Source organism: Eptesicus fuscus, chromosome 7 (genome assembly GCF_027574615.1).
Source record: "Eptesicus fuscus isolate TK198812 chromosome 7, DD_ASM_mEF_20220401, whole genome shotgun sequence".
NCBI classification, from domain to species: domain Eukaryota; kingdom Metazoa; phylum Chordata; class Mammalia; order Chiroptera; family Vespertilionidae; genus Eptesicus; species Eptesicus fuscus.
This window is the reverse complement of record NC_072479.1, coordinates 7197184-7341362: the sequence shown is the minus strand read 5'-3', so window position 1 is coordinate 7341362 and position 144179 is coordinate 7197184. Positions and strand designations below refer to the sequence as shown.

The 144179-nt window shown below is 40.9% G+C and overlaps 1 protein-coding gene across 1 annotated transcript; it reads left to right on the top strand.

The window, feature by feature from the left end:
* The first annotated feature begins 84414 nt into the window (after nucleotides 1–84414).
* On the top strand, nucleotides 84415–138301 carry RXFP2 (relaxin family peptide receptor 2). The gene is made up of 18 exons (XM_054719722.1): nucleotides 84415–84436; nucleotides 90603–90749; nucleotides 93937–94014; nucleotides 96929–97034; nucleotides 97943–98014; nucleotides 115104–115175; nucleotides 115758–115829; nucleotides 117390–117461; nucleotides 118562–118633; nucleotides 120287–120358; nucleotides 121762–121833; nucleotides 125610–125681; nucleotides 125789–125860; nucleotides 127502–127573; nucleotides 130953–131182; nucleotides 131785–132195; nucleotides 135448–135666; nucleotides 138042–138301. Exons 1-18 carry the CDS (start codon nucleotides 84415–84417, stop codon nucleotides 138299–138301), a joined length of 2193 nt encoding a protein of 730 aa, XP_054575697.1.
* Nucleotides 138302–144179: the final 5878 nt, after the last annotated feature.

The following is a 144179-nucleotide window of genomic DNA, read 5'->3' as shown; positions in this document are numbered from 1 at the left end:
AGCATCCACCGCTGCCAGCACTTCCCATCGCAGCAACCGAGCATCCCTCTTGCAGGCTGTGGCGGGAGGCCTGGGTCTCCCTCTTGGAGCAATTGATTGCGGGGCTCTGCCAGCCTGTCTCATCGCCCCTAACCACTTGCCTGCCTACCTTATCGCTCCTAACTGCTTGCCTGCCTGCCTGATCGCCCCTAACTGCCTCTGCCTCGCCCCCGCCACCGCAGCTTAGTCCGGTTGTACATCTGGAATGACGTCAGGAAGATGTCCGATCTATCTGGTCTAATTAGCATATTACACTTTTATTAGTATAGATAGATAATTTTGCCTAGCCTTTCTTCCTTTTTTATCAAATTTCCTTTGTGAACTTTAGGCCAGTATGGTGACATAGAGAATTTCCATTCTCCCACAGAAACAATGAATGTACAGCTAATATGGAGCAATCCCCTGTGAGAGAAATTCAGAAACGTGTTGAGTGATTCCTATACCTTTCTCATTGGGTAAATGAGAAAAAAACTACAAGATGTGTAGGAAAAGCTGAGATTCACTCTGCTATAAACCCCACACTTGGCACAGTGTCATATAATTGGGAAGAAACCACAACTACTAGCATCTACCTGAGGAGAAAAAGGTCTAATGCCCCAAATTTTAAGGCTACCATTTGAGGAATGGGCTCCCCAAACACCTAGATGTGATAGCCGATGGGGCTGGTGTTCAGAAATCTATTGTAAACAAAGAAACAGGTCTTAAGGAATGCATGAGCTCTCATTATGGCAATCCCCTCAAGTCTCAGTGCAGAGGACACAGGCTAGAACACCTGGAAGTTTAATTGCATATTTTCCAAGCTGCTACCTGAGGGTCCAGCTTTTAACCAACTTGCATGCTAGTGCTAATTGTAATCCTCCTCTTTAGGACACTGATGGGTCTTAGCACATCCTCAAATATTGGGAGCCACTAAGAACAACAAATACAGCAGCTTGGAAAAAGAGTAAAGACAGTTTAAGGGACTTATGGGACACCATCAAGTAGAACAATTTACATATATGTATTATATGTCTATAGCACATATAAACAGATCTGAAGGGAGAAATAAAGGAATCTATACTAATAAAAGAGTAGTGAGAGACCAATCGGGAGCCGAAAACCAGGATTACAGGCTTTATTAGGAGAGAGACCTGCCGGGCTGTCTCTCAAGGGAAGAACAGCAACCCATGCAGAGGTGAACACACCTTTTGAGGGGAAGAATGGGAAGGAATGGGGACTTAGTGTACTCTGATTGGTGGCTTAATGTATGGTCCATATAGGAACAAGGGCTTAGGGTATTTGGCAGGTGTTCATTGGTGGTACAATGTATAAGTCCATATAAGGTACATGGTTAGTCACTCAGGTCATACTCTGCCCACCAGTTGGGGGAAGGGAGGATCTATCAAGTAGTATGCTAATTAGATTGGGAGACCTTCTGGGAGACCATCCAGAAGTCCTTCCTGACAAAGCCACAGTGGCTGCAAGGGCGAGGGCCAGCGGCCACGGGAGGAAGGCGGCTCTTGCAGCGGCGGTGGGAGCAGAGGAAGGCGGCACCACGGCCCCTTTTGCAGAGGCCTCGGCATGGGCAGGTCCAGCACCAAGGCCCCTTTTACAGAAGCAGCGGGAGAGGGGGTTAGGCGGTTCAAGTCCCAGGTGCCGCCCTTCCACAGAGGCAGTCACAGAGGCAGCGGCACAGGCCCGGGCCGGCACCACGCCTGCACAGAAACTGGACAGGGTGTGACCTGCTATGCCTCAACCTCCCATAGCCCCTCCCCCAGCCAGCCTGGCCCCAGATCGCACCCCGTAAGAAACAAGGGCCCAGGGCCTGCAGCTACACCCAGGCTCAGGCAGCCAGGGGTGGCCTGGCGCACACTTGGCCCTTCTCCAGGCACCTCCCGGCATCCCAGGGTGGGTGGTCATCCAGCTTGGCCGGGAGTCCCCAAGGGCCCTGTGGACCCCTCTGTCACCTCCCATCTCCACCCTGATTCCGAGAGCTCCTGGGCACATGGAAAGGAAGTGTGCACCTGTGGGCGCTGTAGAGGGGCAGGCGGCACCAGGTTTGGGGGACCCCAGGGAGGCCTCCTAGCCACAGATGCCTGAGTCTGTTCTGGACCTAGGGCCATGCTCTCCCCGTGAGTGACTCAGAAGCCGCCAGTGTCTAACTGCCAGTCTCCGGGAGGTGGGAGTGTGTCCACCTTCCACCAAAAAGTAGGACCATCGAGCCTTTCACAGTCTCAGTGCAGGCGTGGGTCCGTGGCTGATGGGGTGGAGGCCAGACCAAAACAAAACAGCAGAAACACCCTGCCCACCTCGGCAGGTGCAGCTGCAGTCCACGTGGGCCTGGGCAGTGTAGAAAGTGCTACCTTCTCCCAGGTCCTGTGCTGGCACCGCCCCCTCGCTCACCCTCAGGACCCCCTGAGTCCTGACAGGGAAGTGTGTAGGGCATCCTGCAGGAGTTGTGCCATTCTGGGTGCTTTTGCCTAAAGACATCCTTTTGGGATGAATTCAGAGCCACATCTCACTTCCCATGAGACTGGAAGAACCATGTAAAAGGAATTCAACAAAAGCTTTCCACATTTCTGTTTATTCTTTTGAATCCATAAAACGACCTTAAAAAAAGCATTTGGGCCACCTAAGAGAGCATGCAGGATTCTTTTGCCCAACAGGTTAAAGGAAGCAGAGAGCTGGTACAGTGGAAATGGCCCTGGTGCCCTATGAGGAGACCACGGGAATGGGGTTGCAGAAATTCCACAAGCTTCTTGCCACCTTCTCCTTCACAAACTACACCATCCAGATCCACCAGGACTGGAGGCAACTGGGAGTTGCAGCTGTGGTTTGGGATGTGATAAGCAAATCTTGGGGGGCCTCTGAAACATCTGCAATTGATTATAATACTGGTATTTATTTAAAAAGAAATGAAAGAACAGCTTTGTTGAGATATAATTCATATACTGTACATGTCACCCAAAGTGTACAATGAACTGGTTTTTTACAGTAAATTCAGAGTGGTGCAACCATCACCATGTTTTTAAATATTTTCATGACCCCATCCCCTCCAAAAAAAACCTTCTACCCACCTGAATCACTTTCCTGATCATCTTCCCCCAAAATAGATTGCATTTTAAGGGTAAGTAAAGGAAAGTTGAGGGAAGTTAAAATACTGCACAAATGATATTGTAAGATGACAAAGCCCAAAGTGAGGATCATGTGTTTTCTTTTTTTTTTTTTTAATAATTTTTATTGATTTCTGAGAGGAAGGGAGAGGGAGAGAGAGATAGAAAAATCAATGATAAGAATCACGGATCAGCTGCCTCCCACAGGCCCCCCCCCCCCCCCCCCGCTCTGCGCATGTGCGCCTCAGTACCTCTGCCTTCCACAGTTCCTCTGAGTCTCAGTGTACTTTTCTCTTTCCTGACAGTCCAGTTTCACCCCATATGAGTCTGGGTCCCCAGAGTCTCGCCCGGAACTGGAGTTCAGTGCAGTCAGGAGCTTTTGTCTCCCTCCCGCTTGAGAAAGCCATCTGCGCACTCAGTTGCCAGTCCTCTCCACGCTGGCGTCTCAGTACCTCTGCCTCCTGCATCTCCTCTGAGTCTCAGTATGCTTTTCTCTTTCCTTCTAGTTGTAGAATTTCCACTCAGCCAGCCTTCCTATGGTTCTGGATGATGTCCATTTTGTCTTTTAGTTGTAGTTTTGAAATTGTTGTGCGAGGCAGCAGTTTAGGAGTTTACCTATGCCGTCATCTTGGTTTCTCCACAGGGGAGTTTTACCAAACATTCAAAAAAGAACTAACACCTATCCTCAAACTATTCCAAAAAATCCAAGGGGAAGAAACACTTGCAAGCTCTTTCTACAAGGCCAGCATTACCCTAATCCAAAAACCAGATAAAGACACTAAAAGAAAGAGAAATACAGGCCAATATCCCTTATGAACATAGATGCTAAAATCCTCAAGAAAATTTTAGCAAATCAGATACAGCAATATATTAAATTATCATATACCATGAACAATTGGGAATTATTTGGGGGCTATGGGGTTGGTACAATATCAACAAATCAATAAATGTGATAGAGCACATTAACAGACTGCAAGACAAAAATCACATGATGATATCAATTGATGCAGAAAAGGCATCAACAAAATCCAACACCCTTTTTTGATAAAAACTCTCATCAAAGTGGGAATAGAGGGATCATACCTCAACAGAATAAAGGTCTTATATGACAAATCTACAGCCAACATTATACTCAATGGGCAAAAACTAAATCTATTTCCCCTAAGAACAAGGACAAGACAGGAATGTCCACTTTCATTACTCTTGTTTGACATAGTACTGGAAGTTGCTAGCCATAGAGATCAGACAAGAACAAATAAAAGGCATCCAAATTGGAAAGGATGAAGTAAAACTGTCATTATTCATAGATGACATGATATTGTACATAGAAAACCCTGAAGACTACACTAAAAAAGTACTTAGTTTAATGAATGAATTTGGCAATATAGCAGGATAAAAAAGTAACTCCCAGAAATCTATGACATTTTTATACACTAATAATGAACTCTCAGAAAGAGAAACTAAACAAACAATCCCATTTACCATTACAACAACAAAAAAATAAGGAATAAACTTAAACAAAGAGGTAAAAGACTTTACGTGGAAAGCTACAGGATGTTGAAAAAAGAGATAGAGGAAGATATACACAAGTTCAAGAATATACCGTGTTCATGGATTGGTAGAATCAACATCATTAAAATGTCCATAGTACCTAAAGAAATCTATAGATTCAATGCAATCCCTTTTAAAATACCAGTGGCATATTTCACAGACCTAGAAAAAACTCTCCAAAAATTCATATGGAATAAAAAAAAATACCCCCAATAGCCCCAGTAATCTTGAGAAACAAAAACAAAGTTGGAAGGAACACAATACCAGATATCAAGTTATACTACAAGGCCTCTGTACTCAAAGCAGCCTCGTACTGGCACAAGAACAGACATATGGACCAATGGAACAGAACAGAGAATCCAGAAATCGACCCAAGCCATTATACTCTATTAATATTTGACAAAGGAGGCAAGAGCATACAATAGAGTCAATAAATAGTGTTGGGAAATTGGATAGGTACCTGCAAAAAAATGAAACTAGACCACCAACTTACACCATACACAAAAATAAACTCAAGATGGATGAAAGACTTAAGTATAAGATGTAACCATAAAAATCTTAGAAGAAACCATCGGCAGCAAAATCTCAGACATCTCTCATAACAAAATATTTACTGATACATCTCCTAGGGCAGTGGTTGGCAAACTCATTAGTCAACAGAGCCAAATATCAACAGTACAACAATTGAAATTTCTTTTGAGAGCCAAATTTTTTAAACTTAAACTTCTTCTAACGCCACTTCTTCAAAATAGACTTGCCCAGGCCATGGTATTTTGTGGAAGAGCCACACTCAAGGGGCCAAAGAGCCACATGTGGCTCACGAGCCACAGTTTGCTGACCACGGGACTATCCTATATAATAAAAATCTAATATGCAAATCAACTGAATGGCAGACTGACCAGTTGCTATGATGCGCACTAACCACCAGGGGGCAGATGCTCAATGCAGGAGCTGCCCTCAGCCCACAGGCCCCAGGTGAGCCAAGGCAGGTGCCAGCGGGGGTCCCCCCATTGCCCTGCCAGTCGCCCCACAGAGGGAGATGACCAGTGGCAGTGGGGGGCGGGGCCAGTGAGTGGGCAGCACCTGGCTGGCCAAGGCAGATGCCAGCAGGGACCACCTGATTACCCCACTTGTCACCCCCAACATTGGCCCTGATCACCAGCCAGGCCTTAGGGACCCTACCTGTGCACAAATTTTGTGCACTGGGCCTCTAGTATAAAAATAAAAAGCTTCTGCACAACAAAAGAAACCATCAACAAAATAACAATAGAGCCCACTGCATAGGAAAATATATTTGCCAATGACACATCTGATAAGGGGCTAATCTCCAAAATTTATAGGGAACTCATACAACTTAACAAAAGGAAGTACAAATAATCCAGTTAAAAATGGGCAAAGGACCTAAATAGACACTTCTCCAAAGTGGACATACAGAAGGCCAAAAGGCATATGAAAAAAATGCTCAAAGTCACTAATCATCCAAGAGATGTAAATCAAAATGACAATGAGGTACCATCTCCCACCTATTAGAATGGCTATCATCAACAAATCAACAAAGGACAAATGTTGGCAAGGATGTGGAGAAAAGGGAACTCTGGTACACTGATGGTGGGAATGTAGACTGGTGCAGCCTCTCTGGAAACAGAATGGAGTTTCCTCAAAAAATTAAAATTGGAACTCCCAATTGATCCAGTGAGCATACTTTTAGGAATATATCCTAAGAAATCAGAAACACCAATCAGAATGGATATATGCACCCCTATGTTCACAGCAGCAGAATATACAATAGCTAAGATTTGGAAATAGCCTAAGTGCCCATCAGCAGATGAGTAGATTAAAAAACTGTGGTACATCTACACAATGGAATACTATGCTCCTGTAAAAAGGAAATAACACACAACATTTGCAACAGCCTTGGATGTATCTGGAGAGCATTATGCTAAGTGAAATAAGCCAGTCAGAGAAAGATAAGTATCACATGATCTCACTCATATGTGGAACCTAATGAACAACATAAACTGATGAACAAAAATAGACCCAGAGACATAGAAGCATCTAAGAGACTGTCAAACCTCAGAGGAAAGGCAGGGGAGGATAGGTGGGTGGGAAGAGATCAAACAATAAACTTGTGTGCATATATGCATAACCCATGGACACAGACAATAAGGTGGTGAAGGCCTGGGGTCAGGGACAGGGGTGGGCTTGGAGAGGTCAATGTGGGGGGTGGGGAGAAGGGGACATATGTAATACTTTTAACAATAAAGATTTTTTAAAAATCAGATATCCAAAAAGGAATTAATATTCAAAATATACACTCAACAAAACACCCCAAATAACACATTATAAAAATGGGCAAAGGACCTTAATAGAGTATTTTATCAAAGATAACATACAAATGGCTGATAAGTACATGAGAAGATTCTCAACATCAATAATCATCAGGTAACTGTACATGAAAACCCCAACTGAAATTTTATCTCACAACTGTTAGAATGGCTATTATCATGAAGATATAAGATAACTGTTAGTGAAGATTTGGAGAAAAGAGAACCTTGTAGACTGTTGGTGGGAATGTAAACTAGTACAGCCACTATGGAAAACAATATCAAATTTCCTCAAGAAATTAAAAATAGAACTATCACATAATCCAGCAATCCCACTTCAGGGTATACTAGTATGTCCAAAGTAAATAAAATAAAATCACTCTTTCAAAGAGATATCTGTACTCCCATGTTCATTGCAGTACTATTCACAATAGCAAAGGTATAGATTCAACCTTAGTGTCCATTGACAAATCAATTGACAAAAAAATATGGTTTAAGGCTGTCCAACCTATGAGGGAAGGTGGGGGTTGTGGGGGTTAGAGATCAACCAAAGGACTTGTATGCATGCATACGAGCATAACCAATGGGCACAAGACGGGGGGATAGGAAGGGTGAGGGCATGTGCTGGGGGGCGGGAAGGGATGGAGGTGGCTGGGGAGTAGTCAATGGGGGAAAAAGGAGACTTATATAATACTTTAAACAATAAAGAATTTAAATTAAAAAATATTACTTACTAAACAAAATATGGTTTAATTATATACAATGGAATATTATTCAGCCTTTAAAAAGGAAATTGTCCCATTTGCAACAACATGCATTACTCCAAAGGGAGTGTGCTATGTGAAATAAACCTGACAGAGAAAGACAAATACTGTATGGTACATTTATATTTGGATCTAAAAAATAAAACTCAGATTTACTAACATGAACAGAGAATAGAATATTAGTTGCCAGAGTATGTGGAATAAAGAAAATAGGGAGAGGTTACTTACCAACTTTTCAAAAGAATACAAACTTTAGTTATAAGATGAATAAGGTCTGAGAATCTAATGTATAACATAATGACTACAGTTAATATGATTGTATTGTATAATTGAAATTTGCTAGGAGAATACAACTTAATTGTTATAATAAAAACAAAAAATAAAATAAAAAATAAATATGTGAGGTGATGGATATGTTAAATTACTCAGTGATGGGAAAACTTTCACAATGTTTATATCCTATCTAATAAAAGGGTAATATGCAAATTGATTGCCACTCCAACACACAAGATGGCCACTCCCATGTGGACACAAGATGGCTGCCACAAGATGGCCAGCAGGGGAGGGAAGTTGGCAGTGATCAGGCCTGCAAGGGAGGGCAGTTAGGGGTGACCAGGCTGGCAGAGGAGAGCAGTTGGGGGTAACCGGGCCTGCAGGGGAGGGCAGTTGGGGGGACCAGGCCTGCAGGGGAGGGCAGTTGGGGGTGACCGGGCCAGCAGGGGAGGGCTGTTGGGAGGGACCAGGCCTGCAGGGTAGGGCAGTTGGGGTGGGGGGGGGACAGGCCTGCAGGGGAGAGCAGTTGGGGATGACCAGGCCTTCAGGGGAGGGCAGTTGGGGGGGGACCAGGCCTACAGGGGAGGGCAGTTGGGGATGACCAGGCCTGCAGGGGAGGGCAGTTGTGGGGACCAGGCCTGCAGGGGAGGGCAGTTGGAGTCAACCATTCCTGCAGGGGAGGGCAGTTGGGGGTGGGGGACCAGGCTTGCAAGGGAGGGCAGTTGTGGGGGGGAGACCAGGCCAGCAGAGGAGGGCAGTTAGGGGCAATCAGGCCAGCAGGGGCGCAGTTAGGGGTGACCAGGCTGGTATGGGAGGGCAATTAGGGGCAATTGGGCTGGAAGGGGAGCAATTAGGCATCAATCAGGCTGGCAGGGGAACAGTTAAGCGTTGATCAGGCTGGCAGGGGAAAGGTTAGGGGGTGATCAGGCTGGCAGGCAGAAGTGGTTAGGGGCAATCAGGCAGGAAGGCAGGCGAGTGGTTGGGAGCCAGCAGTCCTGGATTGTGAGAGGGCTGTCCGACTGCCTGTTTAGGCCAGATCCCGGTGGGATCGGGCCTAAATGGGCAGTCAGACATCCCTCCAGGGGTACCAGATTTGAGACTGTGCAGGCTGGGCTGAGGGACATCCCCCACCCGCCCCTCCCCTCCGTGTACGAATTTCATGCACTGGGCCTCTAGTATATTAAATAACCATGTTGTGCAATTTAAATATTAAGATTTTATTTGCAATTATACCTCAATAAACCTGTAAAAAGTTTCCTTTATAGAAATATCCCCCTCCCCTCTTCCAGGAAGCTTTGGGATCTTTTCATGTGGGAACTGTCCTAGATTCCCAGGATGTCCCTGATTGCCAAGCATCCCACAACCTGGTGTTGAGCTTTTCCTTTGATTCTGTTCATTTTTCTGCACCTTTCCACCCTCCTCCCAAGTTTTTCTTTCCATATTTAACTTAGACAGCATCAGATTCTGTTGCTCATGAATTCAAACATTATAAAGAGTATATGTGATATGTTACATAAGGCCTTTAGTGTAATCGTTACTGTATATGTGCTTAATAATGTCAACTACTATTATCATTTCATTTATTAAGATAATCATGATGTCTGCTATTACTGCTCTTACTGTCCAGTGGATGATGTAGGAAAGTAAATGAGGATATGATATAATCAAGTACAGAGGGAAAGTCACTTTATCTGGGCTTAGGAATGAGGCATGGAGAAGGGACAGCCAATGTGATATGTGAAGGTTGAACCAGAGAAAGCCAGACTCAGAAGTGAGGTACAGAAGGGGCAGGGAGAGTTATTTGAGGCAAGAATACAATGTATGTGATAACCTGCAGGGACAGAAAGTGCAGCATCCTTATGAACCTAAACCTAGACAGGATATGTAGAGCTGCCTAATTCAGGTTAACCCTTTGCACTCGCTTGCTTTTTTCTCAATTCCTTTATTCTACTCGGGATTTAAATTTTTAAATACCCCAGATTTTGCAAAGCACAGCAGTAGAATAAAAAACTGTAGTTTCTTTTCATACAAACTTATTTATTTGGATTTTTTATATTTCAAATTATTGATACATTCAAAGAGTATAAAAAGAGCTGCTACCGATGCTAACCATGTTGAGTCACACTCGACATCCGAGTGCAAAAGGTTAAGAAGTTTTGACTCCATACTAAGAGCAAAGAAGGATTACTGACCTCTTTAAAGCATAAGAGTGACATAATCCTGGTCATAAGTGTAAAATATCTTCTAATATGAAGGAAATGGAACTTCATATTTTGCCTTGATTAGAGATGCCCAAACCAGCCATAACATCTCTAATATTGATATTTATATACAGAGAGAGACAGACTGTGTAGTTAAAAATGCTTTAGCTCAATAAATAATTCACTCAGCATTTATAGACATAAATTAATTATAGGAGAAATCAGTTTCTGTCTTTTTTATTACTTAAGTGGAAAATATAATCTTCTATAACAACTGTTAGGTTGTAAAAGTTTAGACTATTCAACCTTTATTATTATTATTTTTTTTAATTTCTTTATTGATTAAGGTGTCACATATTTGTCCTCATCCCCCCATTCCCATCCCACCCCTCTCCCCACGCATGCCCCAATCCCCTGTTGAACTTAACCGTTGGATAGGCTTATATGCATGCATACAGGTCCTTTGGTTGAACTCTCCCCCTCCCCCCCACCCTCTCCCTACCCTCCCGTATCCTCCCTCTGAGGCCCGATAGTCCGATCGATGCCTCCTTGCTTCTGGTTCTGTTCTTGTTCCTCAGTCTATGTTGTTCATCATTTCCTCTAGATGAACGAGATTAAATGTCACTAGATATATACTAATAAGAACTGAATGTGAGACGAGCAATAATATTTATGCTGACAGGCAAATGAATCAATCTGTAGCGAGCTTCCCCCTGGACCAACAGTTCTTTTGAGACCCAATTTCGATGTCCAGTAGTTCCTTATGTGTACATGTCAGCACTGACCCCTCAGCTCTGGATGGTGGACAAATGGTGGTAATGGAGGTCTGACTCCCTCTGGTTTGGTCTCGGCCGATCCCAGGGGCACGGCGTCACCTGGACTAAGGGGCACGTGGCCTCACCCATACCCAAGGGGCGCGTGGTCTCACCCGGGCCTGGGACCCAGCCTCACCCGGATGGATCCAGGGGCGCACGGCCTCACCCGGACCCAGGATCTGGCTTCACCCGTACCCAAGGACACTTGGCCTCTCCCAGACCCAGGGGCACGTGGCCTCACCCGGGCTTAGTTGCACAAGGCCTCACCTGGATCCAGGGACACATGGTCTCTCCCGGACCCAGGGAGGCTTGGCCTCTCCCAGACCCAGGGCCACTTGGGCTCACCCGGGCCTAGGTGCACGAGGCCTCACCCGGATCCTGGGACACATGGTCTCACCCGGACCCAGGGATGCTTGGCCTCTCCCAGACCCAGGGCCACTTGGGCTCACCCGGGCCTAGGTGCACGAGGCCTCACCCGGATCCAGGGACACATGGTCTCACCCAGACCCAGGGACGCTTGGCCTCTCCCAGACCCAGGGCCACTTGGGCTCACCCGGGCCTAGGTGCACAAGGCCTCACCCGGATCCAGGGACACATGGTCTCACCCGGACCCAGGGACGCTTGGCCTCTCCCAGACCCAGGGCCACTTGGGCTCACCCGGGCCTAGGTGCACGAGGCCTCACCCGGATCCAGGGACACATGGTCTCACCCGGACCCAGGGACGCTTGGCCACTCCCCGACACAGGGCCACTTGGGCTCACCCGGGCCTAGGTGCACGAGGCCTCACCCAGATCCTGGGACACATGGTCTCACCCGGACCCAGGGACGCTTGGCCTCTCCCCTACCCAGGGCCACTTGGGCTCACCCGGGCCTAGGTGCACGAGGCCTCACCCGGATCCAGGGACACATGGTCTCACCCGGACCCAGGGACGCTTGGCCTCTCCCAGACCCAGGGCCACTTGGGCTCACCCGGGCCTAGGTGCACGAGGCCTCATCCGGATCCAGGGACACATGGTCTCACCCGGACCCAGGGACGCTTGGCCTCTCCCAGACCCAGGGCCTCTTGGGCTCACCCGGGCCTAGGTGCACGAGGCCTCATCCGGATCCAGGGACGCATGGTCTCACCCGGACCCAGGGACGCTTGGCCTCTCCCAGACCCAGGGCCACTTGGGCTCACCCGGGCCTAGGTGCACGAGGCCTCACCCGGATCCTGGGACACATGGACTCACCCGGACCCGGGGATGCTTGGCCTCTCCCAGACCCAGGGCCACGTGGGCTCACCCGGGCCTAGGTGCACGAGGCCTCACCCGGATCCAGGGACACATGGTCTCACCCGGACCCAGGGACGCTTGGCCTCTCCCAGACCCAGGGCCACTTGGGCTCACCCGGGCCTAGGTGCACAAGGCCTCACCCGGATCCAGGGACACATGGTCTCACCCGGACCCAGGGACGCTTGGCCTCTCCCAGACCCAGGGCCACTTGGGCTCACCCGGGCCTAGGTGCACGAGGCCTCACCCGGATCCAGGGACACATGGTCTCACCCGGACCCAGGGACGCTTGGCCTCTCCCAGACCCAGGGCCACTTGGGCTCACCCGGGCCTAGGTGCACTAGGCCTCATCCGGATCCAGGGACGCATGGTCTCACCCGGACCCAGGGACGCTTGGCCTCTCCCAGACCCAGGGCCACTTGGGCTCACCCGGGCCTAGGTGCACGAGGCCTCATCCGGATCCAGGGACACATGGTCTCACCCGGACCCAGGGACGCTTGGCCTCTCCCAGACCCAGGGCCACTTGGGCTCACCCGGGCCTAGGTGCACAAGGCATCACCCGGATCCAGGGACACATGGTCTCACCCGGACCCAGGGACGCTTGGCCTCTCCCAGACCCAGGGCCACTTGGGCTCACCCGGGCCTAGGTGCACGAGGCCTCATCCGGATCCAGGGACGCATGGTCTCGCCCGGACCCAGGGACGCTTGGCCTCTCCCAGACCCAGGGGCACGTGGCCTCACCCGGGCCTAGGTGCATGAGGCCTCACCCGGATCCAGGGACACATGGTCTCACCCGGACCCAGGGACGCTTGGCCTCTCCCAGACCCAGGGCCACTTGGGCTCACCCGGGCCTAGGTGCACGCAGCCTCACCCGGATCCAGGGACACATGGTCTCGCCTGGACCCAGGGGTGTGTGGGCTCTCCCAGACCCAGGGGCGCTTGGCCTCGCCCGGGCACGGGGTCCAGCATCATCCGGGTCCAGGGGCACTTGGCCTCACCCGGACCCGGAGTCCGGCCTCACCTGGACCCAGGGGCATGTGGCCTCACCTAGACCCAGGGACGTGAGGCCTCACTTATACCCAGAGGCGTGTGACCACACCCGAGTCCAGAGGCGCGCAACCCCGCCCGCACCCGGGTCTCAGCGGGGCCCCGTCTTCCCGATCCCAGTTCCTGCCGGTCAATCCCCCCTCAGCAATTCCCCTGGCCATCCTTCCAGAGCTCCAGTATGGCTGCTGCAGAACTCGTCGGGCGGCGGCTCGGCGAAGCTCCGGTGCACCCGGTGCATGGCGGTGGGCCAGTCTGGCGTCGCTGCGTCGGCCCTTGGGTCTGCATCGGTGGCCGGTCGCCGAGCATGCGCACCTGGCCGCTTCCGGGGCGTTGAGATTCTTGACGGACTCAGAGGTCAGCAAGCGCGGAGTCTCCCACCCCATGTCTCATAGGGGCTCGTCTGTCCGTGCTTGGCTGCCAGTGGAGCCGTCCCCTCAGCCGGAGACCGCCGGGGGAACTGCGCCGAGCACGTTCCAGGCCGCTGTTGTATCGCCTGAGCCATAGTTCTTTTGTGTCGCCTGAGCTGTAGTTCTTAAAGTGTGGTCTTTGGGTCACCGGCATCAGCATCATCCCTCATACCCCTCTTTTATTCTAGTTGTAGAGCATCTACTCAGCCAGCCCTATGGTGGTCTTGGATGGTGTCTGCTCTGCTCTCTTGTCGTAGTCTCAAAGTTGTTGTGGTAGGCAACAATCAGGCTTCCGCCCTATGCCTCCATCTTGGTCCTCCTTTGTATAGTTAAGTCTTGATTGTTGTTGGTGTCACTGGGGGGGCTCTCTTTGTCTATAAAGGAAGAGTTGCTGTGCAGGAGACACGTTTATGGGCCGGGTCTTGGTGCAGCAAAGCTTTGGCGCTCACTGAATATTCCCGTTGAATGTGTCCCTTATGCACGTGGTTGAAATCTGGTGTCATCACCCACAGACCACTAGATGCCCTCGTTTCTGGGTCTCCAATGGGGTGTAGATCAGCTACTGCCTTAGGCACTCAGCAAGGATTACAGCAAAAACTGTAGTTTCTTCCTCCTGTCTGAGTGGCCCTGGAGCAGTCCGACTAGAACAGCAGATCACCTGGTCCGCTGCCAGAGGGCAGGCCACCCACATGCATAAGCCGTTGCTTGGGGCGCAGGTGTGCCTGCAAGACTTGCGGGGCAGGTCTTCAAAACATGCGGGGCGGGTCCCAGGGCGGGGCGGGGTCTCAGGGCGCCAACAGGCCATGGTGCGGCGAGCCTCGATGGCTGTGAGTCTGGTCCTTCTGCCTTCCATGTATCTAAGTCCCCTCGTTCCGCACTCCAGCGCAGCAAACACTGATTGCTGGGCGCACCTCTGCAAGAGTCCCGCCTCTCCCCGCAGGCATCTGGGTCTCCCGGAGTTCGCCAGAAGATGGGTTTCAGGGTGATGGAGAGCTAATCTCCCTTAGGTTTGGAACAAAAGCCCCTTTCCCCCCGCCACCAGCCAGACCCACGCACCTCCACACCTCATCCCCTCCGATTTCGCTGGGTGCGAGGCAACAGAACAGCCTTTAACCTCCGCCGCCATCTTTTTCAAACTTCTTAATTTGTACTTCTTAATCCCTTCATTTCAGTCAACTCTACTGAAGTCTAGCGCCGCCGGGAGGTGCACGGAAAGGGCGCCCGGGCCTCCGTCCAGTGCGCGGTGCGGGCGTCCCGCGGAACCAGGCGCGCGAGGGCCGCGCGGCTGGGACGGGCGCTGGGCGGCCGCCGTGCTCCAGGCACCGCCATCACCGTGTTCCGGACGTCGCCGCCGCAGCGTCCCCCCAATTTATACTTTTTAATCCCTTGAATTCAGTCAACTCTACTGAAGTCTAGCGCCGCCGGGAGGTGCACGGAAAGGGCGCCCGGGCCTCCGTCCGTTGCGCGGTGCGCGCGTCCCGCGGGACCAGGCGCGCGGGGGGCTGCGCGGCGGGGACGGGTGCTGGGAGGCCGCCCGGCTCCGGGCGCCTCCGCTGCGGCGGTGTCCCCAGCGTCCCGGGCCGGGCAGCCTGCGGGGGCGGCGGAGTTGCGAAAGTGAGTGAGTTTCCCAGGGTTTCGCCCGGAATGGGGTTCAGTGCAATCGGAGCCGGAGCTCAGCGCACTCCGGAGCCTTTATCTCCTTCCTGCCAGTGAACTCCGGCCAGGTCATCAGCCGCCCCCTCCTCTCCGGTTCCATCCTCCCCGCAGGCGCCTGTGCTCGTGTCTCCGCCCGTTTCTCCATACCTCAGGCTTTTACGGCTTCCCCGACTGTCCCCGTGGCCTTCTCCTTCCCCCCAGCTGTGGGCATTTCAGTCCGCCAGCTCTCCTGTGGTTCTGGACGATGTCCGTTCTGACCTCTAGTTGTATCTTTGAAATTGTTGTGCCCGGCTGCAGGTTAGGTGTTTAACCTATGCCGCCATCTTGGTTTCGAGACTATTCAACCTTTAACTCAAACAGTTATATCCCTTGGAAATATTAGTACATATTGGAGGAGACTCTGTGAATGCAATAACCAGGAGGAGATGTTGTACCTTTAGGACTTGGCCCTACTTGGCCAGCCTCCAACAGCACTTCTAACTTGTGCTTTCAAGGCAGCAGGAATGTAAACATCCCATAACTTCTTCCTTATTATTCCTAGAAGAACAACTTCAGCTTATGCCCACAAGATACGTCCTCTTTCTTTACAAGGCCTCGTGTCTAATCTATATATATAAAAGCCTAAGTGACTTTCACAACCGAACAGATGACCAAACAGGCTGCATGGGGTGACTAGGCCGGCAGGGGGGTTAGTGAGGGGTGACCAAACGACTGAGCAACAGGCTGAGTGGGGTGACCAGAATGGCAGGGGGATTAGTGAGGGGCGACCAAATGCCCAAGCAGCAGGCTGTGTGGGGTGACCAGACCTGCAGGGGGGTTAGTAAGGGGCAACCAAACAACCGAACAGTAGGATGACTAATGTGTTAGGAAAATGTAAGGTGGTATATAGTACTACTCTGACTCAGAAAATCACTTGCTCAATTTATTCTAATTGAATTAATGAATGAAGCATATGTAACACTAGAGGCCTGGTGCATGAAATTCGTGCGGGGGAGGAGGGAGTAGGGGTCCCACAGCCCAGCCTGCACCCTCTCCAATCTGGGACCCCTTGGGGGATGTCCGACTGCCAGTTTAGGCCCCATCCCAGAGATCGGGCCTAAATGGGCAGTTGGACATCCCTCTCACAATCCAGTACTGCTGGCTCCCAACCACTGGCCTGCCTGCCTGCCTGATTGCACCTAACTGCTTCTGCCTGCCAGCCTGATCACCCCCTAACTGTCCTCCCCTACAGGCCTGGTCTCCCACAACTACCCTCCCCTGCCAGCCTGGTTGCCCATAACTGCCCTCCCCTGCTGGCCTGGTCCCCCCAACTGCTCTCCCCTGATAGCCTGGTCACCCCCAACTGCCCTCCCCTGATAGCCTGGTCACCCCTAACTGCCCTCCCTTGCAGGCCTGGTTGCCCACAACTGCCCTCCCCTACAGGCCTGGTCCCCCCCAACTGCCCTTCCCTGAGGGCCTGGTCCCTCCCAAATGCCCTCCCTTGTGTGTTGGAGTGATGGTCAATTTGCATATTACCTCTTTATTATATACTAACTTTCCCGTTGCAGGAAAAATCCTGCAATAGGATTTCTTGCTGCACTCTACCCCGCCTCCCGCCTCCGTTCCTCCCTTGTCGCCCGCCTCACCTTCTCCTCCAGCCCACCCGCGTTTCCCTTCTCCCCCGCCCCGCCTCCGCCCCGCCCTTGTCACCCGCCCCGCCTTCTCCTCCAGCCCGCCCGCGTTTCCCTTCGCCCCCGGCCCCGCCTCCGCCCCGCCCTTCTCCTCCCCCCCCCGGCTTGCTTGCTTCTTCAAAGCTTTACTCCCTTCTGCAGCTCTTGGCTTCTTTGGACGCTGTCTTGTTATGCAAATTAGCCGCCATCTTTGTTGGGGGTAATTTGCATACTCGTCCTGATTGGTTGGTGGGCGTGGCTTAGGTGTAGCGAAGGTGCGGTCAATTTGCATATTTGTCTATTATTAGATTAGATGAGGATTATATACATTACATAGTTATAACAGAGGCATAGATACACAGTACATACATAGAACAGATTGAAAACTTTCAGAGGGGCCAGGGGATGGATGAAAAAAAGTGGAGGAGTAAGCAAACAAACAAAAAACACATAGACACAGACATAGTGTGGTGATAGGCAGAGGGCACGTGGCATAGGGGTAAGTGGAGGTGGGCAAAGGGGTGGGGAAAATGGAGATGGAAAGGAACTTTGCTTTGAGCAATAAGTGCAAGATGCAGAGTGAAGATGATGTTTTATTGAGTTGTACACTTGAAACTGGTATGGTTTTATTAACCAACTAGAGGCCTGGTGCACAAAATTCATGCACGGGAGGTGGGGGGTGTCCCTCAGCCCAGCCTGAACCCTCTCCAATCTGGGACCCCTCAAGGGATGTCCGGTAGGATCAGGCTTAAACGGGCAGTCAGACATCCCTCTCACAATCCAGGACTGCTAGCTCCCAACTGCTTGCCTGCCTGCTTTCCTGATTGCCCCTAACTGCTTCTGCCTGCCAGCCTGATCACCCCCTAACCACTCCCCTGCCAGCCTGATTGATGCCTAACTGCTCCCCTGCCAGCCTGTTTGCCCCTAACTGCCCTCCCCTGCAGGCCTGGTCCCCCCAACTGCTCTCCCCTGCAGGCCTGGGTCCCTCCCAACTGCTCTTCCCTGCAGGCCCAGTCGCCCCCAACTTTCCTCCTCTGCCGGCCTGGTCACCCCAACTGCCCTCCCTTGCAGGCCACCCCAACTGCCCCTGGTCACCCTCCCCTGGTCACCCCAACTGCCCTCCCTTGCAGAGCAGTTGGGGGGACCAGGCCAGCAGGGGAGGGCAGTTATGGGCAACCAGGCTGGCAGGGGAGGGTAGTTGTGGGAGACCAGGCCTGTAGGGGAGGACAGTTAGGGGGTGATCAGGCTGGCAGGCAGAAGCAGTTAGGTGCAATCAGGCAGGCAGGCAGGGGAGGGCAGTTGCAGGCCCCTCCCAACTGCCCTCCCCTCCTGGCCATCTTGTGTCCACATGGGGGCAGTCATCTTTGATCACATGGGGGCAGCCATATTGTGTGTTGGAGTGATGGTCAATTTATATATTATTCTTTTATTAGATGGATTAGATAGGATAGAGGCCTGGTACATGGGTGGGGGCCAGCTGGTTTTCCCTGAAGGGTGTCCCAGATCAGGGTGGGGGATCCCTTGGGGCGTGGGGTGGCCTGGGTGAGGGGCCTGTGGTGGTTTGCAGGCTGGTCATGCCCCCTGGTGACCCAAGCAGAGGTCCTGGTATCTGGGATTTATTTATCTTCTATAATTAAAACTTCGTAGCCTGGAGTGGAGGCCTAGGCTGGCCAGGGAAGGCGAAAAGCTTGGCTTCCTCCATCTCTGGGGGCAATCCTGGCCTCCTGCTCTCTCCAGCTCCATGGCTGCTGTCATTTTTGTTGGGATTTTTTTATCTTCTATCATTGAAACTTTGTAGCATTGAGTGGAGGCCTGGGCCAGCAAGGGCAGGCAGAAAGTTTGGCTTCCTCCATTGCCAGGGAAACCCAAGCCTCCCTCCTGCTCTCCGTGGCCACAGCCATCTTGGTTGGGTTTATTTGCATATTCGCCCGTGATTGGATTGTGGGCGTGCCTTGTGGGTGTAGCGTAGGTACGGTCAATTTGCATATTACTCTTTTATTAGATAGGATGTGACCACAATAAATTGAATAAACAGTAAAATAACTACAAGGTTATTACCAAATCAAAAACACTATTTTCTATGTAAATTCTAAAGTTTAAATTATAAAATAATAAATTGCTTCCAGGGATAACTTAGATTAGTAAATTGGTGTTTTTAGTTAATTAAGCAGGCAATTGCATATCTGATTATTGATCTCCAATAAGCATATTGATGCTAAGTCACTGCCAATAGATGGGCAGCCAATGATATTAATTAACTTTAGTTGCTTGCCAGAATTTTAGAAAAGTGAATCTTGGGAAAGAGTAATTATATTTTTGGTATTCAGTGAATGTGGTAAAGATTCAAAACATCTCATGTTCCTGCTTTTTTGTCAGAACTATACCTCTCAAGAGAGGTAGAGAAGATCATTTCAGTGTAGAGCAATCTCCTCTACCCTGGCTTGTGGAGTACAGGCTATGAAACTGAGCAACGTGAGACAGTGCTGGGCTAATGGGTTACCTCAGTGACCACAGGTAAGGATTGGGGAAGGAGGGCATTGGGCAAAACAGAGGGACATCAGGAGCTCTTTCCCAGAGGCCTGTATAGCAAGTCTATGGGCAAGTAAAAATCAGATGCCCTTGAGGCTCACCAGCTTCAGGGGAAAGTGGGCACCCAAACTTAACCCAAAAAGTCAACACAGGAAGAAACTGAGTGAATTTGTTCTATTTCTAACGGATTATTCTTAACCAAGACAATTTAATCTGTCTAATTTGAACTTGTGTTTGAACAGGCTCTTACACACTAAGTATTTGTTTATTTGGATAGGATTAAAAGGCTGCTGTGGTTTTTTGTTCTCATCTGCATAAAATTTTTTTGTTTGTTTCTTTTTTCAAAAAAAATCTTTATTGTTGAGAGTATTACAGATGTCCTCCTTTCTCCACCCCTTATTGCCTCCCTCCATTAGGTTCCGGCCCTGCCCTAGGCCTTCACTACCCTATTGTCTGTGTCCATAGGAAATGCATATATGCATATAAGATCTTTGGTTAATCTCTCCCCCCTCCACCCCTTTCTTTTGAGATTCATCAATCTGTTCCATGCCTCTGATTCTATTTTAATAACCACTTTATTTTGTTCATTATATTTCTTGTTCATTTATTTTGATTTTTAGATTTAATTATTGATAGATATACATTTTGGGCCATTTTATTGTTCAAAAATAAAAGACAGAAGGCATTTTTGCCAAGTCTCTGTATCCATCAGGTCAAGTCAGAAACACAGAAACCATGCCATATCACATAAAGGGGATTTAACATAGGGAACTGGCATTGTAAGTACTTGAGGGTTGAAATAGTAATAAAGCATGTTGACATTATTCAGAGATTAATAACTTCAGTAGTTAGTTTCAATGTTGTCTGAGGGAATCCAAAGGAAGAGTTGGGGTTACCAGAACCTAGGAGTTTGAGATGCTATATAAATTATACTTCAGTAAAAATAAAAAGAAGTAGCTGGGGTCGAAACCACATGCCTGCTTCAACTGGACTGAAGCTACGTACCAAAAGGAGCTTCCTCTCTTCTTGTCTTGCCTTCCAGTCTTCCTTGAGTGACTCTCAATGGCAGAATCCAATAGGAAGCCAACTAACAAGGGAATTTGTGGAATATAATTCAGAGTCCCAATCTAAACCATCTCAAAGGGGATGTGGAGCTCAAGGTGAGTGGTTATATAAGCCACCCAATCTCATAACCTGGAACTCTGGTAAGGCTGTAGAGATAGTCCAGGTGAGCCTACAGATGATTACAGCCCCAGTCGAGACTGTCTGTAACTGCATCTCAGCAAGTGAGAACTGTCCAGTTAACTGACAGAAATATGAGAGAAAATAGTAAATTGTTGTCTGATGCCATTAGGTCTGGGATTATTTGTCACTTATCAATGGATAACAAATGAACCCAGGAATGGAGGGGAATCATTTCAAGGGACCAGGACTGGACCCTAACCAAGAAACTAGTGACAAAGTCAGTGACTGCTATGCATCTCCCATTTTTCTGCTTTAGGAAGCAGAAAATGTCAATTGTATATTGGGACAGATAGTTGTCTCTTTAATTCACGGCATTAAAAGCCAAAGGAAACGTACTCAGTAATAACAACAGAAAAGTCTTATCTACATGTAGTCTTAACTTAGAACCTAAACTCCAAGCTAATGCCATAATGGAATGAGACTTTGAGGGTCCTGTGGGAGCAATCTAAACTATTTTTGGCCAGTGGGAAGGTGGTAGCACATTAAAGATGGCTGCAAATTTATACACTCTTCCCATAGAAAAGTGGTATGTATTTCTCTACCCTTTGCATTGGAGTGGCCTGTGGCTACTTTGACCAATGGAGTATGGCAGAAGTAACAACCATTCTGTGTCTAGCCTCTAAGAGGACCAATAGTTTCTGCCTGTTCTTTCAGAGTTTTGCCCTGCCCTGGAATAAGTATAGTAACCCCATGCAGAGGTTCCCAGACCATACAAGGAGGGAAACTACCCCTCTGAGTTCAGCCCTTTAAATCACCACCAAAGCACTGGGTATGTGAAGAGGTCAGCTGGACCCTTCAGACCAAGCTAAGTATCGTAAAGTGACTCCTGTGGATGTCGCATGGAGCAGAAGAATCTCCCAACCCAGCTTTGCCCCCAAAACCCATCAAATCAAGAGATATAAAATAAAATGATTACTATTTCAAGCCATGAGTTTTGAGAGTATTTTTTTGTTGCAACAATAGATACCCCAAATGATTTACATTTGTTCTATTTTCAGTAGCTTCCCTTTATGGTACTCCTAAACCCACAGGGGGAAAAATTGTGCCTACCTTGGACTTCTTAAATCTCTCCTCTGAGAATGATTTAACACCTTCAATAGTACTAGTAAGCTCTCTACTTTACTGCACATATGCAGCCAGCATTAGGAAGATCCTAGGTGCATCCCTGGAATTCAATATTCTCTTCTGACTTTTTCTGGCCACATGCATTTTATTGCTAAGGCTAAAGAATTTAACTTAGCTGCTTGATTAAAGGTACATTATGGTAAAATAATGCTTTTCATTTAAAAGACAAGAATTCACAGTATAAACAAAAAGTAATGCCACTCCAAAAAATGTTCTTTTAATTTGGCCAGGTGGTCAAAGGCATTTTTCTGTGTCATCACTCTGGCTTGGTTCTTACATGGAATGATTATATTTAGAAAGCATTAACTTTGCACAAGTGTGCTAAATTTGTACAGTTACACACCATATGCTTTTCATTTTGCAATAACTTATTTTGAGATTTCTGTTTTCCCTGAGCAGTCTTTCCTGAATGACAACATGTTAAAAGTTGCAGTAGCTATCTTTAGTGGCTGAGGAAGCTCTTTAACTTGTTTTAAAAATTGGTTTCCTGGTATTTATTCAAGCCTTTAACTTCAGATACTATTATCAAGTTATGTATAGTGGCTTTCCCTTTGGAATTTTGTCATTATATTTTTAGATTTCATCTATTATTAAAGTATTAAAACATATCTGTGAATGGATTACCGGGCTTCTCACATATATCCTGAGGTGCCAGTGGGGCCCTCACTGAAAATGGCATCATCTCTTCACTGAGATAATTTTTAAATTTGCCATTGTTTTTCTGACATAAAGTAGTAAACACACACACACACACACACACACACACCTCTTTCAGAGATTTTTATATCTTTATTATGTGCTTTAAGCTAAGTTTTTAAAAAATCTACTAAGGGAAAAATTACTATCTGGGAATTTCTTGATGACTGGGTCTGCTCTACCTTTACCTGTGTCCACAGTCTCAATCAGGAACAATTTGGCCACAGAAATAAACTTCTATCAAGCTGATAAAAATATCAATTCTGTATCATGAAATATATCAAGTATGTATGGACCATCAAATATACATACAAAATATGTACATGCTGGGAGGGACCTCAATGAAAAAGAAGAAATGGAAAAAAGCCAGTGGCTGTCACAACTGAAACAACCGGACAGATAACTGAATTGCAGGCTGCATGGTGCGACCAGGCCAGCAGGGGGGTCAGTTGGGGGTGACCAGGCCAGCAGGAGAGGGCAGTTGGAGGCAAGATCAGGCTGGCAGGGGAAGACTGTTGGGGGTGAGATCAGGCTGGCAGAGGAGGGAAGTTGGGGGTGAGATCAGGCCGGCAGGGGAGGGCAGTTAGGGGCGATCAGGCAGCAGAGGCAGTTAGGAGCAATAAGACCAGCAGGCAAGAGCAGTTAGGGGTGAGATCAGGCTGGCAGGGGAGAGCTATTGGGGGTGAGATCAGGCCAGCAGGGGAGGGAAGTTGGGGGCAACCAGGCAGGCAGGGGAGGGCAGTTAGGGGTTATCAGGCAGGCAGAGGCAGTTAAGGCCAATAAGGCCAGCAGGGGAGAGCAGTTAGGAGAGAGATCAGGCCAGCAGGGAAGGGTTGTTGGGGGTGAGATCAAGCCAGCAGGGGAGGGCAATAGGGGACAACCAGGCTGGCAGGGGAGGTCAGTTGGGAGCAAGATCAGGCCAGCAGGGGAGGGCCATTAGGGTCAAGATCAGGCCAGCAGGGAAGGGCAGTTGGAGCCAACAATGGTAGGGATGGGCAGTTGGGGACAAGATCAGGTCAGCAGGGGAGGGCAGTTAGGGGTGTGATCAGGCAGGCAAGCAGGCAGAGGCCATTAGGGGCGATCAGGCAGGCAGGCAGAGGCAGTTAGGGGTGATCAGGCAGGCAGGCAGGTGAGCAGTTAGGAGCCAGTGGTCCCAGATTGCAAGAGGAATGTCTGACCGTCGGGTTAGACCCAATCTTTGTGGGATTGGTCCTAAACTGGTGGTCGGACATCCCCCAAGGGGTCCCCGATTGGAAAGGGTGCAGGCTGGGCTGAGGGAACCCTCTCCCTCGTGCACAAATTTTGTGCACTGGGCCACTAGTATCTATACTAATAAAAGGGTAATATGCTAATTAGACTGGGAAACCTTCCAGGAGACCTTCCTGGACATCCTTCTGGACAAAGCCATTGTGGTGAGGCTGAGGCAGCGGTGGTTAGGGGCAATCAGGCCAGGAGGGGAGGGCAGTTGGGGGCAATCAGGCCAGCAAGGGGGGGGAGTTGGGGGCGATTAGGCCAGCAGGGGACAGTTGGGGGCGAGCAGGCCAGCAGGGAGGGCAGTTGGGGGTGATCAGGCTGGCAAGGGGGGTCAGTTGGGGGCAAGCAGGCCAGCAGGCAGAGTGGTTAGGGGCAATCAGGCAGGCAGGCAGGCAAGCAGTTAGGAGCCAGAGATCGGGCCTAAACCAGTAGTCAGACATCTCCCGAGGGGTCCCAGATTGGAGAGGGTGCAGGCCGGGCTGAGGTACACCCTCCCCTGTGCACAAATTTTGTGTACCGGGCCACTAGTATATATAATACTTTAACAAGACCTATTTCTTAACCATTAAAACCTTTTTACTATGTTGATTGGGCATAATGAATTTCAACAGAACTAAAAGAATAGCCATATGGTGCTAGTTAATTTTAACTTAAAGTTTGACTATTTTCAAAGAAGTTTAAATGTCTCATCAATTATATTCAGAGAAAGATATGCTAGAAAGCAATATATAAACCCTTGGCATCATAGGTGCTTTTATATTCACAATTTCTCAGCAATGTCCTAAGGCATTATCAGTAATTAAATGCATTAATATTTCTGCATAGATTTCTATGAATATTTACACAAAATAGAATAAATGAAGACTAACTATAGCATCATGTCAATAAATATCAAGTTTTGTGGCCGAATGAGTTCAGGTCAGATCAGGTTTTGCAGCCAAATGATATATGAAAAGATTTTAAAATTTCAGAGCTTTTTTGCATTCTGTAAATGTAGATGAGAGACTGAGAGCCTAACTGAAAGAGAAACTTTTTTCTAACAAGCTTTACATTGTTGTTGGGTGATTTTCTTCAAGGCTTTTATACAGAATCTAAATGATTGTAAAATGCTGTAAATAACATTCATTAACCAAAGCAAAACTCTTTATCTTTAGGACAATCCATCCTGTACAGTAAAAACATCAATGTGGTTCTTTTAAGATGTGGACTATTTACAATCCCAAAGGAAGTTATGGCTGCAAAAAAGTATTAAATTCTGTATGATGTGTTTTATGGGGGGTTGGCAAGGGTGGGGACAACTATAAGTATTTTCCCTCTTTAATTCTATCCCACAAATTAAAGAAAAAATCATATTTTAGTTGCAGAAAATTAAATTAAAAGATTCTAGTGATATATTACCAATATTTACTATTTCTTTTACTTATTTCCTTTGCCCCCCCAAAGACTATTATACATTTATTGACTATTCATACCCTCACTCATTTTGAAATAACTAGGAAAACTCTCCTACCTTTTTCCCTCTCTTTGAAACAATAAGCATCACTGTCAGGAAAGTTCCATGTAGGAAGTTTAAAAACAACAGTGAGTTTCACATATAACAAATGAAAGATCTAGATAAAATCTTTCTCTTAATAATGCCTTCCTTTCAGTGTAAATCAACTCTTCCACTGGGAACTTTATAAAATATACATAAAGCAAAAAGTATACCGCTCAGCAGTGGAACTTTGGCAACTGCTTCTAGGCAATCTTGTTGAAGTGATGTGGAGCTCCTTTGGGCATGTTTCTGAACCTCAAATATTTTGTCAAACCATCAGCATGACACTGAGCTAGAAGTGGGGCCTAGAGAAGCTACCTGGTATTTTATGTGAAAGAAAAATGTTTAAATCCCAAACTGAAAACTTGGAGCATGATTTTTTGAAAGCACAAGTGTCATTGTATGAGACTTTGAAATATGTAAATCCCCCAACTGGAAATGAGAAATTGAAAAAAATAGATAAAGATAGGGAGACAAATATAAGGAGATGCTCCTCTGAATATTATTTATAGTAGCAAATCAAAGTAAACAACCCAAATACATGAGATAAAGAAAAGGAACCTAACATCATTATTTCCATTTCATAAAATATAATATAGCTATTAAAGCCTTCTACAAAATTAAAATAACATAAAAGAGTGTTCTAAATGTTAAGCAGAAAAAAACAGGATCCAAAATCTATAATAAATTATCATCTTAGTGATCCACTTTTCCCCCTCACTACTGGACCATTCCCAGGAGAACATATACCTGTTCTATTATGGACCAACTTGAAAAAAAATCCCCAAACCAAAAATCCATCTTAAGCTCATAAATCATTTCTCTGTTCCCCTTTGCAATAAGTTTTCTTGAAATATCTGTCATACTGGTTCTCCCCCTATGAACCAATTTCAATCAGGATTTTGCCTCACCATTGCACCAAAATCTATGATTTTAATGTTTCAGATACAGGGAACAATTCTCACTTCTCATGTGATGCAATCAACCAGCAGTATCTCATACAAGTGATAACTTTCTCCTCTGTGACTCACTTTTTCTCCTTGACTTCTTGAACATTGAACATTCCTTTGTCTCCATTTTTCTATTTTACTGGTGAACTATTCTCACTCTCCATTGCAGTATATCCTCATCACCTTCCTGCCATCTAAACATTGGAGTGCCTCAGGTCTCAGTCAGCAAACTTCTTTTCTAATACACTCTACATAGTTTGAAATCATCAGCTCTCCTGACTTTGAACATTATCTAAGTAGATAACATTAGCTCCTTCTACATGACATCGCTACTTGTATCTTTTACTTTCCTCAAGTAAATCTGATTCTCCCACAGTCTTCCCCATCTCAAGGAATGATTTCTAATTGTTCAGGCTAAAATTTTTGAATTTATTCTTATCTCCTCACCGGTACCACTGCCTCCCAGGTCCAAGCCAGTCAACTAGCATCTCACCTATTCTTAACAATAGCTTCCAGCTGGGCAGACACCACCACCCCACTTCCTACTCCCTCTTAGTCTCTCCTACTGTCCTTTCCCAGAGGAGATAATCATTTGTGTAAAAGGTTAAGTCAAATCATGTTTTTGCTCCTCTGCTCAAACACTTAGAAATCTTACATCTGGATCCACACTCAGAGTTAATTCTAAACCTCTCCAGTATGAACAGCTTACAACTACCTTCCAGTTATGTCCTTAACACACCTTTGATTCTACCAATTAAGATGAAGGCAGAAATGACACAGGGGATAGCTTGCTGTTGCCTTACCTGCTGTGGGTGGCCAGCCCCATTATAAAGAGTGTGGGTGGTTTGATTTGGTTTTATTCTCTGAAGCAGCATCCTAGTCTCCAGGAACCAGCGTGGTGGAGGTAGATGGGCATTTGCAGAAGCAGCGGCTTCCTGATCCCTGATCACATTGTTGACTGTGGGCCCCAGAAGAGAATAGTTACTATGTGAGCCCCTGATTCCCACCTTCCTGTTCAGGGAAGAGTAGCTTTCATGGCATGTCCTTGTGGGGAGATTTTCTGGAGGTCATTCCCAGAGATCTCTTGAGAACATGTGCCTCCAGCCCTTCCAAAGGTTTTGCAAGCATCAAATACAATGAACTCTGTCCTTTTCTCCTTCAATAACTCAGATAATTTTTCATTCTCTGATACTAACATGCCATCACACCACAATTCATTCCCAAGTCCTTACCCTCACCCAGGACACCCTATGTGTTCTGGTGCCATTACTACTACTCTGCTTGGAAACCTTCCACTTTCCTTCTTTGTTCACTCTGCTGCAGAAACACAGGCAGAAAATAAGCATACTGTTATAGAAGGAAACAGACAAAAATGAAGATACTGCTGCTCCAGTGCATACTTAGTCATTGAGTGCTATCACTCATAAATATATTTGTCTTACTCAGAGCAATTAGGAAAAATACCGAATATGATGGCATTTACAAGCATGGCTAGTCCTACACAAAGACTATAGATGCCTGCTTCTTCTTGGTGAGTCTCTGGATTTAGTCTAGCATCTCCAAGTCCCTATTTACCTGCTCTAATCTAACCATTGTGGAATTCAGGATTATTGTCGCTCTATTTACCTGGTATCAGTTTTAGTTTTACCTTTTGTGGGATTTTCAGATATTTTTAATAAAAACTTGAAAACACACACACACACACACACACACAAACACAATAAAAACAAAAAACAAACAAACAAACAAACAAAAACACCAGAAAAAGTTCTGGTTTCTTTCACATAAACTGTTGTAAATGCTTGCATCCCTCATTGTACATTTATTTTGTTAATATCTATATTTAGAAGAATTTTACATTTTCATTTGTACAATTTCAACTCACTAACATGCCCTCTGAAGGGCAGTCTATATAGGTAATTTCAATTCTGAATTTGTCATCCTCAGTATTTAGGTATGAATTTACCATAGCTCAGTAATCTGGTTATTTTAGCTGCTTATACTCTTTGGGCTAAATTCCACAGCCAAAAATCTATAAATATGCCCAAACAAATAAAAATTGATATGCTGAAGTCTGACATGATGGGAAATTTAAAAAGCTACATTTATTTATTCCCTTTTAGCCACAAATTAATAGTTAACCCTATCATCCTGACTTGAAAACTATTGATTTTTATTTTTTATATTGTGTTTGAGCTCCAAGAAGGAAAACATAAATGGATGATATCAAGATATTATCAAACCTACTGAAAAATACTTTCAATTGCTATGAATTAGATGATTGTGATTCATCTTTTCCTCCTTCATAAACAGTTGGATGGCTTTGTTCTTGAAGTTCAGATTTAAGAATTAGATTTTAATTATATCCTAGAAATATCTATATGGTTAAATACTTGTATTCTGAGGCATAGGATTTCATGCTTAGTGTGAGAACTGAAATGAAAAAAAGCTTGTTGATAAGGACTGGGGGCCTATCACCACTGAGCTCACTAACTCTTGGAAGAAGAGCACTTCCTGGTATTTTCTGGTGTGTCTAGTTCTTACCGTGGGAGTGCCAAGTCAGAGGATATTCTAGCATTAAAGATTCTGCCAAAAGGCAAAACAATTTTTATAAAAGGCTGTAAAATAAACTCAGTGCATGAATTTTTTCAATAAACTCAGGACACTATTTTTTCAAATGACCTAGAAATAATTTTGTTGTTCAAAAAAAGGGTCATATTTTAGATTTAAAAAAAAAACTATCAAAAAACTGTTAAAAATGTGATCGACTATTTTATAATTTTTCTATTAATATTGGTTTGGCAATATCCTTCATGAACATAAATGCAGAAATTCTAAAAAAAAATGTTGGCAAACATTTTCAACAATATATTAAAAAGTTAACATATTAGGACTAAGCATATTTGTCCTAGTGCTATTTTTATATAACCACAATAACTCCTATTGAGCTATAAGGCTTACATGAGATGACAGATTAAAGAATTTAGTAAAGTAATTGAGTTTAATAAACATTCCATAAATATCAGTATGATGACTGCTGATGACCTAAATTTTCTTTCTTTTATTTTTGGGAGTACTAGAAAATTACATATTTTTCTGAGTGTGAGGAAGCCAATACTTGAGAGAAAGGATGAAGATTTGGCTCAGCCATGGAGAGGCTTCAGCAAAAGAGATAACTGTGGGGTAATAAAAGGATGAGTGTGCAGAGCCAAGGGCCTGTCTGTCATGGGAATCCAAGGACTGTTGTGGCACCAATCTTCATGGTTTCATCATAACCTTCAGGAATGCTGGGATATTCATTTGTGAAAGGTGAAAGGCAGACTTTAGATCCAGGGATAGGTTATGATCAGTGAGTGCAGTGAAGGGTAGCAGTGAAGTGAATTCAGGATGTGCATGAGACCCTAGCTGGTAAGAGGAGAAAAAAGAGGACACGGGGAGTGATGGGCTACAGGAAATGAAAGGGTTAAGGAATTGCCATCCCCAAGAAAGAGAAAGTAATTAAAACAAGATGTAGAAAGATGGTGACTATGGTCATAAAGAGGGTGTGGCAGATTAAAAATGGCGACAGAGTAAGTGGATGCTGCATGGACATGCTCCCAGGATCAAACTGGAATTACAACTAAAATACAGAAAAATGTCCTGAGTAATCAACTGAAGACTCACTTGAGAGGTCCCTGATAACTAAGGAAGGAAAGTGGAGACTGCATAGAGATGGTAGGAAGGGCAGAGGTGTGAAAGGGCTGGCAGGTGCCCACAGACAGCAGCTGAAGTTCCAGAGAGATCTCTCAGCTGTGGGGGATTGCCAATGAGAACTCTGGGGTCTAATCCCCAAGCTGGGCTGTCCAGCAGACAGCACCAGAACTGAGAAGGGTACCACATAACATCTGGCTGTGAAAAGCAGCAAGGTTGCTGTCTTCCAAGGAGAGATGGCTGGAAATTCAGGCACCCTCTTAAAGGACAACACACAAAATTCCCTGTGCAGCCACTCACCTTGTTCTCCAGCAGAGGGAGGGCAGAGTGGACTGGAGCTGTGTAAGCAAAAGCCAGGGTTTCAGGCTCTGGGGTTAGAGCTCAGAAGACAGACATTCCAGTTTCCTGTGCTGAGTCATTCCCTCATGCTGTGAAGGTCATCTTTCTCATGTAGACAATTGCTATCTAGGTAGTTTCGCCTGGGGGGAAGACAGTTGACCCACTCTATTGGAAAACACCTTGCCCTAGGGTGTGGAGTTTCTGAGACTGATTAAGAGACTGAGAAAAACAATTAGCCTCCAGGCAGAAGCAATTGTCTCACCCTGTTGGGAAAAACTTTTGCCACACCTGTGGATGATTGCCTGAGGGCTATTCAAGACTAAATCCAATCAGTCTGCAAGCAGAGGCAGTCTCTAGAGGCTTTGAGTCTTTGCCTGACCTAATTAGTCAGAAACAGTGTTTGACACTGTCCTGCACTAGAGATTGAGAAGTGTAGCAGATCTACCTAACATAGTCACAAACCCAAATAGGCACCCAAAATGATGATACAAAGAAACAACCCTCAAAGAGCAAGAGAATTCTCCAGAAGAGATAAATGAAATGGAGATAAGAAATTTATTGGATATAGAGTTCAGAATAATGGTGGTAAAGATGCTCAACAGCATGAGGAAAGATATAGTAACTATGAAAACAGAAATAAAGAATGACATAGCACAAATAAAGAGCAAAGTGGAAGGAATACACAGCAGATTAGGGGAAGCTGGGATCGGATCAGTGAATTAGAAGACAGGGTAGAAAAAATCACTCAATCAGAGAACCAAAAAGAAAGAAAGAAAAAAAAAACAACAATTAAAAAGCTGTCCAAGAGGACAGCTTAAGGGAGTTGTGGGACAACATGAAATGTAACAATATTTGCATAGTAGGCATGCCAGAAGAGGCAGGAAGGGAGAAAGGGATAGAGAACAGGTTTGAAGAAATAATGGCAGAAAACTTCCCTAACCTGGTGAAGGAAAAAACTCATACAAGTTCAGGAGGCACAGAGAGTCCTAAGCAAGAAGAACCCAAACAGGTCTATGCCCATATGCATCATAATTAAAATGCCAAAAATTAAAGAGGATGTGGTAGAAACTTGTAACATCCCTCCCCCTATCCTCTCAGTACAGACTCCTTTTGTAGCCTGGCACCTTGTCACTCATATTAAGTCCACATTTTCCAGACTCCTTTCAACTTAGGTTAAATTCTGCCCAGTGAGGAATAAGCAGAGGGGTTGTATGAAACTTCTGGAAAAGGATGAGTTGAACCTGCTCCCTCTTCTTCCCTTTACCTCCCTCATTTCACCTGGGATGCAGACATAATCTTGGAGCCTGACAGGCCATTGTGGCCCCTGAAGAAGCTCATGGTAGATGCATGAATAACAAAACAGGAGGCTTTGTTTTGTCCCCCAGCTCTGGATTTTTTTGTTTGTTTGTTTCATTTTGATCTTCATGTGAGAGAGACATAAAACCCTATATAATTTTAAGTTATTGTTACTTTAGAATTTCTTATTACTCCCAGATGAATCTTACCCTAATGCATACAATGGGACACCAAGTTTAAAAGTTTCTGAAGTAAATCATTGTCAGGATATTTAGGCCATGGCTGTGAGAATAAGTGTAAGCAAATATAGGACTACTGAAAAGTTTAAAAAATTATATTAAAATCTATGCCCCTGCAGCTTTCTTCAGTTGTCTTAACCCTTCCCTAATACATCATGCAAATAGAACTGGTTTTATTGCTTTTCCTCATGGAGGCATTTGAAGGCAGCAGTTGTGACCCCAAGTCATCTTCTTTCTAGGTGGCACATTCCCAAATTTGTTAAGCTCTCTTTGTGTGGAGAGCCTTGCCCTTCTGTACCATTCTGAATACTTTTCTGTGAACATAGCCCAGTGTGTGTGTGTCTTCAGTGTGAAGTCTGGACCTGAGTACAGGGCACAAGCATGGATCTAGGCAGGATATCATTTCTCTCACTCCTGGTGGCATGCTTCTTTGACTGCATTACCTTTTCCAGCTGAGATGTCACATTTTCCATCCAGGTGAAACTGAATTTTAACTAGACTATGCATGTGGTTTTTTTTCACCCAAGTTTCTGTTAAAGCTACAACTTCCTCAATCTTCACCTGTGCAGTTTTGATACATTTGTTGTTGTTCCACTCATCCATTCACTGATTGGTTGATTCTTGCATGTGTCCTGACCGGGGTGTATGGAGACAACTCTCTAACCAACTGAGCAACCCAGTCAGGGCAGTTTTGATATTTTTAAAATGCAAGTTCACAGCTTACATAGCTACTAAATTTTATCTTGTAAGATTTGACTCACTGCTTCAGCCAATGGAGTTCTCTGGAAATCTAATTCTGTCACCCATTGTATGCCCCCTCTTTAAGCTTTATGTTATTGCAGTTTTGAAAAACTAGTCCTCTGGTTCTTCATCTAAACCTCTGATCAAAAGGTTAAGCAAGTTACCTTGTTCTTAGACAAGGATCTTCCTCCAAGCTGCCATTCATCAATCTATCTATTAGTCAGAGTTTGGGAGTATAATTTGCAACAAATTGTTTTCATGATTGTATTCAGGATTTCTTAATCCAAAGGAAAGCCTACTAAAGATTCCTAAAATAAGTCATTTAGTCACTCAAGGCTACATGGAGTTAGTGGATATCTTGGACTAAATATTTGTATCTTCTCCCAAATCCTTATGTTGCAGTCCTAACCTACAATGTGGTATTATTAGGAGGTGGTGCCTTTGGAGGTGATTAGGTTTAGATGAGGCCAAAAGGCTTCCAGATGGGATTAGTGCCCTTATAAGAAGAAGAATAGACACAACCCTTCCTCTTTCTGCCACCTGAGAACACAGCAAAAAGGCAGCATCTGCAAGCCAGGAAGAGAGCCCTTGCCAAGGATCAAATCTTTTGGAACCTTGAAATTAGAATTCCCAGCCACCAGAACTGTGAAAAAGAAATGTGTGTTGTTTAAGCCACACAGTCTCTGGTATTTTTTATAGCAGCTGAGCTGACTGCAACCGTGGATTTCCAGCCAATGTCATTCTTACGGTACCTATAGTTCACTATTGTGAAATCTGTGCTGTGTCAAGCCCAAGTTGGGTCACTTTTCCTTATGGAAGTGATGTGAGTGATAGCTCTTAAGAAACAAGGAGAACCTTTTGGCTGAATCTTGCAGAGGCCACTGGAGCACGTGCTGTGTTGAGGAGGCAGTCACAAATGGAAATTACATTCCCAGTGATCATATGAATGTGCACTGAATTTCTTCTCTTATATGACACAAGGATTCTTGTTCATACTTTGTGTTTCTGCCAAGCCAGAGAAGCCAATTTAGCCATGTTTTTAAAAGTGTAGAATTTCAGTTTCATCAGGCTTTGTGAGGGAAAAGTGTTTGAAATTTACACAAATCACCACAAACTTTTAAGAGAGCTTTTCCCCCCTCTCTGGTTAGGGAATCCAGATATCAAGTTTTATTTCCCAAATAACATATTCATAAATAAAAAGTTGCCTTTTTAAAGGTACTTATTCAACTCAATCAACTTTGTCTTATAAAATGCTAAAACTGTTAGACTTCCGTATTTTCTACATTGATACCGTAGAGAACACATTTATTTTCATACATCGAGGGCTTGAAACCTAAGGAGATTCCAAGTGGAAGTAAGTTATATCAGTGGTAAGTGATGATCTACCTTTTTTATTGGCTTTTAGGAACATTCAGGTAAAAGAAGGATAAGTGGCCTAAAACCTAAGAGTCTGATAAGAACACATACTGGTGCTAAGTCTTCATGAAACAGTTGAGGTCTTCAGATATCCAGAAATTCATCTCCTGATTGTATCCTAATTCTGGGGCCTCAGGACAGGTGAAAAAAGTGGGTCAGGGACAGAAGAAGTGGAAACAAAATTCTTCAGTCTAGGATTCCCTTCTGACATCTCAGATGGACCAACTATGAATCCCAGCCTAAAGTTCACTCATGTTCCTTCTATGGTCTCCCAACAAAAACTGGGTATGGCTGTACTTCACAAACAAGTCAAAGGAATATTTATATTTTCAATTCTTGTTAAACTCTCATTATGTGTCAGGCACACAGACTTACAAATGTGATCACATTTAACACAAACCCTGTATTGGTTTTATCAACCTTCTTTTTAAAAAATATATTTTTATTGATTTCAGAGAAGAAGGGAGAAGGAGAGAGAGATAGAAACATCAATGATGAGAGAGAATCATTGATTGGCTGCTTCCTACATGCCCCACACTGGGGCATTGAGCCAGCAACCCAGGCATATGCCTTGACCAGGAATTGAACTGTGACCTCGTTTCATAGGTCGATGCTCAACCACTGAGCTATGCTGGCTGGGTGGTTAATCAACCTTCTTAAGGTCATACAACTAGAAGATGAGCAAGAATTTTGACCCAAGTCTGCCTGACCCTAAACCCTAGTTCATTTCACTGAACATGCTGCTTCTACCAGCTCCAAGCAGCAGGATTCTTCCATTTCACTTTTGCCATGGAATGTGGGGGTCAGAGCAAACTTAAGAAGGAGACAGACAGATCTGTCTGGTCCTGCTTAGCACTTCTTTCTGACTCATTTAGGCTTGCTTTTAAACCTGCTCATATAATTCAACTAGTTTCAGGTCTGTAAGGTCTGTGCTTTGACCTTGAGCTCACCTGGGGAGTGATCCTGCAAATGGGAAGACTATTTGATCTACTTCAAGGGAAATAATATCAAATTCTTCCTGGTTAATATACCAATTGTAGGTATGTATGCCCACCAGTGGTGTCACCAATGTGCTGGTCACAGTTAAGTGGTTCCACTTCCTTAGATAGTGCCAAGACCAAGGGAAACTGGGATCAATGTTTAACATGGGTTGAATGCTCAGTAGAGGCATTATATTAATGCACACATTTTTCATGGCATATCTGTACCTTGTTCTAAAGAACAAGGTTTCTTTCTGATAGAACTATACAAATATGCATTAATTATTGCAACTGGACTCCAGAAATAAAAATAGCAAAACCAAATGATAAAAAAGATAGCAGCTCCAAGAGCCTCAGCAGAGCCAAAGAAGACAAGTTCCTGTCCAGTCCGAAAGCTACCTTCCTGCTGTGGACCAAAGGGGCCACATGCTAACCTGACAAGCTCAGGTCTTGCAAACTCAGAGACCTAAAGTAACCACAAAGGATGGTCTGAAATTAAACTTTAACTAAAAGCAGTTATGGTGGGTAGTTATATCCTAGGCCGGTATCTTCACTGACAAGGTCAACCTTTACCTTAACTGAACCTATCTGTCTTTTTGCATCTATGATAACATACCCTTTGAAATGTCTGGGTAACTTGTAACTTCCCTTTTTCTGGACTCCTTGGGGCACAACCTAATGTGCTGGGTGCCAGGACAGATACCACAAATTCCTTCATTATCATATTAATTGTTCCTACACCCACCTAAGTATGTGTCTATCACCAATGGATTTCATGTAACCCACCAAGTCCCTTTCCTTTGATTGCAATGTATAAATGCAGATGTAACCCTCCATTCTCCAGAGCATTATCTCAATTCATTGAGGTTCTGCTTCCCGGCATATGTTGACAGTTTGGCTCAAATAAACTCACAAAAATTCTTTACAGGTTTCAATGGTTTTTTACATTAACACTGCCTTACAGAGAGTCTGCTCTTCCTGCCAAGTTTCCTTTGGCTTAGCGATGCATATTTTATTGTCAAAATCCATTTTAAATATTAACCAATGCAATGGTAGATTCTCATAAACCTCCTTAACAGTTGAGTTCCAGGAGTTCATGAAAAGAGATGTTATTATTGGTTATATTCAAATGGTTCCAAAATATGAAGTGGGGAATGTGAAAAGAAAATCTAAGATGAGTTTTTAATCTGAATCCTGCAAAGCAGGTCTAACACAATAATAAATCAAGTATTACAAGATAATTAGCTCATGTTTTCCATATCAACTGGAGGGGAGAGGAGATTGTGGTTTTAATTAGGGTGGTCAGAGGGGCCTCATTGAAAAGATGACAGAAAACAATGCAGGCACATCTGTGTTTGAATGGTTAGGGATCTTTTTGAAGAGAACCAAGGTAGTAATGGTGGAGAAACTGGGAATGTGCAAAAACAAAGCCTTTTATTGGCAACACTCCCCCACCCTCTGTTCTTGACTGCTTCACTTCTTTCTCCTCGGTAGCTCAAAGAAACAAGGAGAACCTTTTGGCTAAACTGCTGGGACTGGCTAACTAGAGCTTGCAGCCCTCACCTGGTATAGCAAGGCACATAGCTGAGAATGGTTTTCACAGATGAACATTTCCAACCCATGTGGTGCTAAGAAACACTAATTTGGTACCCCAACCAAGCAAAATAATATTCCCAAGAGTTTTATCCCCATTAGTAGGCCTGTATTATACCAATTTTTATTATTATAATTTGAATTTCATCACTAAAAGTTTTGTTTTCCCTGTTGTTATATAAGAACCTATATAATGTTCTTGATCTTGCCTCTTACTCCACAAAGACTAACATATTTATAATCTGATCCTTTACAGAAAAACTTTGTCCATCCCTGAATTAAAGCAAGAGGCTGTTCTGCCTGCCACAACTATAGTTCAACTCATAATACTCCTGATCAATGCAAGATCTGTACTTCGCACTGGTAAGAGGAGATGAAGTGGAACGAATTCTGCCAGCATTGCTCTATTTATAGTCACCAGCTAATGGGCCCCTGGGAGAAACAAGGAGCCACTGTACTCCAGAAATTCCCCCAAATCAGAATTAGCATATATACTTACACTTGGATTCTTATTTTGATTCCACCTATAGTTTTGCCAATAACCACCTCCTGGGCAGTCTCTGCCTATCCATTCAGCAGCATGGCTGACTCCCAGCCTTCATGAGATTACTCATCCTCCTACCTGCATTATTATGTCATGATAACACAGAGAGTGGTTTGGTGTCTCAAGTTACTTTGTTTGGCAGCTGGGCAGTCTTCCCCTAATGAGATGAGGTAAAACTAGTTAGGGTACAAAGATGTTGTATGAAATTCAAATTAACGATCTAAGATCATCATTATGTAAAGAGCCACATAATGGAATGCCCTTTATAGCTTACATATCTTACACAGCATTAAACTGACCCCAATGCTTTTTCACTTTCTTATCTTTTTAACATACTAACATATCTTAAGTTAATTTCCCCCTCAATGATGCATTCTCTAACATACCTATATTCATCATGGCATCTTGCATTAAAGTCCAGGTAAGTAGAATTTTAATAGCTGAAGACTGGAGGGATATAGGTATTCCAGGCAGAGAGCATCACATGCACAATGGTCAGAGCTGTGAGGGCCCGTGCTATGGTGCCTGGACTGCAAAGATAATTTCTGGTTTTTGACTGAAGCATCAGCTATGAGTTGGAGATAATGAAGTTTAAAAATTATCATAACAAACTTGGTTTGGATTCTTGTGATTGCTATGAGCAAACCCAGAAAGATGTAATCTGGCTTATCTATAAAAATATCATTTAACAAGTGAGTGGAGAATGAATTGCAGAAGGGGGATATGCAAAAAAAGAAGCAAAGAATATCATTTGGATTCCAGAGTGTATTCATATAACACTGACTAGAAACAGTAAGGGAGTACCTAAGGTAACAGGAGCAATACAGGTGGATTAAAGATAAAACTTCTGTGCATTAAAGTATACTATCAAGAAAATGAAAAGGCAACATACAGAATAAAAGAAAATATTTGAAAATCTCATATATGATGAAATTATAGTACACAGAGTATATAGGAACTCCTACAACTCCACCACAAAAAGATTAAAAACCCAATTAAAAAATGGATAAAGAATTTGAATGTACATTTCTCCAGAGAAGATATACAAATAGTTAACAAGTACATGAAAAGATGCTCAATATCATTAATCACAAGGTAAATTTAAGTCAAAACTATAATAGGATACCACTATACACATAATAAAATGTCTATAATTACTATTATTTTATTATTTTACTATTTTCTGATATTAGCGTATTTTATTTTTTTATTTTTAAGTAACTCTTTATTGTTGAAAGTATTACATATGACCCAATTGATCCCTTCTAGCCAACTCCCTGCCTCCCACCCCAGGCTGTGTAGAAGCTTTTTGTTTTTATGTAGGCCAATTTATTTGTTTTCTCCTTAGTTTCCTTTGCCCTAGGAGAAGCACCGTTAATAATATTGCTTTGAGAGGTGTCTGAGATTTTGCTGCCTATGGTCTGCTAGAATTTTTATGCTCTCATGGCTTACATATAGGTAGTCTTTTATCCAGTTTGAGTTTATTTTTGTATATGGTGTAAGTTGTTGGTCTAGTTTCATTTTTTTGCATGTATTTGTCCAATTTTCCCAATACCATTTATTGAAAAGACTGTCTTGACTTTATTATATGCTCTTGCCTCCTTGGTCAAATATTAATTGAGCATAATGACTTGGGTTGATTTCTGAGGTATCTGTTCTGTTCCACTAATCTATAGTGCCTGTTTTTGTGCCAGTACCAGGCTATTTTGATTAGAGTTGCTCTGTAATATAATTTGATATCTATATCTAGTATTGTGATTCCTCCAACTTTGTTCTTCTCAAGATTGCTGCGGCTATTTGGGGTCTTTTATGATTCCATATACATTTTTGGAGTATTTGTTCTAGATCTGTGAAATATGCTGTTGGTATTTTAATAAGGATTGCATTGAATCTGTAATTGCTTTGGGTATGGACATTTTAATGATGTTGATTCTATTAATCCATGAACATAGTATAGTCTTCCACTTGTTTACATCTTCCTCTATCTCTTTTTTCAACACCTTGTAGTTTTTTGAGTAAAAGTCTTTTACCATCTTGGTTAATTTTATTACTAAGTATCTTATTTATTTATTTTTTGCCATAATGGTAAATGAGATTGTTTATTTAGTTTCTCTTTCTGAGAATTCATTATTGGTGCATAAAAATGCCATCAATTTAATTTTGAATCCTGCTACATTGCTAAATTTATTTGTTAAATCTAGTAGTGTTATGGTGGAGTCTTTAGGGTTTTCTAGGTACAATATAATTTCATCTGTGAATAGTGACAGTTTTATTTTCTCCTTTCCAATTTGGATGCATTTTATTTCTTCTTCTTGTCTAATTGCTATGGTTAGGACTTCCAGTACTATCTATATATATAAAGAGCCAGGGTCCATAATGTCCAAAATGACTGAATGGATGACCAAACACCGGAAGTCAGTTCTGAGGCAACCTAGCACTGACTGCTGAGGAGGCTGTGGATCAGGCCTGGAGAGAGAAGCAGGGTCTGATCTGCAGCCTCTGTGGCAGCTGTTGATCAGCCCTTGCCTCTCTTTCTCTCCGAGCCTCACCAGCAGCCATGGGGACTGCTAATCAACCCTGCTTCTCTGATCAGGCCTGGAGATAGGCCTGGAGACGCTGACTGGCATAGAAACCAACCAATCAGAACCAAATCTGGTGAACTGTGAGAAGCCAATGGCTGCCTATGAGGTGGAGCTTTTGACACTGACTGGCATAGAAACTGACCAATCAGAACCTAATCTGGGTGAATTGTGAAGGCAGAACCTAAGATGAGGGCTGAGGAGAGGTTTTAAGGGCAACAGCTATTTGGTGTAAGGTGTAAGAAAGCAGTTCAATTTTTTAATGGCTGGTTTGGCAGTATAGTGCATATGGCCGGCTATCAGTCCAGATATAGGGATTATGTATTTTTGTCTGCCAAGAGCATCTCCTCCTGCTGAAAAAGGTGTTTTGCCCCCCCACCCCCATTTAAGCAATCTTATCCTATATAATCTATCTATACTAATAAAAGGTATTATGCTAATTAGACTGGGTCGACCACCCATCTTCCGAACTTCTGACTTCCTTCTAGACCAGTAATGGGCAACCTTTTGAGCTTGGTGTGTCAAAGTTCGCCAAAAACTGAGCATAACTTGGGTAGTGTGTCACTTTGAGGAAAAAACATTATTTCACGATATTTATAGTTTAATAACATAAATGTATAATTGTTATATATAATTGTATTTAATGAACCAAAAACTAAATATTTAACTTACCTGCGTAGTGACTTCTTTGTTCATCCATCAGTCAGTTTCTTTTGTTGGTCTTGATATTATTTAGCTTGTGTGTGGTGCCGTGAACTAAGATAAGTGAGGGGGAGGGGGAATTCTTTAACTAACCTGTCTATTAGTGACTTTTTAACTAACCTGCCTATTAGTGACTTTTTTGTTGCTGAATTTCATTGGCTAAATCTTCAATTGAAGGTTGGTATTTTGTACACTTCAGGCCCAAGCAAGCACTACTAACTTCATCTGTCAATCTGTTTCTTTTGTTGGTTTTGATATTATTTAACGCTGAGAATAAGGCCTCACAAAAGTATGTAGACAGAAAAATTGTGAGTAAAGCCATTGCTATATTTTTCAGGGTGCTAAAAGTGTCTGGTAGTCAGTTCCAGGCACTCCAAATTTCCTGTTCGTAGTGGCACTCCTCTTGATTCTCCAAGCGGCACCTTTCCAGATTCTCAAGCTTTGACCTCAAGTCGACAAACACCTGAGCCCAGATACTGTCTTGAAATTCTGCAAGTTGTATCTCCAAATCATCAATTTGCATCCATTGGAAACCATTTAATTCCAAACTACTGTAGACTACTACATCAGGATACTTAATTATTTTCATGGTCTGTTCTAGACTTCTAAATTGACTAAATCTATCACTAAACTGGTCATGTAACGAGTCTAAAACATGCTGGTACTTCATATGCAAGAGTTCCATTTCATTTTGTACAGCTGCACTGGCCGTCTCAAAATACTTTGTTACTTGAGGAAAATACTTATAAGTTTTAGTTTCTACATCTCGCTTGAAAATTTTAACTTTACTTTCAAAAGCTTTTATGTAGCCAAACATAATGTCAATACTTTTGCCAAAACCTTGTATCTTTAAGTTCAGTTCATTAATATGAACAGAGAGATCTGTAAAAAACATCAGGGTGTTGACCCACTTATCATCATTAAGCTGAGGAAAGTTTCCCAGATCCTTATCGTCAAGAAATACCTTAATTTCTTCAAAGCACTCCACAAAGTGCTCAAGAACGTTGCCTCGCCTCAGCCATCTTACATTATTGTACATCAGCAGTCCACTGTAGGTGGAATCAACCTCCAGTAAAAGTGCCGAAAAATTCTCGCTTGTGAAGGGGGCAAGCAGCTATTAAGTTAACTATTTTTGTAACAACTGACATTAAAGTCGTTTAAGTCGGTGAATCCTGCCTTGGCACATAAAGCCTCCTGATGGATAATACAATGAAAAGGCACAATCGGATGTCCAATAGCTTCTGTAAACAATTTGACAAATCCCACTTTCCCTCCACCATATTTGGTGCCCCATCTGTCATCACTGACACAACTTTAGAGATATCAATGCTTAGGTCACGAAATGTTTGTATAACAACCTTACATAGTTCACTTCCTGATTTACTTGTTGACACTGATACTAACTTTATCAACTCTTCTCTCATTGTGAGACCATCAGAATATCAACCAATAATAGCCAACTGAGCATGTGATGTGACATCAGTAGTTTCATCAAGAGAGATCGAAAAATATTTACACTTCCTTATGTCTCTCTTTAATTGATGTTGTACATTTGTGTTCAGTCTCATTATTCGGTCTTTTATGATATTTCTACTGAGTGGTAACTCAGATATTCTCTTAATAATTGCATCTTTATTCAGCATATCGTGAAATAGAACTGGTGCACATCTTAGGGGAGTTTCTTTAATAAATTCTCCCTCACTGAGCGCTTTTCCATGCTGAGCTATAGAGTGAGCAATGCTCAAACTTGCAGATGTTAAATTTGTAGAGCCTTTCATAAATTTAAGGGTGGAATTAGATTGGCTCTTATAAAGGTGTAGCTGCCTGGAAATGTATTCCTTCCTTTCATCCTCACTTTTTTCCAAGAGCTGGGAATGATTAGTTTCAAAATGTCTATTTATATTCCACGTTCTGCTTACTACCGTTTCAGTACATAGAACACAAAATGACCTGCCATTTTTTTCTATAAAGCCATACATCTCGGTCCATGTCTCTTGAAAGGGTCGGCCACTGCTACTACCACTTCCTTTACTTAACCTTAGTTTTTTATTTTTTGGGTTCTCCATCAGGGGGGCAGTGACAGAAGATAGAATTATGGATAGCTTGTTAGGCCTGCAGGCAATTAGGGGTTAACTAGCCTAACTAACCACAAAATGGTGCATATAACTGTCTTTTAGGAAAGGGCAGGGTTAATAAGCAGAAATAGGGGTTAATAAGGATGCACAACAGTAATAGTGGTGAAATGGAGTCTGCACTATGGAGCAAGATGGTGTTCCTTATGTGAATTAAAATGGCTGCCGCTATTTCAAATGGTGGGAAACGGCACCCATAGCAAGCCACAAACCCTTGCCTCTCCCAGCCTCCACCTCACTTATCTCAGTAATGATGGATTAGAAATCCATGACACCCCAGAACAGTAGATAATGGTTGCTGTGGTTAACTGTTATTTGATTACTGGTAATGGCAGGGCCCCCAGAGATGCGTCCCCTGCTGAGTTCCGCTGCTCTCTGCTCTGCTGGCGGAAGTGAGGGCAAAAATCCCGGCTTAACCGGAAGTCCCAGAACTAGACGTTTTGTGCCGGACTTCTGTTGTTTTGGCCTACAGACCTCCGGCACAGAGTGTCTAATAGGGGAAGATGAAACATTTGCGACTAGAGTCTTGGAGTTAGAGTCTAACTCCAAGACTCTAGTCACAAATGTTTCACCCTCAGGAACAGCAAATGTTTCATCCTCAGCATGCGGCTGCCTCAGTGGCCACGTGTCATCAGAAATGGCTACACGTGTCAGTGCTGACATGCATGTCATAGGATCACCATCACTGTTCTAGACAAAGCCATGGTGGTGGAGGCCGAGGCAGAGGCAGTTAGGGGCAATCAGGCTAGCAGGGGAGAGAAGTTGGGGGTGAGAACAGGCTGTCAGGGGAGGACAGTTGGGGACAACCAGTCCAGCAGGGGAGGGCCATTGGGGGTGAGATCAGGCATTCAGGGGAGGGCAGTTGGGGTCGAGATCAGGCCTGCATGGGAGGACATTTGGGGGCAAGATCAGGCCTGCAGGGGAGGGCAGTTGGGAGTGAGATCAGGCCGGCAGAGGAGGGCAATTAGGGGCTATCAGGCAGGTAGGAAGAGGGGTTAGGGGCAATCAGGCTGGCAGGCAGGTGAGCGGTTAGGAGCCAGCAGTCTCAGATTGTGAGAGAGTTGTCCGACTGCCAGTTTAGGCCCGATCCCATGTGCGATCGGGCTTAAACCAGTGGTCGGATATCCCCAAAGGGGTCCCTGATTGGAGAGGGTGCAGGCTGTACTGAGGGAATCCCCTCTGCCCCCTGTGCCCAAATTTCATGCACTGGGCCACTAGTTTTGAATGAGAGTGGTGAAAGCAGATATCCCTGTCTTATTCCTGTTCTTAGGGGAAATGATTTTAGTTTTTGCCCACTGAGCATGATATTGCCTGTAGTTTTGTCATATATGGCATTTATTATGTTGAGATATGCTCCCTCTATTCCCACTTTGCTGAATGTTTTTATAAAAAATGGTTGTTAGGTTGTGTCAAATGGTTTTTCTGCATCTATTGATAAGATCATGTTATTTTTGTACTTCTATTTGTTTATGTGATGTATCACATTTATTGATTTGTGAATGCTGTACCAGCCTTGCAGCCATGGAATAAATACCACTTGGTTATAGTGTATGATCTTTTTAATATATTGCAGGATCCAATTTCCTAATATTTTGTTGAGGATTTTATCAACTGTGTTCATTAGGGATTTGGCCTGTGATTCTCTTTCTTTGTATGTCTTTTCTGGTTTTGGATTTAGGATAATGCTAGCTTCATAAAACGGGTTTAGAAGTGTTCCTTCTTCTTGGATTTTTTGGACTAGCTCGAGGATGATAGGTATTAGTTCTTTGAATGTTTGGCAAAATTGCCTATAAAGACATGAAGACATCTGGACCATTTGTTTGCTAGGAGTTTATTATTATTATTATTATTATTATTACTGCTTCAATTTCATCAGTTGTTATTGGCTTATTCAGGTTTTCTAATTCTTTCTGATTCAGTTTTTGGAGATTATATTTTTCTAGGAATTTGTTGATTTCATCCACATTGTCCAGCTTTTTGGCATATAGTTGTGCATAGTGTTTTCTTACATTCTTTTATATTTATGTGGAGTCAGTTCTAACTTCTCTGCTTTTGTTTATGATTTATTAATTTTCATCCCAGCTCCTTATTTCTTGATGAGCCTGGCTAACAGTTCATCAATCTTTTCAAAGAACCAGCTCTTGGTTTCATTGATTTTTTTTGTCTCTATGTCATTTATTTCTCCTATAATCTTTATTATTTTCTTCCTTCTACTTACTCTGGGCTTTTCTTCTTCTCTTTCTAATTCTTTAAGTTGTAGGGTTAAGTAGTTCATTATTGATTTTTATTTTTTTATTTTTTTGAGGTATGCCTGTAGTGCTATAAACTTACCTCTCAGGACTGCTTTTGCTGTGTCCCATAGATTTGGATTGTTTTACATTAATTTTTATGAAGTTTTTTATTTCTTTATTAATCTCATTGGTAACACATTCATTGTTTAATAACATGCTTCTTAGCTTCCATATGTTTGAATGTTTTTTAGTGTTTTTATGGAAGAAATTGAAGCAGTCATCAAAAAGCTTCTGGCAAACAAAAGCCTGGGGCCAGACATCTTCACAGGGGAGTTTTACCAAACATTCAAGGAAGAACTAAAACATATCCTCCTCAGACTATTCAAAAAAATTCAAGAGGAAGGAACACTCCCAAGCTCATTCTATGAAGCCAGCATCACCCTAATACCAAAACCAGATAAAGACAACACAATGAAAGAGAATTACAGGCCAATATCCCTCATGAACATAGATGCCAAAATCCTCAACAACATTCTAGCAAATCAGATTCAGCAGTATATCAGAAAGATCATACACCATGACCAAGTAGGATTTATCCCAGGAATGCAAGGATGGTACAATATCCGTAAATTAATAAACGTTATTCATCACATAAACAAATTGAGAGATAAAAATCACATAGTCATATCAATTGATGCAGAAAAAGCATTTGACAAAATCCAACACCCTTTCTTGATAAAAACTCTCAACAAGGTGGGTATAGAAGGATCATACCTCAACATAATAAAAGCTATATATGATAAACCCACAGCTAACATCAAACTCAATGGGCAAAAACTAAAACCATTTCCCCAAAGAACAGGAAGAAGACAGGGATGCCCACTCTCAACACTCCTGTTTGACATAGTGCTGGAAGTATTAGCCATTGCAATCAGACAAGAGGAAGAAATAAAAGGCATCCAAATTGGAAAAGAAGAAGTAAAGCTGTCCTTATTTGCAAATGACATGATATTGTACATAAAAAACCCCGAAAGACTCCATCAAAAAACTAACAGACTTAATAAATGAATTTGGCAATGTTGCAGGATACAAAATTAATGCCAAGAATTCTATGGCATTTATATACACCAATAGTGAACTTACAGAAAGAGCAATCCCATTTACCATTGCACCAAAAAAATTAAGATACCTAGGAATAAACTTAACCAAGGAGGTAAAAGACCTATATATGGAAAACTACAGGACACTGAAAAAAGAGATAGAGGAAGACATAAACAGATGGAAGAACATACCGTGTTCATGGATTGGTAGATTCAACATCATTAAAATGTCCATACTACCCAAAGCAATCTATAGATTCAATGCACTCCCCATTAAAATACCAACGGCGTATTTCACAGACCTAGAATGAACTCTCCAAAAATTCATCTGGAATAAAAAAAGACCCCGAATAGCCACAGCAATCCTGAGAAAGAAGAATAAAGTAGGTGAGATCTCAATACCAGATTCCAAGCTATATTACAAAGCCACTGTTCTCAAAACAGCCTGGTACTGGCAGAACAACAGACATAGACCAATGGAATAGAATAGAGAATCCAGATATCGACCCAAACCACTATGCTCAATTAATATTTGACAAAGGAGGCATGAACATACAATGGAGTCAAGACAGTCTCTTCAATAAATGGTGTTGGGAAAATTGGACAGATACATGCAAAAAAAATAAATAAAACTAGATCACCACCTTATACCATACACAAAAATAAACTCAAAATGGATACAGGACTTCAACCTAAGACAGGAAACCATAAAAATACTAGAGGAATCCACAGGCAGCAAAATCTCAGACATATGCCAAAAGAACTTCTTCACTGATACTGCTCCTAGGGCAATGGGAGCTAAAGAGAAAATAAACAAATGGGACTACATCAAAATTAAAAGCTTTTTCACAACAAAAGAAATCATCAACAAAACAACAAGAAACCTCACTGTATGGGAGAACATATTTGCAAATGTTATCACTGATAAAGGTTTAATCTCCAACATCTACATGCAACTTATACAATTTAATAAAAGGAAGATAAATGATCCAATAAAAAAAATGGGCAAGGGACCTAAATAGAATCTTTCGAAAGAAGACAGAAGGAAGGCCAAGAGACATATGAAAACATGCTCAAATTCACCAATTATCTGAGAGATGCAAATCAAAACGACAATGCGGTACCATCTCACACCTGTCAGAATGGCTATCATAAACAAATCAACAAACGACAAGTGTAGGCGAGGATGCAGAGAAAAAGGAACCCTCATGCACTGCTGGTGAGAATGCAGACTGGTGCAGCCACTGTGGAAAATAGTATGGAGTGTCCTCAAAAAACTAAAAATGGAACTCCCATTTGACCCTGTAATCCCAGTCCTAGGAATATATCCTAAGAAACTGGAAACACCAATCAGAATGGATATATGCACCCTTATGTTCATAGCAGCACAATTTACAATAGCTAAGATTTGGAAACAGCCTAGGTGCCCATCAGCAGATGACTGGATCAGAAAACTGGTACATCTACACAATGGAATACTATGCTGCCATAAAAAAAAGGAATTCTTACCATTTGCAGCAACCAGGATGGAACTGGAGAACATTATGCTAAGTGAAATAAGCCAGTCAATAAAAGAAAAATGTCACATGATCTCACTCATTTATGGATAATAAATAACATTATAAACTGATGAACAAAAAGATAGATACAGAGACAGTAAAGCATCAAACAGACTGTGAAATTACAGCGGGAAGATTAGGGAGAGGTGGCGGGTATAAGAGATCAACTGAAGGACTTGTATGCATGCATATAAGCATAACCAATGGACGCAAAACACTGGGGGGTGAGGGCATGTATGGGAGTGGGGTGGGAGGGCAATGGTAAGATATGTACACATATAATACCTTAATAAAAAAATGAAATAAATAAATAAATAAATAAATAAATAAATAAATAAATAAAAAGGGCATATCTACTGTTAACACACTCCCTCCACATTTATCTGGGAATATTTAAATTTCTTTCTCACTTTTGAAGAACAGTTTTGTGGTATGTGAAATTTTTGATTGATAGGTTAATTTTTTATTTAGCACTGAATATTTCAATCTTTTGCCTTCCAAAGTTTCTGATGAAAAATATCCTGATATTCTTATTGAGGATTCTTTGTATGTGCTGAGTTGCTTCTCTTGCTACTTTCATGATTCCTTCTTTGTTTGTGTTTTGACAGTTTGATTATAATGTTGATGTAGATGCCTTTGAATTTATTCTACTTTAATTCACTGAGCTTTTTAGAAGCTTATATTCATGTCTTTCATCAAATTTGGGAAATTTCTAGCTATTGTTTTTTTCAGATAATCTCTCTGCCCCTTTCTCAAAGTTAAAAGCTGAAATGAACTGAAATTAAGCTCAATTTAGTGTCCCAGCCTTCCTCTAGAAGTTGCAAGCCTTCAATAGAAAATAGTTACATCAGATCAATTCTGTCTTCCCGGAATTCTTATTCAGGGTGACTAATTTTTAAAAAATAAAATGTGAGGGAAGATGTGGAGAAATTGGAACCCTTGCACTTGCTGGTGAAAATGCAAAATGGTTCAGCCACTGTAAAAAATAGTTTGAGCCTAACTGGTTTGGCTTAGTGGATAGAGTGTTGGCACAGACTGAAGGATATTGGGTTTGATTCCGATCAAGGGTACGTACATATCTAGGTTGTAGGCTCAATCCCCAGCCCTGGTCAGTGTGTGTGTGTGTGTGTGTGTGTGTGTGTGTGTGTGTGTGTGTGTGTAAGGCAACCAATTAATGTGTCTTTCTCATATCAATGTTTCTTTCTCTCTACCTCTCCCCATCTCTCCCCCTCCCTTCCACTCTCTCTAAAAATCAATGGAGCCCTAACTGGTTTGGCTCAGTGGATAGAGTGTCAGCCTGTGGACTGAAGGGTCCCAGGTTCAATTTTGGTCAAGGGCATGTACCTTAGTAGCGACACATCCCCAGTGGGGGGTGTGCAGGAGGCAGCTGATCAATGTTTCTCACTCATTAATGTTTCTAACTCTCTGTCCCTCTCCCTTCCTCTCTGTAAAAAATCAATAAAATATATATTTTTAAAAATCAATGGAAAAAAATATTCTCAGGTGAGGATTAACAACAACAACAACAAAATTAAGAGTAGTTTGATGGCTCTTCAAAATTTGAACATAGAATTATCATATGATATATCAATTCCACCCCTAGGTATATACACAAAAGAATTGAAAACAGGTACTCAAGCAAATACAAATGTTCATAGTAGTACTATTCACAATAGCCAAAGGTTGAAACAATCTAAATGTCATAAATAGGCGAATGGATAAGCAAATTGTAGTGTGTGTGTGTGTATATATATATATATATATATATATATATATATATATATAATGGAATATTATTCAGCCATAAAAAGAAATAAAGTATTGATAGATGCAGCAGTTTGGATAAACATTGAAAAAATATGCCAAATGAAAGAAGAAAGATATAGAATGTCACATATTGTATAACTCAATTTTTACAAAATACTCAAAACGTGTAGAGAAATGGGAAGTAGATAGGTGATTTCTAGAGTTGGAAGAGTGGTGAGGGGAAATAACTGCTAATGTGTAAAAGTTTTTAATATAGTGTGATAAAAATATTTTGAAACTGGAGAGAGACAGTATTTGTGCAACATTGCAAATGTACTAAATGTCACTGGTTTATTCACTTTAAAGCGATTAATTTCATGTTATGTAAATTTCACTTCAATTTTGCCAGGTTTTAGAAACACTGTGGTGGCAGTCACAAACCCAGATAAATAACTAAATATATTATTGATATTCTTAATTTGAAAAAAAACACTATTTTGAAGATTACTGAAAGTTACTCAGTTAAGCACATTATTTATCACTAGAGGCCCGATGCACAAAATTCTTGCAAGAGTAGGCCTTCCTTCCCCCTGCTGCCAGAACCTACTTCCCTCCAGCACCCGGGACCTGGACTTCCCTGGCAGCCCAGCTTCGTCCAGAAGGTCGGTCGTCGGGAAGGCTCTGAATCTTTCTTGCTCACATAGGGGTCAGCCAGAAGGATGTCTGGTCTAATTAGCATATTATGCTTTTATTATTATAGATGGCCAGCAATATATCTTAGAATACTTTAAATTCAAAGGGCTTATGTGAGACTCTTCCAGAGCAGAGTTCTTACATCTTAAGAGATGTCTACTCAGGATTAGGGCTGCCTACAGGCCTTGATGCCATGGGTATTCATAGCCCAGTAACAGACAAACCAAGACTCAGCTCCATGGTTACTGTCTCTGGTTCAATTTATTGTCTCCATGGAAAACTTAACCATCAAACAGGTGACAGAAAGAATAATTGCTATTTGGCCAACTAGAAATGTAGTCTAGAAGTAAAGTGAGAACTCTTAACTAAATTCTTAGGCTAATTAGCAGTCAGGAAAATGACCTCGCATAAGAAATAAATAAATTTTGTCAACCAATCACTTATGTCACAGCTGGCACAGATCATGACCCTTACAGATTTTTCCACTTTTATGGAAAAACTGCTCAGTCTTGATTGTAAAGACCACCAAAATAATAGGCTACAGCCCTTGGCTACCCTACAATAATTACATAAGACCTTCAACTGGCCTCCCCATAGTTTTATGCCAGACAGGATTTCAAACAGGTGCTCCATACTACATACACCAGCATCAATCCAGGAAACGTCACTCACCATATCTCAACATGTGTTTCACTATAACACAGTCCACAGATGTAACCAAGCCAGGCCGTTCTCAATAAACACAACTCCCAAATCCTCACTTAATTGTTCACAAACCTGTAGCTTCCTCAGGTGCACAGCTTATCCACCTCCCCACTCCAACTCGTTCTTTCAAGAAATACTCAAGTTATTTCTGTTCATCCTGTAAGGACCTCCTTTGATGCTCCTGAACCATGCTGATGGTTTACCACTATGAAGAGAGATAATAGGTTACTAAAATGTTAACTTGGTTCTAAGAAATTTGGATTTTGTTGCATCAGATTGTATATCTATTGATCAGAAGGTTTTCATCTTAACAACCAGTGATGGGGTTTTGTCCTTGCTGTTCTCACCACTGCGTGTGCTGGTAGGCCATGAATCCAGAATCCACATAGCACTGCGTCAGCAATGATGTCCGTTTGTCAGGATTGTTGGGACAGTGTGGTAAATATGTGTTTGAGTTGTTACTTTTGGGGGCTAATTTATAATGAGATGGAAAAAGATGGGACAGGAGAAGTGAGAAATAGAACCTTGCGAACAAGAGAGCTGCATCAGGCAGGGATCTTATGTAAAAACTGCATTTTAGCAGCATAGGAATTACAGTTACTGGAAAGGCTGAAGAACAAAACTTGGAAAATGTGTAGGATAAAGGACTGCTAAACCAGACAACAGCTGAAACCCTGCTACAAAGTGACTCTGGTGAGGATACTCTTGTCACCATCACCAAACACTGGCTGCCAAAGTCTGTTCCCTCCCCATTGTCATTGCTACATTCTACCTGTACCCTGATTGGTGCCATCATACCTCACTCACAGCTCTGCTGCCCACACCTGCTCCAGAATTGGGCTATATATAGCTCCTCTTTATTAGATTACAAGCTCCCAATTTGCTATCCTTGAAGGTGTTTCTGATGACTGGTGACTAGGTCATAAGTCCTCTACTTAGCAGCAGGAGAATCAAGAACATAAACAAAGTACCTGACACTTCAGCTTCTATAGTGGGAAGTAGGCTTTTCTTCCAGGTAGTGAGGACTTCTAGGTATTTCCCAAATGTGATAAGAAAGGTCATATGCTAAACGTCCAAAAGAGGTGGCTGCTAAATATACATGTAATACTCACTTTGGATGCACAAACGTAATATAGAGATTTATACTGGGGGGAAAAGGAATCAAGAAATGCTTCTTTTTCAATCATGTAACTTTCCTCCTACCATTAAAAATGAGTTTTTCTTCATTTCCAAAGTATGACAAACTAAAGTATAATTAGTTAATTAATTAGCTTAAAATACTGGAATTCTGGATGATGTCCATTTTTCCACTAATTCTGTCATGTTACTATCTCAATAGTTTATAACCTATGGACTAAATTATAAAGTTAAAACCAGTATACAGTATCATGTCATCTTCAAATAATGAGTTCTACTTCTTCCTTTCTAATTTGAATTCCTTTTATCTCTTCTTCCTATCTAATGTTGTGGCTAGAACTTCCAATACTATCTATACTAATAAAAGAGTAATATGCTAATTAGACTGGACAGCTGAACAACCTTCTGGAAGACCTGGAATGAAAAGTGGGTGGGGGGCAGGGCCACCAAGCCTGCTCCACCAAGCCAGCCATGGTGGTCCTGGTACAGCACTGTGACACCTTCCACAGAGGTGGCACCAGCAGAGGCTGGACAGGGTGCGACTGTGGTGCCTCAACCTCCCACAGCTCCTCCCCCATCTGGCCTGGCCTCAAATCGCACCTCCCCACCAGTGGGCAGGGGGTGGGGCCATCACTAAGAAATAGCAAGCCCAGCTTCTGGTTGAGCCACACTCTCACCCCCTGCCCCTGCTCAGTCAGAAGCTGGGCTAATGGCTGGCGAGCACAGCAGAGGTGGCGTGAACCTTTCCTGCCTCCACAACAGGAGTAAGGGGCCCTGGACTGTGAGAACACTGGACTGCGAGAGGAATGTCTGAGTTCCAGCTTAGACCCAATCCTTGCGGGGGAGGGTCCTGGACTGTAGGAGGGCACAGGCTGGGCTGAGGGCCTCCCCCAGGGCACAAATTTTGTGCACCAGACCTTTAGTGTTTAATAATAGTGGTAAAAGTGGATATCCTTACTTGTTCCTGATGTTAAGAGAAACACTTTTAGTTTTTCCCCATTGAGTATGATATTAGTTGTGGGTGGGTTTGTCATATATGGCTTTTATTATGTTGAGATATGTTCTCTTCATTTCCACTTTGCTGAGGTTTTTTTTTTTTTTTTTCCATAAATGGGTAGTACATTTTATCAAATGCTTTTTCTGTATCTATTGATATGATTATGTGATTTTTATCCTTCATTTTGTATATGTATCACATTAATTAATTTGCATATATTGTACCAATCTTGCATCCCCAGAATAAATCTTACTTAATCATGGTGTATTGCTGGAAGCAAATTCCAGCAGGGCATAATAAATGCTAGAAGTTCATCGGAATGCTGATGGCCATTTTCAGCAGGGTTGAAGACCTGCATTTTATTGCCTGCTGCCAGACAGCTGAGGGCAGTTCCCCTAACCTGATAATCCTTTATTGTTTACCAAGTCTTACCTTTGATATGTATATCTGCTTTGCTATAGGGAAAAATGTGGGAATAAAAAGCCAGGGGTCCAGAGATTCGGGGAGCTTAGTCATTAGAACGAAGTATCCATCTGGCCCCCCAAAATGCCTTCCAAATTCATATTTCTTCTCTAGTTTCTTCACTCATTTACGCACAGCCCTTCTCCAGATTCCTGAACCCTCGTAGATGCAGAAAAGACTCCCGCATTTATGGTGCCTGAGACAGGGACATCTGGAGAAGAAGATTATTTGCCTGAGTGAAGAAAGGAAATTTGCCCGGGAGAGGTGAAGGATTCACCGGTAAAGGTGAGGGGGTCCACTGGTAAATTCGGTGGGGAGATTAACTGTGCATAAAGCCTGCACCAGCTTTGGAAGTCACGATACAGACTGGGCGGGAACATCTTTTTCTAGCCAGAATATAATGGGGAAGAATTCGGTTCAAAGGCAAAAATGTCATTGTAAATTTTTAGCTTGTATGCTAAAGGATAAAGTAATTGAAATGTCAAAAAGCACTTTCTTAAATCAGGCTCAAGGAAAAAGAGTGCCATTGTCATGTTTAACTATGTGGGTTCTTGTTCAAATTGCAAAATGCCTAATTCATATTGAAGATCAAAAATCTGTTTGGAAAGACTTGGCAGCTGGAGAGGATGGAGTGTTAATCCTCTCACTGAGGGACTCTCTGATGCTTTGTTTAAAAATTACCATAGGGCACCTGGGGACAGACAGATTTTAGCTAAAATAACTTTAAAGGCCAGTCAATTCTATGGAGAGTGTGGGATAGAAAAGATTCAGGAAAAGAACTTTGATTAATTACTTGTATGTTTTATCTGTCATTTTTGTTTGGTTTGATGTGTTTATTGTTAGTTTATTAAGCATGCCTTTAGTTTAATTGGGAAAAGAAATGCAGCCAGACCATTTACTGAATTTCCCCAGAGGAAACAGGATGTGGGGGTGGGGAGACACGTGGTGATCCTGTAAAATGGATGCCTACTCCTGAGAGAGCTATTAAAAAGTCTCATATTGGACATTACTTACCTGCTTTCTAAGAGAGAAGGGCCCAGAGAAGCCCCAATCTTTGGCCAGTGTCACACAGCCAGTAGGTTGTGGAGTCAGGATAGGAACCTGAGCCAGGTGACTCCAGAGAGCTTCTACTTTGTGCTTGGATCTGGGTAGTGCATTGTCCAGAGGAAAGAGAGACAAAAGTACCAGCAGTTATGATCCAGGGCTGTGGGAAAAGCAACAGACATTTTCTGAAAGAATAAACTCTTTGGCAATACAGAGAAAGCTGAGTATGATTGTTCCCTCAGGGATTTGTAAAGACTTCCTGGAGGAGGGGATTGAAGATGGCTGCTGATGGAAAGGCAGGCTGCAAGGTAATGTGTGAGTGAGAGAACAAAAGAAGAGTGTGTGGACATACGGGGAGTGTCTATTTGTGAGTGAGGGACAACTATATTCCAAGGGACTGTTGGGGACTGCTGGACCGGGCTCCCCTGACCAGGCAGCCTCCACTGCTGCTGAAAGCTTTCCCAGAGCAACTGGCTCTGCCAAAGAAACTGCACCATCTTGAAGGGGAGAGTGGTTGTAATCGGAAGCCTAGCCTTACCTTCAATTGGGAAGAATCAGATACCTCCAGGGACCCTACAACCACAACACCCAGGAACCAGTTACAAACCCACAAACACTAGATCTCAAGCAGCATGAATACATGGACTTGGATGAGCTCTGCACCTTCTCACAGAAAGGTCAGATATCTCCCAGAGAAAGGTGAAGTCTGCGATCCAGGCTGAAGAGAGAAATGCATGCAGCGGGATCTAGAGGTTCAGAGGAAGTCTGTGCCCCACAAAATTCATGGACGTGGGGGCCAGTGTAGTCTGTGAATGTGGAAAGAGATCCACAGGGCTACTGGTAGGAGGGAACTCTAGAAATCAACCCATACCTGGGCTGGGAACAAAAAGGCAGCCTGAAGCTTTACCAATAAACTGACTGTGCTGTGCCAGGGGGAAAAGACATGCACAAAGATGTAAGCAGAGTCACACGCAATGCTGGGGCGAAAAAGTCACGAGTTCACATACTTACTCTGGCTCTTTTTTCTCTTTAAATCCTTGCTTTTGATTACTAAACCAGGTACATAGGATCACCCAATTAAAAACACTCTCAGACACTGCAGGGGAAAGTTGTTTTTGTGGAACCTGGGGATAAGAGCAGATAAAAATGATCAGAAAACCATCTCTGGGGTTGTCCATACCCCCAAACCAGTATTAAGTACAGCAGGGAAAACAAATTCTAAATACTGGGTATAGAGGACTTATAGCCCTGGATGTCAATACAGAAACACTGCCACAAACTGTTGTATCACAAACTGACTCTTGTGTAAATACAACCACAGGCTGGCTGAGTAACAAAGAAATACTGCCTCCTTGAAAACAAGTAAATAAAATGGAGGCAAGCAATATGTCAGGGGAGGAATTCAGAGAAATGGTCATAAGGTCGCTGAAAATGTTGGAAGACAAATTCAACAATATGTGTAAGAACCATGAGGAAATGAAGAAGAACCAAGAAGAAATGTAAAATGACATCACAGCAATAAAGAACTCAATAGAAAGTCACAGCAGTAGACCAGAAGAAGCAGAGGACTGCATTAGTGAGCTAGAAGACAAAGTAGGAAAAAATACCCAAGCAGAGGAGCATCTAGGAAAAAAAGCTAAAAAACAAGAGGAGAGCCTAAGGGAACTTTGGGACAACACAAAACAAAACAACATCCACATAATAGGGGTGCCATAAGGAGAGGAAACTGAGCAAGGAACAGAAAACCTGTTTGAAGAAATAATGACAGAAAACTTCCCTGATATAGGGAAGAAAAAACTCACACAAATCCAAGAAGCTCACAGAGTCCCAAACATAATGAAACCTAAAAGACTGATGCCAAGGCACATTATAATTAAATTGGAAAAAACCAACAACAAAGTAAGAATCTTAAAAGTGGCCAGAGAGACACAGAAAGTTACCTACAAAGGATCCCTCATCAGATTAGCGACTGATTTCTCAACAGAAACACATCAGGCCAGAAGGGAATTGAATGAAATATACAAAGTTATAGAAAGGAAGGGATTGAATCCAAGAATACTATACCCAGCACGGATTTCAATCAAAATTGAGGGTAAAATCAGGAGCTTCACAGACAAAAAGAAAAAAAAAGGAAAGAAAAGAAAAGAAAGAAACCAGCACTGGGTTTGCGTGCCTCTTCTTGGGCAGCATGTGGGAGACGCCGAGAGCCAGTGCGCGCGTTCCCAACCCCATAGACAAGCTAAGACACTTTACTCGAGGTTTGCGTGCCTTTCCTTGGGCAGCACATGGGAGACGCCGAGAGCACCTGAGGGTGTGATTCTGTACAGACAGGGGTGTACGGCCCCGCAGTGGAAATTCTGAATTCCCTCTTCCTGGAGGGTAGCCCAGCTGCTCAACCACGGTGCCGGGACCCCTCAGAGTGCATCGGAGCTCTGTGCCGGGAGAGCGCACCTTCGCGGATGTGCCTCCACAGATGTGAGGTTCCGGCAGCCAGGCACACTGAGCCCAACTAACCACAGGGTACTAGTGGGAGCCACTATGAGCTCTCCTTGGGTGCGATCTTGCACAAGCAGGGGGCACACTCCCCTCCAGCAGTAGAAGCTTTGAATTCACTTAGCCTGGATACCAGCCCACAGGCACCTCAATTGTGCGGCTACACTGCCAGGGCCCTTCAGAGTCCTTCAGTGTTCCTCACTGGCAAACTAACCAGGGTGCTCCTGTGAACTGCTGCTGGGAGTAAGCGCCTATCCACCACAGGTGCAACAGCAAAAGCTGGGTCTGCCCACCTCATGACTGCAGAACTCTGGGCACCTCAGTCATGCCTTTCCAAAGAGCAGGTCCCCTGAGCCCCAACACCCCAACAGATGGTTCCTGGGGGCCACTGTGAGTCCCTGCTGGGCACACATGATTACAATTAAGGGTGCAAGACAGCAAAAATTGGGACACTCCCCTCCACAGCGGCTGACTTCTAGACACTGCAGTTGTGCCTCTCAAGCTCGCAGGCCTACATCAAGAGAACCCAAATAGCTTGAGAAGGGAGCTACACTAGATTAACAAGCCCAGGAGAACTGAGAGATTACGCCAGTAGCACCATCCCCAAAAGAAGCTGGCAGCAAAGCAATTGGATCTACAATTAAAACATTACAGGAAAACACGGGAAGACAAAAAAGCAGTTCCCAAAGGAAAGAAAAAGAGGAATCACCAGAAAGGGAGTTAAATGAATGTGAGGCTAGCAGCTTAACAGAGATAGAATTCAGAGTAATGGTTATAAGGATGTTTAAATGGCTGGATGACAAATACACACAACTCAATGAGACCTATAAGAAGCTGAATGAGAATGTCACCAACATGAAAAGAAACCAAGAGGAGATGAAGAACGACATAGCTGCAATAAAAAACACAATGGAAGGCTTAAACAGTAGACTAGAAGAGGCTGAGGACCGCATCAGCGAATTAGAAGACAAGGTAGGAAAAAACACACAAACATAGCAGCAACTCGAAAGAAGACATAAAAAGGAAGAAGAGAGCCTAAGGGAGCTTTGGGACAACACAAAACGAAATAACATTCGCTTAATAGGTTTACCAGAGGAAAGGAAGAGTAACAAGGAATAGAAAACCTGTTTGAAGAAATAATGACAGAAAACTTCCCTGATATTGGCAAGAAAAAAACTATCCAAGTCCAAGAAGTACATAGAGTCCCAAACAAATTGAACCCCAAAAGACCAACACCAAGACACATCATAATTAAATTGGCAAACACCAACGACAAAGCAAGAGAGGGACAGAAAGTTACTTACAAGGGATCTCCTTTTAGAATAGCAACTGATTTCTCAACAGAAACACACCAGGCCAGAAGGGAATGGAATGAAATATACAAAGTGATGCAAAACAAGGGACTGAATCCAAGAATACTATACCCAGCAAGGCTATCATTCAAAATTGAAGGTGGAATCAGAAGCTTCACAGACCAAAAAAAGGGCTAAAAGAGTTCATCACTACCAAGCCAGCAATGCAAGAAATGCTAAAGGGACTGCTGTAAAAATAATAAAGAGAAAGGCAAGAAGAAACACAAACACTAAGGAAAACTATGACAACAAACAGGTACTTATCAATAATAACATTAAACTTAAATGGATTAAATGCACCAATCAAAAGACATAGGGAAGCTGAATGGATAAGAAAACATGACCCATATATTTGCTGTCTACAAGAGACCCACCTTAGAGCAAAGGATTCACACAGACTGAGAGTGAAGGGATGGAAAAACATTTTTCAGGAAAATGGAAATGAGAAAAAAGCAGGGGTTGCGATACTTATATCAGATAAAATAGACCTCAAACTAAAGGCCATAGTAAGAGATAAGAAAGGCCACTACATAATACTAAAGGGATCAATTCAACAAGAAGATATTACTCTGGTAAACATATATGCACCCAATGCAGGAGCATCCCAATATATAAAAAATCTCCTGGAAGATATCAAGGAAAAGATCGACATCAATACAATCATAGTAGGGGACTTTAATACACCACTGACATCAATGGATAAATCCTCTGGACAAAAAAATCAGCAAAGAAACAGCAATTCTAAATGACACACTAGATCAGATGGACCTAATTGACATCTTCAGAGCATTTCACCCCAAAGCCACGGAATATACATTCTTCTCAAGTGCACATGGGACATTTTCAAAAATAGACCACATATTGGGTCACAAGCAAAGTCTCCCCAAATTCGAAAAGATTGAAATCATATCAAGCATTTTCTCAGATCACAATGGCATAATATTAGAAATAAACTACAATAAAAACATTCCAAAAAATTCAAACACTTGGAAGCTGAATAGCATGCTACTAAACAATGATTGGGTTATCAGTTAGATCAAAGAAGAAATTAAAAACATCCTGGAGACTAATGACAATAAAAACACAACATTGCAAATCCTATGGGACACAATGAAAGCAGTACCGAGAAGGAAGTGTATACCTCTACAGGCCTACCTCAAAAAACAAGAAAAAATGGTAATAAATCATCTAACTCAACAACTCAAAGAATTAGAAAGGGAGCAACAAGAAAAGCGCACAGTGAGCAGAAGGAAGGAAATAATAAAAATCAGAGCAGAAATGAATGACATAGAGACCAAAAAAACAATACAAAAGATAAACAAAACCAAGAGCTGGTTTTTGGTGCTTGGAGACAAAGGTAACACATCTCTTGATAATTTAGAATTACAACAGCATAATGTACAATTATCCCAAACAAACTTACAAACCAATTCTTTAAATGTCTGGCAGCAATTTAAAAACTACATGAAAGGATTTAATCCCTTCCACTGTGCAGAGGCACCCCTGGGAAGGCACCTGAGCATTCTATATTGGCACCTCTTGCCCTTTTGGCCAAGAGGGACCCTCTTCTCGCAGTCCAGTTGCTATCAGCTGTTGCCTGAGCTTTCAGTTCATGCCAATGTTGAAGCATCATGGTAGCTGGTACCATGGATCTGTCTCTCGCCCAGTGGGGTGAGCTGGGCCCTCCCTGGAGAAGAAACCTGGGTTCCCCAAGATATGTGATCAGTGCCGGGGCCTCACCAGCAGGCAAGGGGATCCCAAGGCAGGTGCTGGGTGTGGAGGCCACGGGGACATAGGCTACCAAGGAGACAGAACTGAACCTCACATTACCCTGCTTGACCCTGGAGGATGGCTGGTTAGCCAGAAACAGGTAAGATTCCTCAGGGAAGGAACAACCTAAGACAGGCACAGTCACAGAGGGGCCATCAGGAGAGAACTTGGGGGTCAACAGAGGTGGGGCACAGACCTTTACACCCCCCCACAACTTTGCAGGGGCCTGAACCTTCACCCCTTCTGAGGGAGGTCGCCTGCCCCAATGGCTGCTTCGCTTCCCATGCACAGCTTAAATCGGGACCTAGGTAACAGACAGAGACTTGGCCGACAGTAGATGCCCTCTCACTGCAACAAGACTTGTTTGAGATGTCTTGTACCCATGGTGTGGGGAAGTGGGTTTTTGATATCCAAATCCAGCCTAGTACCAGGAATGCTCAGGGCCTACTCAAGAAGGCAAATAATCCTTTCCACTAATATACACAGGGTAAAATAAGATTGTTGTTAGAGTGTTGAGTTTGACAATAGAGTAGTAGTCAAGTTTTCAGAGTAATTTAAATTGGCTAATTGAAATAAGCAAATATTCTAGAAAAATTGATTGTACCATACAAAAAGCTGTTCCTAAAGTGTTAACAAAAGTTTTTATTGGCAGTTCATCTCATGATAAAATTGTGTAACATGTAATGAACCTAAAGCATTCATATTTTAGTGCAAAAAATTAAAATGTAAAAGCTATCAAGACTACATTATAAAATTTCCAAAAGCCTCCTAATATTTAAATTAAAAAAGGGGGATGATAGTAGAAGAATATCATGTAAGGAAAAATATCCTGTAAGTAAATTACATCTAGAAAATTTGTACTTTAGAAAATTAAGTTTCATTTGTAATGCTAACAGCAGGACACCCATGAAAAACACACATGGTGTCAAAACAAGCTAGAGGGAAATCATTTGGGCAAAAAATGAAAAAGGACCCCAAGTCAAATTTATAGAAAATATTCCTTTACTAACTTTTGGTCGAGAATATGTTTATATATTTTCAGAAAATAACTCTAAGACCATGTGGATTCCTGCAATAGAGAGGAATTGACAGGACTGCTCCAGCCATGAAGACAGAAGAGAAACAGTCCAGAGATGGAAGATGCTGGCAACACCTTGCCATACTAGCAGACAGCAGCTGTGCATCGCTGAAGGATGCCCAGGACTAAACCAGAGAGGGTTGGACCTGCATTGACACCATTTGTCCACCATCCAGAACTGAAATATCATTGCTGACATGTACACATAAGGAACTGTTTGACATTGAAATTGGGACTCAAAAGAACTGTTGGCCCAGAAAGAAACTCACTACAGACTGATTCATTTGCCTCTCAGCATAACCATTATGGCTTGTCTCATTTTCGGTTCTTATAAGTGTATTTCTTGTATTACATGATCTCACGCATCTAGGGGAAATAATGAACAACATAAACTGAAGAAGAAAAACAGACCCAGTGACAGTGAAGCATCGATCAGACTGTCAAACCTCAGAGGAAAGGTAGGGGAGGGTGGGGGGAAGAGGGAGAGATCAACCAAAGGACTTGTATGCATGCATATAAGCCTAACCAGTGGTCATGGACAACAGTGGGGTGGGGGCATACATGGAGAAGGGCTTGGGATGAGAATGGGGGGATGAGGGCAATTATGTGATACCATAATCAATAAAGAAATTTAAAAAAAGAAGAAATAAAGAATGATAAAAAAACACCATGGTAAGTTTCAACAGTAGACTAGGAGAATCAGAGGACTGAATTAGTGAATTAGAAGACAGGGAAGCAAAACACACCCAAACTGAACTTCAATTGAAGAAAAAAATTAAAAGACAGGAGAAGAGCCTAAGGGAGCTATGGGACAACATGAAACAAAGCAACATACTAATAATAGGGGTGTGAGAACAACAGAAAGAGGAACAAGGGTTAGAAAACCTATTTGAAGAAATAATGTCAGAAAACATCCCTGATGTGGGGAAGAAAAAAGTTACAAAAGCACATAGAGTCCCAAACAAGATGAACCCAAAAAGACCCACAACAATACACATCATAATTACAAGGGCAAATGTTCAAGACAAAGAGAGAATCTTAAAGGCTGCAAGAGAGAGACAGAAAGTTATGTACAAGGGATCTTCCATTAGATTAACAAATAATTTCTCAACAGAAACACATCAGGCCAGAAGGGAATGGAAGGAAATTTACACCCTGATGCAAAGCAAGGTATTAAATCCAAGAATACTCTATCCAGCAATGTTATCATTCATAATTGAAGGGGAAATAAGAAGCTAAACAGACAAAAAATAGGCTAAGGGAGTTTATCACTACTAAGCCAGCAATGCAGGAAATGCTAAAGGGACTGGTGTAAAATGAAGAAATAAAAATGTAAGCAGGAACACAGGCACAAAAAATAAAAATGTCTACAAACAAGTACCTAACAATAATAACTTTAAACATAAATGGACTAAATGCTCCAATCAAAAGACATCAAGTGGCTGAATGGATAAAAAAAAAAAAAGGCAGGACCCATATATAAGCTGTCTACAAGAGACCCACCTCAGAACAAGGGACTCACACGGACTGAAAGTGAAAGGATGGAATAATATCATTCAGGCAAATGGAAAGGAAAAAAAAGCTAGGGTAGCAATACTTATATCTGAGAAAATAGACCACAAAGTGAAGGCTATAACAAGAGATAAGGAAGTCCACTTCATAATACTAAAGGGATTGATACAACAAGAGGATATAACCCTGATAAACATATATGCACCTAATGCAGCAGCACCCAAATACATTAAAAAACCTCCTGGAAGATATCAAGGGAGAGATCAACAATACAATCATAGTAGGGGACTTTAATACACCACTTACATCACTGGATAAATCCTTTGGACAAAAAAATCAACAAAGAAACAGCAATCCTATTGACTCACTAGATCAGATGGACTTAATTGATATCTTCAGAATATTTCACCCAAAAGCAGAGGAATATATGTTCTTCTCAAGTGCACATGGGATATTTTCAAAAATGGACCACATATTGGGTCACAAGAAAAGTGTCCCCAAATTCAAGAAGATTGAAATCATACCAAGCATCTTCTCAGACCACAATGGCATACTATTAGAAATAATCTACAATAAAAACAATCCAAAAAACTCAAACACTTGGAAGCTGAATAGCATGCTATTAAATAATGATAGGGTTACCAATGAGATCAAGGAAGACATTAAAAATATCCTGGAAACTAATGACAATAAAAACACAACAATCCAAAACCTATGGGATACAATGAAAGCAGTCCTGAGAGGGAAGTTTATAGCTCTACAGGCTTAACTAAAAAAAAAAAAAAAAAAAGTAAAAAAATAAAAAATAAATGGTAGTAAATCATATCACTCTACAACTCAAAGAATTAGAAAGAGAGCAACAAGAAAAGCCCAGAGTGAGCAGAAGAAAGGAGATAATAAAGATCAGAGCAGAAATAAATGACATAGAGACCAAAAAACCAATAAAAAAATCAATGAATCCAAGAGATGGTTCTTTGAAAGGATAAACACGATTGATGAACCTCTAGCCAGAATCACGAATAAGCAAAGAGAGAGGACCCAAATAAACAAAATCAGAAATGAAAGAGGCAAAATAAAAACAGACCCCACAAAAATAAAAAGAATTGTTAAAAAATACTATGAACAACTCTCTCTTCCAACAAACTAGACAACCTGTTGGAAATGGATATATTCCTAGAAAAATACAACCTTCCAAAACTCAATCAGGAAGATTCTAAAAATCTCAATAGGCCAATAACAATGGAAGATATTGAAGCAGTCATCAAAAAGCTACCAGCAAATAAAAGCCCAGGCCAGATTGCTTCACAGGGGAGTTATACCAAACATTCAAGGAAGAAATAAAACCTATCCTCTTCCGACTATTAAAAAAAATTCAAGAGGAAGGAACACTTCCAAGCTCATTCTATGAAGCCATCATCACCCTAATACCAAAACCAGATAAATACAACACAATGAAGCAGAATTACAGGCCAATATTCCTCACGAACATAGATGCCAAAATCCTCAACAAAATTCTAGCAAATTGGATCCAGCAGTACATCAGAAAGATCATACACCATGACCAAGTAGGATTTATACTAGAGATGCAAGGATGGTACAATATCCACAAATCAATAAACGTGATACATCACATAAACAAATTGAGGGAGAAAAATCACATAGTCATATCAATTGATGCAGAAAAAGCATTTGACAAAATCCAACACCCTTTCTTAATAAAAACTCTCAGCAAGGTGAGAATAGAAGGATCATACCTCAACATAATAAAAGCCATATATGACAAACCCACAGCCAGCATCACACTCAATGGACAAAAACTAAAGCCATTTCCCCTATAAACAGGAACAAGACGGGGATGCCCTCTCTCACCACTCCTGTTTGACACAGTACTGAAAGTACTAGCCATTGCTATCAGACAAGAGGAAGAAATAAAAGGCATCCAAATTGGAAAAGAAGAAGTAAAGCTGTCCTTATTTACAGATGACATGATACTATACATAGAAAAATCTAAAGACTCCATAAAAAATTTATTAAACTTAATAAATGAATTTGGCAAGGTAGCAGGATACAAAATTAATGCCAAGAAATCTATGTCATTTCTATACACCAATAGTGAACTTAAAGAGAGAGACACTCAAAAAGCTACCCCATTTACCATCGCACCAAAAAAATTAAGATACCTAGGAATAAACTTAACAAAAGAGGTAAAAAACCTATATACAAAAAACTACAGGACACTGAAAAAAGAGATAGAGGAAGACATAAACAGATGGAAGAACATACCGTGTTCATGGATTGGTAGAATCAACATCATCAAAATGTTCATACTACCCAAAGCGATCTATAGATTCAATGCACTCCCCATTAAAATACCAATGGCGTATTTCACAGACCTAGAAAGAACTCTCTAAAAATTCATCTGGAATTTAAAAAAAAAAGACCCCAAATAGCTGCAGCAATCCTGAGAAAGAAGAACAAAGTAGGTGGGATCTCAATACCAGATATCAAGCTGTATTACAAAGCCACGGTTCTCAAAATAGCCTGGTACTGGCACAAGAACAGACATATTGATCAATGGAATAGAATAGAGAACCCAGATAACAACCCAAACCACTATGCCCAATTAATATTTGACCAAGGAGGCATGAACATACAATGGAGTCAAGACAGTCTCTTCAATAAATGGTGTTGGGAAAATTGGACAGACATGAAAAAAAATGAAACTAGACCACCACCTTACACCATACACAAAAATAAACTCAAAATGGATAAAGGACTTAAACATAAGACGGGAAACCATAAAAATACCAGAGGAATCCACAGACAGCAAAATCTCAGACATATGCCGAAGGAACATCTTCACTGATACTGCTCCTAGGCCAATGGAAACTAAAGAGAAAATAAACAAATGGGACTACATCAAAATAAAACGCTTTTGCACACCAAAAGAAACCATCAACAAAACAACAAGAAAGCCCACTGCATGGGAGAACATATTTGCCAATGTTATCACCGATAAGGGTTTAATCTGCAACATTTACAGGGAACTCATACAACTTAACAAAAGGAAGATAAACAATCCAATCAAAAAAATGGGCAACGGACCTAAATAGAAACTTTTCGAAAGAAGATAGAAGGAAGGCCAAGAGACATATGAAAACATGCACAAAGTCACTAATTATCTGAGAGATGGAAATCAAAACGACAATGTGGTACCATCTCACACCTGTCAGAATGGCTATCATCAACAAATCAACAAAGGACAAGTGTTGGTGAGGATGTGGAGAAAAAGGAACCCTGGTGCACTGCTGGTGGAATGCAGACTGGTGCAGCCACTGTGGAGAACAGTATGGAGTTTCCTCAAAAATCTAAAAATAGAACTCCCATTTGACCCAGTGATCCTACTTCTAGGAATATGTCCTAAGAAGCTAGAAACACCAATTAGAAAGGATATATGCACCCCTATGTTTATAGCAGCACAATTCACCATAGTTAAGATTTGGAAATAGCCTAAGTGCCCATCAGCATATGAGTGGATTAAAAACTGTGGCACATCTACACAATGAAATACTATGCTGTGGTAAAAAAGAAGAAATTCTTACCATTTGTAACAGCATGGATGGAACTGGAGAGCATTATGCTAAGCGAAATAATCCAGTCAGAGAAAGATAAATACCATATGACCTCACCCATTTATGGAATATAATGAACTACATAAACTGAAGAACAAAAACAGATCCAGAGACAGAGAAGCATCCATCAGACTGTCAAACTCAGAGGGAAGGTAGGGGAGGGTGGGGGGAAGGGGGAGAGATCAACCAAAGGACTTGTATGCATGCATATAAGCCTAACCAATGGACACAGACAACAGAGGGGTGAGGGCATGGGTGGGGGTGAGGGGGCAATGGGGGGATAAGGACACATATGTAATACCTTAATCAATAAAGAAATTAAAAAAAAAACATATTAAAATAAAAAAAGACCCTGAATAGCCGCAGCAATCCTGAGAAAGAAAAGTTGAAGTGATCCAATACCAAATAGATATCAAGCTATATTACAAAGCCACTATTCTCAAAACTGCTTGGTACTGGCACAAGAACCGACATATAGATCAATGGAACAGAACAGGGAACCCTGAAATTGACCCAAGCCATTATGCTCAATTAATATTTGACAAAGGAGGCAAGAGCATACAATGGAGTCAAGATAGTGTCTTCAATAAATGTTCTTGGGAAAATTGGACAGATACATGAAAAAAAAAAAAAAAAAAGAAAGAAACTAGCCACCAACTTACACCATGCACAAGAATAAACTCAAAATGGATAAAAGAGTTAAAAGTAAGATGGGAAACCATAAAAATCTTAGAAGAATCTGTAGGCAGTAAAATATCAGACATATGTTGTTGCAAAATCTTTACCGATACAGCTCCAAGGATAATAGAAACTAAGGAGGAAATAAACAAATGGGATTGCATCAAAATAAAAAGTTTCTGCATAGCAAAAGAAACCATCAACAAAACAACAAGAAAGCCCACTGCATGGGAGAACATATTTGCCAATGTTCTATCTGGTAAGTGTTTAATCTCCAAAATTTACAGGGAACTCATACAACTTAACAAAAGGAAGATAAACAACCCAATAAAAAAATGGTCAAAGGACCTAAATAGACACTTTTCAAAAGTGGACATACAGAAGGCCAAGAGACATATGAAAATATGCTCAAAGTCAATAATCATTCTAGAGATGCAAATCAAACGAAAATGAGGTACCATCTCACACCTGTCTGAATAGCTGTCATCATCAAGGGAACCAATCAACAAACGACAATTGCTGTCAAGGATGTGGAGAAACAGGAACCCTCATACACTGCTGGTTGGAATGCAGACTGGTGAAGCCACTGTGGAAAACACTACAGAGTTTCCTCAATTAAAAGTGGAACTCCCATTTAACCCAGTAATCCCAGTTCTAGGAATATATCCCAAGTAATCAGAAAGAATATTTACACCCCTATGTTCATAGTAGCACAAATTACAATAGCTAAGATTTGGAAACAGCCTAAGTGCCCATCAGCCGATGAGTGTATTAAAATCCTGTGGTACATCTATGCAACAGAACATTACACTGCTGTAAAAAAGAAAGAACTCTTATCATTTGAAACAGCATGGATGGACCTGGACAGCATAGATCCAGAGACATAGATGCATCAAACCGACCATCAAACCTCAGAGGGAAGGCAGGGGTGTTGGGTGGGGGGAAGGGGGTGTAAGAGATCAACCAAAGGACTTGTATGCATGCATATAAGCATAACCAATGGACAAAGACAGTAGCGGGGTGAGGGCATGGGTTGGGAGGTGGGAGTAGCCGGAAGTGGTCAATGGGAGGAAAAAAGAGCCATATATAATACTTTAAAAAATAAAGAATTTAAAAAAACAAAGTCTCTGCTGGAACATGGCACATGCTACATATTCATTTTGTCCAAATTAATCTCATGGCCAAGGCAAAAGTATATTCATGACCTATAAGAGGCACTGGCAATTCACACAGCAAGAAGTGGGAGTATATAATCTTTTTGCAGGGAATGAAATAATTGGGAGCAGTAATTAAATCTACCACCATATCTCCAAGATGCTTGTGAAGTATCTCTCCTGGTTTTGGTCTTCATACCACTGTGAGAACAGTTGACATTACTTCTTCATCTCTCAATTCATTCTTCATGATGGACGGAGCTTTTCTTTCTTCTAATGTTCTTCAACTGAAACAGATTGTTCCCTTCCATGAAATGCCATTGAACTCCTTACCCACACCTTTTATTTGGGTTCTTCCTTAACTTTTTTTTTTTTAATTTTGTATTTGACTTTATGTTATACACCTTTTAAAACGATAGTTTTCCTGGGTACACAATTTTTAGATGCCAGTTATTTTCTCTCAGAATGCCAAGTGCTTTTGCATTTCCCCTGGCTTCTTCATTCTTGAGAAGTCTGCTAGTATTTTAGTTTTCCCTTTCTGAGTGATCTGTCTTTTTTGTCTGGCTCCTTTGAAAGCTTTCTCTGCATATTTGATATTATGCCATTTCAATATAAAATAGTAGAGTGTGGATTTATTTTTATATGTACAATGTACTGCACATTTTTCCCTACATATACTAGTAAATTTTACATTTCATCATTTCTAGAAAATTTAGTCTTTATCTCCTCAGATATTGTCTCTTCTTCATTCTCACTATTCTCCCCCACCCCCGAACTCTAATTAATTTGCCTTATATATTTGTTTACTATTCTTCATTGCCATTCAGCATTTTCTTTTAGTTTTGTCTCATGTGTCTCTTTAGATTTAATTCCCCTCATTTCAAAGACTCCAGAGACACCGTGAAAATTGTTTTATGCAGGAGCTATCCTTTTCAAGCAATTGCTATTCTTTTCATAGTATCTAATCAATATACTGCCAATGGTAGATGTCTCAGTGATGTTTTGTACTCTGGGTTTATAGCTATACTCCTTATCCTTGAGCTTTCCAAGAATTGAAATTCCCAGAGAAATGGAGCATGATTTTAATTATTTTAAATGTAGAACATCAGAGTTAGAACAATTAAGTTAGACTTTCTTGTTTATAATGGACTGGCTTGCTAACTGACTACGCACTATGCTACTGCGACCATGTAATTCAGTTAGGTTTGCTTTGCCTATAGGATGCAAATAAACCTGTTATCACTGCTGAGAAAGTTACTCAAAATATTAATTGTATTTAATGATGAGTTCATGATATAATGTCACATAGAAAGGCTAAGCATTGTAGCATGGCTGAATTACTAACATTTTACTATAACTTCGTTTATGGTAGGGAGACACTCAAGTGAGCATTGCCATCGTTGGCCTGCTATCATGAGTTTGGGATTCTGATATTTATTATTTTATAATTTCTCTTTTTTGAGGAGAGAATATATCTATTAATATAATTGGTTCATTGAATAGCATGGTCTTTTCCCCTCAAAACAGAAAGTGATACAAAACAGCTAATGGATCAGGTTTCGATTAAAAAAAAAATAGTTTGATGGTAGAAATGTGAGGTGTTTACAAGCCAATACTGGAATTAAGCAGAGTGAGTGTTGAATAAATATCTTGACTGCAAACATTAATTTGGACAGATAGAGAATTATATTCCATATGAAAAACAAACACACAATTTTGAAAATGTGTTAAAATTGGGTTTTCTGACCATATTTAAATAAATTATGTTCTGCATTTTAGAACTTTATAGGTAACAATGGCTTCTAAGGTGAGTAAACATTACAGCAGAAGCTAAGAAAATGCTCCACCCCAACATCTGGAGCCAGGTAATTAGTACTTTCAGTTAATAAACTCTCTAGAATTAGCCAGAATTATATTGAATTGTGCCATATAGTAAATACTGTATTGATGTGAGCTTTTATACAGTTACTAGAGGCCCATTGCACGAAGAGATTTGTGCAATAGGCCTTCCTTCCCTTGGCTTCCAGCACCCATTTTTCCTCCAGCACCCGGCACCCAGGCCTTTGCTCCTGCCAGAGTCTGCCATCTTCGTCTTCACTGCAGACTCAGGCCAGAGTCTGCCATCTTCGTCTTTGCTGCAGACCCCAGTCTTGACTTCACTGCGGCACTCTGCTCCTGTAGATCCCTTCGCGGCCCCCCCCCCCCGCCCTCCCTCTCATAGCAGGCGTCCTGCCTCGCCTGGCCACTCCACGCCTGGAGCAGCTGGGCAGCGGCCATCTTTGGCCTTCTAATTTGCATATTCACTCTGATTGGCTGTGGGTGTAGCAGAGATACGGTCAATTTACATGTTTGTCTATTATTAGGTAAGATTGTCAAAAGCCTGAGTACTACCCACAGAAGACCGGAAGAAAGAAATGAATTGGTGCAGACAAAGATAAATAAAATACACTTTCATGAATCTGACGTTAATATCCAGGGATGAGTCAGTTTGTACAAGTCTCCTGCCCAGCTCTGTATGAGGTACTCTTTGGAGCTTGCTTTCCCACAATGTCTCTAAGAAAAAAGTAAATGCATTCATCATTATTTAAACACATACATTATATCCGTGTGTACCTTTCAGTCATTTCAGCTTAATTCAAAAGGCTGCAGATTCACACTAGAATAATCAAAGGTAAAACATATTAAATAAAACATGTTTCGATCCTTGAACTTTCTGCCTTTAGAAACCAGTAATGAGCCAAAGATGTTCTTAATTGTTATTTATAATTATTAAGTTCTGAATTTTTGTATTAATTTTTCAAAATAATTTTGAAAAGCCTGACACAAAGAGATGATGATTCAAACTTTTAGTAATTTAAATCTATTTCTAAGGCTTAATATTCACAAAATAATTTAAACTAATTTCTTTGAAATCTTGACATTTCTTCTTCCTCAAAAATTATATTTTCACAGAACATATATTTGAACTTCTAATAAAGTTGTGGCAGGCAATTCATGGTATTTAATGGCACTTAAAAAATCATGCTCAAAGTTTCAGGACCAGAAACTAGCATCTATCATCTTGGCAGCAGAACACAAAATGTAAGAAAAACTCACCACTCTAATTTTTTTTAAAGCGAAGTAAGGCAATTTTTATCTAAAAGATTTGAAGGTTAGTGAAGAAAAAAAAAAAGGTGTTTAAGATGTAAAAAAATATCTTGAAATATTTCTTCTCATCTTTATTCTCTTTGTTGCTCTCTCTTTGGGTTTGAAAGATAAGATGAGAACACATCTAAATGTATCTGGAAAGAGTCTTGGAGAATTAACTCACTTCTTAAAAGAGAAAAGAACTAACTATATTATGTGATAAATAAAATATTTTATATTTAAAATTCCTTTTGAGTCCTTATTCCATCAAAGTTTGAAATGAAAGAAAGCACAATGAAAACCCTGTCTCTTATGATTTGTGATGATAATAGCCCATCATCACAGGAGAGTTTTCCAACAGTGTTGTTACAACACGGCTAATAAAAACATATAAGAGAATCTGTAACATTCACTTACAAAATTCTCTGTTCAGATTAGAACTACATCCTGTTTTATGTGTTTAAATAGACATTTCACAATTGGTAAAATATGTGCTCTGACAATGAAATTCTACAGTGTCCTTTTATAGAAGTTTTTATGATTATACTAGGACCGACTGAATCCTACAACCACAAGTCCCTTTCTGTGCTTTAACTTGCACTATGCTGTTTCAGAAGCTGCTTTCAGGATGTAAGAACTAAATTAAGATGAAAGTTTTCTAATAGGTGTGCAACACAGAATTGAAAGCCCAGAATGAAGTTTCCCACTTTAAAAAAGGAATATGATTATAGAGAAAGTTCAGGAAGTTTATAATATTGTGGAAATGTCTTACAGTAAGAAACTATTAAACACAAGTCCATGTATTTTAATTATTACTATCTTTCTGTGTCATTTGAAAACATTTAAGTGAATTTGAATAGAAGTGTATTTGCCAGGAGTAGCTTTGTGTCAGTTGCTTATTGCATGAAAATATGCTTACAGAGGGTTTTGTCACCTATTCATTGTAAATCTATATCTCTTCATATTTTAAGAAACTCTGTTTATGTTTGGATTTAAATAAGAGCAAACTGAACTACATGCTTGGAGGAGGAAAAATTAAAGTGATTTTTTAAAATAAAATGTTTCTTATCTAAGAATACCAAAGTCTTATCTATGTCCCTCTGTACATACTATTATGAAATAATGACCAAGAATACAACTGAATATTTAAATTAAAATGAAAAAAAAGAAAGATAGGCAGCATTGTGACAAAACACAGTCTCCCCTTGTGCCAGTGAAGTGAGCATGCTCAGCCCATTGGGAGGCACCGAAGTTACTCCTTCTGAGGTATAAGGAGGACACGTCTAATAACTCAATTGCTGTGAACCTATTCCTATTATTCTGGTATAAAGCATTTCTTCAACTGCAGATTGATTGCAATGTTCCTTCTACTTAACTTCATCGTTTTGATATATGTCAAAGGTAAGGCTGCTGTTTTCTCGCTTACGTGAGTGCAATTCCAAAAAATATAACATTTCTATCCAGTTTTATCATATTTGTAATAGATTCATTGCAGTGTTTGATAACAGCCCTCCAGTCTGCATTGTCATTTTCATTGTCACTATCTCTAACTGCTTAAAGTCTCATCCTAGGAATTTATAGGTGCAACAAATTTTTCAGGAAACTTGCCTTTTATATTATTAAAATTGCAGATATAATATATTTTAAAAGCAATGTCAAATATATCAATTATAATGGAGAAAAATTTCAATATGTGAAAACAGATGAATAACAAATTAAAATTTTGTCTTATGAACTTTCAACCTGCTGTAATGTGTTTATAACATTTATGTAATTGTTAGTTGCTATGTTTTGTTGTAAACGTAGTTATATTGAGAATTGCAAAGTCACAGACAAATAAAAAATCATTATCTTTCCCAAAGAGCAAACCTATCTAAAATAAAATCATTAAAAACATACAAAAGTGTACACATTTAGATAATTTTCTTTTCTGTTTTTAACATTTTTATTTCAGCCTAACTGCTAATTTTCAAGTTAGTGCTATTTTTATTGTAAAGCTGAGAAAAAAATAACATTTAATCTTTACCTGGTTTAAAAATATATATAAACTTATTTTGTTATGAGTTTGTATACTTGTAAATACATAATCTATTCATCATACTCAATGCATATTGGATTTATTATTACTATTCCAAAATCTATTTAAGTTTAAGATTTCATTGAGACTTTTTATAGAAATAATACAAGTTAGAATTTGAAATTATTTTTATTTTCTGAGAAATTTGTTTTAGGTTTTTAAAATATTCAATTTTAATAAATGAATTTAATTGAATATTATTAATCTTGAAATAAAATACAGTATTTATGAGAAGTTATTTGAGAACTTCCAACTAATAAAATATTTAAGTTTTAGCTTGAATTTGAAATACTAAAACTTTGTTTCAAATTATTTTAAAGCATTATTTTAATACACAGCACAATTTTTGTTTTGTGTTTCATCTCTCTTCCATGAAAACTTGTGTTATCTAAGGAGAAAAAATTATGAACTCATTTTGTATAAAATACAGTTGTAGAAAACTGTTTATTTCTTTGAATTAAGGTCTTCCCTCAGAAGTTCATGTCCTATGCACATTTATAATATTTAATTTTTTATAATTTTTTAAGAATAAACAGTTAAAAGTAGCTTCTTGAATTCAATACACTTTGTAGAGGTTATCTGTACCCTTAAAAAATTCTTTAAAGTACAGGAATGTAACTATAGTTAACCAGTTTTACTATAATAGTGCTTTTACTTCCGGTAAAGTATCTAACTGATTTTGCTTAGAAAAAAAAAGTCTTTATGAGATGAAGACATCTATTACTAAAATAATGTCTTAAGATCTACCACACTGTGTTCTTTACACTAAAAAAAAGGAAAAGAAATTTTAGATGATATTTTTAATATCTAAGTAAATGTCATATTTCAGATTCATAGCACCAAACTGATAAGTATTGATTAATTGTAATCCCCTGGAAAATTTTACTTTCTATTTTACATTACTTTTTATTGCTAACTTAAACCTTTATATTTAAAATTACTTATTTTCAAGGCATATTAATCAATGCTTTGATATCTCACTCCTCTTTATATAAATACAGTAGTAATTTGATATATAATTAGCAAAACTTTTTACTTTCTCACAATAAAAGTATGGACACTTAAAGCAGTAAAACTACTTATAATAAACAAATAAAAATATTTTAAATTTATGTAAGCTACATTTAAATATTTCTGATAGATTTTTAGACTAGATCTAAACAAAAGGAAAAGGTAGAAGTTATATGATTGTTCCCCCCACCCCTCATCCTTCTGGCCATGATCACCCTTGAGTGCCTAAAGAATGAACAATACCGACTATCTTAAGCTATAGACACTAATCGGTAAGTAAAGATAAAATATCTTATCGTTTTCTAAAATGTACTTTATTGTCAATTTATGCATTGAGTATGATTGCTAACCAGCCTGAAGCTGCCACCCAAAATAACTTTTTGGTGTGAACTAATTATAGACAATATTACAAATCAAAAACATGGGCTTATATGGGAAATTAAAGCACGAAGTATGGAGAATGCTACTTGGTAACTACCAATTGTTACTTATTCAAATAATTTGCTAACCTTGAAAAAATGTAGTCATCAAAGAAGTCCTGAGCAGCATTTTGAAGTGAGCAGTATGTGACTGCCCCCTAATGGACTAGTTCAAACTTCCACTCCAGAACTTGATAAAAGGTTTTCCAACTAAATTTTAATTTCACACAATTGCATTCATGCTGCTGATAGCTGTGAAAATAAGTTATATCGCCAGCCAGCCATACTGAGAGGCTGAAGCAGCAGCACTAATGAAAAGAAACTACCCTGCTTGAGGGCTGCATGGAGCTCGCTGTGAGGCAGGAGGGGACACCCTAGACACCCGGAAGTTAAAGCTATGAAGATATGTCCTCCAGTAAAGAACTAACTAACCACATCTTGCGACAGATGTTTATTCGTTTGTTCATCTTATTGTGAATAAATATGACCACATGTAATAAAAGAGTTTAAGGGCTCTCCCTTGAAGTGACAAAATTGGCTGTCACCTGAATTTTAGAGACAAAATTGGGATACTTTTCAATATCAGCTTTCAAATAAGCTGATATTGAAATATCATATTTTTATTCTAAAAAATTGCATCCTGAATAAAATTCAACTAAGACTAGTTTTTGTGTACACAGTTATATAATAACTAGAGGCCCAGTGCACAAAAATTTGTGCACTGGAGGGGGCGTCCCTCAGCCCAGCCTGCCTCCTCTCACAGTCCGGGAGTCTTCAGGGGATGTCCTACTGACTGCTTAGGCCCGCTTCCCACAGGGAGCAGGTCTAAGCCTCAGTCTGGCCTCCCTCTGGGGGAGGCGACTCAGCTGATCAGGAGAAGGCGCCCTCCCCCATCATCCCATTGCTGCTGCCACTGCTGGCTTTCTCAGCTGCCGCAGCTGCCGGCCCTCCTTGGCCCTCACAGCTGCTGCAGCTTTGTCTAGAAGGACATCTGGGAGGATGTCCAGAAGATGTCCAGTCTATCTGGTCTAATTAGCATATTACCCTTTTATTAGTATAGATAAATGCAATGAGTTTTTAGGCTTATATATACATACATTTGAGAATCCAAAACAGCTTGGTTTACTTATTTGTTAAACATGAAACTAACATTCATCAGACAAAATAAATCTGCTTCTTTTACAGGAGAAATAATAGTAGAGTCGGAGGCACAATTATCTGAAAATAAAATATAACTCTCTCTTCCATGCTTTATTTACATTCACCCATTTCTCAGCCCTATAATTCCAGTTGTTCAGTATGTACAGAAAAAAATTAAACCTGCAATAAACATTTCTCACCAGTTCTGTATGGCTATTTTCTTTGCCTGGAAAAGTTCTGTGTAAATAGAATACATGTTTGATAAGGAAAAGATAAATTTAACTAATAATTCCTTTCTCTAATTCCAGTTTATTTTTATTTAATCTATAAAGATTTAAAAAAAAATTTCATTCCCATAATTTCAACAGAATTTAAAGTTGATCTGGTTTTATAAACTTCCATTCTTACTTAATCATGTTCTTCTTTCCATTATTTCTTTGAGAATTTAACCATCCATATTTTTAACTGCTTTTGAAAGCACTGTCATCTCCTGGTTCCCCAGGGATCAATTCTCTCTTCGGTAGAGCCCTGGACACTTTCATGAAGTTGGAGGGATTTTTCTCCCACACACGTCTCTATGTGAGTGATCTCTTAATTGCCTCAATGAAGTCCATTGGAGTCTTCAGATCTGAGCCTTTAGTTTATATTAGCATCTTAGGGATTTTACATTGTGGTGATCCAGTTCCAAAGCTCATGCCCAATCTACAGTCCTGCTGGTCATGGGCGAGGGCAACATTCAAATCTCAGTCTTGGTATCAGGCAGAGCTTCTTCATCCCACTCTCTGTCAAGGGTAATTCCCTGCACATAGCTTCCTTTCTGTCCCAGCCTCTGCAGTGGGCTGCATTCAGGCCCTTTCTCAAATAGGCCCAAATCTAGCTCTCTATGCTTATCCATGTAGGCTTTCTGCCAACAAATGGGTTAGCTCCTCTCACAACAGTGGCTTTTCCTGTATTAATGTTCTGTGGAGAGTTCTCCCATCTGTGAGCTGGGTGTTTTAATGAAAACACATGTCAATCTTTCCTGTGTCTATGGAGCAGATATGTTGTGGGTAACATATTCAGGATTTGCTCACAATAGATCATCTTGACCCAAAAGCTCAGAAAAGAAGGTAGATTTTATTCTTCAGCTTTCACTTGATCTGAGACTGAACGTGAGAGGCCACACACATCAGAGATCTGGAACTGTGGAGTAAAGAGCTGTGCAAGTATAAGGAGTTAGGATAGGAGAGGCAGTGGAGTGGCAATGAGGCTCCATTTAGGGGCTAGCAGACATGTGTTCAAGTCACAGCCCTGATCCTTACCAGCCTTTGGCCTTCGGTGTAACAAATTACCTCTCAACCTCAGCCAGCATATTTGTGCAATTCTTGAGTTTCTGAGAACCACTGTGGTGATGTTAAAAAAAACAGATTCTAGGACTTCAATCCCCAAGGTGAGCTGTGGGATTCTGCATCCCAGGTGACCTGATGAACCTGTCCCATGGATCACACCACTGCAAATACTGGTATTGGTAGAGTATAGGTAGGCTTCTCTTCTATAAGAGATGCTAATTCCTTGTTGAACTCTTTATGTGTACCTGGATTGTTAATTAAGTTCACCTGGATTATTTAACACATTAATTCTACCTGAAAACTTCCTTTTTTTTAAATTTAGAGACAAATTAATTTAGCAAGGGAATTGCTGAAGCTACATTGTCTAATAATCAGTATACAGCCACTTGATAGAGAATATAATTAAAAAAGTATAATTAATATACAAGCTTAACTATAAAGTAGACTTGACATAAATATACAAGCTTAACTATAAAGTAGACTTGACATTAATTACTACTCCCTCCTTAAGAAATAAAAGATTAGTAAACCTATGACACAGTGGCTGAAGAAGAGTCTCTTGGATTTGGAGCAAGATAATATTTCTCATTTATCACCTGGTTTTCATTATCTGCTATTTTGTTCAATTATGGTCCAGCAGTGGACACTGGACTAGTCATTTGCCTATAGCAAGATAAGAGTGATAATTCAAGGTTCTCTCTCTTCCTCTCCCCACTCTTTTTCTGTCTCTTTCTTATTCACAACTTGCCTGAGATTTTCTGTCCTAAGTACATAGGCAAAACATAATACGCCTATTGTTGTAGATATTTCTACTCTTAATTTCTATATATGTAAATTCACAAAATACAAGAAGTTAATAAAATATTGATCCTCTTTCATTCTGCCTTTGAAGTCCACTGCAAAAGTATTCCTTCAAAAGCCTCAAATTCTGTCAGAAGGTGAGATAAGTTAGTCTTTATGTAAACTTGCTCATAGACAGGAAAAGAATAATAATTCAGGCTGAATGTTACCAAGAAACTCTGTTCCCTTATTCCAAAGCAATTTCTTTATGATTGTTTTCTTTATAAAATATATTTTTTTTCATTTTTTAAATATATTTTTACTGTTTTCAGAGAGGAATGGAAAGGGAGAGAGACATTAATGATGAGTGAGAATCATTGATTGGCTGCCTCCTGAACACCCCCTACTGGGGATCAAGCCCGAAACCTGGGCATGTGGCCTGACCAGGAATCGAACTGTGATTTCCTGGTTCATAGATGGGTGCTCAACCATTGAACCACACTGGCCTGGCATCATTTTAATTTTTTAATTACAATTGACATACAGTATTATATTGGTTTCAGGTGTACAACCAAATGATTAGACATGTAATTTATTAAGTGATCATTCAATTAATCTTGTACCCATCTGACACGATAATTAGTTATGAGAATATTGTTGACTATATTCCCTATGCTGTACTTTATTCCCATGATTATTCTGTTAACTACCAATTTGTACTTCTTAATCACTTCACCTTTTTCACCCAACTCCTCATCCCCCCTCCCATCTGGTAACCATCAAAATTTTCTCTGTATCTATGAGCCTGTTTCTGTTCTGCTTGTTCATTTATTTATTTTTTTAGATTAAATTATTGATAGGTATGTATCTATTGCCATTTTATTATTCATATTATTTATCTTTTCTTCTTCTTCTTAAAAAAAGACGATTTAACATTTCATGTAATATTGGTTTGGTGGTGAACTTCTTTATATTTTTGTTATCTGGGAAGCTCTTTATCTGTCCTTCAATTCTAAATGATAGCTTTTCTGGGTAGAACAATATTGATGGTAGGTCCTTGATTTTCATCACTTTGAATGTTCCTTGCCATCCCTTCTGGCCTGAAATGTATCTGTTGAGAAATCAGCTGACAGGTCATCTACTCTTCCTCTAAATTTATTAAGCATCCTTATAACCAGTGTTTTGAACTCTGCTCACTTGTAGGTAACTAACTGCTTTTCTCTTGCTGCTTTTAAGATCCTCTCTTTGTCTTTAATCTTTTAGATTTTAATTATGATGTGTATTGGTGTGTGCCTCTTTGGATTCATCTTGTTTAGAACTTTATACTTCCTGGACTTGCATGTTTATTTCCTTCCCCAGGTTAGGGAAGTTTTCCATCATTATTTTTTCAAATAGGTTTTCAATTTCTTGCTCTCTTTCTTCTCCTTCTGGTATCCCCAGGATTCAAATGTTGATACACTTGAAGTTGTCCCAGAGGCTCCTTACACTGTCCTTATTTTTTTGGATTGTTTTTCTTCTCGTTGTTTTGATTGGATTTTTTTTGCTTCCTTATATTCCAAATCACTATTTTGAATCTCAGCTTTATCTGCTCTACTGTTGATTCCCTGTAAATTATTCTTCATTTCAGTTAGTGTATCCTTCATTTTTGACTGGTTCTTTTATATGGTTTACATGTCCTTTTAAAAAAATTATATATATATATTTATATATAAATATATATATATATATTAATGATTTCAGAGGAAGGGAAAGGGAGAGCGAGATAGAAACATCAATTATGAGAGTGAGTCATTGATCAGCGGCCTCCTGCATGTCCCACACTGGAGACTGAGCCCACAACCTGGCATATGGCCTGATCTGGAATCAAATCTTGACCTCCTGGTTCATATGTAGACCCTCAACCACTGAGCCATGCCAGCCAGGCTCCATGTCCTTTTGCATGCTGTTAAAGTGCTCTCTGAGTTCATCTACTCTACCCCTAAATTCATTGATCATCCTTATAACCAGTGTTTTGAACTCTGCACTTAGTAGGTCATTTGTCTATGTTAAGTTTTCTTTCTGGAGTTTTGTTCTGTTCTTTCATTTGGGACATATTTCTTTGTCTCCTCATTTTGGCAGCCTCCTTGTGTTTGTTTCTATGTATTAGGTAGATCTTCTGTGTCTGCTGGGCTTGGTAGAGTGGACTAAAGTAGTAGATGTCCTATAGGGTCCTGTGGCATAGTCTCACAATTCACCTGAGCTGGGCACTCCAGATGCACATGCCTGTGTTGACTGTATACACCCTCCTGCTATAGTTGATCCAATCTACTGGAAGGACCGGCTGTGACCATCATGGAGGATCAGCTGTGCAGAGGCCGAACCTATGGAGCAGGACTTACTTCAGTGAGGCTCTGGTGCCCACTGAGTTCTCCCCTTTAATGTGTCAATTATGGAGGTGGTTGGGTGGTACTTTGACATCGTTTGAAGCTATCCACTGGTTGCTCTGGCTCTAGGAGGTACAGGCCAATGTCAGCCACTGCCTGTGTTCTGTCCGGGGCCACTTGGCATGAGTTACAGAGCGATCTGCAGATGATTTCTACTTGTGCTGGACTTGAAGTTACCTAGGAAAGGCCAAACTGTGAACCAAGGCTGGCTGCCATGAGAGATTTTATGAAAGTCTGAAGCATCAGGAAAGAGAGGCTATTTGTATGGAAATGTCACTAGAAATGGCTTGGATAGCCCCAAAAGTTAGTGGGGCAGGGTCTCAGGGAATCACAAAGGTGGATAAATAATGATAGCCTTATTGATGAAAACTCAGATATGGCACCTGCCTTCTGGCTTTGTGGGAAAAGGGCTCAGAAAAGGAACAATGCCCTATGCCAGCACTTTTGTCTGGCAGAAACTTGTTCCTACAGCTCTCACCCTAATGTCAGACACTTCAGTTCCTTCCCATATATATATTCCTGGTGCCTTTTGAACTGCTGTTTCAGTGCTGAAGCTCAGAGGGATTGAGTCCAAGTAAGTAAAGTGCAGGCCCTTTAAGAGGAACTGCCTGGGACTCCAGCTGCTCTCTGTCTCACTCAGCCACAATCCTTGATGGTTTTTAAAGCCAGACGTTATGGGGACTTGTCTTCCTGGTCCTGGAACCCCGAGCTGGGGGCTTGATGTGTAGGGCTGATACCCCTTGCTAACCAGGGGGAACTCCACAACTGAGATATCCCTCCTGATTTTTATCTACCACATATGGGTTTTGGACCATCTGGTCTGTGTCTCCACCTATCCTACCAGTCTCAATGGGCTTCTTCTTTATATCCTTAGTTGTAGGATTTTTTGTTGTTGTTCAGCTAGATATCAGGTAGTTCTGAATGATGGTTCTGTAGTTTAGTTGAATTGTGATATAGTTGTGGGAAGATGCAAGTACCACATTTACCTAGGCTGCCATCTTGATCAGATGCTGTTTTCTGTTTCCCACTTAAAAATGACACTCTTACTGCAATAAATAAAGCTAAAAATTATCTACTGAGAGATATAAGTTGCCCTCCCTAAGAGCACAGGATTATGTGGATGCTATGGTCTTTATGATAGTTTGTGTGAATTGCAAGAGTTTTGCAAAGAGTAATGCATGAGAAAATTACCTGTAGAGATAGAGCATATAGTATGATAAGCCAACGTGGGTCACCTTACCCCAACCTACATGGAGTCCATCTGGATTTTAGAAGAAGCTTTTTCCAATGGTAGACAGCTTCAAGCAAAAATGTCAACATAAGCCCTAGCTGGTTTGGCTCAGTGCATAGAGTGTTGGCCTGTGGACTGAAGGGTCCTGAGTTTGATTCCAGTCAGGAGTGTGTACCTCAGTTACAGGCTCAATCCCCAGCCCTGGTCAAAACTTATTATTTTGGATTTTTATATCACAATCATATCATGCATGAACATTTATAGTTTTATTTCTTCTCTCCCAATATTTATACCATTGATTGACTTGCCTTGCCTTATTGTGTTTGCAAAGTTCTCCAAGTAGAATGTTGAACACATGTGATAGTAGTGGCATCACTTTCCTGTTCCTGATCTCAAAGGGAAAGCCTTAAAAAATTCACCGTCAAGTGCATTATATGCTACTAGAGGCCTGGTGCTACTAGGGTGGGGTCCAGCTGGCCTACCCTGATTGGGGCCCATTGGGCCAGGCTGGTGGGGGGGAGGGGCCACAGGTGGTTGGCCAGCTGACCTAGCCCCTGATCAGGGTGTTGGGGGCTGATCAGGGGCCAGGCCAGCTTGGAGGAGGGGGCCAATCGGGGCCAGATCAGGCTGGTTGGCTGCCAGAGTTCACATCATAGCCACCAGTCATTCTGGTTGTTCCGCCACTTCAGTTGCTGGACTTTTATATATATACTAGCGTTCCCGTTGCAGGAAAAATCCTGCAATAGGGTTTCCTGCTGCACTCTACCCCGCCCCACCCTGCTCTCCTTCCTTCTCCCCCTGCCCCGCCTCCGCTCCTCCCTTGTCCCCTGGCCCGCCTTCTCCGCCAGCCTGCCCTGCTCTCCTTCCTTCTCCCCCTGCCCCGCCTCCGCTCCTCCCTTCTCCTCCCCCGCCCCCGGCTTGCTTGCTTCTCTGCATCTTTGCTCCCTTCAGCATCTCTTGGCTTCTTTCTAAGCTGTCTTGATATGCAAATTAGCCACCATATTTGTTGGGGTAATTTGCATACTCATCCTGATTGGTTGGTGGGCGTGGCTTGACTGGTGGGCATGGCTTGGGTGTAGCGAAGGTGCGGTCAATTTGCATACTTGTCTATTATTAGGTAGGATATATAGATGAGGTTTTATAGATATCCTTAATTAAATCAAGTAAATTACCTTCTATTTTTAGTTTGCATAGTTATTTTAAAGTAAGGGTCTGATGGTTTCCTCTCTGGAATCCCTGTCATAAGCAAAGTTAAATACAAGTGGGAAAAAATATTTGTGAGTTACAGAACAGAGGACTAACCTCCCTAAGGAATTCTGGTAACATTGCCAGGTCCAATTTTCTTGCACAGTTCCAAACACTGTATTCTAGGTCACAGGCTGTCAGGAAGAAAAATTTCACCAGCCCATTAACATAAATAAGTGAATTTTTCATAGAGATAACTGTATTCTTTCAAAGGATTGTTTTTTCTTCTGTGGATATGCTCTCTCTAATTTTTAACAAGTAAAGACTCTTTTTTTCTAATAAATCATTATCATAATACATGGTAATTTAAGATTTATAATGTTCTTATTTGATAGTCTAAAATATTAGTGACTTTTTGCAGGTCCCTCTAAATTCTTTACTTGATTTGATTGATCTTAGAAACCTCTGACCTAATGTATATGGATTACATTCAGGGTAATGGCAGAGAAAAATAAGCCAGTGCACTGAAGAGTTAAGCAGAAGAGGGACCTTTAGAAAATATGGAGAAGGAGGAAGTAAACCAGGGCAGTGAGATTTCACAAAGTCAAGGAACAAATTGGTTTCAACCTGGCGACTGGTTGATTCAAATGCTGCAAAGAACTAAGTAAAATAGAGACTTTCAAATGCCTATTGCATCTAGTAACAAAGAGAATATTAGTGACTCTAGTTAAAGAATTTTAGTGGAGCACCAAGGCCAAGGATGAAAGTTGTGAATTTAAGAAAGAAAGGGTGATGAGGAACTGGAGACATTGAATTGTATGATTTTTTTTCTGATAAATTTAATTTTGAAGGGAAAAATGTGCTTTAGCTTTTGTGTGGATACAGGATTTGTTGGATTGATTGGTTGCTTGGTTTGTTTGTTTGTTTGTTTGTTTGTTTTGAAGATGGAAGCTGATTGAATAAATTGCTGTTAATAAAAAAACAGTGGAGGGACAAGGATTTTGAAGATATAAGAGATAAAGGAAATGATTAATGGAGAGAGATTCTGGGAAGATGAGATTAAATGGAATTCTATAGAATACAATTAGAAGGCTTCTCTGAAAGCAGGAAAGGTGACCTTCATCCTTTATGTATCACCACACTTGTAAGAGGTACATCCTTCCCAGTTCACATGCAGGCAGGTTAATTTGAAAGTCAATGGGACTAGAATTTGCAAGAACTACAACCAAGGAGAAGAATAGCCAGGGAAAGTCCCTTGAGACAGATCAGTTAATGAATCAGAGAGGAATTAGGAGAGAGAGGGAAACAAAGGGAAAAAAGGTACCACCTTCTCTCCTCTCTACATTTCCTGTGCCAGAGTTCCATTAGGCTTCACCCTTTCCAAGTTATTCTTCCTTCCCCCACCAGAGCACTCATTCTCTGAGCTCTCTGTTCTCAGGAAGATTTTAGGAAGAAGACAGTCTCTCAAACCCATGCAGAACAAGAGAGGTATTTAAATACTATAAAATATTTTAATCTAAAAGAACACATCTCTAAAGATGAAGTCAAGCAGTTTACTGGTCATAGAAGAGATCTTTTTGGAAGAGAAGACTTTCTTGTGCCTTTAGATATATTCTAGAACCCATTAAGGACCATGGCATTTAGTTTGTGACCTAGGTAACAACACCCAATCAAGGGGAAGATGGAGCTGAAATCCATCCCTGGTGAGGGTGATATTGACAATTTGAAATTCTATTTTTCCCTCTAATTTAAATGAACATGTATTAGGTCTATACTCTGTACCACAAAATTAGACATCATTTCCCCAAATCTGACTGTTCAAACATCAGGCAGCCATCTGAGGAGAGAGAGGGGGTGATCCTTTCTGCAGTAAATCTGTGAGTAGGATCCTGAGGTAGTCACTTTAACCAGCCTGAGGTGGTCACTTTGTTTCAGAAGAACATGACAGAAAGTGGGGCTTAGAGAAATTCAGTCAAGGCAGGAGTCTTTGAAATGAAAAGGAGGAGGAAGAAATATGGGCTTGGAACTGAATCTGAATCCTACACATTTGGGTTGATAAGGCCACACAACCCTGTCAGGGCAGGGAGGACTAAACAAAAGCAGAAAAGCATGAGATTTCTAAGTTTTAAAACTGACAGGTCAATTTCTCTCCACTCACCTTAACATAAAAGCTTCTTTTGTTGTTGTTGTTTTGTTTTTTCTATAACTATACTTAATTTTATTTCTCAGACAAGAGATCATTTGTTTTAGGATTGATTTAGGAATTAGTACAGCTTTAACCCTTGTTTATTCCTGTTAGTGTTTTTTTATTGTTGACAGTATTACAGATGTGTCCCATTTTCCCCCCTTTACCTCCTTCTACTCAACCCCTCCCCACCCACCAGGTCTTCACTACCCTATCATCCATGTCCATGGGCTATGCATATAAGTCTATTACATTATTTGGTTTCTCTTTCCTCATCCCCCCATCCCAACATCGAGGTATGTCAGTCTGTTCTATGCCTCCATGCTTCTGGTCTTATTTTGTTGGTCAATTCATTTTGTAAAACTTTGAGTCTGCTATTTGTGGGTCTCACTTGATTTTGCTCTGATGTTGTTGACTCTAGTCCATTGGTGAGTCTATCCTAGGCCTCCTGGGAACTTCTCTTTTGCAGGCTAATGTGAGCCACTGTCTTTTTTTTTGGCCCTGGGCAACCTGATTTCGGTCTGATACGTTGAAGCCTCTAGTAGTCCAGTAAACGGGGACTTCTTATCCCAGAGGCTGGGTCTGCCTCTAGTCTCACACCCTGATTTTCCCCTGTTTTGAGTTGTTCTCCCTCCCCCCACAGAGCTGGGCTCTGCAGGAGTATCCTGGTCTTGGCTGTTGGGGGCGGGCCCTTTCTCTCCTTTCAAGGTATCAGCTCAGCCTGGTTTGCTGGCACCTCCTCTCTGCTGCCTGCAGAGGCATGGATTTCCAACCCAGGGCTGTTTGCCTTTGCCTCAGGTCACTGCAGGTCAGGTCAGAAGCAGCTGTTTTGCTGGTGGGAAAGAGGGCACCTTTCCTGGGTTCCAGGTAGGCAGGCTGATCCTCTTCCTGGTCAATGTCCAGCCCCCTTTCTGCTCACCAGCATAAGTTCCTCCAAGAAATAAAGGGTCCCCCAGATTGAATATTGGGCGTGTCCTTCAGACACCTCCAGTGTAGGCTGGCCTTAAGTGCCATTGCATGGCCCTTCCCACAGCTCAGGAGGAACTTCTCAGGCTGCACAATGGCAGGGTGCTAGTGCTACTCTATCCAGGGACTTCACACCAGGCTTCCACTGCTGCAGTCTCCACATCCATCCCTTTGGGCCACATCTCTCAGTCCCAGGCACCCCCATCTCACCCACAGATCTGCAGTCTCTTCAGTCTCCTCAGGTCTTCAGTTCTAGTAGGTCCAGGATGGGGGAGGCTATATCTATCTCCCTGGCCTTCAGTGCAGTTCTTGCCCTGAGCTCTGGCAGTGGATACAAGCAGCTGGGCTCTAGGGCAGTGGTGGCAGCACAGTATCAGTGGTGGTGGATAAGTGTACAGCAGGGGTGATAGTCCTGCCATGTCAGTGGCAATCCTGAAGAGGTCCCACCAGTGTCTACTTAGGCTCATAGTCCTGGTTTGCGTCCTCAGCGGGTGCTTGGCCCAGGGCAGGGTGCACATGGGTTTGGGCCCAGGTTGCAGTGAGTATGGGTGGTGGTGACTCTGGGTGCCTAGGTGCTGTTGCTCCCTGCAGCCTCCTCCAAAAGAGGACCTTAAAATCTCTTCAAGATGGCAATCTTCAAACCAGAGCCATGCCCGGGGAGAGGCTGTGGAGGTAGCAGCTGCTCCTTGTCCAGGAGAGCACACGCCATCAGACTGTCCCTAACACACACACACACACACACACACACACACACACACACACACACGCCCATACATGTCCACATACTCCCCCTCTCACTCCAGTCCTGCTGGCCCATGTTGGAATCAACATAAAAGCTTCTAAGGAACACTTTACTAGTTTCCTTCAAATAAACATTAAATCATCTACCTGCAAAGATCAGCTTTTAGTGACACTAATAATCTTCCCCAAAGTAAGAGAGCTTCTGGCAGGTGGACTCAGCAAACGAGCTGGATTCACCTTGGTGTCATGTCAGAGCTATTCTGAGTGGTGCTGCTGCTCCTCTCAGAGATCCTAGCTCCTGAGCTCCAACTTTGGGAAGTTTACATCTTAAAAGGGGCTTTCTTCAATTTCTTGTTTATTCCCAACCAACCTATTCATTTATTCATTAAAATCATTACTGAGCATAAAGTAAGTACCAGGCACTAAATAGAACAAGAGGAATTTAGGATACAAAGGGCAAGGAGTGAGAAATAGATTGGATTTCTTTATTTTCCTATCACATAAAATTTATACCTTGAGATGCCTTCAGGAAGACATTCTCAGATGAAAGATGGGGAGTTAAGAGAAATGCAATCAACCATTTCTGTTTGCACATAGTCAGCCCTTCCCCTCCTCTTCCCTCACCCATACTAGCTACATGTGACCCAATATTTTCTAGGGAGAAGAAAATAATCTCTATCCCTCCGTCTGTGATAGCTAATTGCTTGTCTCCCTTTAAGGGAGTCTGCATCTGTGAGGTAGATATTTAGTTGGGTCCAGCCATCAAAGGACTCCAGGTTATCTTCATGATAACCCCATAAGGGAGCACAATCTAAGTCCTTCAAAATATTTTACCCAGCCTCAGCTTTCTACTTCAAAATTGTCTTTAATCAAATATTTAACCATTCAGATCATTCAGAAAATATTATTCAGAAAATACTATTAGTATTTTATAGGTTATGAAGATATTTTAATTGCTTATTTATTGTTTATAACTCTCCCATTAACTTTCAAAAGAAATTTGAGGCTGCCTAAGATATAAACTGCATATGTCATATGTTTTTTAAAATATAATAGTATAAAGAAGTAGAAGAAGCTTTATGATAGTCCCTATTTTTTCTTTCATAGAAGTCACATAAAAAATCAGGCAATGCTAAGGTACAGCAAACTTACACTTCATACTAGAGCTTCCTTATTAAAGCCCTGATTTCTTACCTTGTGTTGAACTTGCCTGTATGCCAACATTAACTGAGGGATCCCCATGGGCCAGGCACTATCCAGTACTTTACAAGCATTAACTTGTCTCACTCTGAAATACACCCATTTAAATAAAAGGAAACTCAAGATTAAAGAGCTTAAGTAGCTTGCTCAAAATTTACACAGCTAGTGAGTGGCTGAGAGAATGCTCATCCAGGTAGGTCTGATGGTCTTCAGAGCACTTCATTGCTAATCAATATTTTTATTTATTTTAATTTTATTAAATTTATTGGGATGAAATTGGTTAATACGAATACATGTTTCAAGTGTACAATTCTATAATACATCATCTGTATATTGCATGATGTGTTCAATTCCCAAAGTCTAGTCTCCTTTCATCACCATATATTTGAACCGTTTATCCTCTTCCATCTTCTCCTTACCCCCTTCTGGTAACCGCCATATTTTTGTCTGTTTCCATGAATTTGTTTTGTTTATTAGTTTGTTGCTTTCTGTTTTATATCTCACACATGAGTGAAATCATAAATATTGGGTAGCATCCTATTAGTGGATGGATCATAAGATCCCTTTAGAAGCTTGTAATTCCTTTTTAAGCAAATAAGATAGAGTACATCCCACAAAGTACATCCCACAAAGTAAAAACAATTAATATTTCAAGAAATTTTATTTACAGTCTGTGTGTAAATTTGTATGTGATACAAAATTTATTTCTAACTGTGAATTAGTATCTTAAAAAATGTCCAAGCTGCTACACTAAAATATATTGACCCTCACTCACACACATTCCAAACATAGGAGGACTACTAGTTTTCATAAATCTGCTTTCTACAGAAATCTTTATAAGAAAGAAGTTAAAAGATTTAAAAATCCATGACTCATTATACATGTCCCCGTGGGAAGCAACTTCCGAGCCAACCCCAAAGCAGAACAAGTTTTCCTAAAATAGTCAGATCTGACTGGTCCTGGGCCTATTTGCTGGTAGTAAATCATCCATCCACCACTGCAACAACAGTGGAGAAAATAGATTTTTCTTTTGTAAGAACAAAAGTCCAGAGATTTTAGGAAAGCATTTGAGAACCATGCTCTCCACTCAGGGAAGACCCATAGCTTCTGGGGAGAGTGTGCACCACTACATCTGGCCACTCCCAAGAGAGGGCCAGATTCTCCTCTTTATGCCTTTGATGCCTAGAGGACTAAAACTCAAGTAATCCAATAGTCCACTCATTCTCTAATGATATCACTAAAAGGTTAACATTAACTTGTAACTCACACATAGCTGTAGTACTGAAAATCAAACTTCTGCCCTAAAACAAAGGCATTATTTCTTAAACAATAAGGGCCAGTAGGCTTCACATACTTTAGGAGAACTTGTGATCATTCTGCTGGGTCCCATTCTGCTGGGAGAACACCTTGCTACAAGCAGCATGTCTTAGAGGGCCCAGCTCTCACAAGGGCATTTTCCTAAGATCCAGAGTCCAAGTGCTTTCACGTTTTCAGTCTCCATTTCTTCATATTTACATGAAGATATTAACACCAAATCACACCAAGTTGCTATTAAGTGAAATAATTAGGAGACACCCAGCACAAAGTAGATGATGCTCCACAAAGGTTTGTTCTCTGTCCTTCTGTCATATTAAAAACATTGTCACAGCAATCCAAGGAAATTCCTGGCCATGATGTCAACCTTCAGTGTTGTGGCTAGGGACACTTTGCCAACACCCCTCTCTCCTTTCCATTAGTCATACTGAACTGTAGCCATGCCTGAGTCTACACTCATCTAAATCAATTTCTGTGAAGTTTCATGCTGCACTCCTTTTTAAAAATACATGACTTCCACCATTCTACTAGAATATGTACAAAGAATACATCTCTTTACTTCCTGGAAAAGTACTCTTTCAAAACTGCAAGAATATCTCTTACATCAAAGTTTCTGGAATTTCTTGGTCATCTTATGGCCAGAAATAGTAACTCTGTAAATGCTATCTTTCCTTTTCTGGGATCCTTCATTTAATGTAGCAGTTGTTCAACGTTCATTCATCTTCTCTTATGTTCCCTGTCCAAGAAGATAATTTTTAGTTCATCCTCTTTGGGTCTTACGCTTCTTGAAATGTAGGTTCCTTATTCAATTGATATTCTCATAGCACAGTGATTAAGATGGGCCTGTGGAGTCAGGGGGATGACTCAAATCTGTCCTTTGTGACTTCCCAGATGAATGACAGTATTTACCCCTCAAACATATGTAGATTTATCTCAAGAATAACTTAGATAAACCACTGTGCCAACCACCTAGCAAAGAGTGAACTCAAAGAGATATTGTTACTTACCATTATCTCCTTATTCAAATGTGTTTCTGGATTTCTAATTTATACTTAGACTGTCCTTTGCATATGTATTTTTTATTACAAGTCACTTCAAATCCTTCTTATAAAAGATTAATGAGTAGGTAAATCCAGCAATTTGATCCTGTGAGCTCACAGTCTAGCCTTTCTGTTTCTAGGAATGGACAAGCCTTTGATTTTCTACAAAAGTAGGACAATTGCTTTGGTATTGCTTACTTAGATTTCCTAAAGAGACTTAAAAATAAGCCTTGATTCCATTCTTGGTGTAGCTGATGTTAAGTATGATTGCAATTGTTCACAGAAATTGTGCATTATGAATAACATCAGACAAACTCAACTCATAGGGTTTTGTGAAAATTAAATGGGGCAACATGAAAAGAGTTAGGACATATTAACGCTTTCTTGCTATTACATAAGATTTGTGTCCTCTCTTTCACACAGATTTTGCACTGACTGAAGATAGTGTAATCACTCCTTTGTGCCAAAAAGGATATTTTCCCTGTGGGAATATGACCAAGTGCTTGCCACGTGCTTTTCATTGCGATGGTGTGAACGATTGTGGGAATGGTGCTGATGAGGAGAACTGTGGTGAGGACTCCCGCTCAGCTCCATATGTGTACCCCATTTTGTGAACCCCCAAACTGTGGGTGAATCAGATAATAATTATAATGAAGTGGAAAATATGGTTTGTTATTCTATAGGGAAACCCTTTGTAACACAAATAATCCTCCCCAATTTATTATGACTAGAGGCCCAGTGCACGAATTCGTGCATGTGTGGGGTCCCTCTAGGTGACCTCCAGGGATCAGGCCAAAACCCACAGTCCAACGCCACCTGCAGCTCCTACCTGCTGCTCCTGGTCATCCGGGCCCACTGTGCCTACTGCGGTCTCACGCCCAATCAGTCCCGATTGGAAGAGGTTCATGCTGCCACAGCAGCACTTGCCAGCCATGAGCCCTGCATCTGGCACCCTCCCAAGGGGAGTGGACTGCAGGATAGGGCTAAAACCAGCTCTCCAACATCCCCCGAGAAGTCCCAGATTGTGAGAGGATCCAGGCCAGGCAGACGGGCCCCACCAGTGCAAGATCGGGTCTGGGAGGGACCACAGGAGGTTGGTCAGACGGGAAGGAACCATGGGAGGGCTCCAGGGCATGTTTGGCCCATCTCGCTCAGTCCCAATCAGCTAGACCCCAGCAGCAAGCTAACCTACCGGTCGGAGCATCTGACCCCTGGTGGTCAGTGCACGTCATAGTGAGTGGTTGAGCAGCCTAAGCATATCATTAGTATATTATGCTTTGATTGGTTATTTGGCTGTTCTGCCATTTTTGCATATTACCCTTTTATTATATAGGACTAGAGGCCCAGTGCACAAATTTGTGCACGTGTGGAGTCCGGCTGACCAGGCTCCAATTGGGCTTGTCAGGAGGAGGAGATGGCAGGAGGTTGGCTGGTTGGGGGGAGGGGCTACAGGTGATTGGCCAGTGGGCCCCACCCCCAATTGGGATAGGGGGACCGATTAGGGGAAAGGATGGCCATGGGAAGGGGCTGTGGACAGTGGGCCAGCCAGCCCCACCCCCGAATGGGGTGGGGAGGCTGATCATGGGTGGAGATGGCTGGGGGGAGGGGTGTCAGGAGGTTGGTCACCCCCAACTGCCCTGCCACTGGCCTGGTGTATAGGGAAACCCTTTGTAACAATCGGGGCCAGTGCTGGCCTGGGGGAAGGGCCAAGGAATGTTGACCAGCCTGCCCCACCCCCTAATCAGGCTGGTTCGCTGGCTGCAGTGGGCGTCATAGTGACCAGTTGTTCTGGTAGTTATGGCGTTCCGGTCTCTGTCTTTTTATATATAGATAGATAATTATCTGAACTTTCATATACAGAGGTTGTTTAAAATAGAAATACAGTATTACAAAGCATTATCCTAATACATAAAAAGCCAGGGGCCATCACAACCAAAACAACTGGATGGACAACAGAACAGAAGCTGCATGGGATGACAAAGCTGGCAGGGGGGTTAGTGAGGGATGACCAAACAACTGAACAGCAGGCTTCATGGGGTGACCAGGCTGGCAGGAGAGCAGTTGGGGGTGACCAGGCCAGCGAGGGGGTGGGGGGGCAGTTGGGAGCAACCAGGCTGGCAGGGGGGCAGTTGGGACAACCAGGTTGGCAGAGGGGCAGTTGGTGGCAACCAGGCCAGTAGGGGGGTGGCAGTTAGGGGTGACCAGGTCAGCAGGGGGGGGGCAATAAGGGGTGACCAGGCCAGTGGCAGGGCAGTTGGGGGTGACCAGGCCAGCACAGGGGCAGTTGGGGGCAACCAGGCCTTCAGGGGGGGCAGTAAGGGTGACCAGGCCAGCGGGGGAAGGGGGGAGTTGGGGGCAACCAGGCTGGTGGGGGTGCAGTTAGGGGTGATCAGGCTGGCAGGAGGGGCAGTTAAGGGCAATCAGGCAGGCAGGCAGTTGAGCAGTTAGGAGCCAGCAGTCCCAGATTGTGAGGGTTCGAGCCTAAACTGGCAGTCGGACATCCACTGAGGGGTCCTGGATTGGAGAGGGTGCAGGCTGGGCTGAGGGGACCCACCCCTGTGCACAAATTTCATGCACTGGGCCTCTAGTATTTGATAAAAATTAAAATTATATTTTAAATTCTACTTGGATACACATATTTTAATTTTAAATGACTTTCTATAACTACCTTGTTATGGCTTGGAAATTGGTTCAATATGAATGGGCCTGCCTAGAGAATTTATTTAACAGACCCATGTTGAGTGCCCACTATGTCCCAAGTGCTCTCAAAATCTCTGGGACCCAAAAATCTCTGGTGTAAGGGAGATGATAATCTTGCCTTTGTAAAGTTCACATGGACCATGTGAACAAGGAGAAGGAAACCTTAAACATAAATGAATAATTTCAGAGTGATAGTGCCAGGAAGTATATAAAACAGGATAATGGGCTAGAAAGTGACTTGGAGGGAGGCTACTTCAAAGACATACCAGAGAAAACCTCTCTGAGATGATGACATTTGAATTGAGAATGAATGAAGAGGGGAAACCATGACGTATTCTGGAGGAACAAAGTTCCAGGCAAAGGAATAAGCAAGTGCAAGGGCTCTGAGGTTACATGAAATAAGACAATGTGTTTATGGTTCAAAAAAAGCCAGTATGGCTTGAACAGAGTGAACAAGAATATAGAGAGTAAAGAATTAAGCAGAGGCCAGATCATGAAGGGTCTTACAGGCCATTTTAAGCCTGTATACAGTATATTGTCTAATATAACCTGTGCATTTTTTTCTCAAAGAGACTGTGTCAAGAGAGGCTGACATGCCTGGTTAGTCACAGAGTAGACACAAAGACCCAGATATTCTAAATCTGAAAGAATCCAATGTGTTTTATACCACACAAAGCTGCCACTTGTTGGCACTGCCCAGATAGCAATCAAAGGGACACAGCAAAGTCCAGGATGCTGAGCTGATAACTCAATTTTGAAAAAGAAATGTATTTTAATAAACACTGCCTTTATAATTATTCAAAGTGTTTGTATACATTTTGGGGTATACCCTATTTTTCTATTATATATTTATGATACATACATTTGAAGTATTTGTAATTTCAAAAAAGAAAATCTCTAGATGTCTATCTAGTGTTTTCTCCCTTACCTTCAATGTTATCATTCTATTCTTTAAACCAATTTTAACTGATTTCACTATCAAATGATTAGATTTTTGTTTTGCACTTTGACATTTGATTTACAGCATAACTGACACATATTCATCACCATTTTGCAGGGGACACTAGTGGATGGGCGACTATATTTGGCACAATCCATGGAAATGCTGATAAAGTGGCATTCACCCAGGAGTGCTGTAAGTGGCATTGCTTCAATGACTCCGGATGTTTTGAGGTGTATAGGTTTATATGAGTAGGGTGATAAATTCCCTTTATATTTCCATTTCAGTGCAATGTGTTTCAGGATCACACTATTATCTACTGTATGTCCAGGGACTGAAAAAAGTAAAGAGAAAAATACAAAATGCTCCATTCATGCTCATTATTGTATTAGTGTCTGATTGCAAGAATGTATAGATGTGGACTAATTATGATAAGTAATAAAGAACTTATTCCCTTTAATTACTTTCTTCACACAAACTACTTTTCAGCCATTATGGTAGGAATTGAGGGTCCAATACTAAGATATGGCCCTAGCTCACACATATCTAATATTGTAACAGGAAAACAAGTCCCTATAGAAGCAGGACTGATGCAGTATTAGTGCAAAACTTGAGGAATGGTGTTTGCATAAGGGAACATGGAAATCCCTTGGAAGAAATAATGGCTCTGCCATGGGTGGGAAAAGACCCAGAGAGTAGGTGAAATTGAAATTAACTTAGAAACTTTTTGGATGGAGGGAAGGATAAGAGGTAATAGAGTGAGCAGGAGAGAAAGATCAGCAAAATCCTGAGGTGAGAAGGTACAGAGCATGCTTCTCAATGCCTTTCATAGGGTGCTGAATGTGTGGTGGGGGAAGAGCAGGAGCTGAGCCTGGAAGTGTGGGGCCTGCCCATAAAGCATTTGGGCTGCATGCTTTGGAGTTTGGCCTCTATGTTATAGACAGAATTGTGTCTATGTATACACATGTATTACATATATGTGAAATAATCTAATATATGATGTTATATACAATGTACATGATATAGGTACACACATAAACATAATTATGTAGGTGTATGAACAATAAAATACTACCCTAACAGTATTTATACACTTTGTAATACCAGGTTATAATTACCTTTTATCATATACTTTATTATACACAAATATATCATATATAAAAGTTAGAAATTAAAAAGAGTAAATTAAAAGATTAGAAATCAATATAACTGAAAATTTTGATAGTTTCTCTCTGCACCACAATGGGTCATCTTGTAAGCACCCCTTTGTGGAGATCACTTCTGTACACGTGGGCAACCACCAAAGTTTGGAGCCTAATTTTCTTTTATGAAGAGGAAAAGGCTCACAATAAGAAGTATATGTGATAATGATGCTCCCATCAGAATTGTAGAGACCAGATTAGAATGGTGATTCTCAACCTGGGAAACTTCCCTCCCACCACCCTCCTTCCCCCCCCCCCCCCCCGCTCCCCAGAACATTTGACAATGCTTGAAGACATTTTGGGTTGTCACAGCTGTAGGAGGTGGGTTACTACTGGCATCTAGTGGGCAGAGGCCACAGATGCTGCTGAATACCCTAAAGTGCACAGAACAGCCCCCAACAACAGACAGTGATCTGATCCAAATGTCAATCTTGCCTGAGGAGAAAGAATGTTGACAGAGGTACTGGTTATTATGTTTCTTGCAATGCTCCAGACTAATAGTAAGAATCTGAACCCAGAAAATACCATTGGGCAGAGTGAGGTAGAGAGATGCAAGAGGCATTTCAGAAGACGCCGCATAGCTTGGGGTGAGGTTGGCTTGCAGGTGAGGAAGTTCGGCTCACAGTCTGGTTTAGGCACCAGGACCAGCTTGGGCTCTACGGAATTCTTTTATTGGTGAACAAGTGTCCAACCACAGGTTTTCAATGGAAATAACACTATTCTCAATAGCAATAAACACTGAAGTAAACATTCTGAAGTAGCATTTAGGAAGTTGAGCTAATTAGCATAAACTTATAAATGATATAGAATGTTTTCCAAAACTTTATACACTAGAAGGCATCTTGTGAATTAAGCAGGTACTCAACACAAGTTTCTTGAATTGACAAAAAGTCAGTGAAATTGATTTTTAAATTCGAGTTTGGATAATAGTAGTCTAAAATAAGCCAAGCAATTACAAAGAATTTATACTCAGATTTAAATTAAAAATAATAAAGCTTAAATTTTGAGAATAACTCTTTCTTAGCTCCATCAAAACAAATATCCATGGGATTGGAGGCAAAATCAAATGCTTCACAAATGTGTGTTCTACCTCAGACCACCCTCTCCCCACCACCACCACATACACGTGATTGTCCCATGGCCAACTTGGTCTGGTTTCACCATTGATTTCTCACTCCTTTATGTCATTGTCTTAATAATTATGAAGGCTCCTTCAGAGAAAGTTCTGAAGCCTGTTTTTTCCTTCTAAATGCTTCCCAAAAATGACCCTTCAGTTTTATCGGCTTTGTAGCTGCTCTACACCCTTTACCTTCCACCTTAACTTCAAAGGAATAAAAACAAAAAAAACCCAGGTGAGAGCATATCTGACTTGGTTGATTTTAATAGGCATGATGGTGGCTACTGTAGAACCTGCACCTAACTCTTCTCTAAGAGGAGCTTAAAGGGGGAAAATAATTGAATTTAATTTGAGTCAACAAGTGTTTATTGAGCAGCCTCTTTGTGCCATTTGATTAAATTGAATTGACTCAATTATACCCATCAAAGGTTTACTCAAACATACTAATGTCCCTCATTGAGAAGAACATAATCTTGTGTCCCTATTCATTTTTTGTTTGTTTGTTTGGGGTTTTGGTTTGTTTGCGTTTTAAACATTTCTATGGTTTCTTTCTAATCACTTGTTAAGTGACTATGAAAAGACCCCTGGGAGCTTGAACTGAGATGAATGCCACACTAGTCAGTATTTGACTACAAGAGAATTTTTATTTTCTTTTATTATGGGACTGAATTATTTCATCATCAACATATAAATGTTATACATTCAAAGAAAAGAGAACAGTGTCGATTATCAGAGATAAAGTCATAATTAAAATATTTGCCTAATGAAATCTTGCTCTTTTGGGCCCTAGTTCTAAACCAGTATCCACCACAATGTGACTGCAAAGAAACAGAATTGGAGTGTGTGAACGCTGACTTAAAGTTGGTGCCACCCGTTTCCAGCAACGTAACGCTGCTGTGAGTAGAATTCACATCTTAATGATATTTGCTCCTAAAGTCACTGGAAAAGTGTGGAGCCTGATCTAATCTCTCTTCATTCTGTTTTATGTTACTGTTACTTGTATATTAAAAAATAACAGAAATACCCTTTAAAACCACCAGTCATCCGAGAATTCTGCATGCTTCTTCTCTGGGGAAATGATGTCTTAAACATTGTATGTTAGATTGCCCAGGTTATCCTTTAGCTGGCAAATGCCTGTCATCTGGAGTTCTTATTTTCACTTACTTTATGATTTATGTATTGTTGTTAATATGCCATTACTACACAATTAAAAATCAAAATTAACATCTAGGAGAGTGGGGTAATATGCTTCACATTTTTCAATTAAACTGATTATTTTTTCAGACCAAAATAAATAAGTAAATAAAAGAAAAGGGAGAGCACTCACTTATTGTACCTCCTTTTTAAAAGTGGTAATTTGTTTGAAGTAGGAAGGTATAAGAGCTACAAAGTTAGTTGTGCATTAATCATGCATGTATTTGTGTACTTTGGATGATGTTTTGAGAGTCTCTGGAATTTGCTGTCATATCACAATTTGGGCATGCATAAGCTGGTTGTTTTTTGGGTCTTGTTTATTGTGTTCTATTAAAATATCCAGAGAATAAAAGACAAAATTAAATCCCCATAGATGTCCCAGTCTATTATGCTAACTGCCTAAAGTGGTCAAATGCTTGCAAGCTGTTTTAATTTTGCGCTATGGACTTTTTGTTATCACATGAGAAAGTCTTCAGTTACAACAGTGCTTTTCAAATGTGTGAAGTGGCGTGAAGGATCATCAGAAAGGCTCTTCTCAAGCACAGAGCTTCCAGGAAGAGTTTGCTTGGTCATAAAATCCTTACTGAAATCTCTTTATGTGTTATTTTAGGTCTCTTAAGAAAAACAAAATTCACAGTCTGCCAGATAAAGTTTTCATCAAATACACAGAACTTAAAAAGATGTAAGTAGCTATTAAGGGTGTATTAATGGGAAAATCCATGTGGGGTTTTGTTTATGATGTTTTTGATCTAAAAGTAAAATGAAATATAAATTTGATTATCTTTATATTAAATTTACTTATATAAATGTAATTAATATTAGAGAATAAAGCATTAAAAAGTATATTATCCTTCCATTTCATAATTTAAAGTGAACTGGTTTTATTTAAACATTTTTGGAGTTAAATTGGAGTAAATTTGGAGTTCAGATGAAGCAGCTCAATCAAAAAAATACATAGTTCTGTGCTTTTACTCCAAGTCATTTGGAAAATGATATTGCAGATTCAGAGGCACTAACTGTACCTTTTACCTAAGAGAAGAGTGTTAGCACAAAAACACTGACCAAACACACACACACACACACACACACACACAACACACACACACACACACACACACACACACGACATCTATAATAACTTTCAACAATAAAGGCATATTAAACAAACAGAAAAAACACTGACAAGAAAGATCAGATAATTTAACACATTGGACGCTGAGATAGTACAAACTGTCTTTTAGGATTACAGTAGAAAATGTGATCTTAGTGAAAGCAGGGATATTGTATCTGAGGAAATAAAATGTGAATAAATGGCACAGTCAGCATTGAATAAATGCTAGTCAGTGAGAAGCTGAGTGCCAAGATGCTTCCAGCATTGTCCAGGAAAGAAATACAGGGTCTGGGAGATGTTATCCCTGAGATCATCTCTACTGGAGGACAGAGATGGATTGTCCAACTCTACCTCAACTTGCATGAACTATCTTTTGATCGCATCCACATCAATATGGAAATGGCTTTTACTTTGCTTCCCTGCTCACTAAGCAACCTTATGATGACTACATTAACTTCCCAAATTATTAATTCTAAAGTATTTTGGAAGTTACCTTAGATAGACACCAAAAGCACTCCTATTAGTGAAATGGGGTACCATCTATTTAAATAAAGACATTGAGAATATTCAGCATTTGAGAGTTTGGTAGCTATGTATCAGTCCCTCTGAGCCTGGTCACTCTGGGATAATGAAGAGATCAAGTTCTACATTTGCCAGGATGATCATGAGACTAGATTTTAAAATTAGCAAGGTAATACTGTAAGGCCCCTCAGCAGTGCCATCTTAATGTTTGGTTCTTCAACATTAGATATGGAGGAGAACGTTTCTAGAACTGTGAAATCTGTTAAAATCCAGGAATAAAAACAATCTGATCCTTAGCTGCTACTGGACAGATGCACTTGGTTTGAAATGCCATCAACAGTTCTGTGTTGCTTGTGAATCGGGAACAGACTCCCTCATCCAAGAAAGGAAGTCACCGAAGGAAGACAGGACCTTGTGTGAGTGTAGGTAACCATGCTGAGGTTTATTACAGCCTCTGAAAATCCCATCTGCTGTAGGAACCTGCAGCTTCATCCTGGAGCATGCAGTCATATTGTCCTTGTCCCAGTTTCCAGACTCCTCTAGAGAAAAGGTTTTAACTATACTACTTCGGGTCTTACTGGAAATTCATAGAATCACTACTTGTTCATTATAGAGATCAATATTGTCCCTGTGCTGCCTGAATAATGCTCAAGGGAGGAAAAATAAAGTAGCACTGGCAATTTTAGAACAGCTGTTTAAATTTTGTTACCTAGAGTTAGAGAAAGTTTTATGAATGTCTAATTAAATCTTATTAATCATAAGGTAACTTATGATATGACAGTCTACAATGGATAAATAACTTACCTAGATCTAGAACTAGTTAGTGGAAAAGCCAGAATGAGAGCCCATATCTTCTGATGCTCAACGCTATGTTTATTTTATTTTTAAAGTATATTTTTATTGATTTCAGAGAGGAAGGGAGGGGGGAGATAAATAGAAACATCAGTGATGAGAGAGAATAATTGATCAGCTGCCTCCGGCATGCCCGACACTGGGGATTGAGCCTGAAACTAAGGCATGTGCCCCTACCAGGAATCCAACCATGACCTCCTAGTTCATAGGTTGATACTCAACTGCTGAGCCATGTTAGTGAGGCCGCTATGTTTAATTCTATCTAATAAAAGAGTAATATGCAAATTGACCACCACTCCAAGACACAAGATGGCCGCCCCCATTTGGTCAAAGATGTCTGCCCCCATGTGGACACAAGATGGCCACCACAAGATGGCTGGCAGGGGAGGGCAGTTGTGGGCAGTTGGGGGTGACCAGGCCAGCAAGAGAGGGCAGTTGGGGGGGGGCAGGCCTTCAGGGGAGGGCAGTTAGGGATGACCAGGCCAGCAGGGGAGGACAGTTGTGGGCAACCAGGCCTGCAGGGGAGGACAGTTCGGGGTGACCCAGGCCTGCAGGGGAGGGCAGTTGTGGGTGATCAGGCCAGTAGGGAGGGCAGTTAGGGGTGACCAGGCTGGCAGAGGAGGGCAGTTAGGGGAGACCAGGTCTGCAGAGGAGGGCAGTTGTGGGCAATCAGGCCAGCAGGGAGGGTAGTTAGGGGTGACCAGGCCAGCAGAGGAGGGCAGTTGGGGCGGGGGGAACCCAGGCCTGCAGGAGAGGGCAGTTGGGAGCAACCAGGCCTGCAGGGGAGGACAGTTAGGGGTGACCAGGCCGGCAGAGGAGGGCAGTTGGGGGAGACCAGGTCTGCAGAGGAAGGCAGTTGTGGGTGATCAGGCCAGTAGGGAGGGTAGTTAGGGGTGACCGGACCAGCAGAGGAGGGCAGTGGGGGGGCGGGGGCGGACCCAGGCCTGCAGGAGAGGGCAGTTGGGGGCAACCAGGCCTGCAGAAGAGGACAGTTAGGGGTGACCAGACTGGCAGGGGAGGGCAGTTAGGGGCAATTGGGCCGGCCAGGGAGCAGTTAGTCGTCAATCAGGCTGTCAGTGGAGTGGTTAAGGGGTGATCAGGCTGGCAGACAGAAGCAGTTAGGGGCAATCAGGCAGAGGCAGGCGAGCAGTTGGGAGCCAGCAGTCCTGGATTGTGAGAGGGATGTCCCAGATTGGAGAGGGTGCAGGCTGGGCTGAGGGACAACCCCTCCCTCCCCCATGCATGAATTTCATGCCCTGGGCCTCTAGTTTATAATAACCAGAAACTTCAAGATATAAAGCATTTGTTCTTAGCATCTAATTTAATCTTTTACCAACACATCCTGTCCTACCCCATGCAGAACTCCCTTCTATACCTTTTGCCTCCTAATTTGAGGGAGGCTGACTTCTGGGGAGGCAGGGGGATCACTAAAGGATCAAGAAGAGAGAACTACAATTAGACTTCTTGGGCCAAGTTCTTTCCTGGACCACTGAGCCACAGCTTTGTTCTAGGTCAATACTTATCTCACATGGTATCTGCTAGCTCACTGAAAAGAATATGGAAGAACTAGCTTAGATAATTCAGGCTCCATTTTTGTTTTTTTTCATTTTTTGGTGAAAACAAAAAAGTAGGAATTAATGTTAGTTGCCAGATCAGCTGGAAACTTTACCAAGTAAATGTTTAACTCTGCTTTGTCTGAGAAAAACAAGGGTTCTCTTGATGCAAGTTATTTGATGCTTTCTAAGCAATTTGATTCCCTCTCCGCATCCTGAGACTCAGAGAAAATAGATTATAAGACTCCCATCAGTAAACATTCACTAAGTGTCTATTATATGCAAGGGATAGCACAGGGGATGAAATACAATTCCTTGTGTTTATATATCTTTTTTTTTTTAATTTAGAAAGAATTCCAGTATTTGGGATTCTCATTTGGAATTTGGCCCTCAAAGTCTGTCAGGTAGGGAAGATATCATTAAATTCAGAAATATGGAAACTCACCCTTTAAGAAGAGAGGCCATTTGTCCTAAGTCAGCCAGTTGACAAATATTGAAGCTTGGCCTCAAAGCCAAACCTCTAACTATGGTCTTTTGGAAGTTCACCAACATGGTCCAGTCTCAAAACATTGCTATTATCAATGAAAACATCCAGTGACCAAACTTTGATTTTAAAATAACTCAGGTCTTTAACAAATATTATTCAGATACCCTACAGCATCTCATAAGCTCAGCAATCCTTCCTCAAAATCTCTCTTCCAGCCCCCTTTCCTCATATTCCTCAGCTCCTCCTTCCACTTTCTCCTAAACTGCCAGAAAAGTCTTGCCCCACCTTAGGCAAGCCCTTGTCCTCCCTGTCCTTCTACTCTTTCATTTTTCTTCCTAATTCTGCATTACTGTAGCCCAAATGATCAAAGTACAAAATCCAAACCATCCCCAGGAAAAGAAGATACCAGATGGGCAACCCAGAGCTCGTGGATAGCAGAGAGCAGGAGTGTAAAAGATGCCCCAAACTCCACATTCATTCATTCTTTCAACAAATATTTATTGATATCTATGAGGTACCAGACTCTCAATATACAGCAGAAAACACCTATGAAGATCCCTCTTCTCACAGAGCTTAACCTCCCATGGAGGAAAATAGATAATAAAATAGTGTGTTAGATAGTGATTAGGGTGATGGAGAAAAATAAACCATAAAGTTTATTTTAGGAATTAAAGGTTGCTGAGGGAAAGGAATTTTAAACAATATCAATATGCTAATAAACTGTTTCATGTCACATAACTCTACTACTTCCCCAAGCTTCTCTAAGGCTCCCCCCATTCTGAAATTCATCTCATGAGACTGATCGAAGCACACCCAATCAGTCTTCTATGTGACTCTTCAAATATTTAACACTGACCATCACCCTGTAGCCCACCACCAGTCCTTTCTCCAAGCAGCCTCAGGATCTTCAATTCTTCCCTAAGAGGCTGGTTTCAAATCTGTCATCATCTGCTGACACTACTCTGTCCTGTGTATAGTATCTAGAATAATATGATCACTGTGATGCAGGCATAGAACTCCCTTTCTAAACCTCACAAGTGCTAAAGTTACATTTGCTCTTTTGGTAGCTACTTCATACCCTTAACTCCCAGCCTTCTTGCCTCTAAAGTTCCCAATCCTGTGTCAAATGTATCACTGCTAAGTGATAGCTTCTCCATCTTGCAGTTGTCATTTATCATTTGAGAGCTAGCTGTGTGTCCTTAAATGTACCCTTATCCAGTCTCATCCTGTTGGATTCAGCTTTTCTTACCAGAGTATAAATATCTTTTTGGATCATCCAACATAATTCACTCCCAGTATTCTGTCATTTGAAAATAAGATGATCCATCTTTACTCAAGTCATACAGTGAAATACTGAAGAGGACAATCATCTTCCAAGACCCCTTCACCAATAGCCTTTAGAAAATGTGTATCTTTATTTTTGTCCATAAAAAAACATAATAAAACTGCTATGTTGATGCCTGGTAAACATATAAGCAATGTTGGCCACACATTTTTGTCTGATCACTTTTTCAAAAACAATCAATTTGATCTGCCTGTACTATTTCTCATGAACTATCTTATCCCTTTTCTCTCTGAGGCACTTACAAAGCAGCATTGCAATAGCTTGTTCTTCAATCTCTCCTAGAACCAACGTAACTTATGAAATCCACTTCTTCCCTTTTTGAAAAATTAAAATTGCGTTTGCAATCTTTAATTTTCCAACTGCTCTTCCTTTGTCCGGATTCCTCAGTAATTGGTCATGACTTGGTGTTCTCATTTCTGTGTTTCTCAGTTTCTAGGAGACATCTTCCAAACCATAGGACGTTGACTCATTTTGATTAACATGTTCTACCATCTTGGGCTTTCACATCTCCTGTCCTATATCCTTTCTATTTTTTTTCAGTCTGAGATCATCTATATTGACTGATAAGACAGAAACTATGTAGGAGTTGAGAATTTATTTTGTATACTATTTCATAATATTACTAGAGGCCCGGTGCACAAAATTCGTGCATGGGAGGGGTGTCCCTCAGCCCAGCCTGCACCTTCTCCAAACTGGGACCCCTTGAGGGATGTCTGACTGCCCATTTAGGCCTGATCCAGGTAGGATTTGACATCCCTCTCACAATCCAGGACTGCTGGATCCCAACTGCTCGCTTGCCTGCATGCCTGATTGCCCCTAACTGCTTCAGCCTGCCAACTTGATTACTCCCTAACCTAAGGTGACCAGATTTTAACATTGGTAAAGCAGGACACCATTGACCGGGGGAGGAGGGAAGTGTCTTTTTTTAAAAATATATATTTTATTGATTTTTTACAGAGAGGAAGAGAGAGGGATAGAGAGTTAGAAACATCGATGAGAGAGAAATATCGATCAGCTGCCTCTTGCACACCCCCTACTGGGGATGCGCCCGCAACCAAGGTACATGCCCTTGACCAGAATCGAACCTGGGACCCTTGAGTCCGCAGGACGACGCTCTAGCCACTGAGCCAAACTGGTTTCGACCCGGGGGGTTCTTGATTAAAAATTTGGTCTATATTGTAATCGCTTTTGGTTTTTTTAATAAAAGGAAATTCACTTCTTAGATCATCGTTGAATTTGCATCCTTTTTTCTTACTCATTATGTTAAAAATCTAAAAAAAATAATTTAAAATTATATTATAAATTATTATATACATATTGCTTAAAAACACAGTAAGTAGGTACATAATGACATAAACATATTTTATTGTTAGTTTATAAATTAAATTAATTTGATTGTTATAAAGTAACTATATTTTAAAAATTATTTTAATCCTATATTTCTTTCTAAATAATAACAATACTAACTTGTATTATTTTTCCTCTGAATTTGCTGTAACGTAAGTCGTAAGTGTCACTTTCAAGGCCGGCACTAGACTCTTTGCCACCACTATAAAATATAAATAATATGAGTACTGTCTGCTAAATTAAAAAAAAATTATGTATTTATGAAATAAATACATAAATTACTTACCAAAATTATCTGAATAGCTGATTTGTAATGACATCACTTGTTTAACTAGCTTACTAGCATGCAGTATGATGTGTATCGTCTGAGAGACAATTACAAAATGTTTTCATCGTTGCCAATCCCAAAAAATGCCATTGTTCATTAAGTCCAAACAGTGGTGGTCGAATTCTAACAACTGATCAACAATGTGAACTTTGATAATCAGTTCTCAATAATCAGTTCTCAATAATTATTTGTTATTATTAAAGTTTAACATTATAAAATTAACAAAAATAATATAAAACTCATATCCTGGCTAAATAGCCATATGGCCGCCGAAAACTGTATATTCCCTTCCTGTTCTCCCGCTGTTCCCTAGCTTGTTGTGCATTCTTTCCAAAAATAGGGACTTTTTTAAAATGCTGCGGGACATGGGACAAATTGTTAAAAATTGGGACTGTCCCGCCAAAAGCGGGACGTCTGGTCACCTTACCCTAACCACTCCCCTGCCAGCCTGATTGATGCCTAACTGTTCCCCTGCCAGCCTGTTTGCCCCTAACTGCCCTCCCCTGCAGGCTTGGTCACCCCCAACTGCCCTCCCTGCAGGCCTGGTCCCCCCCAACTGCTCTCCCCTGTAGGCCTGGTCCTTCCCAACTGCCCTCCCCTGCAGGCCCGGTCACCCCCAACTTCCCTCCCCTGCAGGCTTGATCGTCCCCAATTGCACTCCCTTGCAGGCCTGGTCCTTCCCAACTGCCCTCCCCTGCTGGCCATCTTGTGGCAGCCATCTTGTGTCCACATGGGGGCAGTCATCTTTGACCACATGGGGGCAGCCATCTTGTGTGTTGGAGTGACAGTCAATTTGCATATTACTCTTTTATTAGATAGGATAGAGGCCTGGTGCATGGGTAGGGGCCAGCTTGTTTGCCCTGAAGGATGTCCCAGATCAGGGTGGGGGTTCCCTTGGGGCATGGGGCGGCCTGGGTGAGGGGCCTGTGGTGGTTTGATTCACAACTGATCTAAATCCCAGATCCCAGGGCCCGGCTACCCAAGCAGAGGCCCTGGGATCTGAGATTTATTTATCTTCTATAATTGAAACTTTGTAGCCTTCAGCAGAGCCAAGCCTCCTGCTTGCTCCGTGGCTGCAGCCATTTTTGTTGGGATTTATTTATCTTCTATAATTGAAACTTTGTAGCCTTAAGCAGAGGCCAAGGCAGGTCAGGGCAGGCGGAAAGCTTGGCTTCCTCCATTGCCGGGGAAACCCAAGCTTTCTGCTCTCTCTGTGACCACAGCCATCTTGGTTGGGTTAATTTGCATACTCGCTCCTGATTGGCTGGTGGGCGTTTCTTGTGGGTGTAGCAGAGGTACAGTCAATTTGCATATTACTCTTTTATTAGATAGGATAAAACAGAACCCATACAATAGGCTTGGACTTTTTATTAAAATTGTCTTATTTCTAAAATATAATAGAAATACATTGATATTGCCCATACTATTATTCATGGTCTGAGTTTTGAACATGACAAACTATTTTTTCAACTTTGATTCTATTTTTGTGAGCCACTCACATTTGTCCTTGAATTTTGAAGAAACTACTTACTGAACATCATACCTTCCCTCTAAGTGGGATGATCCTTCTGGTTCTTTCATGTACAAGGTACCACTGTCACTACCACTCTTCATTGTTGCATATGTTGAAACACAACTGAAGATCAATGAGTATTTGTTGAAGGAATGATATGCAAGACTAAACAGATTGTGGGGAACATCTTCAGCAGGGAGAAATAAACTAATAGAAGCACAAACACTCAAAGCATAGCGGGAAGAGAGTGACCAGGGCAGGTTGTCTAAAAAAAAGTATGTCCACAGGAAATGATGGTTCATGTGCTAAAGAATTCTTTCTAACCAGGGAAAAGGCATGTATAAATTTGGGTTTTAGATGGTTTTGAGCTAATAATGTTAATATGCATTCTTAAGTTGTTTTGGAATATATCTTAAGAAATACCAAATTTAACATTAAGTGAGTCTCTTTGGTCTGAAATGCTGTAAATATTAACAATGAAGTTGAGGTCATTTAGGTGCCCAGAAGAATAAATTCCTAACTGAAAATTTTATTGCCAGGTGAATAAATGTTGCTCAATTATCTGAAAGCTTTGTTATTGATTAGTTTATTAACTTTAATAATCTTTAAAAATATCAAGCCTTTCTAATTTGGGGGAGGAGCAGTTCAAGATGATCTGCCAGAGAAATAAAGTACAATTTATGGAACTGACTATAATACTTTCTCACTGCTACCATGGAAACTACCAGCCATTCTCCTCCTCATTGTAACATAAACCTTATATAATTTAGGAATTCCATGTTAGACTGGTTCTTGTTCAAGGCAATCATTGGCAATGAAATATAATTCAATGAGTCACCTGGCCCATGAATATACCATTTTGGGTTTAAAAATAGCCCATAAACATGCATGTCATTAAAACATATATTTGCTTTAGTTTTAGGTATATAAATTCCTGGTGTTTCTGCTTGAAAATTCCTGACAGCTGAAACAGCAGAAATTCATTAACCAGTAAGTTATTCTTAGAGAAGCTTTTCAATGTAAAGTATATTAAATGGACTCCTATCTCCACTCTGAATAAGAAGAGAACACCACTTGCCCAATTGTCAGTTTTCCAAATTTCCCTTAATATTCACCAAGCTAGTATTCTTCAAAGAAGAAAGGGGATACTAGAGAATAGAGTAATAACTTGGCACCTGAGTCTGAGACAGGGTACTTAAGACTCCAGTTCTTTCTTGGGTGCCAACAAGCTGACTAAATAGACTAGAAACTCTTTATTATTTAAGGACATGGAGTCTTAACTTGTGTCCGTGAAGGCAGTTAGGCTGTACACATCAGGTGAGTCATGCAGCTCTGGCTGGGTGGCTCAGTTGGTTGGAGCATTGTCCTATACACCAAAAGGCTGTGGGCTCGATTCCCAGTCAGGGCACATACCAAGATGCCAGTTGGATTCCCAGTCAGGATGGCATGAAAGAGAGGCAACAGATTGATGTTTCTCATATCAATGTTTCTCTCTCTCTCTCTCTCTCTCTCTCTCTCCCCCTACCTCTCTCACCCTTCCACTCTCTCTAAAAATTAATGGAAAAAAAATCCTTGTGTGAGGATTAACAACAACAACAAGTAATAATAAATAAATAAATAAATAAATCCTATCTAATAATAGACAAATATGCAAATTGACCACACCTTTGCTACACCCAAGCCACGCCCACCAGCCAAGCCACACCCACCAGCCAATCAGGATGAATGTGCAAATTGCCCCAACAAAGATGGCGGCTAATTTGCATATCAAGACAGTGTAGAAAGAAGCCAAGAGCTGCAGAAGGGAGCAAAGCTGCAGAGAAGCAAGCAAGCTGGGGGGAGGAGAAGGGAGGAGCGGAGGCGGGGCCGGGGGAGAAGGGAGGAGCGGAGGCGGGGCCAGGGGAGAAGGGAAAAGCAGGCGGGCTGGCGGAGAACGCGGGGCGGGGGACAAGGGAGGAGAGCAGGCAGGGTGGGGTAGAGTGCAGCAGGAAACCCTATTGCAGGATTTTTCCTGCAACGGGAACGCTAGTAAATAAATAAAAGCACAAGGTCGAATTCACAATTCATGACTGCACCCATCTCTTCAAGATTGACAACATGTGGGTAAAATGTGCATTGCCTTTTTTAATTAATTATCTTGAAAAAAATGTAAATAGTACTAGTTAGGCAGTAAATTTTATATTTTAAAGGAACTTCAATATACCCATACTATAGTATTATATTCTTTTCCTATTTATGTTTGCTATTATAATTCATCATAATAACTTTCATTATATCACTTCACGGGCTCAGAAAATGCTATAACAGAAATTGATCTGTATGGGCGCATTGTATTCATAGAAGAACTTTATTTTTAAATATGTTTTTATTGATTTTAGATAGAGGGAGAGAGAGAGAAACATCAATCAACTGCCTCCTTCATGTCCCCTACTTGGTATCAAGCCTGCCACCAGGGTATGTGATCTGACCAGGAATCAAACCAGCACCTCTCAGTGCATGGGATGACGCTCAACCAACTGAGCCACACCAGCCAGGGCCCATAGAGAAAGTTTAAACCAAAAGCAGAATTTATGCTGTAATGTGAAGGGTCTCTTCACATACATGGTACAAGGGGAGGAGGTTGGAATGACAACTGGACTCACTGGGTTTCAAGTTTACTCTGTAGGACAGAAATCGATGTTTCTTGTATCACTATGAATGTAAAGCATGTGCTCTATAGTACCAACCTTTCCCACATGGTGGTACACAGGGAAAATGACAATATCTGTTCAACATTTGGGTTAAAAGTTCGGTTTTATTTGTAGCTGGAAGCTGATCTTGACTTTACCTAGCTACCCAGAGAGAAGGCTGAGTGCATCAATATCCTAACACACCTGTAACACATTCATGATTCATAGGCTTTTCTAGGTAATAATTATGGTAGAAGTAAATTCAGAGTACAGTCAGGTGCCTAATGAGTACATGTCCTACCAATAGTTTTGCAGTGAAGTATCATAACAACTAAGAAAGTGTTGTATAATGTTTTAGAAACCAAATCAAATCCAAATGAGAGCTAGGGAAGCCATTTAATAGAGTATGTAGTCTATTAGTTACTATTATTTCTGTGGATATTTCCTGCCCCTAATGGCCTTTGGTAAATATGTATTCAGGGTTAACTCTCATTGTATAATGAGCACAGGAAAAGGAAATTGTTTACTTAGATACTCCTGATAGTGTTCTTATTGAATCCAAACTAGACTGCTAAATTGCTTTGAAGGTTAAGTAAATCATGACTGGGGGAAAAAGATAGCAGGACAGCAGTGAGGTAGCGAAAGGGGAGTGTGTGAACATGTGTGGTGTATGTGTGTGTATGTGAGCACGAGGGACAGTTAGATCCTGCAGAACTTTCCGGGGCTGATGGACTGGGCTCTCTTAGACGGGGAACCCCTGTTACCACTGCAAGCACTCCAGAGTGGCCGGTGCTGGCAAAGAAACTATGCAATCTTGAAGGGGAGAGCTGCTGTGACTAGGAGCCCAACCTCACCACCACCCAGACTTGCCTCAGACAACACCTGGGACCCTACAGCTACTCTGGCTAGAGACTTGCTACCTCAGCTGCAGACCCACAGACACTGGGATGCCAGCCTCCCTGGCCACAGACTCCTGGGAGTCCCAGAGTGTGTGACCCTCCTGCCAGTCCGCCACTGTCGCCACACACTTCCTTGTGCCTGGGCCCTCCAGTGACTCTCTGGGTATGTGACCCTCCTGCTGACACATCTCTGCAGCCATAGGCATTGCTCGGCCACAGTGAGCAGAAGGAAGGAAATAATAAAGATCAGAACAGAAATCAATGACAGAGACCAAAATAAAAAAAAAAAAATACAAAAGATCAATAAAACCAAAAGCTGGTTCTTTGAAAGGATAAACAAGATTGATGAACCTCTAGCCAGGCTCACCAAGAAGCAAAGAGATATGACCCAAATAAACAAAATAAAAAATGAAAGAGGCAAAATAACAACAGACCCCACAGAAATACAAAAGATTGTAAAAACAAACAAACAAAAAACTATGAACAACTGGTCAATCTAGAAGAAATGGACATGTTCCTAGAAAAACACGACCTTCCAAAACTCAATCAGGAAGAATCAAAAAATCTGAATAGGCCCATAACTATGGAAGAAATTGAAGCAGTAGTCAAGAAACTTAGAGCAAACTAAAGCTCTGGGCCAGACGGCTTTACAGGGGAGTTTTACCAAACATTCAAAGAAGAACTAAAACCCACTCTCCTCAGACTATTCCAAAATGTTCAAGAAGGAACACTTCCAAGCTCTTTCTATGAATCTAGCATTACCCTAATCCCAAAACCAGATAAAGACAATACAAAGAAAGAGAATTACAGGTCAATATATCTGATGAACATAGATGCTAAAATCCTCAAAAAATTCTAGCAAATCAGATCTAGCATTACATTAGAAAGATCATGCACCATAACTAAGTGGGATTTATTCCAGGGGATGCAAGGATGGTACAACATCCACAAATCAATAAACGTGATGCCTCACATAAACAAATTGAGAGATAAAAATCACATAATCATATCAATTGATGCAGTAAAAGCATTTGACAAAATCCAATATTTTTTCTAATAAAAACTCTCAGCAAAGTGGGAATAAATGGATCATACCTTAACATAATAAAAGTCTTATATGACAAACCTACAGCCAACATCGTACTCAATGGGCAAAAACTAAAACCAATTCCCCTAAGAACAGGAATAAGACAGGGATACCCCCTCTCACCACTCCTGTTTGACATAGTACTGAAAGTGCTAGCCATAGCGATCAGACAAGAAGAAATTAAAGGTATCCAAATAGGAAAAGAAGAAGTAAAACTGTCATTATTAGCAGATGACATGATATTGTACATAGAGAACCCTAAAGACTCCATCAAAAAAACTACTAGATTTAATAAATAAATTTGAAAATGTAGCAGGATACAAAATTAACACCCAGAAATCTATGGCTTTTTTATACACCAATAATGAACTCACAGAAAGAGAAACAAACAAATAAACAAACAAACAAAAACAATCCCACTTATCATTGCACCAAAAAAATTAAGATATCTAGGAATAAACTTAATTAAGAAGGTAAAAGTCCTGTACTCAGAAAACTACAGGACATTGCAAAAAGAGATAGAGGAAGACATATACAAATGGAAGAATATACCATGTTTATGGATTGGTAGAATCAACATCATTAAAATGTTCAAACTACCCAAAGCAATCTATAGATTTAATGTAATCCCCATTAAAATACCAAAGGCATATTTCACAGACCTAGAACAAAGTCTCCAAAAATTCACATGGAATAAAAAAATATCTCGAATAGCCACAGCAATCTTGAGAAAGAAGAACAAAGTTGGAGGGATCACATTACCAGGTATCAAGCTATGTTACAAAGCCACTATTCTCAAAACTGCCTGGTACTGGCACAAGAACAGACATATAGACCAATGGAACAGAACAGATGCTGGAATCCAATTCCAGCATGTCATAATTGCAAGAGTTTCATCAAAAGGTTGATGGAACTTGGGGACTCAACAAGGGCTGAGTCACATATGTTATCTCCTGTTGGGAATGGCTAAAGGCATTTCCCCAAACCTGGAAAGGATACATAAATTGATTGTTTACTGCCAGACAGCTCAGGGCATCTCAATCTACATGTTATTGCCTTCTGTTGGCCAAACACCTGAACAGCCATAGGCAAATACTTCCAATCTGACAATGGATTCTGTACCTAACCCTACCCTTTGATGTGTATATCTCCACCTTGCCTTAGGACAAATTGTGTTAATAAAAAGCAAGGGGTCCTGAGACAAGGAGAACTTGGTTTTCTTTAGCCAAGCTCCTCTGTTCACCCCTCAAATGCCTTTCAAAATTATGTTTCATCTCTGGACTCTTATTTAATTTACACACAACCCTTCTCCAGATTGCTGAACCCTTCTAGATGCCAGATCAAGACCACCGGCATTAAACAGAGAACCCAGAAATTGACCCAAGCCATTATGTTCAATTAATATTTGACAAAGGAGACAAGAGCATACAATGGAGTCAAATCAGTCTTTTCAATAAATGGTTTGGAAAATTGGACAGATACATTCAAAAAAAATGAAACTAGACCACCAACTTACACCATACACAAAAAAAATAAATTCAAAATGGTAAAGGACTCTATATGTAAGATGGGAAATCATAAATATCTTAGAAGAATCCATAGGCAGCATAATATCAGATATATTTTGTAGCAATATCTTTACCCATACAGCTCCAAGGACAATGGAAACTAAGAAGAAAATAAACAAAGGAGACTATATCAAAATAAAAAGCTTTTGCACAGCAAAAGTAGCCATCAACAAAACAACAAGAAAACCCACTGCATGGGAGAACATATTTGTCAATGTTATACCCAATAAGGGTTTAAACTCCAAAAATTATAGGGAACTCATGTATCTTAACAGAATGAAGATAAACAATTCAATTTAAAAAATGAGCAAAAGTGGACAAACAGAAAGCCAAGCGACATATGAAAACATGCTCAAAGTCACTAATCATCTGAGAGATGCAAATCAAACAACAATGAGGTACCATCTCACACCTGTCAGAATGGTTATCATCAACAAGTGACAATTGCTGTCGAGGATGTGAAGAAAAAGGAACCCTCGTGCACTGCTGGTGAGAATGCAGACTGGTGGAAAACAGTATGGTGTTTTCTCAAAAAACTAAAAATGGAACTCCCATTTGACCCAGTAATCCCACTTCTAGAAATATATCCCAAGAAACTAGAAACACAAATCAGAAATGATATATGCACCCCTATGTTCATAGCAGCACCATTTACAATAGCTAAGATTTGGAAACAGCCTAAGTGCCCATCAGCAGATGAGTGGATTAGAAAACTGTGGAATACTATGCTGCTGTAAAAAAGAAGGAACTCCTACTATTTGCAATAGCATGGATGGAGCTGGAGAGCATTATGCTAAGTGAAATAAGTCAGTCAGAGAAAGATAAATATCACATGATGTTACTCATTTGCTGATTATAATGAACAACATAAACTGATAAACAAAAACAGATTCCAAGACAGAGAAGCATCGATTAGATGCTCAAACCTCAGAGAGAAGGTAGGGAAGAGTGGAGGTAAGGGGGAGAGATCAACCAAAAGACTTGTATGCATGCATAAGCATAACCAATGGACAGAGACAGCAGGGGGGTGAGGGCATGTACGGGAGTGGGGTGGGGAGGGGATGGGGGATATGGACACATATGTAATACCTTTATCAATTTTTTAAAATCAATTAAAATATGGAAAAAAAAAACAAGGCAAAATAAAACACTGGACATTCAAAAAGAAATGAAACTCCCATTTGACCCAGTAATCCCACTTCTAGGAATATGTCCCAAGAAATTAGAAACACCAATTAGAAAGGACAGGTGTTCATATGTACATAGCAGCACACGTGCCCATCAGCAGATGAATGGATTAAAAGCCTGTGGTACATCTACATAATGAAATACTACACTGCTATAAAAAAGAAAGAACTCTTACCATTCGCAGCAGCATGGATGAACACGGAAAGCATTATGCTAAGCTAAATAAGCCTGTCAGAGAACAACATAAACTGATGAACAAAAATAGATCAAGCCCTAACTGGTTTGGCTCAGTGGATAGAGTGTCCACCTGCAGACTGAAGGGTTCCAGGTTCCATTCTGGTCAAGGGCATGTACATTGGTTTCAGGCACATCCCCAGTGGGGGGTATACAGGAGGCAGCTGATTAATGTTTCTCTCTCATCGATGTTTCTAACTCTCTATCCCTCTCCTTCCTCTCTGTAAAAAATCAATAAATATATATATATATTTAAAAAATAGATCCAGAGACAGAGAATCATCGAATTCACCATCAAACTTTAGAGGGAAGGCAGGGAGCCAAAGGATTTGTATGCATGCATATAAGCATAACCAATGGACACAGACACTAGGGGGGTGAGGGCATTTGTGGGGGATAGGGGTGGCCAGGGAGAGGTCAATGGGGTTAAAAGGAGACATATATAATACTATACATAATACTTTAAACAATAAATAATTTTTAAAAAAGTAAATCATGACTGGCAAGTTGAAATTGGTGAACTAGCTCCAGTTCAACCTCTGGTGTCTTTTTGGACCTCAAGCACTTTGCCAACTTGCCTTGTGCTTCTCACTCTGCATCTCAATATAGAAAAGAATAAAACTTGCCCTCTTATTTTTTTATTTTTAGTTTTGTTGGAATAGAACAAAGAAGAAATGAGGAGTTTGCAGTAGAACTTGGCTGTGAGAGACTGGTTGGTTTCTCACGGTGAGCACTCCTGCAGGTCAGAGCAGAAAGACTGCTATAGTTCCCATTTGCAGAAACAGAACTACCAGTAGTTCCCTCTTGATGTCACACCAGAGTTCAGTGGTACATACCAGAGATGCCCCAGTCTCACTGTATGGGTTATACAGGGTCATCAGGTATCAGCTGGGTTCTCAGCCATCTGTCCTTAGAAATGTCTTCACATCCCCATATGGGAGTTGGACTTGAGATTTCATAAGCCAAGTTCACAAATGTCTTTAGGGAAAGAAAGTGGATCACACATTCAACAACCTGAAGAAGCACACAAACCATGATCATGTGACTCTTCTATATTATTCCCACCAGATTTCTTCAGCATAATTGCATCAGACACATATCCAGGAAAGCATTTTTTGGATTACATAATCTGCAAATATTGTGAGTAATCCCTTTATAATTATATTATGAGTATAATTTTAAGTAAGGATTAAAAGGGTAGAATGGTACTTTTGAAAGATGTGACTTAGTTGTAGAGAAATGGGAAGATTACATTATTACAAAGGGGTTGGATTAGTTAGAAAGAAAGATTTAGAGGCTCTCCTTAACCTTGTCTACTCAAATTTGGGGCATTTCCACAATATTTTGGCTTTTTATTTTTTCTAACCCATGCTAACTTACCTATACACTTTCTTAAAATGCTAGTCTACTAAGGATGTGACCAAAAAGGACAAAAGCAAAAATCATACACGCCCATATTTATTCTACTCTTATTCTGAAACATAATATCCTAACATGCTATTTCGGGCCACTTTCCTGGTCCTGACTGTGGTGTTGCACACACTAGGCTTGTGGCTATCTGTGTCTCCTGGTGTCCCTTGGTTTCTCCCCTCCCCCTTAGTAAAATGCTTTTAGAAACAGATGCCCATGCTTCATGGTCATCATCAATGGCTCATATTCTAATTCATGTGACTAAAATGGGGTCATGAGTTTACCTAATTCACTCACTCATGCTATTTGTAGATATCTCAACCACAACTGCATTACAGCCCTCAGACCTGGAGTATTCAAGGACCTGCATCAGCTAACTTGGCTGTAAGTATTCTAGCTTTTCTGCCCCAATCTTAACAATTTATCAGTGTTCACAGTTTCCATCTTTTTGTGTATCTTGTTTACTATACTTATTTTTCTAGTTGTCACATAATCTGGAGCACTTGACCCAAACAATTTGAGTAGTAGCTGTGTGAAAATAACAGGTGCCATGCCCTTGCAGGTTGGCCTCTGAGCCCAGAACTGGGCTTGCTGAGGTTTCTATCCACCCAGTGTTTACCTATGGCCGCATTTCTCACCTCAGCTCTATTGGCATGTAGTCCCAGATAATTCTTTGATTGGGGGATGAGGTAATGTCCTTGTGCATTTTAGGATGTTTAGCAGCCTCTGTGGCCTCTACCTCTACCTCATTAGATGCCAGTAGTACTAGCTGCCTGAGTGTGATGACCAAAAATGTATCCAGATACTCCCAACTGTCCCTTGGGAGACAAATTGCCCTCTGTGGAAAACCACTGATCTAGAAAGTAAGCAAGTTAAGAATGTTTTGGGTTCTCAGAGCCTTCATAGAAAAGTCTGAATGTATAGTGACTTTTGGTGTGTCACCACTTTCAAGGCTGAGCCATGAAGCTCACCCCAAGGGGTCTCACCTCAGCTGTCTGTGTTTTCATCAGGGAAATGAACAAAAGACAATTAGAAGGCACTCTGTATGTGCTTGCCCATTTTCCATAGTTCAGCCTAGTCTAATGGAAAAGATCAGGGCCTCAACTTTATCCAGGCCCTGTATAAACTGTGGTCCCAGGCTTGATATTGCAGGTAACTTTCTTAATCTTCCTAGGCCTCTTTTCCTCATCTGTTGACTGAAATCATAATTCCTTTTTAAGAGCGATGTTATGAGGACTGGCTTGCATGACATATGTAAAGTGCCATATGCATTGTGTCTGGCATATAGTAGGTTCTCAATGTCACTCCCTTCTCTAGATCCTCAAGAACCTCTGGCAGTAAGAGGAAATGGTACTTGGCTTCAAAAGCAACAAAAGAAAAGAAGGCATATTTCCCCTTAGTCTATTTTTTTTTTCTAGGAAATACCATATAGACTTAAAAACAGTAATTTGAACATGTAAATATTTTCACTCTTTCACCCTCTAAGCTCCTAATAAATTTATTTCTGTCAACACCATTAAATATATCATTTAAATACTGTGAGACCATTGAACCATTTGTGATTTCCTAAACATTTTTTTTCAATTCATTCTTTATTTAGTCAATTAGTGGATCAAAGCATTTAGGGATTCTAAATTCAGCCATTGAGTAAATAAGAGTAGCTGTGTGGGACTCACGTGTCCAGAAGTGAAGGGTAAAACGTGGGTCTGAAAGTCCATCAGTATGGACTTGCTCGATTCTGATCTGGACTTTTGGAGGAAAGAGCTGCCTTGCCACATGGTGAAGGGAAGGCTCTCATGGAGATGAGTAAGCCTAGTGTGAAGGAACAGGAAGGGGGGCAGCAGGTGTTGCACAGAGGCAGGGTTGTCACAGGCCTTTAATTTTTCCTGGTTTTACTTCAAAAATATCTCTGACATTGGAAATGTTTGTGATCTGTGTTGTCAGAATTCTAGATGACAATCCAATAACCAGAATTTCACAGCAGCTATTCACTGGATTAAATTCCTTGTTTTTTCTGTAAGTATTCACCTCCCTTTCAATACATCTGTCTGTACATTGCAATGACATCTAACACCAGCTTACAAAAAGAACTTTAGAAAAATCAAGATCACTACGATTTTTATTAGTCAAAATCTCTCCTGTATTTCCAGTCACAATTACTGTTGCTACTTTTTGGCCACGGCTCATGTATATTTTAAGCCAGTTGTTATTTTTTTAATCTCCTTTCCTTTCTTTTAGTCCTAAGGCATGTTTACATTTTCAGTGGTTGATCAAAGATAATGTTCATTGTTATCTCCTAACTACATATAAATTGGGTGGAATCTCCTAGAAGATTAGTCCCAACTACATTTTTAACAGAAGGAAATGTGCCCTTGTCGATCAAGAGTCACTGAAATGCCAAAATCTTTGCCCTACCAACAGAGTTACTTTCATAATTAGATTGTCATTGTTTATTAATAGACTAGAATGATCCATCTGCAGGGGTCTATTATGACCCCTTGTAAGTTAATCATATAACATCATTATTTCTCTATTTGTCAGGAGAGACCACAATATCAGAAATTAATTGTGCAGCTTAACGTGCTCATGAGTTGTTTTCTTTGCCCAAATGTCCCCTACATCACTTCTTAGATTTAATGCCAGTTCCAGTGTGGCTCTTTAATATTGTAAATTATGAATTTTCTCTTAAGAAGAAACTTTGGATGAGCAGTGCTGGAAGTGATTGCAAATTTGGAGTTTACAAGAAAAATTATCACCTAAGATATATTTTGTTTCATCTCATAAAATTAAATTGTATAACATTTATTCTCAGGTTATATGGCATACTGATGCATTCATAGCTTCTTTGACATCTGTTTCCTTTTCCATGCCACACACATATCTAGATAGCATTTTGAAGAGGAAGTTATGTTGATAGTCTTCATCCTAATAAATCAATTTTAGCATGTAAGTTTCCATATTATAAGAATAATAAAAATATTGCTCTTATAGTGGCATATCATTGCTTCTTTTAAAAAGTTTTATTTTTTTAATGTAAGTATAGTTAGTATACAATCCTATGTTGGTTATACTAGTTCCAAGTGTACAACATTAATTAACATCTTTTTTGTGTAAAGGTCTATGGTTAATAACTACTTAGAAGCCCTTCCCAAGCAGATGTGTGCCCAAATGCCTCAACTTAACTGGATGTGAGTATGAATGTAGGTGTTAGTTTGTTATTTGCACAGTTTGAGGAAGCTAGCCCTGACGTTAACTCATAGTTACATAAAAATTCATCTATGTTCTTCTTTCCAAAACTAAAATCTGATCCTGTTACCTTTTGGTTTAAAAATCTTTTGAGAATTCCAATGGGTGTAAGGGTAAAGTTCTTACTCCCCCCTTGAGCACCTGAGAACCATCATTTCCCTCCTTCACCCTATCTGGTCTCTTTCCATGCCCCTCCGCCTCATGCCTTCCTTACACATGCACCAACAGTCACTTCCCTCAGCACACATGGTTGACTTGAAAAGTCTTGCTCCTTTATTCTTTTGGTTAACTCTGGTTCCCTTCGAAAGTTCCCTTAAACATCACTTCTAGGAAGCTATCCTTGACACATTTACTGATTTCAGTGGCTGCCTCTGTGCTCCCTTATGCCAAGAACAGGCTTCCACTATGCCACCCAGTTTCTACCCTGCACACCTACTTCACAGTACTAGAACCACTGATTTACTGTGTGTCCTCTACCCTTTTAGAAATTTCATGAGGGCAGAAACCCACCTATGATTAGTACAATGATTGGCACATAATAGGTCAGAGCTCAACAAAACTCAGTTAAATGAAAGTGCTAAACTATTTCAATTCTTTGTTGGCTTTTAATCAATACTTGTTTAATCATTCACTTAAATTCCTTTATGGCTTCATTACCACTACCCACCATTCTTTGTCACATTTATCCTCATGGTTCCCTGAGATAGGCAGTGTGGTCACAGGTAGCCATTTCCTACACTGGGAAAGTCCACTAGAACTTTTCTCACATCAAATCAGGGGACTTAAAGCCCACAAAATGGTAAAATTTAGTACCTAAGTTATTGATTCTCTCTGAACTGGCCTCAGAATTACTTGTGACAATACTAGTAGGTGGCTTTGTGTATACTTACTGTGTATTTACTTATATGCCTGTTATCAAAAGGCTTTTATGGCATAAAGAGCTCACCGAGGCATAGTAGAAAGAGTGGCCACTCTCCATCCTGCAAATCAGGATATATATCCTAACTCTGGCATTTAGGAATTGGAAGACAACTTAGGTCTGAGTTTTTCCTTCAGCAAAATAAAGACAAAATTGGCTAAATATAAGATGTAACTATCTATTACACAATGGTTAAATGTCAAGGCTTTACAGTCAGACAGATATGGATTAGAAGGGCAGTTCTACCACTTACTAGCTGTTTAACCAGAAGAAAAGTGAATTTTTGAGAAACTCAAATTCTTCACATATGACATGGGGTGATAATATCAACTTATGTACTCAAAATAGTACCTGACAGCATAAAAATACAATAAATGGCAGCTACCGCTATTATAGGGGTAATATTAGGATAATTAACAGCATGGTAACCAGCATAGGCAAATACTCACTAAATGTTGGGCTGCCCTTTCCCTCAATTTTATTAAGTTCTAACATCAATTGAAAGGAAAGAAAAGAAGCATAATATGAATTATACTAACTGTGGTAATTAGGAGGGAAGCATAAAAATTGAAACAAAGTAAAAATAAATGAAAGAACAGTCATATCAACAAAAAGTGCCTCTAGACATACAATTTGTGCAAAAATATTAAAAATATATTTCCTCCATGACTTTTAGGGATTTGGAAGGCAATGGAATAAAGTATCTTACAAATTCTACCTTTCTGTCATGCGATGCACTCACTGTTCTGTAAGTATGCAATGAACTTTGGTAAATGAGGGGCTACCCAATATATTTGAAAATCAAAAGAAAATATTGACAAGGAATTTAACAACCTTAGTCTGAAACTGCAGTATTATAAAATGCCCATGTAACTTGATTTATTTTGAAAGGGGTCTAAGCCTTACCTACAGCGGCCACCATGTAGGTCTTCAGCTGTTCTTCTAGTTTTTGAGGACAGTTACTATTTCTGTGCATCCGCTCAGCTGAACTCGTAACTAAACCTATGTTCTCAGAAATGAGATAAAGTATATGAAAGTGCTTAGTTATCCAGTGATTCTTACTGCCAATGACATTTATCACATGATCTCTCTCTTTCAAAAAAAATTTTTTTTTAATTCTAAAGAGAAAGACATCTAATGTGTTCTGATAGGCCAAAGAATGTGATTAGTGATTCTGATTGCCAACAATATTTTTTTATGGGGTCTGGAAGGCAGATGAGTTAATTATTGACACATTTGCACTGGAAAACTTAAAATCATTTGCATTTTGTTTTTGTTTTAATGTTAATTTTTTATATAGAGTAAACAATTAGTAATGTTGGTTGGTTGGTTGGTTTGATGGGTGATTGGAAAAGTTGGAGTCTATCCATTTGTAGTAGCCTAACCACTATTCTCTAACAAATTAAGAGCTAAGGCTATTTCCAAGTTGTACATTTATCAATCAGATTGCAGATAAGCATGTTTAATGAGAAAAGAGATGATCCCACTCAGGGAATACAAAGAGTTTATTACTTTTCTCATGGATAATGAGAGTGAATACTAGAAAACTAAACAAAATACATCTATGCCTTCTATTGTATAGCTTCACTCAGCTTTTGAATCATTTTCATGCTCATTATCTCATTCACCTGTAAGGCAGGTGGCGGCTGACCCCCACTTTCTGCCATTTCTCCTAGAGGATTTCATTTACACAAAAAGTAAAAACAATGTGCTCCCACCAAATGTAAAATTTGTTTGTGGCCCCAGAAACTACTATGAGGTTGGTTAAGCTTTGCTCTTTCTGGCTTTCTCCTAAGGAACATGTCTTACACAAAAGTTCTCTCAAAGCCTTCTAGAGAATTATTAACAGGTTCCAAATCTGATATTACTTATGTGTATTTGAGAAAGAAACACTCTCTAAAATGATGAGAATCTAAACAAAATGTAGCTTTATAGACCACACTCAGCACCTCAAACTACTTCTGACAGTATTTCCTAGAGAGGACATGTGGACATCCTCAGTGAGAAACTCCAGCCTTATTTCCACACCAGAACCTACCTCACTTTGTGACTTCAAAGGAGGCTTGGGACAGATCACTGGCCTGTCCCAAGGATAACTGGTTACTGCAGCAGACACAAACCAACAGTGCTGACTCTCACCATGTCTTACAGGTTTCTGCCTAGAAATCAAATTGATTTTGTTCCAGAGAAGACATTTTCTTCATTAAAAAATTTAGGAGAACTGTAAGTAGCATTGTCTACTAGGAAAATATGATTGCTTCTTCCAAGATGATAAATTTAATTGACTAGTGAGACTGCTTTTCCACTAGTAGCAATCAAAATCCTGTAGACTACTGGAGATTCAAAATCCATTAAGAAAACCAACAGTATCCTAAAGTCAAAAGCAAATTAAAATTAGACATGAGCTTAATATGGATTTAACCTACTTTAATTTCCCTGCCTGTTTTCTTTGAGTAATTCATGTATATGTGTGCTTGGGAATAAATGAATTTTCATAGCTCCTTAAACCCAGTGATTATTGCCAAAACCGGTTTGGCTCAGTGGATAGAGCGTCGGCCTATGGACTGAAAGGTCCCAGGTTCGATTCCGGTCAGGGGCATGTGCCTTGGTTGCGGGCACATCCCCGGTGGGGGGTGTGCAGGAAGGCAGCTGATCGATGTCTCTCTCACATCGATGTTTCTAGCTTTCTATCCTTCTCCCTTCCTCTCTGTAAAAAATCAATAAAATATATTTTAAAAACAAACAAAAAAACAGTGATTATTATCTCTAATGACTAAAGTGTAGTTAATTCTCAATAAATGCTTGCTGAATGAATAACTGACTAACTGAAATACTATTAACGAATTATAAAGAAAGGAACAGAGATGCTTTTATTTCTTGAGAAATTATGACTTCAAGAGCAGATGAAGCAAACACTGACATTGGGAATGAGACTTAGGCTCATTGAAAGCGATTCAGAGAGCTCATGACCTTTTTCTGTTCAAACACATGTTTTGTAGATATAAGCCTTTGAAAAAAGCATCTGTATTGTTATTAATTCATTATCACCCACATAGCTGTGTTTCATGGGAAGTTAAAATTACATTATATTACAAATAGTGGCAATTAGGGAAGAAATCTCCTCCCTCTGATGTGAGGTCTAAAAACAGAAATTAATTTCTTAATTAACCTCTTCCCCATTTTTTGTACCTTATTTTGACATTCAGAAAAGACTGGGGGAAATAACTCAGTCAGAGTAATTTGAAAGCTGTGACCAGTTGGTTAGAGCAGAGTCCCATACACTGAAAGGTGATGGGTTCAATTCCCAGCCAGGGAGCATACCTGGGTTGTGGGTTCAATCCTCAGTTGGGGATGTATGGGAGGCAACTGATCAATGTTTCTCTTTTCACATCAATGTTTCTTTCTCTCTCTCTCTTCTCTCTCTCTCTCTCTCTCTCTCTCTCAAAAAAACAAAACACAAAAAACAATTTGAAAAATAATTCATGAATTTCATTAACAATTAAGATACTTCAATTTAATTCATGAGTGTCATAAGCCAAATCCATAAATATTTATTAAGTGCCTAGTGTGTACAAGGCACTGCATTAGGATTAAAAATATCATTTTATGGCAAAAAAAAAAATTAAGGGCTGCTCACTCAGAAGAGCTTGCTCATTTCTCAAAGGGGTTTTCCTGATCAGATTTTGAGGGATGGATATGGATTTGGGCTATGAGTTGGAGAGGAGGAGCAGCTCAGAGCAAATAGGTGTGGGTTTTATATACAAACTTCAGAAAACAGTGGTAAGGAGTCCACATTTTGAAAAAATTCCTAATTTTCCTCTTATCCTATACTTAGAGCCACTCCTGCTACAAGTAAAAGAGCCTAATTAAGAGACACCTAATTGCTTCTTTAAGACTGCCAATAATAATGTTTCAACCACATAATATCATAAGATAAAAGAAATTTAGAAGTTAAAAGAATTAACTTGAACAAGGCATATATATTTCTTGAGTTTACAAAAATGTTAGGTCATTTTACTGTGCCTTCATGACACCAACCCCTCCTGGAGAGGAATAGCCACTGAAGTCCTGTCTCCCCCGAGACTGCCCTTTCTTTTTCAGAGTAGCACTTTGCAGGACATGTTCTAGGTGTACAAGATCATCGTCACCTTACTCGGTTGTCAGGCTCCCGTATCCTTGCACACCTGTGGCTTTCCTTCTGTGCCAAGACCAAGTGTGCTCCTCCATCTAAAGCCAGGTCAGAATTCCCAGCTGGCAGGACCTCTGCACTTGAATGTCATCACAATCACTCAAGAACAATCTGTTAAAACAACTCTTACCCCACTGCCAACTCCTTCCCCTAGACTTGTCATCTATCTTAGTGCCACCAGCACCCGCCTGGCAGCCAGGCTCAAAGACGGCTCCCTTTTCTTCTAACTCTCTTACACCTCATGTCCTTACAGACCATAAGCCCTGCCAGTGCCCTTCCTTAAACCCTCTTCAGCTGGTCCAGGGTCAAAGTCTCCTGCCAGGTTCCCTCCTCTGACTCTAGCTTCTCAGTCTATCTTTCATGATTCTGACAGACTTATAACATTCCACAACCTATAGCATATTATGCCATTGTCCTACTTAATATCCTCCATCCTTGTTGCATGCTGTTTAGCAAAGTCCTTGACACAATTCTCAGATGTCAATGTTCAAAAAAATCACAGCTCTGGCTTTAGATGCATGGCTCCTCCTCCCTCCACCCCTGGAACGTCCAATGTGATAGTTATAGACAGGCACTAGGAATGTGCTCTTTTTATGAGCATCCTCCTTGATTCTGATGCCTGGACTCTACTCTGGCAAATACTGACTCAGAAAGCATTCATGGCCTTTCCATTTTGTCTGTATGTGCTTTTTCAGACCCCCATCCTCTCCATCCCGTACTTTCTATCCTCCAACACATTGGACCACTTGCTGAATCCTGATGAGTTGACTTCTGAGCATCTGTTTCTGTGATCCTGCTTAATTTAACCCTCCACTGAAAAGCTGCTCTCCTTTTGTTCCACTTATTAAAATCATCCAGCTTTGTTCAGACACTTCTTAATTTCACAGGCCAAGTTTGAGGACTTCTTCCTTTGTTTCTTATCTGTACTTCTATAATAGCACTTGTTTCATTCATTCCTTGATTCATAATAGAGCTGTTTGTTCTAATTGTAATATTCTTTAGAGAAAGAGCTAAGTCTTAGTTATTTGTAGCTCCCACACATTGACCAGCAGTTCCAAAACATCAAAAATAAATAAGATCTTTTGTTTGATTCTTAGGCAATTTCACATGTTTTGCTTTAACATCTTCTCTGGCTCAGAAGGATATTTTGGACTCTTAAAAATTCCTGATTTCTTCTGATCGTGACAAATCTCTTTTCCTCATTCTTCAGAAAAACTTCCCTCTGATTCTTTCTGGATCAGACTGTCCTATTATATTTAATTCTAAATTCTCAATTTCTTATTTAAAAATAGTACCATATAAAAGAGATGAAAAATGTGTGAATTTACCCATTCAAGATTATCTGGACAAATATAGTGTACACAGTAATGCTATCTTAGTTGGAATATAAAATAAATAGAAGGTGTGAGTCTTAACCTCAGAAAGCTTATAGTTGAATAAACATATTATCACATATATGAACCAAATAGGATTACAAAACAGTGAATTGTCAAAGTGTACTCTTCATACTAAAACAGAGTAAATTAATCAAAGTAGATATTGAAGCCAGGTTGGGAATGTGTTGGAAAAGGGCTGAGAGAAAATTCCAGACAGGAACTGGTTGAACAAAATGTCACATGTCTGAAAGTGATGGAAAACATACTAATTTGGCTGACTCACACAGGCTGGTTGTATAACAAGTTATCAGGTTGGTTAAAAAACGGAATCATATTCTCTATTATGTCAAGTGGGGTGATGAAACTTGTGAGGAGTAATAATCATGTCACCTATTTCCAATATAATTGCTTTGGATTTTCACTGTCACCAATAGGGACCTGTCTAGCAATATGATAACGGAGCTACCAACCCATATTTTTAAAGACCTGAAGCTTCTACAAAAACTGTAAGTTCTTCTTGCCACCGCCATCAGATTTAAATGGCAACATCTTAAGCTTCCAAAATAATAACATCCTGACGCTTCCTTCCTTCTTCCCTCTAATGGAACAAAAGGAACCTGTCGTCCAACCCGCTCTTGTATCTCCACAAGAACCAGTTTGAAAGTCTTAAACAACTTCAGTCTCTGTAAGTGAAAAATGACAGTGTGCTGACTATATATTAGTGGATGTACTTCACTTAGAAACATATCTAATTCATATGGGAAATCTCATCCTACAGTTTTCATAGAGATTTAAATTTTTAATTGTTTAGTTATTAAACCTTGGGTGAAGAACAAATTGTGGAAGACTTGCTGCTGCTTCCCTATCCCCTTTCCTACAGCAATCAACATTCTATCAGCCTACAGAGCATGCTTTTTACTTTTTAATCAGTGCAGGAAAAAATTGTGCCACAAAGATGAACATTCAGACAATTAATTTTGTTTAGTATTATAAATTTTCAAACATATTAAGCTGCAATTAGTGTCAGTCATCTTATGTTTTTACACAGAGCGTATACCGTGTTACCCAATCTCAGCCTAAAGCCTTTCTTCATATAACTCCAAAGACCAATACTTACTATCACTTTTTATTCTTGCTAAATTGCTCTCTATTGAAAATGAATGCAAGATTTAGGTTCTCTCTCAGGTGTTAATGAGCATCCACTGATTTAAAGGACTTGATTGTTGCTTTCCAGAAGCCAGAATATTTAAAACCAAAAAAATATAAATAATGCGTTAAGAACAGACAGAATGTGCACAAAATGACTCTTCCTCTCACTCACCACATACTGAATTCTGTTGATTTTTTAAAATTTCTTTATTGATTAAGTTATTACGTATGTGTCCTTATCCCCCCATTACTGAATTCTGAAAGGCAAAATATCAAGTTATCACACCATGCCTTTCTGAAAAGTCAAGTTGTAACTATTTACTCCAAACTTTTCTTTTTATATTTCTTTGCTTTCTTTATTGTCTCATTAATTTTATTATAACAATTTATTTACATATTTATTTCACATTTATTGGCCACCAACTTATTTATAGCACTTGCTGTCTTAAGAACCAGGATATAGTGGCTTCTGCTCATTTGGAAGCTATAGGTTATTATTCAAATAATCACACAATCCATGCAAAACTAAAACTGTGATAAGTCCAGGAGAAAACTAGAGAGCAAAAGAAAGAAGAGGGGAAAATCCATTTAAAGGACTCGAGTGTCTCCCGCAGGAGGGGCCCTGAGAGGACTCAGTAGCACTGTTACTCCTCTAAGCCTTGTTTCTGACGACCAAAGGGCAAGATAGTTCCATTGTGAAGGACTCAACGGACAATGGAAAACTCAGGGCCATGTTGAGAAATCCTTATTCAGATTAATCAAAAAGAAATGGAATGAGAATCAAACACCTTTCACAATAAACTTTAAAAGTGAAAGGTTTCTCTCATTTTAGATTGTCCTCTCTCCCAACTATTGTTCCTGAGAACAGGCACACTCCCTTAATTCCTGCCACCCCAAAAAGGTCATAATCGCAAATCCCCACTGCCGTTTTTAAGCCAAAGAAATAAATGACAGTGTTGTATTCGGATGTAATTTTGCATAGGTAGTGACAAAGCAAACTGTGTACAGGAGGCATAAAGAGAAATGACGATTTTCTAAGATAGCTTACTGTGAAATGCTCATCCTACTTTGAATTGGTAACATAGGCTTTTGAAAGGTAATATTAAGGAAGGACAAAGAATGCAATTACTAAAAAGTAAAACCCTAAAAACATGAAACCTGTGTGCCTGTTTTCCAGAGACCTGGAAAGGATAGAGATTCCAAATATAAACACACGCATGTTTCAGCCCATGAGGAATCTTTCTCACATGTATGTATGTATGAAAGAACGGAGAAGACCGCATGGTGGAATGTCGCAGATGTTCTAGTGCAAACTGTCTCGTGTGTCACTGCAATGTGTTTTTGGTGCAAGAAAAGTCTTTTTATCGAGAACTTTTTAATTTTGTCACCTTTGGTCCCTGTTCAAATAGAATTCAATATTATGATGTACCGACATGAATGACACTTCTCTCTGGAAACATGCTGTTTATCCAATTGAGGCCCAATAAGAGATCAGGGTACCAGAGTGCCACACATTACACAAGATGAAGTCAATGACTCAATGGTACTCAGGAGACCTGGGAACATTAACTCACCTCTCATGAGTGAGCAGTCGGCTGCTCTAAGATTTGAGCCCTTAGGAAGAAAGGTGCCTATATAAATTCCAGGTGTTGTTACTGTTACTAAGTGCACTTCAAAATGGAGGTAATTAAATCTTTATAGTAGTTTTTAATAACTCACTTGAATATATTTGACTAAAGTGCACTGTGTACGTTGTGTTAATATATGTGTTTATGACATGATTATTTCTTTATCAACTGTGTAATCTCTGTGTTCATGATTTCAAAAATTAACCATTGTTATTCACAACAATAGGGAGAATTCGAAGTAAGCTTACAAGTTGGGTGCAGCAAGTGGCTGAAATGGTTGGTGTGAAGGTGCTCTTTTGAGAAAACATTTTGTTTGTGTCCGTGCCATAGGTGTAATTACTAAAGGACAATTGTCTGATGCATACTCGCATGGTTTTCACAATTTCTCTTTCTGTGGCACCAGTAGATATTTAAGGAGGCTCTCATTTCCTTGTTGCAGGCAGAATGTGAGGTCTTAGAATAGAGAAATTCAATCATTTTAGAACTTGATAGAGAACCTTAGGTTGAGGTCAAGAGGACTCAACAACAAACAGAAAATGTGTTAACTTAGGTCCTACTAAGTGGCCTAGTTCTTTCATCTTCCTTGTCCACACTTATTGAAACACCTTCACCCCATAACCCCAACCCTTCCACTTGTCATTCAGAGCCAAAATCACAGTGGGAAAAGAGGCTGAACTACTGAGATACCCTAGCTGGCTCTATCTGAAGACAATGGACATAATTCCTGAAAGAACCAAAGGTTCAATGCATGCCAGGGATTCCAGGGAAGAAGGGGAAAACAAGAGTTATACATCAGTTATACATCTACTAGAGGCCCGGTGCATGAGATTCGTGCACAGGGTGGTGGGTGGGGAGGTGGTGTGTGTGTGTGTGTGTGTGTGTGTGTGTGTGTGTGTGTCCCTCAGCCCAGCCTACACCTTCTCCAATCTGGAACATCCCTCTCACAATCCAGGACTGCTGGCTCCCAACTGCCTGCCTGCCTGCCTGATCACCCCCTAACCACTCCCCTGCCAGCCTGATAATGCCTAACTGCTCCCTGCTGGCCCAATCACCCCCAACTGCCCTCCCCTGTTGGCCTGGTCACCCCTAACTGCCCTCCCCTGCTGGCCTGATCACCCTTAACTGCCCTCCCCTGCAGGCCTGGTCACCCTAACTGTCCTCTCCTGCAGGGATGGTCACCCCTAACTGCCCTCCCCTGCAGGCCTGATCACCCTTAACTGCCCTCCCCTGCAGGCCTGGTCACCCTAACTGTCCTCTCCTGCAGGGATGGTCACCCCTAACTGCCCTCCCCTGCAGGCCTGGTTGCTCCCAACTGCCCTCCCCTGCTGGCCTGATCACCCACAACTGCTCTCCTCTACCGGCCATCTTGTGTCCACATGGGGGTGGCCATCTTGTGTGTTGGAGTGATGGTCAATTTGCATATTATCTCTTTATTATATAGGATAATTGGGTAGATGATATGGGGAGGCTAGACTGTAAGCTGCTCAGGGATAGGTATTGCCTCCAATTTTTCTACATAACATCCCAGCACTAAATTATGCGTCATTCATTAGCTCATCTAAGAAGTGTTTGCTGAGTACTTCCCATGTGCCAGGTGCTGTTCTAGATCTGAGCATTCAGGATGACCAGGAGAAACAAGTGTCTGCCCCTCCCTGTGGATCTTTTAGAACCAGAACATAAACATGTAAACAAACAAATCTGTAATAATAAAAGCATAATATGCTAATTAGAATGGACAGCCGAATGACTTTCTGGATGTCCTTCCAGACGTCCTTCCGTACTACCTTCCAGACGAAGCCGGGGCTGCGAGGGCTGAACCTCTTGCATGAATTTCGTGCATTGGGCCTCTAGTAGTTAATAAATGCTATGAAGACAAGTACAACAAGATGAAGGCATAGAGAGAGGATGGCGATAGTCCACAGAGAAGTCAAAGAATGTGATAGTCTAGTGGACCTTAATGGAGGGAGGGAGCAGCCCTGAACATCTGAGGGAAGAGGGAAAAATCTTCCAGGCAGAGAGAAAAGCAAAAGCATCATACTGAGAAGGGGGTGAGCTGGCTTGTCTGAGGATTAGAAGAAGGCCAGTGTGTCTGGGTGGAGTGAGACAGGAAGCCAAGGAGGTAAGAAGGACCTGGGTGACCAGGGGTTCCATCATGGGAGGCCTTGAAGCTGTGGCAAAGTCAAGCTTTGTTTAACTTGCTGGTCTACAAACTGGATGGGGAAGGAAATGAAAAGATTTAGAAGAAAAGAGATGAACTAAAAGAGGTGGTAAAAAACACAAAAATAGAATGAGCTTTATGGGCGAAAATCCTGAACACACAGGTTTCGGAAATGGCAATAAGCCAGACAACCTCCCCAATTCAAATGCTTGACCCACACACATGGATCATAAATAGATTGATCACAAACAAACCTATATTTTCACAAACAAACCTATATTTTCCATAAATAGATTGATCACAAACAAAACTAAATTAAGTCTTTCTAATCCATAGAAAGAAATCTGTGTTTTAGGCAGCGGCTTTTCCTCCTAGCTCCAGTGAGAATGAGTTTTCTCAGAGACCCTCCCTTCCTGCCAAGGATAAGGAGGCTAGTTTACATGAGTATACTTAAAACCAAGTACAAGACAGGAATGGTTTTATGACCTACTGTAGGTCCTTTGCATCCCGAACCCAAGCCCCTGAATTTTTGCTCAAAATCAATTTGACAACCTACTTTTTATAATACCCTAGATAATAATCCAATGTGATGGAGACTTCACATTCTCATGTCCTCCCCTGACTCACCTCAGATAAGCCACAGAATTTCTATTTTTGTAGGTTCATTTTCAAAAGAAGCACCCTGCCTAGAGTAACATATATTCCATGAAGAACTCTTAAATTACATGATCTCTATTAAACAAAAACAAACAGACCTAGGGAAGTTGCATATCTGATGGGACTGCAACTGTGGTTTCTGTGTCATTGCTGTAAAGTGACTCTGTTTTTTCCTTTGACTTTAGTTATTTCAAAAACTTTCGATACTGCTCCTATGCTCCCCATGTCCGAATATGTATGCCATTGACTGACGGCATTTCTTCATTTGAGGACCTCTTGGCTAACAATATCCTCAGAATATGTGTCTGGGTTATAGCTTTCATAACCTGCTTTGGAAATCTTTTTGTCATTGGCATGAGATCTTTCATTAAAGCTGAAAACACGACTCACGCTATGTCCATCAAAATTCTTTGTTGTAAGTATGTTTCCTCTCACATAGATCTAGGATATCTTCTATGTGCTGTAAATTAGATATATACTGGCCTTCAACTAATGGCACTTAATTTAAATTATACCTGTTGGGCAATTTTTTAAAAGTATGATGGTGCTATTATCTTTGGCTGCTCTGTTCTTATATGAGTTTTCAGGAAACTAGTACCCATTCCTGGGAGTTATGTCTTAGAAATAGGGTAATAGAGAGCTGAAGAATCAAGGGATGAATTCTGGAGGACAGGTTGTGAGTTAGAAAACTAAATTTTGTTTAACCCTCAATTACGATAACACCCATTCTACTCAAGCCCAGAAAATTATTCTTTTTATTAACTATGTAAGTAATATTTGTTTACTGTTTAAAAACTAGCCTCCCCAATTCTCCCGCCACCTTTTTAAAAAATTATAAAACTAAGACATAGCATGGTACTTAGAAATAATATACCTTTTGAAGTCCAGACTTGTAGGTATTGTTGTAGGTGTTTATATTAGTTCATTTAATAGAGGATGAAAGAAGTAGACCTAATTAGAAAACTAAAACAAAAATGCTGAGAACTACCAATGTATCCTTTATCCATTCCTTAACAGGTGCAGACTGCCTGATGGGTGTTTATTTGTTCTTCGTTGGCTTTTCTGACCTAAAATACCGTGGGCAGTACCAGAAGTATGCATTGCTGTGGATGGAGAGTTTGCAGTGCCGCCTCATGGGCGTCCTGGCCATGCTGTCCACTGAAGTCTCTGTCCTGTTGCTGACATATTTGACTTTGGAGAAGTTCCTGGCCATTGTCTTTCCCTTCAGTAACATTCATCCTGGAAAACGGCACACTTCACTCATCCTCATTGGCATCTGGATTGTGGGATTTTTAATAGCTGTGATTCCATTTTGGAATGATGATTATTTTGGAAACTTTTATGGAAAAAATGGAGTATGTTTCCCACTTTATGATGATCAAACTGAAGATAGTGGAAGTAAAGGGTATTCTCTTGGAATTTTCCTAGGTAAATTATATTTTTCATTTTTTAACAAATATAATCTTGGTAGAAATACCACAAAGTTTAGCAAAGTTCAGCATATTTACTTATTTCAGAAGTAAATGATTATAGACAAGACTCTGTCCCTTTTTTAAAATAAAGTTCTTACTGTATATTTACAGAAATTTAATTAAAATTTTTATTATAGAGATTTAGCATGAAAATCCATACTGTCAGGATCTCTAGATGGCTTTTTTATTTTCTGCCAGACCTTTGAGCTGGAAAAATTTTAGATCACTTAGTTGTCCTCTCACCCAACCAAGCTATTTGTACTCATTTTGTTTTACAGTTTACATATGAGTTAAAAAATAATAACTCACAGGAGATTATCTGAGTGGCAATTCCAGAAAGGTTTGTTGCCTTTGGGAAACGCTGCTCAAAAGTTAACAGCATGATACTTCATAAAACTCTCTTCTTTTTTTTCAGTTTTTTCAGTCTTCCTCTCCTTTTTTTTAAAGAAAAGAAGACCATATATTCTCTGTTACAAATGAAAGATAAAAAGGTTAAAGGATAAAAAGGTTTTTAACCTTATAGGACCAATAAGGTTAAAAACCTTTTTATCATTTAATATATATCTCAATTGCTTAAAATTAAAGTCATTCCCAAGTCCTTTCTTTAGAGGAGTATTCTAATTTCCATTTCCTCTTCTCATCTTTTCCTCCCATACAGTTGGTCAATAAGCTCTATTGTCCTCTCATTTTCACAAATATTTTTTTATCAAAACATGCCTCTGCTTCCTTTTCTTCCAGTCTCTCAATCCACTGCTACCACCTTCCTTTAAAAACCTTGTCACCTGAATCCTGAATGACGTTAGCCCTTCCTAGTCTTTTGTACTCTGGGCCCTTTTTTCCTATTCATGTGGCAAATACCACTGTTCACCCTCCCTGAGGACTGAAAGAACTGTATGTGCCTCTGCTCAGATATTTTCAATGAAATCTTGCTACTACCAAGGTCAAGTTTAAATTAGCACTTAAAGCCCACCACAGAGTGGCCCTAGCCACTATTTCCAGGTCTTCTCCACCTATTCCTTGTCTTCTTCCTCTGAAAAGTAAAACACCTTATTTGCACCATTTTAATAATACTCCTCACATACTACCTTGTCTTATAGCTATTTTTCATGGCTATGTTCCTCCTAGGATATTGTAAGATGTTTCTAGAATAGGTGCACTTCATAGAGAGTCACACACACACACACACACACACACACACACACACACACACACACACAGTATGTTATGTTACTTTGCGTTACATTATGTTACATTCATTGATCCAACATGAATTTATGAAGCAATTTGGGGTACTGGAGATACAATAGATAGGTCCTCACAGACCTGCAGCCAGAAAGGAGAATGAAGACAAGTAAACACATCCTACGTCACAGGCTGACAAATGCTTGAAGGAGGAATACAGCATGTTCTAGGAGCCCCAGATCTGGGTACCAGGGAAGGATTCCCAGTGGAAATGAATCCAAACAGGGGCCCACAGAAGGAGGAGGTGTTAGCTAAGTGAAAGCAGAGATTGTGTTCAGGAAAAGACAGAGGCCTCAGAGACCTAAAGCCAGGGAATAGGCCCAGATGAAGGTTGAAAGACGTTCAGATTTTATAGTTAAGGTGTGGGTCAGCTAAAAGGATTTTAGTACTTGTGATATATTCTGTATTGATAAAAAGATAGTCTCTCTCTCTCTCTCTCTCTCTCTCTCTCTCTCTCTCTCTCTCTCTCTCTCTCTCCCTAAAGCATTTTTCTGCCGAAAGAATATAAGAACATACAATTTTTAAAATTAATCTTACATTTTAGAATAACTTACATTTAGAGGAAAAGAGTTGCAAAGATAGCACAGTTTCCCTATATCATCACCCAGTTTCTCCTGCTGTTAATATCTCACATTCTTTTGGTGCCTTCAGAACAAATAGTTTAATCCTTTCTGTAAGTCTATTTTCAGAATTTATACTGGAGGATCATCGTTTTGTTTTTTAATTTATCTTTATTGTTGAAAGTATTACAGATGACCACTCCCTCCCATTGGGAGGATCTTCTCTAACAGTTTTTTTTTTCAACTTTCTGGCAAGAGGCTTAAGATAAATCAATCTTTAAAAATTATCTTGTATGGCTTCATAATGAGATTCCATTTAAAATGAAAAGTTTTGAATACAACTAACAGAACATTTTGAATGTATAGTAGTTTCCCCTAGATTCACCAGTCTTAGTTACAATCTAAGTCAGATGAACATTTTTAACGACTTTGATATTATGTGCAAAATTTATGTTTACCGTAAGGTATAAGATGGTCGCTCCTAGGATTTTTTTAATTAAATTTTTTTCGTTTTTTAAAAATATATGTTTTTATTTATTTCAGAGAGGAAGGGAGAGGAAGAGAGAGATAGAAATATCAATAATGAGAGAGAATCATTGATTGGCTGCCTCCTGAATACCCCACACTGGGGATCGAGCCGGCAACTCAGACATGTGCCCTGACCAAGAATCGAACCGTGACCTCCTATAGCAAGAACACAACAAAGTGACTACAAAGTCAGGCTTACATGATAATCTTCTGAACATATTTCACTCTAAAAGAGTAATTCACAAAATTGAATTTTTAATTTTTTCTTATTCCTTTTTTTCCTAAAACAAATCTACAAGGTTTTGAATTTTAGTTTAATGATTATAAACAATCTGAAGAAAAATAAACAAAAAATACATTTTTGTTCCATGTATTATTTTTAGTTAATGCCAAAAAAAAAAACCATGAGGAACAATGTTTCTGAGGCTATTATCTTCTTGATATTTCAAGTTTATCTTTTTCATATTTATAAGGTAAAAGAATGGAGTCATACTTATTTTTTGAGATGTACGTATGATTACAGTAATCCCTTAAGGCTTTGAATTTGCAGAGAACTAGAAACAAAAATAGCTCTTTTCTGCTTTACAAAACTAAAATTGACCTCATGATACCCAAATCTGAATTTCAGAAGTCTACAATTCTTCATAAATGGTTTATGTATTTGAAATATATTTCTGATCTGGCAAACCTGATTCTTTTTGTTTATTCCAGCTTATAACCTTGAACTCAGGGTTTCAGCCGAGTACCACTGAGCTGATACAAAAGAGTGCTCCTTGTAGATTCAGGGAAAGAGGCACTGTGTCAGACATCTCAGTAACACAGCATTTCATTGCTGACCTGCACTCCTGAGATATTAAGAGCTGTGCTTTTCCCAACAGGTGTGAACTTGCTGGCTTTTCTCATCATTGTCTTTTCCTATGGTATTATGTTCTGTTCCATTCATAAAACGGCCTTGCAGACTTCGGAAGTGAGGAGTCACATTGGAAGAGAGGTGGCTGTTGCAAACCGTTTCTTTTTTATAGTGTTCTCTGATGCCATCTGCTGGATTCCTGTGTTTGTAATTAAAATTCTTTCCCTCTTCCGAGTGGAAATACCAGGTCAGTCCCTTTTCTTATTCCCAAGTACACTTTGCCTTCTTATGCCCTTTGTTTGATGAGGCCAGAATACAGTGCTTTACAATTCTCCATAAATTCTCCATAAATACCTACAACTTTAATACAGTCAGTATTTCCCTCAGTGCTTTATACTCAGTATTATACAAGAGAAAGTGGGCAGTGGTAGAAAAGAAAGAAAGAACGAAAGAAAGAGAGAGAGAAGAGAGAGAGAAGAAGAAGAAGAAGAGAAGAAGAAAGAAAGAAAGAAAAGAAAGAAAAGAAAAGAAAAGAAAGAAAAGAAAAGAAAAGAAAGAAAAGAAAAGAAAAGAAAAGAAAAGAAAGAAAAGAAAGAAAAGAAAAGAAACTGGGCAGTGGTGCAATCTAAACAAGTATAATAAAAAAACAGGAGAGAGAAAAACAGTCTTAGTGTCTTGCTTCTACCTGAATGGAATAAAAGTTCTTAACCAAGAGCACATGTGAAAAATCAAAATATCTATGCCCAGGTTCTTCCCTGGGCTTCTGAATTCAGTCCACAGGGGCTAAGGCCTTTACACGGGTGTTTTGGAAAAGGGCCTCTGTGATTCTGAGGCACACATACAACTAAGAGCCACGAGTCTATGTCATGGTCCCGGCCAAACAGTCATCACACTAGGCTCCCTGGAGCATTAGGTGTTCCATGGAAGGTGCCTCGTCCAGGAGGCCAGGTTTCCTGCTCACTCTCCTACTCAACTAGAGAAAATAACCTCCTCATTAGTTAGGACTATATTTGAAGCCTGTTCTGGGACCTAGAAATCATACCCAACTAGGGGCCACCCAGGGCTTTAGCCCAACTTTCTGAAACAGCTTTGGGATTATATTCAACTCATTGTTTCAGCCTTTTGCAAATCTATATGGGGAGTTTATCCAGGGCAGGGATTATATCTTAACCATCTTGGCACACCAGTGCCAAACATGGGGTTGACATATCAGAAGCCCTTGTAAAAGAGTGATGACTATCCAAGTAACAACTTATGTCCCTCTGGCTGCTGCACAAAGTCCTGAAAGACCTTGTCCAATGCAAAAAAAAAAAAAAAAAAGACACATGGCATCCACAGAATCCCCTCAACCAATAGTTTAGTCTCCCAGCAGGACTCTAGCCACAGAACATGTAGAAGTGAAGATCAGGACTGATTACTTGGGAACCTTTGCTGGATGGCAAGAGCAAAAGCCATAAGAATATGTGAATTTACTCAGGAGTCAGTTGTACGCAGAAAGCAGAGTTATCTATTTACTGGTGACAGTTGTGGACTTTGATGAACAGTCTCAGTATACCACAACTTCCCAAACATTTCAATTGTTATGTCCTAACATTTCAAATTCAATAGGACTGGAATGTCCTTTGGCCTCCATTGCTCATGGAATAAAGTCCCAGTGCTTGGATTAGCATGAAGACTTTTCTTTCTCCTGCCCCCTCTTCCTATATTCTGTGACCCAGGCCCATTAAAATTATTGGACATTTTTTCTGAACTTTTATGTCTTGCCTTTGCTGAAGCTGTTCCTTCCACCTGGATTATACTTTCAATCTGTAAGACGATAGCCTATGAAATACCCTTCTTATCCTCCAAGGTTTAAGCCAAGCACTCTCTCTTCCATTGTACCATTCCAGACCTCTCCCAACCCACTGGCATCCAACTCCACTGCTGAACTATTCATTCAATTTTGTTTTCAATTAATTTATTAGCCTCAGATTGTCTAATATCAGCATTATTTTTAATATATCCATGAGTAGGAACCATGTCTCATTTATCTTAACACAATATTTCCACTATATTAAAATATAATATTTTTAACTAATGCTCATTCAACTAAAAATGCTCAGCTACTTCCCAGTTTCTCCTCACAAAGAACTTTTTGTGGCATCTTTCCCTAGTATAGTCTACTAGCATTTGTAAGGATTAACACAAAAGGAATTCATTAAGTTTGGATATGTACTGGTTTTTGTTCTTCAAATTGTCAGACTCCCTTCTGAATAGGATAGCTGGAATATGAGGGCAATAAAGCCTCCAGGACTGAAGTTAAGACCAAAATCCCATCTGACCTTTGGCCAGAAGTTTCCTGAACACTGATTAAGAATTATTCTCACTTTCTTATTTTTCTATAAAGAAAGACAATAAAAGAAAGAAAAATAGGTTATATATGAAGTGATAGTTTATGAAGTATTTTTACATGGTAGACCCTCCAATTTATGGCTCCTACACCCTTCCAATAAAGAGATTTTCAGTGTAGTGAGAGAAAACTTAAGTGAATGAGGTAGCCTGCTCAAAAATAGCAAGTTATACAAAATTTTATGAACACACTACGAAAAACTTCTGTTTTTCACACTTTGTTTCCTTATCCAGGCACAATCACTTCCTGGGTAGTCATTTTTTTCCTGCCAGTGAACAGCGCCTTGAACCCCATCCTTTACACACTCACAACCAGCTTCTTCAAGGACAAGTTGAAACAGCTGCTACACAGGCATCGGAGAAAATCGATTTTCCAAACTAAAAATAAAAGTTTGTCTACATCCATTGTATGGACAGATGACTCCTCTTCCCTTAAACTTGGGGTTTTGAACAAAATAACTTTTGGGGACAGTATAACAAAACCAATGTCCTAGTAATGGTTGGGGATCACTGGACTTCAATGGACTACCTATTAAAAAGCGCTGCATTTGGAAGATGACGCTGCAATGCTGTTCATCTTTACCAACAGCAAACCTTCCTGCATGGAGAATACAGCAGAACGACTTCTGGTGCTGTGGTCCAATGGCAGCCATACTATTTACCAGCTGTGGTAAGAAGTGTACCTAAGGTTTCCACTCACCCTTACATTCCTGAAGTGAGACAAGAATCTATACCCAGAAGATTGATATGCAATTGGTCTCCACCTAGTTAATACTACCAAGCTACCAGTTAACGCCCACATGTTGACACTGCATGGTCTGCTTTTAATTTGAATTGCTCTATCCATAAAATAAAGACATTGACACATCTAATTCCAGTGTGGCCAGAGTAACATACCGTAAGTCTAACATCTCTTTCATTGCTTCTTCAGTGAAATCATCAGCATCCCACTGAATTGATAGGAAAGGATTTCTGAGATGGTCACTCACCTCAAGTCCTGCCCTATGCAGGTCAGTGGAGTAACGCCTTTGAAAAAAACACCTTCATATAAAGTTACCATGTGGAACTTTGACCAGAGAGGCACACCAACAAAGCCTAGCACCTCTCACCATCTTGGCTTTTATTTCATGTCAGAAAGTACTGAGATCTCAAAAAGGCATTTTTCTTAATGCTGCCCAAGCCACAAAGGAAAATTGAATGCTCCAACCACCCAAAACTACATTTTAATACGGTTTAAGTATACTTTCTTTACAGAAGTATCTCTATTGATAGCAAGTTCTGACTTCATAGAACACAGATATAGCAGTATTAAAGGAGATTTGAGAATAATGTTTTGATAGGACCATTTGCTCATTCAGGTAAATTCCCATAATTTTTAATAAAAAGGCCAATAATTTTGGATTTGTCTTTTGAAAATGAAAAGTACTTATGAAGGCCTGAATATGTTTTTATACTGAAAGTTTGTATGTGAAAAAAAATCAGGTAAATAAAATGATATTTCTCACTTGTCCATGTATTATTTTAAATTTAACAAAGACCACAGAGATGGTTTATTGACTATTACCCATGTTTCTCTTGATAGAGAATAGAGTTAGGAGACAGCACTTCAGAAATAAGACACAGAACATTTTTCTTTCTCTTCCTCCTTTTTACAAAGCATGTGGCAATAACTTAATTTCTTCACTGTTCAATTCATTCTGAGTTCCTTTCATGAGATGAAATGTAAATAGCTGAATGAGAACACCAGTATTTTAGGTTAAACTAGAGGCCCAGTGCATGAATTCATGCACCAGTGGGGTTCCTCAGCCTGGCCTGTGGGATTGGGCCAAAACCGCTCTCCAACACCCCCCAAGGGGTCCCAGATTGCGAGAGGGTGCAGGCCAGGCCGAGGGACCCCACCGGTGCATGATCAGGGCCGGGGAGGGACCGCGTGAGGGCTCCAGGGGTGTCCGGCCCGTCTAGCTCAGTACAGATCAGCCGGACCCCAACAGAAAGCTAACCTACCAATTGGAACATCTGCCCCCTGGTGGTCAGTGCATGTCATAGCAACTGATCAAATGGTCAACTTTCTGCCCCCTGGTGGTCAGTGCACATCATAGCGAGCGGTTGAGCAGCCTTATCATATCATTAGCATATTATGCTTTGATTGGTTGAATGGATGACTGGACACTTAGCATATTAGGCTTTTTTTATATAGGACTAGTGGCCCGGTACACAAAATTCGTGCATGGAGGGAGGTCTCTCAGCCTGGCCTGCACCTTCTCCAATCTGGGATCCCTCTCACAATCCAGAACCACTGGCTCCTAAGCGCTCACCTGCTTGCCTGATGCCCCTAACTGCTCTCCTGCCTTCCTGATGCCCCTAACTGCTCTCCCCTCCTGGCCTGATCCCCCTAACTGCCTAACTGCTCTCCTCTCCTGGCCTGATCCCCCTAACTGCCTAACTGCTCTCTTCTCTTAGCCTAAACCCCCTAACTGCCTATGTGTTCTCCCTTCCTCTCCGTGCCTTCAGACCCCAGTGCAGGAGTGCTGAGAGCTCTCCGCCTGGGCCCCGCCCCTGTCCCGACTCCCTCCTCTGGGCCGGGTGGTGCTGTGGGCCTGCGCACTGCTCCATCAGGGGGGCCGCCCCCTGTGGCAGCCTCATGTCCCAGTGGCACAAGTCCCCGCCCCCATCCCTGCCCACCCAGCTCCTGTACACATGCAGCCTGGTCGTGACTGTGACACTATTAGAACCAATTAGCATATTACCTCTTTATTATATAGACTAGAGGCCCAGGTGCACAAAATTTGTGCATGGGAGGGGGGTCCCTCAGCCCGGCCTGCACCCTCTCCAATCCGGGACCACTGGCTCCTAACTGCTCACCTGCCTGCTGGCCTGATTGCCCCTAACTGCCCTCCCCTGCTGGCCTGGTCGCCCCTAACCACTGCTGCCTCGGCCCCCACCACCATGGCTTTGTGTGGAAGGACATCTGGATGGATGTCCAGAAGTCGTCCAGTCTAATTAGCATATTACCCTTTTATTAGTATAGATTATACAACATAAGCTTTAAGGTAGAATTGCATTCATAGAAATGAAGAGACATTTCATTAAAAAATGTATATTGGTTTGATATGACTCAAATCCACTTGTTCATGACAAAAATCAAGTCTTTAAGAATAGGATTGCTTGCCCTAGCTGGTTTGGCTCAGTGGCTAGAGCTTCAGACTGAAGGGTCCCAGGTTCGATTCTGGTCAAGGGAACATGCCTGGGTTGCAGGGCTCAATCCCCAGTAGGGCATATATAGGAGGCAGCCGATCAATGATTATCATTGATGTTTCTGTCTCTCCCCCTCTCCCTACCTCTCTGAAATTAATAAAAATATATTTAAAAAAAAATAAAAGAATAAGATTGCTTTGCTATCAAAGACAAGTAAGGTGTGTCATTCGTTGTCCCTGATGAAGTCTGAGCAGCTCAGTTGCTAAGCAACTTTGCTGGGTTCTTATCAAATAAAATCCATGGAGAAGCAACTAAGCCCACCATGCATTTAGGCTATAAAGACCAAAAGTTTGGGAGGACAGAGTATTTCTGGGGTAGGAGACAGTGAGGGTCAGTGGCTGGGAGGCAGGGAAGACGCAGGAATGCCCAGTGCCTGGAAGTTCCAGAGGATCTGGGATATGCAAATCTGCTGGGGGCAGGGTCAGGCCCTGTGCTTAGAGAGGTCAGGTCTGGAGGGAGGGCAGGGGTGTGGTTCCAGGGAATCCCCTTCCTGCGAGGCTCCTCCTCCTCCCCTTAACCCCCTAACCTGTTCATTTGGATAAAGGGGGTGGGAAGCAGGTATGCAATGCCTGGGCGGAGGCCCCTCAGTCCCAGATCTCTCTGGGACGGGGGAGGGGTGTGTGTATTGGTTTATTTGATTCTTCTTACACGTTGAAGGCAGTGTTAGGGGAGTGTCTGCCAGACATGGTTTCCTTCTGCTTGCTCGCCAGAGCTGCCCCGCGTGATGCCTTTTCCCTTCCTTCCTGGCTGCCCCGAGCTAACGCACATGTGATCCCCAGGGACGAAATTGGGACCCCGTTGTATTACGTGGATATTGCACTCCACAGGAACCTGCCAGAGCCGGGCCTCTAGCTTCTCAGCACTGGCTCTGCTCAGTCAGCTGCTGAATTTACTTGAAGGATATAAAATAATTTGTAAATGATACTAAAGTGTGTAAAATTAGGTCAGAGCATCATGCAATTGTTTCCTATTAATTTGTACGATTGAGGGTCCTGAGTGTTTGAGGATGTCAGCTCTCACAGAGCATAGTGATTTTAACTATTGAATTTAACCAAAGTCTCCAGTGACTCTTTTGGCCAGGCGGCCTCTGGGCTGGGCAGCACCACAGGCCCGCGCACCCCCGCAGGGGGCTGCTCCTAGGCCATGCCTGACCAGTCGTGACTATTAAGCGCCTGACTGGTCATGACTAATTAGCATATATGGGCTAATTAGCATATCCCTCTTTTATTATATAGGATGGGATGCCTTTCCTTCAGTAGCATCCAGGAAAGGAAGAATCTTAGAGTTGTGTCACAGCTGTCCTGGTAATTTACCTGTTACTACTTAATATTGCCTAAACACATCATGTGAATTCCCTTTTGATCAAGTGAGATATTTCTTACAACACTGAGATCTTCTCCTTAGGATTCTACAAATGATGTTACCACCTGTTGACCAGATTTTCCTGTGGTTTCAAACTTAATGTGTCCATGATCCCTTCTCATTAAAAAACAATGTCTAGGATTAGTCACTCCCCAATGAATTTTCTCTATTCACAGACACTTTATTAAATGCTCTTTGCCAATCCTTGATCATCCTAAGATTTTTTTTCTAATACATATCCCCCAAAACAGGGTGCACAAATAAGAAATAGACTCCAGACATAGACTATTTCAATCTTAGAACAAATGAGTGTCTCCATTCTTGAAGAGTACCAAGCACATGAACCAAGACTTAGACACAATGTCTGTGCTCTCACTGTGGAGCAGAGGACATGAGGAGAAGTACAAGGTCACATGTGTCAGGGAAATGGGCAGCATATGTCACAGAAAGATGGAAGCTATATGCTAGTCAGCAGCATGCCAAGAAATGGGATAAGACTGAATTCTAATAGCTTAGTGATTTTCAATCAGTTGGATGATATTCTGTTTATGAAAGATAGAAGATGAATATTTAATGATGATAATATTTATTTCTGCACCAGGGAAATGAAATTAGACTATTATCGTTTTAAATTGATTTTGAGTAAGAAACCTTGAAATCCTTGAGAAATACTTTCAAAAGTCCTGGAAGCTGATTGAGACCTGTTACTCAAAGTATTTCATTATAATAGTCTCTAGGTAATTTTTCCACCTGTCAATATTGGAAAAATAAATTATAAATGAAGAAACAGAAAACAACAAGGCCAAGTGACAGCATTACAGATATCCAAGAATGGGGACCTCCTGCTGTCTGAACAGCCTGGCTGTGACCAATGGTGATACCTCTTACCTCTAGTAGTAGAAAAAACTCAACTATTTTGAGTTATAAACTTATAACTAGTTTAAATACAAGGAGAAATTATTTTTGGTCTGTCTGGGAACCAATAAAACTTTCACTTATTTGCCAGTTCTCTGAGTGCCTGGTGCTGGGGTGTTGGATTCAGAAGTGGTTTTGTAATAGAAGCTGTATACTTCCTTGCTACAGACAACTCACATTGAAGGGCAAGGAAATACAGGATCAGTAATCAGGGGGCTGGTGCCATAGTTCTAGTTCAGCCATCAACTACGTACAAGAACTCAGACAAATTACTTAAGTCTCTTCCATTCTCTGTCACTGAGTTTCCTTAAGATCATATCACATAAACTGTGTCTTGTCCTATTTCTTGGAAGATCCATAATGAGGATGAAACCACTTGCTAAATGTCCACATGGGTTACAAATCCAAAAGTTTACATAATGTTAAAGGATCATCCAATTCTCAACTTCTCTTTTTCATTTCTACCTTTTTTATATTATTGTTCAAATATTTTTTTAAAGCCTCAAAGTTTTGTCCTGAGTAGGGGTTGACTCTAAACCTACTCAGCAGTGGGTTTGATTTAGATTCAAAATCATGTCTGTCCTGCCATAAGCCCTGCCCTTTGCCCTACAATCATAGGTCATGGCCATCCTGTGAGCCCTGCCTTGCTCTTTGTCAGCTAATAAGAAAACCATTGGACATAATGTATGACGCTAAAGGAAAGTGAATCACTCCAAAGAATATGCCTCTAAAGTCTGTTACCATTCATTCATTCAGTCAGTCAGTCATTCATCCAGTCAGTCAACAAACAGGCTTATGCAGCTGCCTGCAGCCAGACACAGTGCTGTTGAACGAGATCAT

Bases quoted from the DNA above. Each gene is read 5' to 3' on its own strand.
- RXFP2 (XM_054719722.1), top strand. From the start codon at position 84,415: ATGGAGCTGAAATCCATCCCTG. The intron at 90,750-93,936 runs GTGAGGACTCCC...ACCATTTTGCAG, and splicing joins TGCTGATGAGGAGAACTGTG to GGGACACTAGTGGATGGGCG. The intron at 132,196-135,447 runs GTAAATTATATT...TTTTCCCAACAG, and splicing joins TTCTCTTGGAATTTTCCTAG to GTGTGAACTTGCTGGCTTTT.